Here is a 124,693-nt window from a genome sequence, read left to right as displayed (position 1 = left end):
TGGAATCACTGCGAACAGTGGATTCAGCAATCTAAAACTCAACTAATAGACTGTATAAAAGAAGTGGACGCAGCCAACGTACGGACTATTTTTTTTAAGCCTCATGTTTGGCATTTTGGGAGTCGCCATCTTGATTTTTTTTGGAGCCAGAAGTGACCGTGACCATATTCAGACGAGAGGGTGGAGCTGGGGAGGAGTGATGGGTGGATCTGACTGAGAACCAGAGGAAATGATGCATGGCACTGTGGCAGCAACTTGTCAAGCACAAGGTAGCCACGCCCTAAAGCATCCCCTGATTTATCATCAATTTTAAAATAAATGGGGCCATAATTTACTAAATGAACATCATGCTGTATTGAAGAAGACTTGAAACTAGCCCATGAACTCATTATGAAAATATTTACCAAGGTAATTAATCAAGGTAGCGGTAGGGTCATTTTCCCATTAGTCTATATCCACGATGTTCCACTTCCGGGATTGCTCCGTTGCTGCCCAATATTCCGCCGGATGTCACTCTTTTCGGCCGGATGTCTGTTACCTTCCGCTTTCTTTGTGTTGGAATTTTAAACTTGGATTTGTGAGGACTATGGTTAACTGCTCCTCAGATCTCTGCAGGGTAAATCCAGACAGCTAGCTAGACTATCTGTCCAATCTGAGTTTTCTGTTGCACGACCAACACAACCTTTGAATGTACACATGTTCCACCAAAACAAGTTCCTTCCTGAGGCTATTTTGCAGAGGCACCGTGACTACGTCCGGCGCTTTGCACCGCCCAAGACGACTGTGATCGGTGTGAAGAAATGCCAATAAACCAGAGCACGTTTTCTCCCATCCCAGAATAATGTGTGGACTAGCTGTGGAGGAGGGTCTGGCAATGTAAGACTATTTTTCCATAGACTTCTATAGGAACAGATTTTTCTTTTTCGTTTTGGAGCCAGTGAAGTCGCCCCCTGCTGGAAATTAGAAAGGATGCGAGTTTAAGGCACTTCAGCATTGGCTTCACTTTTCAGACCCATGGGTTGACAAGCGAATTCGCTCCGTTTAGCTAAACATATAGGAAAATTTAAATGTATCCGTAGAAAAATTCTGATATTTTAGAGCTCCGTCTATATTTCTCCAATGAGGCTTTCTGGGGAGCTCATGTTTCTTTCTGGGGAGCCATACTCTACATAGCTTTCCTTGTTTCCAACCCTGACCACAGTGGTGGCTGATCAGGAAACTGTCTGATGGGAAGAACTACAAACTCCCTATGGTTTATTATTTCAGTTGGAGAACTTGTTGTTAGCATCTTCTGTCAGTACAGAGACAGGCAAGACTAACATTTGCTATTAAAAGGTTTCTGAGGTTTTCACATTTGTGTTTTAGACTTAAATACACAAATGACTAATGGCTAATTGTGTTAGCGTCTGTTTACATGTAAATTCATCAGGATAGTGTGGAGAGACATTGCTTCTATTTCTTTGGATATGCATGCATAGATCAATAAAAGAGATAAACACATAAAGATAACACAGTTCATGTACACTTTACAGTCGGGTCAACCTTAGATTTTCAGCTGTGGATAGAGAGACACACAGAGAGATTTATTTAGCCTATTTTCCTCTGACGTATGAACATTTGTACTTAGAGTCAATAAAGATCATCTAAATTGAATTGAACTGAGCTGAATCTTATTTTTAGAGTCTGTGCGCTGAATCTGGAGAAAAAAGAAAATACAGTAAAGCCAAAGGTTGAGAGAGGGAAAAACAGAAAAAGAAAGAGTTTGAAGAGGAGGATCGAGAAAAAGAAAAGGAGGAGAAAGGAAAGTGAGCATTGAAACAGGCTGAGAGAGAAATAATACGTGTGAATTAGAGGGGGGGAGAGAGACTGTAGGAGATAAGAGAGGGAGAGAGAGAGAGAGAGAGAGAGAGAGAGAGAGAGAGAGAGAGAGAGAGAGAGAGCTCGCGCAGCAGCCGCCCCGGTAGTTTTGGCTCTGGAGACGCGCAGGACGCAGCGAACTATCCCGGCTCCTATCGATGGTTCACCGCAGTCCGGAGGAGGGACAAACCTTCCACCGCTGCCCGGAAATTAGCACCCAGGATCCGCACACACTCTGACAGCAGTAAGCCTCTCCTGCGCTTCAACAACTTTCACATTAAAACAAAAGACAAAAAAACATCCCGGGGAAACTCCAGGAGAACCAAGCGGAGCGTCCCCGCGTCTCTACCCACCCACCGACGCCTCTGTTCGGCCACGGAGAAAACGCCGGACCGCAGATCTGACTTGGACTTAACCGGACCTATTTATTTATTGTGATGACACTTTTACTCACTGCCTGGTTTACATACTAAACTAATCCAAACTCTGCGCGCTTGGTTTTATTGCTTTTATTTGGTGCGGTTATTTTGCGCTTGGCGTGCGTAAAATCCGCGCAAAAACAACCATCCGAGACCGAGACAGCGGACCAGAGCAGGGCTGAAGCGGAGGGTCAACCAGGCTAAAGTCAGTTCACAGTCAGTGTTTTATAGGCTTTAGAGTTTTTACGTATTTTATGTCTCAGAAATGGCGTTCAGACACGTTTCTTATTTGCAAAAATAAACCTTAAACACCTAAACAATAGAAGAAAAATACTTTAGGATGTAAAATGGAAGTAAATAGACTAATGTTATAAAATGATGAGATGAGAAGGTTACAAGATTAGAGGCTGAAAAGGAACAAGATGATACTTGTTCTGAGATTTCTGTGTTTGTGACTCTCATGCCTTACATCTTTTAAAATGTACCCCATTTGTACAGCTTTTAGAGATATAATATAGATGTATTTATTCATTGTGGAGAGACTTTATGTTCAACTTTGTTTCCAGAGTAAAATCTGTATTTTTGAAACCCTGCAGGCTGAAACAGAGAGGCGTAACAGACTAAACAAACTGACCAGGATCACCTGAAACATACTACTTCTAATTCTCTTATTTCTAATCATCACACATGTAAATTAGGATTTTAAAGTAGGAAATCGGAGTCTCATTATATCATTATAAGCTCAGTTTTAAGCCTAAAATATGAAGTCAAGGTGATTGAGGAGAGGAACTATGTGGAACCAGACTCAGCTAAATGCTGTAAATGTAAATTAATTAAAGATAAAGACAAAAATTGTAATTAGGATTAAAAAAAAGTATCACTTCACATAAGAATTTAAACACCGGATGTGCTTCATTTGAGGCTTTAATGGAGATTTAATTTGCTCCTCGCAACACATAATTTCAATGCAATTAACAGTTTGGCATATTGTAAGTTTGTATCATTTACATCTATTTACAATTTTTATGGTCCACCAAATAAACTAAAATTGAAAATTTGAAGTAGAAACATGATCAGACTCAGGATAATGAGGATGTAAGGTGCAGGATGAGGTTAACTTTCTGGTCTCGTGTGTTCAATTTAACACAAACTACAAAAAGGCTGAAGTGCTGCCTTTTTCTGCATTAACACCTCAAATGTAAACCCAGAGTAAAGACCTGTAAATCAGGTGGAGATCAGGTGCAGCCTGGCCCAGCTAAACACTGGGGAAAATGAGAGTTCAATGTGAATGATGAGGCTGAATTCTAAGTTTCACACCTTTACAGTACATTTTGTGCCGCACACGTTGATGTATGCTCATGTTTTGAATCCTAAATCTCAGTTAAATGGCTGAAAAGTGATTTTAATGTGGAAACACAGTACTTAATGGGACATGATTAAGTGTGTTTGTCTCTTATATGTGATAAATCTCTCACATGTAAATCTTAAGTAGTAAAGCGTGTCCTACATGTGTCTTGGCATCCAGATTGTAATTTTTCTGCATCCCACGTGTGTTTGTATAGTGAACTTGACACAGTCGTGTGTCTTGTGTTTGGGTTTAACCTCGCTGCATGTCTACATCCTGCCCGGACCTCTTGAATGATGCTGATGAATGACGCCTCCTTCTCTCTGATCTCTCCCCTCAGCAGCCGGCGGGCAGCCATGCTGAAGCCGGGCGACGCAAGCGGCTCGGCCTTCTTGAAGGTGGACCCGTCCTACCTGCAGCACTGGCAGCAGCTCTTCCCCCAGTCGCAGCTGAAGGCTCCCCTGGCCCCACCGCCGCCTCTGCCTGACCGCCTCTCCATCCCCATGGACAGCCTGCGCCCATCCCGCCTGCACAGCCACCTCCTGGCCTCCACACACTGCACCTCCTCATCTTCATCTACATCCTCCTCCGCTTCTTCTTCTTCCGCAGCAGCAGCAGCAGCAGCAGCAGCTCTAACCCCATCATCCTCCATTTCCATCTCCACCTCGGCAGGAATCTCCCAGCTGCCCGTCCCACAGCAGATCGCACTCTTTGGGCAGGCGTTGGCCCCGGTGTGTGCCGGGCCAGGAGGACCAGGGGGAGGAGCAGGAGATCTGATGGTGGTCGTGCCCCCGGAGAACCAGCATGGTCACAACCCAGCAGCGGGGCTTCTGCATCAGGCCAAAGAGCAGAGCTGTGGGGAGGTCGGCGTGGTGTCATCCAGCGTGAAGAGCAGCGGAGGAGGAGGAGAGGAGGGCGGCAAAGGATCGGCCAGGTTCAAGTTGACGTCGGAGGAGCTGGACTACTACCTGTACGGACAGCAGAGGATGGAGATCATCCCACTGAGCAACCACACGGGAGAGGTCAACAACCGTACGTACACACACACACACACACACACACACACACACACACACACACACACACACACACACACTCTCTCTCTCTCTCGCACACCTCAGGCCGGTCACTGTCACTGGAGTTTATTTGAGTTGTGTTGACTCTATAATATTCCTAAAGAGTCTTTGATTGTGTCTCTGGTGCTCAGAGCTGACTTTGGACCTCACAATGTTTAATCTGCTAAATTTCCTCTGATATATAATATATAAGATATGATATTTCCACACATTGAAATTGTCAGTGGTCAGCTGTGAGTTGTCACCCTGTGGTCTTTTAATTTTATTTACGTGTGCAAAAATGATATGAACGTATTCTGAAGTTTAGGAATATATTTCTACAATATTCCAATAATAGTAATTAGTAGTAATCTAGTGTTGTTGTGGTGTCAAGTGTTTTTCTGATAGTCAGTAGAAAGTTTAGAGGAACTTAATCATTGTTGCTGCATATATCTCCATAACATTTCTGCAAGACTAATGTGCGTGCAATAATAATAATTAGTTTGTATGCTTAATTGCACTGTAATTAATCTCTTGTAGTGTTAAAAAAATATTTTGTAAATATCATAAGGAAATTCTGACTTCTTTCTATACTATTTTAGTCTAATATTCAAACAGGGATGTGGTGTTATTGGCTAAGCAGCTGTTAATTCAAGCCTACTTTATATATTTTTACATTCCCTTGAGTCACTGCAATCCAAAATATTTTTGTTTGTTTTTCATTAAGCATTAACGGTGCTTTGTATAATATTTCTATTTAATTAAAGCCTCACAGAATTAGGCCTTAATTGCAGCTAAACATTCACTGAAAATGAGCAATGTAACAGTCAGAAATACATGAATTATAATTTAAGTAGATTGTTCCCACTTAAAATCTAATTTTCAGGATTTTTCCAACAGTTTAAAATATTTTTTTTTAAAAATACTTTGAAATTCAAATTATTATATAGGAGATGTATTTCGTCATTAAAATGTAGTTTTATGTATGCGGTTGTGAGATGTTACAGTTGGTCTGACAACTGCAGTGTTGGACAGTAGGAGCTGCGGTGGGGGGGGGGTGGAAGGGTCAGAGGTCAAAGGTCGGGGTTCAAACACTCAGACAGCAGCAGTAGGCCTGCCGCTCAGAGTTAATATTAACCAGACTCCATTCCGATTTTATGGAAATAAGCATCGGGGTTTACACCTGTCTGCCCTCACACGCTCATTTTGCTTTTCTTTTAGGCCTGTGTGCGCGCTAATGATTAATCTCACTTAAACTCTGATCAAAGCGATCGATCCATTGCATATTAGTTTTATTTCAGGGGCAGTTTAAAAAAAAATCAAACGGCTCCTGAGAAGCGTTTGAACAGACTTTTCTTTTTTCATCTTTTAAAACCTACTAAATTATTATTCGGACTATTTTTTAATCCTGATATTTGCAGTTTTTAACTCCGCAATCAACGAATAAAAACACGTTTTTATTCCGCGAGAATTAATCATTACTTCGATATCTGCTGTGAGTCCGTGTGTGTGTGTGTGTGTGTGTGTGTGTGTGTGTGTGTGTGTGTGTGTGTGTGTGTCTTTTACGCATGACGGCCCTCTGTCAATATCTCTCCACACATAGAGTAGGCCACACACACACACACGCACACACACACACACACGCACACGCGCACACCGCTGTCTTGTTAAAAATCTGTGGCACAGAGGTGCGTTTCATCCAAAAGTCAGCGTGTACATAAATACACATAAAAACGAAGTCTCCACACACTCCGAGTAGCAGCTCAGCGGCCCGTTTGTTTTATTATCGCCACACCAAACACTCAAACACTCCCCCCGGTCTGAGCTGAAGTCACAGTCCGCCGCACCGCTTCCCGCTGCGCACGTGGAGATCAAAGTGAGATCTCGTGTCTGTTAGTTTGGACATAAATTGGAAATTTGGCGTTTTAGCAGGTTTTATTTTTTATTTTTCTGTGCTCGATTTCATTTCATGTATTATTCCTAACACATCACTTACAAATAATATAGGCTATTTCTTTCCCAATATTCGGTTCCTATCAATAGGCTATAATAGGCCTATGCCTTTTTTTTTTTTCTTTTTTAAAGAAGATCAACATAAACTTCCTGTAATAGCCTATTGATGATTATTACTAATTAGGTGTGAGTGGCTCATCTCATGGGCTCTAATGTTTTTTTTTTTTAATTCCCGTTTTAACATAATCTAGCCTAATAGATTGTTATAAATCCGTAAGATTTCTTTACGTATTTAGCATATTCACTGATTATTTATTTTCTACCATAATCACGATTTCTTTTAATATTCTTATAATAGGCTATGTCTGAACTTGAGGAAATATTAGGCTAATACGTTTTTAGTTCAGTGTGTCTGCTGTGCCTGACATATTGTAAAACGTTATGATATTCATTGTAATATCTTTAGAATATATTTCTAAAGATATTATTTTATACATCAGGTTTATTTAATCTAGTGCGACAAGAACAGGCCAATCGTATCTTTATAATATTTGTGTTTTTGTCATGCTTTTATCCTGCTACAGCTTAAAATACTCCTTTCATAATGCCATAATGTCAGGTCGTAGGTTCACGCTGTGACGTCTGTATCGTAACTTTAGAGTTTATTAAGTGACTGTCACAGTTTTTGGTTTCAGGCGTTGTGTGTGTGTGTGTGTGTGTGTGTGTGTGTGTGTGTGTGTGTGTGTGTGTGTGTGTGTGTGTGTGTGTGTGTGTGTGTCTGTCTATGAGCGCTCCTCGCTGTATATTCCGCGGTGATAAAACGGACCATCAGCAGTAATCTGCGTCGATACGCGCCGGCAGGGCCGATGAGGGATGGAGGGACAAGCAGGAATTAATTGCCGTATATAGTTTTGTGTTTGGAGAGAGAGAGAGAGAGAGAGAGAGAGAGAGAGAGACAGAGACAGGGAGGAGGGGGATCGATCCACCGGCCACCGGCCGCTATTTATCATCCCAACACGGCCATATTGAGGTCTCTGGGGTGTGTGTGTGTGTGTGTGTGTGTGTGTGTGTGTGTGTGTGTGTGTGTGTGTGTGTGCGCGCGCGCGTGCGTGCGTGCGTGCGTGTGTGTGTGTGGGGTAGATAAAGCAGTCACACACACACACACACCTGACCTCGATTATTAATTACACCAATAATGATAGAAACAATAATAAGAAGAACAAATGGTCAAAGAGTCATATGTGTGTCGTCAGACTTTTTTTGTGATCATTTTTTTTGTTATCATAATCTTTGCATTCATTATAAATTATTATTCTGCTTCCTGTAATATTCTTCTATTTCTTTCCTCTTTTATTTAAAACAACATGCTGACTGTTCAAATATGTTAAATCAAATATGCTGCTAACACGTAGCCTACAGTATTTCTAGTAAATTCTTTGCTCTTGTTATGATGGAGAAAATCTGGGCAGATTAATGACTTTAGGAGCAATTTACATTCTTCAATTTACACACGTTACATATGATCCACATACATTTTAGACTACTGTATGTGACAACAAAAAAAGATAGATTTAAATAAAAGTGATTTATTGTCTGCAGAAGCACATGTGTGATTTTGGAATTGACTTGGCTTATTTTAGGGTTGAGAAGGTTTAAGAACAACAACTTGGACCATATAATTAAACAGTTTAAGGAATAAATCAAATGTAAAATGTTGTGACTTTTCTTTTTGACAGTAAAGGGGCTGTCACTCTCTCAGTGACTTAAAGTTCCACTTCCGTAACGTTTTAATTTAAAAAAGAATGATAGAACTCCACATATACTGTCTTTTAGTCTCTAATATGGGTCAAACTTCAAAAACACTGGATCCTACATTTCCCATAATGCCACCTTTTCATTAGGGCCCTCTCTCTGTGGGGAATGTCCATCTCTTTCACACACCACACCTCCAGTTTGTAACACAGGCTTTCTTTTAGAAAGTTGTAGTCTCCAACACCAAGCTGAGATAACCCTGATGACATCACTATGACATCATCGGGGTTCATTTCTTTTTCAGACTTGACAAAACTTCTCTAGAGACACAGAAGCACCGTTACAGACTGAGTAGTACAGATGGATCCTTAAATGGTCAGTTATCCCATATTTACATAGTTTTTTTGTTTTTTTAACCCAAACATGATTACCTTCACAATAACCAATGAGAGAGAGAGAGAGAGAGAGAGAGAGAGAGAGAGAGAGAGAGAGAGAGAGAGCTTATAAGAGTTTGTTTGATGAACCAGACCATAAAAGAGCCATAAAACCAAAACTAGGAGCTAAAACCAGGCTCAGACTCTCTGTAGAGGTTTGTTCCGTGAGGGTCTACGGAGTAGAAGTGAAGCCTCGCTGTGTGGTCCGTCTTCATCTTGACTCACAGCTGTGTTGGAAACAAACGCAGCTATTAGCATCAATAGTCTCTAGGAAGTGTGATGTTTTGTTGAGGATGAGTCCAGGAGTTTTTTTTTTTTTTTTAAGTTTAACCTTTTTGTTGCTTGTGATGTGACTCTATTTTACCCTTACAATTAATCGCTCTTGATTAGAGTCAGATTAATGCAAATTTAGGAAAATGTAGGTTACTTATATGTTAATGAGGCATTTAAATACCTGCACTTTTAAAATAGATGTGTTTTAACTGGATAAAAATGTTTGAAATCAAGATTTAAAAAAAGATACATTTACAAAGAAATTGTCGTTTTGGGGAAACAAAATAATAAGAAGTGCCCGCAGATGGTGTCAGTGGAAACGGGGTCCGGCGCTCAGAGATCAGAGGCAGAGCGGAGCTGTCTAAACACTGGCGATGGATGTAACGGAATACTGACTTTGAATGATGGGCAGCGAGGAGAGAACGCCATAACAAGTTCACAGCCAGTTCATCAGTCTGAGAGAGAGGAAGAGGAGGAAGAGAAGAAAGGTTTACTGGAGAGAAGACAACACATTTACAGCTTTAACTTTGACTGTATGAGTAGTGTTTGTGTTTAGTCTTAGCAGTTTACCATTATATGAATGACATTACATGTTAAATTCATGTGTTTTTAAGATATTTCACATCACATGAAACCTGTCAGATTTTGCAGGGCCAGCCCTAGACTTTTAAAGGTCCTGTGACATGCTGCTTTTTGGATGCTTTTATATAGGCCTTAGTGGTCCCCTAATACTGTATCTGAAGTCTCTTTTATATAGGCCTTAGTGATCCCCTAATACTGTATCTGAAGTCTCTTTTATATATGCCTTAGTGGTCCCCTTATACTGTATCTGAAGTCTCTTTTATATAGACCTTAGTGGTCTCCTAATACTGTATCTGAAGTCTCTTATATAGGCCTTAGTGGTCCCCTAATACTGTATCTGAAGTCTCTTTTATATAGACCTTAGTGGTCCCCTAATACTGTATCTGAAGTCTCTTTTATATAGACCTTAGTGGTCCCCTAATACTGTATCTGAAGTCTCTTTTATATAGACCTTAGTGGTCCCCTAATACTGTATCTGAAGTCTCTTTTATATATGCCTTAGTGGTCCCCTAATACTGTATCTGAAGTCTCTTTCCCGAAATTCAGCCTTGGTGCAGAATTACAGCCACTAGAGCCAGTCCCACAATGAGCTTTCCTTAGGATGTGCCATTTCTGTGTCTGTAGCTTTAAATGCTATTGAGGAGGAGAGAGGGGGGGCAAGGTGGAGGGTGGGGGTGTGGCCTTGACCAACTGCCATGATTCGCTCGTTTGAAAGCCATGATGTCTCTCTTTCATGGGTGGGCCAAATTCTCTGGGCGGGCAAAGCAGAGAAAGGGGAGGTAACCTTTCCCCTTATGACATCATAAGGGGCAGATTCCAGATCGGCCCATCTGAGCTTTCATTTTCTCAAAGGCAGAGCAGGATACCCAGGGCTCGGTTTACACCTATCACCATTTCTAGCCACTGGGGGGACCATAGGCAGGCTGGGGGAACGCATATTAATGTTAAAAAACCTCATAAAGTGAAATGTTCATGCCATGATACCTTTAAAGACCCCCTCGTTATAATATACAATTGCCAAAGAAAAGGGCAACATTTCTAATAACAGGTGAAACACGAACATTTTAAAAGCAACCAAAACAGTAAATCAGCAGTTAGTCTAGAGCATTAGTGTGGGAAACTACAGGCAAGTACTTTAGTTTTCTTTAATTAACATACATGTATCAACATGTATGTTAATTTTTACTTGTTTTTACTTGTCTCTTAAATTCAGTGTGTTTCAGAGTTAGGGTTAGGATTAGGATTAGGGTTAGTTTCAATTTTTTTTAACAAATAGTCTAAAATTGGCGAAAATATGGTTTAAATCAGAAACTGTTTGATCAAACAAAATTACTTTGCACTGAACTCACCTGCAGTACGTCTGTGTGTGTATTTGTGTCAGTTTGTAGTAGCAGCTGCAGTACTTAGTGTATCAGAGCTCCAGTGTTGTTCTGCTAAAGAAAATACACAAATCAAAGCTCGCAGAGCTCAGAGTGAAACTCAGCAGCAGATCAGCGGCTCGGCTCGTCTGGTGACTTTTCATGTCATCAACAGTTTGAGTCTGAGTCTCCTCTTCATCATCTCCTCTGTCGTCTTCTCTTCATCATCTCCTCTGTCGTCTATCTGCACTGTGAACTTTCTAATGAAGCTGTGAAAATAAGTGTGCTTCGCTGTGGATGGACGATCACCTCTCTCATGTTCATGCATTAAGTATAAGTACAACATTGGAGTCAGGATGGGGTTAGCCTAGCTTAGCATGAAGACTGAAAGCAGACGCAAACAGTTAGCCTGGCTCTCTCCAAAGTCGAAAAATACCAGCACCTCTAAAGTTCACTGATTAACACGTTATGCATCACTTGTTTCATCTGAACAACTACAGAAATGCAAAAAAAAAAAGTTTTTTGAAGTCTCCCTATAAAGGGTAAACTCTTCATTTAAAGGTCCCATGGCATGACAAATTCACTTTATGAGTTTTTTTTAACATTAATATGAGTTCCACTAGCTTGCCTATGGTCCCCCAGTGGCTAGAAATGGCGATAGGTGTAAACCGAGCCCTGGGTATCCTGCTCCACCTTTGAGAAAATGAAAGCTCAGATGGGCCGATCTGGAATCTTCCCTTTACGTCGTCATAAGGGGAAAGGTTACCTCCCCTTTTTCTGCTTTGCCCGCCGCCCACAGCTGCCCAGAGAATTTGGCCCGCCCATGAGTAAATAGAGTTACAACCGTGGCCGCAAGCTGGTCTAGGCCACACCCCCACCCTCCGCCTTGCCCCCCCTCTCTCCTCCTCAATAGCATTTAAAGTTACAGACACAGAAATGGCACATCCTAAGGAAAGCTCTTAGCCCCCTTGTGGGACTGGCTCTAGTGGCTGTAAATCTGCACCAAGGCTGAATTTCGGAAAAGAGGGGACCACTAAGGCCTATATAAAAGAGACTTCAGATACAGTATTAGGGGACCACTAAGGTCTATATAAAAGAGACTTCAGATACAGTATTAGGAGACCACTAAGGCCTATATAAAAGAGACTTCAGATACAGTATTAGGGGACCACTAAGGCCTATATAAAAGAGACTTCAGATACAGTATTAGGGGACCACTAAGGTCTATATAAAAGAGACTTCAGATACAGTATTAGTGGACCACTAAGGCCTATATAAAAAGAGACGTCAGATACAGTATTAGGGGACCACTAAGGCCTATATAAAAGAGACTTCAGATACAGTATTAGGGGACCACTAAGGTCTATATAAAAGAGACTTCAGATACAGTATTAGGAGACCACTAAGGCCTATATAAAAGAGACTTCAGATATAGTATTAGGAGACCATTAAGGCCTATATAAAAGAGACTTCAGATACAGTATTAGGGGACCACTAAGGTCTATATAAAAGAGACTTCAGATACAGTATTAGGGGGACCACTAAGGCCTATATAAAAGAGACTTCAGATACAGTATTAGGGGGACCACTAAGGTCTATATAAAAGAGACTTCAGATACAGTATTAGGGGACCACTGAGGCCTATATAAAAGAGACTTCAGAAACAGTATTAGGGGACCACTAAGGCCTATATAAAAAGAGACTTCAGATGCAGTATTAGGGGGACCACTAAGGCCTATATAAAAGAGACTTCAGATACAGTATTAGGGGGACCACTAAGGTCTATATAAAAGAGACTTCAGATACAGTATTAGGGGACCACTGAGACCTATATAAAAGAGACTTCAGATACAGTATTAGGGGACCACTAAGGCCTATATAAAGAGACTTCAGATACAGTATTAGGGGACCACTAAGGTCTATATAAAAGAGACTTCAGATACAGTATTAGGGGACCACTAAGGTCTATATAAAAGAGACTTCAGATACAGTATTAGGGGACCACTAAGGCCTATATGAAAGCATCCAAAAAGCAGCATGTCATAGGACCTTTAATATATTTAATACTATGTTGGGGTTTCCACCTTTAGTGCTTTTAGTTTCAGTCAAGCCAAGCTTATTTTTTGGGCATTTTGGCCTGCAATTGATAGGCCAGTTGTAGACAGTAAGGGGGAAGACATGCAGCAAAGGACCGCAGGTTGGAATTGAACCCTGGGCTGCTGCGTTAAGGACTGAACCTTGGTAAATGGGGCACACGCTCTACCAGGTGAGCTACCAGGGCACCGTGGACTTTCTTTCAACATCTAGACAAATGAACACAGTTGTCAGCTACACAGGGTGACATACAGTATCCCATTAAACACAGTGTTCCCATTGGTGAAGACTACTTGAACTGGTTTGATAGGTTTCCAGATAAAGTGGAGGATCGAGGAGAATTCAGCCTGTAACATTTTTCCCATTTACTCGACCGTGAACCTGTGTCTCATTCTGTGGTTTATAAACGACCGTAATATGGTTTAATTTACTTCTATCAATCATGGTGTAAAAGTAGTTGTCAGCCTCTCAAACTGCGGATATTTAATTTTGGGAAAAACTGAAAAAAAGCAACATTAACATCCTGTTCCTCTCAGCCCGCTCTGCTCTGTGTGGCTCTGTGGGAGTTTTGTGTCCAGATAATAATCTCTCATTATGTTGCTACAGTCAATTAACATCCATTACTGTCAGACTGCATCTCTGAGTAAATGTTGACACTCGCTAATTCCCAGCAATGCTCTCACCACATTTAACCTGGAAAAACACTGCAGAGAGCAGAGAGCAGTTTTTAGGAGTTTTTCCCTTTTTTTTTAGGAGAGTTCAAACAGCACAATCCTTTTTCTCCCTCTTCCCTTTTTCTTCCCTTTCAGTTTTTCACTTTGTGAGATGGTTATTTTATACGACCAAAGGACAAACTAGTCTTTAAAAAATTAAAATACATAACAATGCTGTACACGGACAACAAAATCAACTACTGTCAGAAACAACCATTATAGCAAAATAAAAAAATACAATGATTTCTTCTCAAAACATTATTAGTTATGTTATTAATGTCATCTGAAGAAAGTAAAAACAGATTATTGTCATTTAAAAAAAAATTACAGTTAATTTGCGTATTGTGCAAAATGAAAATATATACTTCTGGGCGCCCAGATAACTCAGTTGGTAGAGCGGGCGCCCATATATAGAGGTTTAGTCCTTGACGCAGCCAGCCCGGGTTCACCTCCGACCTACAGCCCTTTGCTGCATGTCATTCCTCCTCTCTCTCCCCTTTCATGTCTTCTGCTGCCCTATATGAATAAAGGCCTAAAATGCCCCCAAAAAATAATATATATATATATATATGTATATATATATATATATATATATATATATATATATATATATGTACATATATATATATATATTATATACACTTCTACAACTATACAAATTGCAGCTTTTATCCAAAGTACAATCCATATTAAAATGATTTACTTACTTACTTATTTACCAGCTTTTGATACTGGTATCATTCAGTATATAATAATGTCAGGTACACATTATGTGTGTTATATTTTGACAGTATGGTGAAACCAACCACAGTCACTTTGACCCCAAAATAAAATAACTGAAATAAACCCACAGTCATTCAAACGTCAACACTATTCATTTTATTGGTCTTTCAATAGATAAAAGTAGATAGATATGACCCCCTGTCAAAACAAGGGTTGAATAAATGTAATTCAAATTTAGATTTTTTTAATTTTTCCTTATGATATGAACGTCATTAGTAACAAACTGACTTGACAAATTAAAATGATAGAATAAAGCATCTGTGCGATAGGACAAAAAGTTCACCTCTGAGCGTCTGCGAGTACCAAAAAATTAACAAAAACAAATCACAATATTCACAGAAATCACACTCACTGTTAAAAGTATTCAAATTATAGACTGGATTCAGGGCCTAAACACAGCATTTAGATTAAAGAAATGTAAATGTAATGTATATATGGTTTAATCAAGTGTATGTTGTTTGTCTGCTGTCTGCTGGTAATACTCAGTAGAATCTCCTCTTGTGTCCCCAGGTTGTGACATGTGTGCAGATAACAGGAACGGCGAGTGTCCGATGCACGGCCCTCTTCACTCTCTGCGTCGACTCGTCGGCACCAGCAGCACGGCGGCTCCTGTCACCCTGCCGGACGTCCCTGATTGGCTCAGAGATCTGCCCAGAGAGGTGAGACTTCCTGTCTGTCTGTCTGTCTGTCTGTCTCTCTGTCTGTCTGTTTTGTGTTATACAATGTTTTAAAATAGAATGGAAATATTCAAGTAAAGTATGTAAGTGCCTCAACTTTGTACTTACAGTAAGTACATTACTTGAGTAAATGTACTTGGTTCCAATCCACCACTGACTTTTGCCCCAGCTGTCCTGTGGGAGTCGTCTCTGATCCTGAACAGCTGCCCAATGCATAGAAATAAATTGTATTAATAGAAATATCTGCTCTGAGCAGAGTTGTTTTATTGACTTATCTGTGTGTGTGTGTGTGTGTGTGTGTGTGTGTGTGTGTGTGTGTGTGTGTGTGTGTGTGTGTGTGTGTGTGTGTGTGTGTTGTGTGTGTAGGTGTGTCTGTGCACCAGTACTGTTCCTGGTCTGGGTTACGGGATCTGTGCGTCTCAGAGGATCCCTCAGGGAACCTGGATCGGCCCGTTTCAGGGAGTCCCTATGCTGCTGGACAAACTGCATTCTGGAGCGGTCAGAAACAGCAGACACCTTTGGGAGGTAAGAAAGGCTGTGAGGGAAAGGGTGTGGACTTATGGGTACTGTAGTGGACATGTTGTTCGCTCACGTCCAAACTGTCTCACAGTATTGTTCAAGATTACGATGAGTGGGAAGTGAACTGTCCAGTGTTAATGCCTTCATGCACAGGAGGCGAATCCCTGTGAGGAGGATAACAGGTGGTGGAGAATGAAGCGTGTTTGTGTGACGAAAAAAAAAAAAAGTGTACAAAATCACACTTTTCATACTTCCTATTGATGGGCGAAAATGAACAAACAACTCTTTTTGAACGACTCTTTGTCTGGTATGTACAGAGTCAGCCTGTCAAACCGTTCAAACGTACCAGTGCTCATGAATCCCCGACAGACGGCAGCATGGAAGGTTAATGGTGCATTTATAAGCTCCTTGGATGGTCATCCCTCTGACTATTGTGTGTTCATGAGCTTTAGGCCTCAGTTATTACGTAATGCAAACTCAGGTTGACTGGTAAGAGACTGGTAAGAGAAGTTTTGTGGGGGTGGACAATAACAAAAAGTATTAAAACTCCAAAGGTTCAATACATTTTCATGTATCAACTCAAAGGAACCAGTTCTGTGAAAAGAGTTAGTCCGCCTATCAATAATTTTAACATGACAAAACTATATTTCTCTTTTTAAAGATGCATTTGGACAACATGTACGTGACTGAAATGTGTTGAGTATCACTTGACCAAGAGTGGAGATAGACATTCTTATTGTTATTGAGACCTTTAAACCTGACTTGACCATTTAGTGGCACATCACTGCAGGTCTTCGAAGGTATTCAAAATTCTTACATTGTATTTACAAGTATTAAATATTGTCTCTGCAGGCAGATTGTTGTGTAGATGGCTGCAGGGCGTCAGAAAGACGTTCTACACCTCTAAACTGAAAGTGGGATTGTTGTGATAGTGGATTGTTGCTGCAGGAGGCAGTTCAATGATTCAATCCTTTTTTTTTGTGGAGTTTCACTCAAACATCGTCCCCCCTGTCAGCTACAGCAGTAGGAAGATCATCAGTGGAGTGAAGATTTTAGCAAGAACCTAAAATGAATTAATCATTTTAAAATTGGTAAACCTTGCATGCGTTTCATGCCAGATCACATTAATTCCATTGCTTTTATCATTAGAAATGATTGTTACAGCTAGAAAATACTCAAAAAGATGTATCGTCCCTGCTGGTTTACCTTTATACTCTTGAAGCCGGTATAAAATTGTTAAAAAGTCTTACATTTTACTCAGTGATCTTGTGTGCATATAGTGTGTGTGTGTGTGTGTGTGTGTGTGTTTGTGTGTGTGTGTGTGTGTGTGTGTGTGTGTGTGTGCGTGCGCGTGCGTGCGTGCGTGAGTGCGTGCATGCGTGTGCTTGTGGTCAGCGTCATGTCACCTCTCAGTCCATTGATCAGAGCAGATTGTATTTACATACAGTGGCAGGAGAAAGTCAATGTGGCAGTTATAAACAGCTGCATTAGCATTAGAGAGAGAGGGGGGAGAGAAAGAGAGAGGGAGTGAAGGATGCTGGGAGACAGAGAGATAGATGAGTCCCTTGCGGCCGAGCTGGTAAAGGTCAGTCAGACGTCGGTTGATCGGACATCAGTCTCTCTGCTGTTAACCGCAGCAGCACATCAGGAGGGGTGGGGGTGGGGTGGGTTGGGGGGGGGGGGGATTGGGAGCGTCCTACAATGGGTCAGAGGTCAGGGGGGTGTGGGCAGGCAAAGATATCATAGGCCAGGTCCAGCAGGAGCAAGGAGCTCGTCACGTCAGGATTTGTGCTTCAAACAGAGAAAGAGTTGAGTTCAATGACAACAGGATTTTACACTTCTTAATTATTTGATCTGACGCAGACTCAGTACAGAGACTTCTACAGTCAGTATGCAGCTGTTAGAGTGTCTTTACTGACAGTAACTGATACTGACAGATGATGTTAAAAGTGATCCTCCACTCAAACACTTTTTCAACTTTTGAGAGTGACACCTTTTTTTCATTTTCGTGAAATGACGTGACTTTATAATCTAAAATAACGTGGGATGCACAGTATGTATTGGGCCAATACATTATTGTCCGATAATGGGAAATTTATATTATTATGTACGGTCTATGGTATTATTCCAATAATGAAATTATAGCCAATAAATAGAGCTGATAATAAAGCTTTTGTTTTGTATTTATTATTTCATCTGTTGACATGTCTGATTTGACAGATTTTGTCAAAGCAATTTGAAATTCTTGCTAAATGCTCTATAAAAGCCAACGTATGTTTGTGTGATGTACTTTACTAGAAGAAAGAAATTAACATTTGAAGAGTGGAAACGAGTGAATTTATTTAGGTCAGCGCTATGGAATAATTAATCATTCTTCTTTGCTCACTACATCTTAGCCTTTCTTACCCTCAGGTGTGCATAAACTACAGGTTATGAACTTCTTTTTAAAATACAAAAATGTGAAATGATGGGTTATTTTATTGGTACCTGCCATGAGAAGCAGGTAATTATTATTATTATTGATATCGGCTAAAAATAATCCATATCATGCATCTCTAAAAATTAAATCTTTATTTTTATAAAGTTATGACTTTGTTTTCACAATATTTTACTTTTCACCCAACATGTTTTCTTGAAATCTCTGTTTTCGGGTGGAGAATCATCAGTAATTATGTGTTAGATTTATAGTGTGAATATCCAACCATTGGCATTCTGTGCATTAGCCAGACTATTTATTTCTTGACTAAAATATAATATAATTGTGTTTTTTTTTTCTTTTTTTTTGTTTCACCTATTTTGACTTGCTGCTTGAGTGATGAAGTTACTTTTCTGTCCTTCAATAATTAAAAAAAAATTCATTTTCAGAAATGTCATGTTCCTATACGATTACGGTAATCAAACCTTCATTCAGGTCAGGAAAAATGACTATTTATTGTTGTAAACAGAGATTTTCCATCCTCAGGGTATGTGATATACAATACAATATATATACAGGTACAGAGTGAAAAAATACATCTCATAAGACTGAAAACACTACTGGATAAACGTGTGGAGGTTTAAAATACCAATTATTCCTGGATAGGCAGTAAAAACCAGAGTAAAGAGGAGAAAGAAGGTAAAGTGAATTGGCCACATTAAGGTTTTCTATAGTTCAGTGTTTAAACATCTTTGTCCAGTTGTTGTACTTGGACCCAGCAGAGTGGAGCTGGGTCGTTGAAGCCGTTGAAGCCCTCGGCCCCGGAGAAATGCTGATCCAATAACCCGGCTCTAACCATCGGCAGATTATCGGCTGCCGGGCTTAAACCGGTCATTAGGCCTATTGATGAAGAAGCTTTACACACAGATCCCATTAAAACTCACTGGTTGTTAAACTCGCTTATTGACGCTCCCCAAAACAGGAAGAGATATTTGTCCTATAGCCAATCAGAGAGCTTGTGTCATGTTGTCTATGGTGTCTGGGAAGGGCCAGTTTTAATTAAGACACTTGCCGTTACGTCTGGGTGGAACAGAGGAGGATTTTCTGGTGCTGCAGTATATTAAGGCCCAACACAATGATCTCCTGCGAGACCGAGCTCAGCGTTTGAGTTTACGGAGGAATAATTCTTTAACACTCTGACCTGGAGCTTAATCATTCACTGTTTCTGTACTCGTGACAAAGAGATGTTGACATATTATTTTAATATCTCTATAATATGTTTTGTGATTTAACCCCATACATGAGGTCTGATGTAGGACAGTGGAGAAAGCATCCTTTAAAGCACATTTTCAATAGACTGCTTTATAGATAAAGTTTAGTTTAGTGCTAAATCAATTAGATGATTAATCAGTTAATCAATTGGCAGGAAATTAATGGACAGAAATTTCTTATTCTTTTTCTGGTTCCAGTTTCTCTAAAGTGGAGATTTTTATGCTTTTCTCTGATTTATATCATTGTAAACTAAATATATTTGTATTTTGGACACAACCAGACGTCTGGGCTGTCCGGCTGTTTTTCACTGTTTTCTGCCATTTAATACACTAAAACATTTACTTTACTTAAACATATTATTGATAATGGAAATATTTGCTAGTTGCAACCTGCATAGTTATTTTTGTTGTTTACTCTCCTGTATTAAATGTTTTACTTTATAATCATAACTTTTTTGATATTAATGAACGTCCGTTACATTCAAGCCATTGCCAAATGAGTTGCTTCAAAGCTAATTAAGACTATCAGCTCCACTCAGAAGATCCGTTCAGAAGATTGTGTCGTCCGGAAACTGGAGTGAAGATTATTACCTTTTCTGAAGAGTCCATCATGTTTTTTTAATCCTCCGTTTCCTCCTTGGATACTAGCTTACTGTGCGATCACGGAAAATTTGCATCATGTGGACGCGCCAGCAGTTTTGTTGTCATTACTTAATATTCCTCATGGGGGAGACAGAAACTACGCACTAGCTTTAAGTATAATAAGAATTTGCAGTCAAACATTACAAAAAGAGAAGCAATGATGGAAAGAGGTTATTTACATTAGGTTTATTCACTTCAACTTATATAAAAGCAGGGGCAACCTCTAGCTCACCCAGTAGAGTGTGCGCCACATGTAGGCTAAGTCCTTGGCAGTGTCCCAGGTTCGAATCCGACCCACAGCCCTTTGCTCCGTATCGTCCCCTTTCCTGTCTTCAAGCTATCCTATCAATTAAAGTCCATAAAAGCCCAAACAAATCATCTAAAAAATAAAACAGAAACACTTATATAAAAGTAGTAAAAACCCACAATTAAAAATACTTCTGGTCCTAAATTAAATTTTTTTGAATGTGCAATTAAATGAACTCAACTATCAAAAAGAAAGTATAGAACGTGTTTGTGCTTTCAGATCAGTTAAAGAAGGAAACAGGGGGAGTAAAGGAAAGCATCAAAGGCAAAAAATAAGAGAAAGAAAAACTGGAAAGACAGAAGGACAAAAGACGTAAACAATGCAAGAAAGAATGGGAAGAAAAAAGGAAGGAAGAAAAGTAGAAGGTATCTTATCCTCCTAGTGATGGTTTACGATCTTTTTAAATTTTCAATGTGAAATCTGAATCTGCCAAGTAACCAATCAATCTCATTTAAAGTACCAGAAACTTGTTTGACTTGGAAAAGTTTGATTCCAAAGTCTGAATTAGTCTGACTTACCACCCACATTTTTAGTAACTCAAATAGATCTTGTTTTGGTGTACAGAAAAATGCACAGTGCACAACTCTTCTAGTCTGGCTATCACCAGACCAAGCTCAATCTTTTAAGATTGAACATTAGTCTGGGGAGTCTGCTCTGTATTTTCTACTGCACAAGATGCGTGATCAACGGGCATACTTCAAATGACTCTGTATGCAATGGGATAGTCCTTCAACCAATCAGACCAACAATACGGGTGACGTAGAAGCGACATTGGCTGCTTGATCGCTTCTCTATCGTCATTGTGTTAAACCTGCCAATAGCGCGCCAGATGGATAAGCCAGTTTGTGATTGGTTCCCGCAAATTTGTAACGGAAGCAGGATAGATAAATGTACAAGTTTCCTGCCTGAGCTGCAGGGCGAAATCAAATCGCCGGCAGATTGGGCTGGGTTTACCCAGTCTACAGCTCTTCTCCACTATACCTGCTTTATTTAGAATGGCCGTGCATGGTAGTGAAGAAGATTTAGTCATTTAGTTTTGAAAGAAAAATGGTGTGGTCGAGATGGACGCAGCTGTATGTTGTGAGTGGCCAGCAGGATGTCAAACAGTCAAATTGGTAATCTAGTCCAATAATGATCTTATCTTGTGTTGAATACGAAAACTGAATTTTCATAGCAACCTGTAACTCTAGCCATGAGATAAATAAAGTAAGATATATAATATTTCCCTCTAACACGTGTTGTTTGGATATGAAGCTAAAGGAGACTTTTAGCGTCAATAACAATGCCAAAGGCACCTGACCAAGCGTCTGTATTTTATGTGATTGGAGTGAGAATGTGTTGGAAAGAAAGTCTCCTAAAGTGGAAATGCTGCCCTCCAGTTAAGTACCAGAACCTGAGAATTGTTGTTGTTGAGTCACATTACAGGGAATATTTCCATTTGTGTCTGACCGTACTTGCTGAGGGAAAGGAAGGCAGTTTCCCGAGTATTCGAACTGGTGACCTCCCGGTCCGAAACCTTGAGGCAGTTCTGATTGAAAAGAATGTGCAGTACAAACAGGAGAAACATCCTGAAGTCACAGCTCTGACCTCGTCCTCTGAGGGTATTTTTTTTTTACGGGAGTTTTCTTTTGGACAGATATGAGACGGGACGAGCTGTCAGCGCAGAGTCAGTGAAAACAGACCCAAACATCAGAAAGAAAGGAAAACTTCAGCTGCACAGTTTGAGGCTAAATATTTTGTTAGTGTGATGGGACTCCTGAGGATTCAGAAAATTCCCAAATCCCTGTTGGTATCTTGGCTTTTTACATCTTAAAATATATTTTCTTTGTCTGTTTCTTGTAAGTGAATCACTGTTGTCCGTCTTAACTCGGCTGTCGGTCGGTCCGTTTGTGTTTGTCTGTCTGTCCATCATCTTATTCCTGCTGTATTCCCTGCAGAATTCCCATTGCCTTTGTGTTTTCAGTGGTTTGTGGTCACAGCGTCCAGTAAAAACTCTGTAATGTTTTTCGACTGATGTCATTATTTAATGTTTGTGTAACTGTCTGTATTCTGGGTTTTATTAAAGGGCCACTGACATCATCAGTTTGATTATCAATAGTTTTTATGTAGAATTATATGATTTGGTTGCCTGTTGCTTTGATTGCAGTGAGGCGTTTGAGTTTTTATCGATGGAATTTTGGAATAAAAGCAGGGACGACCGCACTGATATACTGCAGCAGTTTAGTTTTAAGTTCTAGCTTTTTATCACTGTATCATGAGCTCATGGCTCATAATACAGTGATAAAAAGCTTTTAATGTGAAGATATTCAAGAAAAAAGTCCTGTCACTTCTACGATGTAGTGATGAAAGTGATTGCAACAAAATGTTTTCTGTCACAAAGTTGCAGATTATAGGGATGTCATTGAGTCCAAACAGTTATAGGTTCAAAGATTATTTGAGATATAAACTGACAACGCATATTACATGACCCTTCACATACACTGGGCATATGCGTGCCGGTTTAAACAGGAAACAGATTCTCTGATGTTATTCTGCGGTTGAAAATCATGGCTGTATAAGTTGAAAGGCAAAAACAAAAGCAAAAAGTAAGATCAGGGATTTAGATCGACGACTAGGTGGAACTGTTACTGAATGCAAGCCTACCTAACCGGTAAGACCGGCGTCTCGTTTGGAATACAATCTCTTATTTTGCGAAAATAGTTCACCGAAACGTGTTTTTGAAAACATTTTAAGCGAGAAATAGGCCATGCAGTTGCTGACGGTCAGTTTAAAAGATTTTCAGCTTTTGAGAGGCGACGAGCCGAGCCGGCCGCTCCTCATTTGCATAAAGTTGGCTGGATTCAACTTTATGCAAATGAGGAAGGAGCAGGTTACTTGACGCCCCGCTTCTCCAAAGTCCCCGCGACGCTACCAGAATGCATTGCACGGCTGCTCCCATAGAAATTAATGGGAAGCGTGGAAATGACACTGACAATGGACACGTACAATTAGGGTTATGGGTTAACCATTCTAAACCATGTTATCTGACTATGTGCATCTGTTTAGTCCAATCAAAACACACAGATCAGAACTATAGTTGGACCAGAACTGGAACCAAGGTGAACCAGAGACCCTGTTCTGGGGTTTAAATAAAAAAACTCTTTCTGGCTCCCAGGAGATCATGTAACTTGAAGTTCGGACTTCGGCCACCATAAACCACCACTCACCGATGCCGCTGTTTGGTTAAACCCACTCGGTGAGTCAGGTTAACTCAGTTCATTTCTCCACTCTGTGTGATATTACCCTGTAGGCATGGTAACCACGGGAGGTTCAAGAACAAAGACTGGGGATTTCCCTCAGGGCCTTCATGTTGGAATAACAGAGTGTATTTGTGTATAAGTGTGTAGTCTCTTCATAAGTCAGTGTGTTTTCACACAGTGTTAGAGCCGCTGGTTGTTTCCTCTCCTGTGTCGCTGTCTGTTGAGGCTTCATACGTTGCGATGAGCTGCAGTATGAACCGTTAACGTTCTCTTCATGTCTGAGCTTTGAAACCTTCTCTGTAGAGCTGCAAAGATTAATCCATTAGTTGTTAAATATTAAAGTAATCGCCAACTATTTAAATAATCGATTATTCGGTTCAGGGTCATTTTTTATGAAAAAGAAGTACAACTTCTCTAATTCCAGCTTCTTAAATGTGAACATTTCTTCTCTCCTCTGTGACAGTAAGCTCAGTCCTGTAGGTGTTGGTACCTCAGTCCTGTAGGAGTTGATACCTCAGTCCTGTAGGTGTTGATACCTCAGTCCTGTAGGAGTTGGTACCTCAGTCCTGTAGGAGTTGGTACCTCAGTCCTGTAGGAGTTGGTACCTCAGTCCTGTAGGAGTTGGTACCTCAGTCTGGGTGCTCGACGCTCTGCTGCCTCTCCTCGCTGTGTGAGAAAGCAGCAGCTTCAGACTGTTGACTCTGAGGTGAATCAGGGTTGGTTATCTAAATATTATCCATTTCTCTGAACGATTATTACCCTCTGATTTATGAGTCGGCTCTCTGCTCGCTGAAAACACAGTTTCACATGGTGACGAGGTTCTCTCTGGATGTGTGGAGGTCCAGACTGTTGCTCTTGGGCACGACGGCGGCGGTGATGGCAGCAGGTTTATGAGGCTTACTGCTGAAAATGACAGGCTGTGATTAAGAAAAATGAAAGATTTGGTGGACTAAATACCACTGAATGAGGAGCAGTCAGTCTTTATTTTGGTTTTATTTAACCTTCATTTCACCTTGCAAGTCGGCTATGAACACATGTGGTTAGCGAAGATTTAACATCAGATGGATGTGGAGAGAGGGCTTTCTCTCTGTTAGGACACTGAGGGGGAGACAAAAGAGGAGAAACAATAAAGATTTTGAAGTTAAAAGGGAAAAAAAAGGCGCTAAAGCTTGACATTTGGATTGAACTTAAAGCAGGCCAGGAGGATTTGAAGAGATTTTAAACACATATGTTCCCCCTGATGATTCTGAGCGGTTTAAAGGATAAGGCTGGTGCTATTCTATGTTTTTTGTTATCATCAGTAAATCCCATAAAAAGACCAAAACCAACAACATGTTAGTCAGTCTCTCAATACCTTCTGACTTCCTGTCTGTAGCTCTCAGCTCCGAGCCCATTGGTTCCTATGAAGACCTAAAAAGGATACAATATTACTATATGTCTTGTGCAACCAGCAGCTCTATAGTTCGCTCTGTCCGTCGGTCCACAAGGAAATTCCCCACGCTTTGGCGGCCACAGTATTTGCCCCCAGGAGGCTGAAATTTGGCCGGAAGGTCAAGTGTGTGTGTGTGTGTGTGTGTGTGTGTGTGTGTGTGTGTGTGTGTGTGTGTGTGTGTGTGTGTGTGTGTGTGTGCGCGTATGTGTGTTCTTCTTTAACTATATTCGTGGGGTCCAAAAAACGGGAATGCATTGTACTTGTGGGGTCCGGACAGCTTTGTGGGGCCAAAATGCTGGACCCCACAACTTTAAAGGGCTGTTTGAGGGTTAAAACTTGGTTGTAGGATTAGGGTTATAATAGTTATGGTTAGGGTTAGGGTAAGGGTTAAGGTTAGGCATTTAGTTGTGATGGTTAAGGTTAGTGTAAGGGGCTAGGGAATGCATTATGTCAATGACTGGTCCCCACAAAGATAGTGAAACGCTCTATGTGTGCGTGTGTGTGTGTGTGTGTGTGTGTGTGTGTGTGTGTGTGTGTGTGTGTGTGTGAATGCCTGCGCGTACATGGTCTCAACCATTGCACATTTGCACTTGTTTAATGGTGTTCCCTTTAAAGTATTATATATAACTAATATTATTTTTTATAAAAAAAAATTTTTATTAAAAAATAATACAGTTTTTCTGACAGATGTTTCTGCATTTTAGGTAATTATTCCGTGATTTTAGGGGTTTTAGTTACATTGGCGCTGTTATTTTACTGGTCAACAATTTCCTAATAATTTCCCACTAGAGACAAAGGTGTTTTAGTTGGAGTTTAGTTGATTATATTGAGTTTATATTTAGATTCTTTATAATATGATCCCCCCAAAATGTAAAACTTTTTTTCTTACACTTTCTCAAAAAACATCATTATAATTGGATAGATCAGTTACTGCCGACAATACTATTTATACATATATGTGCACCCAATACAATAGGCCCCCCAAATATTATAAAAATGTCAGTTTATGCAGAACTATCTTACCTATTGTTCTTCACCTTAGGATTGCCCAGCCCCTCCCTTCAGAAAAGACCTAATGAGGCAAACCTGCATCCACTCTCCCTGATTACGCTGGTAAGCAACTGAGCTACCCTCCTATGAACCCATACAACCTGCCGAACAGACCTATGTCAAATAATAAAGTAACAAATACACTAAAACAATAACCTACAACATTAGCGATATTAAGAATTAAGCAGACACAAAACTGTCTTAATTTTGGGAACAGGGCCTAGTGAAAAGGAAGAAAATGTAGCCTTTTCACAGTCAGCTTTTGAGAGGCGACGAGCCGAGCCGGCCACTCCTCATTTGCATAAAATTGGCTGGATTCAACTTTATGCAAATGAGGAGCGGGCAACGACTTAACACCTCACTTAGCCTTAGCTAACATGGCTGTGAGCCTGGCCAGCCAGTCGTGTATTCCAGAAACAAAAATAAAGTTTTATGACGTGGTGTATGATGTAACGTTAACGTTAATGTGTGATCATGTTATACTAATAAGTTAACATGGCAAAAATAAGAATTGTTTGCTTAGTTGACCCTAAATTTCTGTTATGGATTAATCAGACTCGCTGGCCAGGCTAAACAATAGCCATTTAAGCTTAGGCTAGTGAGCGTGTTTTTTATTGCGCTCGCGAGATATGACATCATTCTGACGCCATAAAAGTGCTGTTTACAAAGAACTTTTACAGGTCTCAGATGATTAGCATTCAGCCTGAAATAACCCACCTTTGTTGCAGAGTCAGTTATATCAGAGTTAAAGTCCTTTTTTTATGTGGCTGGGTTGGCTCAGTGGGTAGAGCAGGCGCACATATACTTGGAGGTTTATGCCTCGACGCAGAGGTCCAGGGTTCAAATTAGACTTGTGACGATTTCCTGCATGTCTTCCCCCTTTCTCACCTAGCTGTCCTATCAAATAAAGGTAGTTAAGCCCAAAACATTATCTTTAAAAAAATAAAGTCCTTTTTTATGAAGTGCTCACACTAATTTGTCCATCACCTGCGGGAGGAGGACGAGACACGCTAAGATTAGGAAAAGGAGGAAGATAGAAAGTGGAGGGAGTGAAGCGGAGACATGGTGAGATAAGGAGGAGGAGGCCGATGAAGAGAGCAGATTACAGAATTAGTGGAGTTTCATTGATTAGCTGTAGAACAGAAGCGTACGAGCATTGATCGGCTCTCAGGAACAGTTTTACAAGATTTGGACTGGAAAAGCAGAAGAAGTAGACAATCGTGTGTTGTGTAGAGAAAGAGAAGAAGAACCTTTTCTGATGCTGTCTGCAGATACTGATTGGATACTGAAACAGCTGATTGGTCAGGTTGAGGAACAACGACACACCATCCTATATCTCTACTCACTTAGCCTACCTATTTCTCACTTTTATTTGTCAAAGCTGATACTGTTGGATGGTAAAACACTTGAAGTGCTGCATTCATGTGCTGGTGTGAAGCTCCGACATTTGACAATTGAGAGTTGATTGCTTAACAGAGACCTTTTTTTATTGCAAAAACATCCTAAATATGCATTAACCTTTTTAAAGCATCCATGTTTGCTTATTATTAGTTCTAGGAATTTTATATATATACGTATATATATTTTCATATATATATATTATATTCATATATTCGTTTATTGACATATATAGCACATTTTAGACACAAGGGCAATTCAAAGTGCTTTTTATGCAATGAGACATTTCATTTACGGGATCGTTCCGGAGACGCCAGAGGATCCGCCAGATGTTCCTCATTTTCGGCCAGATGTCCCTTAGCTTCCGCTTTCTTTGTGTTGGCATTCTAAACTCCGGTCGAATCACGAAACATCTCCGAGCTACAACCAAGGGGGTAAGCTTCGCTTCAGAGCTCGAACCTCCTATGGCGCCATTTTGATGCTACCAAACGATCACCTTCCGTTAGCATTCCATTGACTCTAATTCATTTTGACGTCACCTTGACAGCGAATAACTTTACATCTGAAGCTCCATTGTTTATTTCTAAAGAAACACGACAATGTATAAAAGGCTCCATTACCTTGTATCTCACGTTATGGCTCCGTAGCAGACGTTTTTGTAAAAATAGGCTAACGATTGTGTCATAACCACGCGACTTACTGTCGCATAGTAGAGGAATTACCGTACAGTACAGGAGAAGCTCGCAGGCAGTTTCGACTTACATTAGCTGTTTAAGTTTAATTACTTAATGTTAACTTAACAGTTTATATACTGTCTATGGCTAGAACCGACAATCAAATTACATTTTTTTTTTATTAAAATTGTCATCACAATTAACAATTAAAATTGTAATCACACTCGACAGCCAGTTTAATTCCAGAGTTCGCCTCCCTACGTACACACGTTCCACCAAAACAAGTTCCTTCCCGAGGCTTTTTTGCAGAGGCACTGTGGCTCCGTCCGGCTCAGCGCCGCCCAAGACGATTGTGATTGGTTTAAAGAAATGCCAATAAACCAGAACACGTTTTTCTCCCACCCCGGAATGCTGTGTGGACTAGTCAGACCCTCCTTCGCAGCGCTGTGGAGGAAGGTCTGGCAACGGGAGACTATATAAAACATAACAGAAAATAAGACAATTTATAAAAGAAAGAATAAATTAAGCAAAATACAGCAGATTTAAAGGATTTAAGAAGCGCAGAAGTATAACATTGTAACATCTTTGAATGACCTCGGAAAAGGCAGTGGCAAACAGAAAAGTTGACTCTCAATCCTCAAACCTCATAGATCAGATATAGACACTATTTTAAGATAATTTTGGAAAATGTTGCCCTGGGTTTTCATCCAGGAGAGGTCAGTGAAACCCTTAGTTTGGTGTTAAATTCCTCATTAGGAAAACTGCTCACATTTAAATTGACTCTGACTCAGACTGGCTAATCTAGACATCTAAATCCTCAGTTTATCTGCTCTAAAATGCCACAACTGCAGCTGCTGTAGCACTGCGACATGTACTTTGTATCAGTAGTGTGTGTGAGAAGCAACAAATTGTCAGCCAAAACAACTACGTCCTATTAGAGAACATCGTACATAAATCACTTGGGTTAAAAGATGGATATAGATGTGGGTTTAAGAACAATCAGAGATTGGAACTAACACTCCATAATGTGTAAAGTGAATATTTTGTACAATTTGCATCTCAGCCCACTCCCATATTTTATTTCTAGGAAGGTTGCCTTTAACAGGGTGCGCTTGCATTTGTTCCTGTCTTACAGTTGGGTTATTTTATAATATTTAGTTTTTTGGAACAATACGTAAAGTTTCTCAGAGGAGAATCCTCAAAACACACCAAGAAGTTTTGCTTGAAATGCTCTTTGAAGCAGTCGCTGTGGGACGCTCCTGCACTTCTAGCATCTTAGAACCAGCTAATCATGCACAGAGATGACCTCACAAAATAAATTCCACTTCTTGGGGAAACGTTGTTTTGTCAAGAAAAACAAATCTTGAATCTTGACCTGAATATGACCAGAAAAGCATTTTGTGTGTGTGTGTGTGTGTGTGTGTGTGTGTGTGTGTGTGTGTGTGTGTGTGTGTGTGTGTGTGTCTGTATGCATTTTCAGACAGGAATGTAGTTCAGTTATCAGTTAAAAACACTTAACTGCAGCTCTGAAGCAACACTGGCATGTAAATGGCTGCTTTACCATCAGAGGATGATGTGTGTGTGTCAAAAAGTCACTAATGCAGCAGTGAGTTATCATGTCTGAAGGTGTTACGACACTTTCTCTCTCATCACACTTACACACACACACACACACACACGGTATCTCTGTGGCGTCTGCTCGGTCCAGACAAGGAGAGAAGACTTTACTCTCTGTAATAAGGTCAGAAGGTTAAAACTCTGTATTTCAGACACACTTTCTGTATCTTACACACACACACACACACACACACACACGCACACACACACACACACACACACACACACACACACAGCTGTTGGTTGAGGTTTTGCAGATCGCTCCCCAACAGCTGTCACTCTATATGTGTGTTCAGCGTAAAAATGCAAAACTACCAAATATTCTCATTTCAGAGCTCTAAATTTGATGTTATCCTTGTGAAATGAGAGAGACACTCTGAAGTGTAGGACTAAAGTATTTTTTTGTTGTATTCAGTACCAATACAACGAGATTAAAAAACACTAAATACTAAAAAATGTCCTGCATTTAAAATCCTGCTTAAATACAAGTACTATCAGTACTAAAAATGTACTTGCAGTAAATGGCTACTCGTTCTGCAAAAAACAGATTCAATTTGTATTAGATTAATAGTACTGAAGCATCGATGTTAGAGCAGAATGTTGTAGTTGCTTGAGGTGGAGCTAGTTTTAAAGTTCCCTAGTTTAGTCCAGTGGTTCCCAACCTAGGGGTCGGCCCAGTCAAAGGGTCACCAGATAAATCTGAGGGGTCGTGAGATGATTACAGTAATAGGAGAGAAGAAGAAGAATAGTCATTCTGGCAAATCTGTTATTATAATGAAACCATGAGAAGTTGACAGAAGAAATGTCTGTTTGGTGAAAATACTAACAACTCATAGACATCTGAAGCATTGCAAAGATCCCCAAGTAGACACACCTTTTTTCTGCAGGGACACAAACTCAAAAGGTTATGAACATTGGCAATCTTTACCTTGTTGTGTTGTGTAAGCTTTTTTGTCTAAAGTCTTAATCTGAAATATAACTAGAAAATGCATTTTCTGCAGAAATTGCGTGGGAATGCTGAATAGCTGAATTGCTAAAGCTAAACTGGTTGAATAGCTTAAATCAGTAAGAAGAAGTTGAAATAGTGAGAATAATTGAAAAAGTATGAATGGTTTCAATTAACATAAATTTCATTAAAAAGTTGAATAACACCACTAATATATAAAATAATTTATTTTCTAACTGAAATTATGATTAAGTCTGGAAGAGTTACAAATGCTATGAGAAACAGAGATGAAAATGCGGAAATATGAAATAAATTGTTTGAAAAATCTCAAATGGATTGCACTGCACTGCTGAAAAACTTGGATGTTGAAATGTAAAATTGTCAGTTGGAAGATGAACGGCATTACCTTATTAAGCTAAGAGCTGAAATACATTTCTAGAAAAGCTGGAAGCTAAACTAATACTGTCAAAAGTGGAAGTTCAAATAAATTGACTTTGTATTATTATCAGACATATCCATAGCATAGAACAAAAAAGCATGACCCATAAGAGCTGAGAGGTGAATATATTGCCTGAAAAGAAGTAAGATATATACATGGATGAAATCACAAATGACACGGGAGAGAGAGAGAGAGAGAGAGAGAGAGAGAGAGAGAGAGAGAGAGAGAGAGAGAGAGGGACGAACGGACGGACAGAAACAAACGGAGACAGAAACAAATGGAGACAAATAGACTGACAGACCCAGAGAGAAACAAACAGACAGACAGAGACAGAGACAGGCAGAGAGAAACAGAGAGAAACGAACAGACAGACAAAGACAGGCAGACAGAGACAGAGAGAAACAAACAGACAGAGACAGAGACAGACAGACAGAGACAGAGAGAAACGAACAGACAGACAGAGACAGAGACAGACAGACAGAGACAAAGAGAAACGAACAGAGAGACAGAGACAGACAGACAGAGACAGAGAGAAACGAACAAACAGAGAGACAGAGACAGACAGAGACAGAGAGAAACAAACAGACAGACAGCGAGAGAGACAGAGACAGACAGACAGAGACAGAGACAGACAGAGAGACAGACAGACAGAGACAGAGAGAAACAAACAGAGACAGAGACAGAGAGAGACAGAGAGAAACAAACAGACAGACAGAGACAGGCAGACAGAGACGGAGAGAAACAAACAGACAGACAGAGAATATAGATAGATAGATAGATAGATAGATAGATAGATAGATAGATAGATAGATAGATAGATAGAGACAATACAACTGTCTGTGAAAGTGTTGTCATGGTAACGTATGACCAGTGAAAACACCCTTTGAAGTCTGTGATGAGATCAGGTTAACGACCGTGTCACCTGCTGAAACTGTCAGCTGTGCCACACTGGAGCTATTCAAAGACACAGAGTAAGCTCTCAAATAAAGGCTCAGACTGCTAAAACGATAAGGGGTATCAGTCAAATGATGTAATCGTGACTACCACAACGCCTTTGTGAACGCATCAATATAAAATTTATGTGGATAAACTTAAAAATGTGGCCATATCAGCAATTTAAAAAAGTGGTTCGCTATGAGTTTCGCTGGGAAATGTGGAGGATGTTTAACATGGCAGCGAATGGAGGAAGATTTGGAACTGTTGTCATTTGGAAGCTCATCGAGCCAAATATATAACTCAAATCGCATAAATGAGCACATTGGCTGAAACTAGACAAAAATACCTACGTTTTGATGTATAAATTGTGTATGACAAGTAAAAATTGTGGGTGTGAGAGCAATTCATAAAGAAGGGACAAAGATATTTTTTTAAGGCTCCACACTCTACTTGATGACATCACTCACTCTGGCAGACGCCATACACACTCTGTTTAATCGATAAAAATTCCTGAAATGATCACTAAACTTAAACAGCTTTATCAGAACAAACTGTAAAATATATCAAACTGAAAATATATAGTCTAATACCTGAAGCTTTTGTAAACATTTTAAAGTTTGTTTGGTGTCTGTAGGTGAAAGTACAAAGGAGCTGAATCTTTTGGGAACGGAAGAAGATTTTAAGGATTTTAAGCATGCTCTCATTGGCTTCAATGTTAAAAAAAAGTGTTAAAAAGCTTAATATTTTAAAAAAGTATAAATAGTAGAAAAAAAGTTGAAAAACGTACGGAATAATAATTAGTTTATAAAGAACCGAATAATAATAGTGGGAATGCTGCTGAATCAGCATTCCCACTAACTAAAGCCACAATCAAACAAATGCAGTGGAGTAAAAAAGTCCAATATTTAGCGCTGAGATTGCTTCCCAGGGAAAACTAAAGCCTTTCACCCATGTGTGTTCCTTGTTTTAATCCAAACCACAATCTTTTTCCTAATCTAATCGTTTTGGTGCCTAATCTTAACTTTCGTCGCGACAAAACGCTTATGTTTTGTGGACTAAATTTAACCGTAATGTCCGTCGAAACGACCGGCAGCTCGCAGTGCTTTGTACCCGGCCCAAAGTTTCGGGTAACTGAACCACCAACTACCGCTGATACAACGGAGGTCTGTAGCCAGCGTCTTGTAGCTCTGTAGCAGCTTAAACAACTAGCAACTGCCGCTCACCGTCATGGAGCTCGTAGCCAGCCGGCATCACATGACCAGCCGGTGGTTTCCTAATTTCATAGGATATCATACGCTTTGGTGTGCATACATTTTCGTACAATATCATACGGACCGGTTCATGAGAATGCATTGGCCTATGTGACTATATATAGACTATATATATCTTGGGTGCGACCAGTAGGGATGCACCAAATCCAGAATTCGGCTTCGGATTCGGCAGAATATTGGGCTTTTTGACGGGGTTCGGTTTCTGCCAAACCTTCGAATTTTTTTCCACCAAACCGAACCCTACTCTTGCACTCTACGCTGGTCGACGTAATGACGCCGCCATTGATTACAGGAAGGTGTTTACGTAGGTGGATCGTTCAATGCAGTAGGCTGTGAGAAAGTGAAAATGGAACTCGTGAGCAGAAAAAGTGTTGTTTGGCAGTACTTTCAGTCAAAAGAAGGACATTCAAGTTTAAGCTACATGTTCAATTTGCAATGCCGATTTGTCTCGTGGTGGCAAGGACCCTAAACAATACACAACATCACCGCTGTTAATGCATTTGCGTTTGAAACATCCGAAAGAATACGAGTTGTGCATGAAGGAATCTACAGACAGCAGCCAAAATGCAGCAACTTCAGGTACGGCAAAGGAAGGAAAGTCAAAGCTAAAAACTGGGAGTAGGGTTCGGTATTCAGTTTCGGATTTGGCAGAAACTTAACCTGTGGATTCGGTGTTTGGCCAAACCCCAAAAATCTGGATTCGGTGCATCCCTAGCAACCAGTAACTTTCTGGAGTTTGCGCATGTAAATTAATGATCTTTACAGGTGCTTTGCAGGGCCAGGTTAGTTGATCCCCCCTGTTTCCAGAGTCTTTATGCCAAGCTGAGCTAACCAGCTAATGGCTGTAGCTTCATATTAACCACACAAACATAAGAGCTATAAGTCTTTTCATCTCTCTCCCTCTTCACCAGAAAGGAATAAGCGTCAACTATTCCTTTAAATATCAAACACAACGCTCTGTAGCCTTGCTAAATGGCTCTGTTTGTTGCTCATGGCCAACATAAGCACACATAGTTGTGTACGACAAAGATAAACAGCGAGATTTAAAATTGAACCAGTGTTTACTCATATTTTGGTTTGAACAGTATTTGAAAATGAACAGAGGAGAGGTGGATTATTCTGCAAGAGTGGTTTAAAAAAGTTTTTTTTTTCTGTCTTGTCAGTGTATCAAGCAATGAATCCTCTGTTCCTCTTTAAAAAACATATTTGCTTATATAATTGCTGTTTGTCAAATGTTAGATGCTAATGTAACGGCCCTGTTTTATTTTTTTATGTGTCCACATTTTTCCTTACATACATATGAGCACAGACTGATTAGTTAGTTAACATTTAGCTGCATCTTTAATGTTTCATAATGCAGAAGAGTAACAAATACAAACGTCTTGGCTGGCATAAAGTAAGATCTTTTTTTTTTTTTTAGATTTCTTTCAGGTTTCACTGAAGTGTAAATGTGGGCATGCGTGTGGACAGTGACAGAGCAGTAAGTGAAGCACTGACAGCAGAGATCGATGACTGAGAGAGCGAGCTGTAATCCACCCTCTTTAATACGTGTGTGTGTGTGTGTGTGTGTGTGTGTGTGTGTGTGTGTGTGTGTGTGTGTGTGTGTGTGTGTGTGTGTGTGTGTGTGTTTTAATCATTCCCTCTTACCTTCAGTCTTCTGGTTCTTGTAAATGTAAAGAGGCAGAGACAGACAGATTAGACATCCCCCACTTCAGTTTCACTGAAAAGCTTAAAGTAAACTATCAGTTTCATTCTACTTCCTGTCACTCAGTGACTTCTTTGTCAGACCTGAAGTTAACTAAAATAATTTCGATTTTCAGACTATCTTACTATATTTAAATTATAGCAAGTTCCCTTGTTGCGTGTGACACCCCCTCTCTCTCACCTTGTTTCCTGTCTGCCTATTCACCGTCAACTGTCCAATAGGGGAAAGGGAAAATGCCCCAAAAAATAACCTTAAAAAGAAAAAAAATCTGTAAGTGATATGTTAATTACATTAAAGGGTAACTACCGTTTTTTCAACCTGGACCCTATTTTACTATGTTTTGTGTCTAAGCGACTGATGAGAACAATAATCTTTGACATTATTAAGCGAAATCGCCGCAGTCTGCAAAACTAGAGTTGTGATGGTTGGAAAAATGGAAAGACGACCCAAAGCGGCTTTTCGTAGTTTTATTTAGTTTCTGTCGACTTTGAATGAAGTGTATTTTCCGATGCTAAAATGTTTATTCACATGGAGTCTGGTGGATTCAGGGAACGCAATTTCATGGATGTTTTTATGTTTAAAAAAAGGATCTTGGGGCGGCCTATAGCTCACCCAGTAAGAGCATGTACCCCATGTAGGCTGAGTCTTTTGCTGCGTGTCATCCCCTCTCTTTCTCTCCCACCTTCCCTGTCTATCAACTGTCACTATCAAATAAAGGGAAAAGTCTTTAACTTTAACCCTTGTGTTGCCTTCCCGTCGACCATGCAACTTTTTGTTTTTCTGGGTAAGAATTTGAAATAAACTTTTTTTTCCCCAATGTTTTGATCGTCTTTTTTGACACTTTTGTTGCTTTTCCCAATGCTTTTGTCACTTTCTTTTCTTTTCCCAATGTTTTGGAAGCTTTCCAGGTGTTTTTATCACTTTTTTTTTTAATATTTGTATTAATTTTTTTCCTGCGCTTTTTTTGTTTTCTCCCCACATTTTTAAAGCTTTTTCCAATATTTTGGTCACTTTTTTCAATGTTCTTCACTGTAAGAAATTTCATGGTAGTTTAACTTGGAAATGCAAGTTCACCTGCTGCCTTGAAAATCGAAGTTCACTCAACTTGAAGAAATTAAAGTTAATGAGGTTGATGTAACTACAGTGTTCTAGTTTTGTTAAAGTTGTTCTTTTAGTTGATTTAACTTTTTATTACTTGGTTTAACTTCATACTTTAAGTTAAAACAAATAACTTATTTTATTTAATAATGCAAGAAACCTTCCTTGCCTAGTATAGCAGACAAACCTTTCTGCTTTATTACAACTCACAGTTTCAAGTTAAAACAACATTACCACATTTATAGCGGAGATTGCATGGGTGCGGCCGCCCCAGGGCCCCATGCAAAACAGGGGCCCCTCTAAAGCCGCTGATCTTGCTTCGCTTGACATAAAAGGGATGCTACTGAAGTGACACACAGCAGATTAATGGCTGAAGGAAGCCTATTATTGCTCTAAGTCTATTACTGCAATACTCCAGCTCTTCTTATCAAACGTAACAGTCACTTAACTCATGATTACAAATGTAAACCAGGACAACAATGACAATTACCAGGCAACAAAACACTACATTTTTACAAATGTACAACACTAAGCAGACATGTTTAATAAACGGAATACATAAAGTTACATTTGTATTTCGAACAAACTGCAAACTTTTCAGCAAATTTTAACACAACTCTATTTACCGCCTTGCATCATGGGAATTGACCAGCCAATGACCCAATTGCACCTGACTGCAGTACGCAGATCGGGGTTGGGCTAAATGTGGGCGGAGCTAAACGTTTGACTTTTGAAAAGTACTTTCCATTTCAATTTGAGAAGAGTGAAATACCAAATTCACAATTCACAAGCTCCCTCCGCCAGGGGCACTAGTGCTTTCTTGTTTGCCACAACACGTGTTATATTTTAGTTGAAATTTGAATAGGCTACATCACTTATCTGCGGTGTATAATTCATTTATTGTGTCCATGCTTTAACGATGCCGTGAAAGAACTGACAACTGATAACTTAACTTACATACCCAAGGTCAATCAACACATACATATCTGACAAAAAATTTAAATAGTCGACCCAATGAATAAATGCAAGTTTAACTTTCAAAAACTCATAAAGTTGAGTTCAAAATCCACAACTTGTATAAGCTCGTTCAGTTAAAAATAAGAAATAAGTGGACATAACTAAATGGGTCTGTAATGTTTTACAGTGTTGTATATTTTCTTTCTTAGATGCTATATAATTAAATAAAACACCCAACTTCAATGACAGTAGTGAACTGATCATTTATTTTACCTGTGAGGAGCGTTGTATGGAATCCACTTTTTTTTTTTGTTGACAATTTGGTTGAAAGAAAACCCAAATTTCTGATATAGAAATTTTTTGAAAATGGGTCAAATTTGACCCGAGGACAACACAAAGGTTTAACAGAAAGGTCGACCTCCTTAGAAATCCTTTCCATAATGTTGTCAGACACTTAGAATGTTAATCTGAGCCTGTCAGCGGCAAAACGAGCACTTTTGTGAAGGTAAATACAAGCAATTCTGCAGAGTTCAGAAGAGAGGAAAAGTATTGTTATTGACAAAGAAGCCTCTTAACACTCTGCAAATATTTTACACTTTTAAAAGACACTAGAAAATGCAGTTTGTGACCAGAAAGACAGGTTGAAAATGAAATGAGGTTTGGTGGAGATTAGAGCTGAAACAAGAGAAAATGTATCAGCAACTATTTTGAGAATTGATTAATCGTCATTTTTCAAGCCCAAATGGCAAACTGGTTTCACTGGTTCCAGCTTCTCCAATGTTGTGACAATTTGCAGCCTTCCTAAACTGAATATCTTTGCGTTTTGGACTATTGCTCGAACAAAACAAGACAACGAATTTGACTTTAAGAAATTGTGATTTTTACTCTATATTTTCCCAAACATTTTACAGAAAATTCACCTGAGAAAATAACTGGAAGATTAATTAATAAATGCAAATAATCATCAGTTGCAGCCCTATAGGGAAGATTTAAACATGTAAAAACACATTGCTGAAGTTCTTTTGAACACTGAAGCCTCAGCTGCTCCTCCAGGAGCTGCAGCTCGTATGATGTGTGGTCTCAGTGTGTGAATATAAAGCAGCGCGGTGATGAAAAGGGTCATCTGTCCCGCACAAACTGAGGATATTTTGGACAACGATAAGTTATTGAGCTTTAAGAAACCAAAGCTGTAACAAAAAAATATTTTGTCAGGATTGTTGTGCTCAGATGGAAAAATGACAGCCGGAGCTGTGAAGTGAAGCCGTAAGCCTGGCAGTGTTTGCAACATTTTCTAGCTGTGGAACTAAACAACATGTTATATTTGGCCGTTTGTCTTGCAGATGGAATTTTACAGTGATGGATTCGATAAACACTCGCGGTCAAAATGTCTTTGACAGAACAGCATCAAGCTAGGAACCAGCTGCTGGTCCCAGAGGCGCAAGTTGAGTGCAGCTTCACTGTGCAGTCAAGCAGAGGGGCACAGAGGTGGTTCTGTTAATGAAGACATGATGGAACAAATGATCAGCGTTACATTCAAAATATTACAGCAGGTTATAAAAACACAGTTTGAAACTGACCGCGAAACAAATCATCAAAAACAAAACATATCGGGACAAATTTCAAACCACAGGCATCATGACAACATTCAAATTCACAATACTTAGGCGTATTCAATAGTTATATAGCTATGTTTAATATTTAATACATTTATGCATTATGTTTGAAATTATTATAACCCTTATTCATTTTTTATTTTTTAAAGCACTGCAAGGGTCGTCCAAATGCTTTACATAAAGCAAAGAGATGTATTACAATATCTAAAACCTCTTACCTTGCACGTCAGCGGGATTCTCGCGATATCACAAGATCACGCTAGAATCGCAGGCTCACATATCACACAAAAAGTCCATCTTGTCAGGTTTCAAGTAATGCGTTTGTTACATTACATTACATTCCACGTCATTTAGCTGACTTACAATTGCTATATATGTCAGAGGTCACACGCCTCTGGAGCAGCTATGGGTTAAGTGTCTTGCTCAGGGACACATTGGTTGATGTATCGCAGTGGGAATTAAACCCAGGTCTGCCACACCAAAGGCATGTGTCATATCCACTGCGCCATCACCACCCCTGTGTCTGAATCTTACCAAACAATCAACGTCCTGTGAGGAGCTTCTGGCAGCTACAGGCGTAATTTAGGCGCGTGTGACTGCCGTGACTGATAATTGAAAACATCAATGGCGGACATGATAGATGACCTGCCAGGCATTTTTTGAAAGTGCCTGCCCTTTTCTAAACAGTTGCCACTGACGGCTTCTCAGATGTTTCTGTGTAACAAACCATCTGGCTCGTCAGGTTACCAGATCTGCTCCCATACGCGGACTTTGTCGCTCTTCATCTTTCTAGGTTTAAGCAACAAAACTACTTGGTTAAGTTTAGGAAAAGATAGTGGACCCTCCTCCACAGCGCTGCGGAGGAAGGTCTGGCTAGTTCACACAGCATTCCGGGAATGGGAGAAAAACGTGATGGGAGAAAAATTTGCTCTGGTTTATTGGCATGTCTTTAAACCAATCACAATCGTCTTGGGGGGTGCTCGGGAAGGAACATGTTTTATTGGAACTTGGAAGTTGTTTTAGTCATGCAACAGAAAACTCAGATTGGACAGATAGTCTAGCTAGCTGTCTGGATTTACCCTGCAGAGATCTGAGGAGCAGTTAACCATAGTCCTCAGAAATCCACCGGAGTTTAGAATGCCAACACAAAGAAAGCGTAAGGAAACGGACATCCGGCCTAAAAGAGTGACATCCAGCGGAATCAGCAATGGAGCAATCCCGGAAGTGGAACATCGTGGATATAGACTAGGTTAAAATAAACCCTTTCTGGCAGAAAGCCCTGAAGGCTAACTTTTCCTGTGTGCAATCCAGGTGCGTTTCATACAGACGCTAAAGGGACACTGTTGGCTACTGACCAAGCTGCCGTATTTGACGAGTTGGGAGTGAGAACGGGTTCATATACATTAACACTAGAAAGTCATGAAAAGTATGTGTGCATAAAGTGTACACAGATGTTAGACAAAGATTCAGATAAAGGCAGGGAAATCTGCAGACAGACAGACAGACAGACAGAGACATACATTATAGTGCTTACATGCAGAGAATGATAAATGAGGCTGTTTCCTTTGATTCTCACAGTCATTTACAGCATTGATTGTTTGTTGGCTGTATGGACAGCAGAGAGGCCGGCTATTGGCTCAGGTCATCACCTTATAAACGGACTGAACGCCTCCTCAATACAGTCACACGGCATCACCACGGATGGATGGAGGGATGGATTAATAATGAACACACACAGAGGCCGAGGGGACATCGACTCCTTTTAACTGCCTATTGTGTAGCTGTGAATCCACGTTTTTAATTGTTTTATTTTATGGTAAATTCCAGATGTAAAAGTCTGATTTCTTTTCATTTTTATATTACAATGTACTCAAGTACTGTACAGTACAATTTTGACTCGTACTTTACTTGAGTATTTCCATCTTCTTTTTCCAAATGGAGACTTGTTTGGTTTATGTTTCATGTTCATGTATCTTGTCCTTTTAGAACTTGTTTTTATGGCTAAGGCGTTGGCAGGCGGAGCAGTGAGGCTTTTAAGCAGGTGTAAATCAGGTTTGTTTAACGTTTAACACCCAGCAGACCTGTAATAATCACAGCTTTAGCATGACTACAGATAAGAGCCTAATGATTTGTTGCCGGGGCTTGTTTTAAACATTTCAAATTAACTGGAGTTATTTCTTTTTGTTTGAGCTGCGAGTGCAGGACTTGTAATCATTTTCAGTTGCAAAGGTTTGTTCTTAAGAAAACCCGAAAACATGATCACACAATTATGTGATGAATCTCTAAAAGATATACAGATACTTGGCATAACCATACATATTCCTATACCACCTACAGTTTTACAGTTAGACACTTTAACTATTCTGTGGGTATAAATTCTTATTTAACTGGAAGTTGTATATTTTCAGCTCCTTGACATAAACTGCTTTGTAAATCTTCTCTTTCCTCAACATTTCTTGAAGTGAGACTTTCCATTCACACTTAAAAGTGTAACTGCTGCTGTCATGAAATATGTTCTAAACATGGACATAAATTTTGTAGGAGTGAAATCTCAAAGGATTTCAGGTGTGAAATGTCTGCAGGGTCTTCATCCCAGACTGCACATCCTGACCGGTTATCTCGTCCTATAATTTAAACACCTGACTGTCTGTTCTTTTAGATTTGCATCCTAATGCTTTAATATTCTGTCTGTTTTCATATTGAAGTCACACACATAATTATGAAAGAGAAAACATACTTATATGAAAACTTCCTGCCCAAAAATCTAATTAATCTGAATTCTTTTTCAGGAAGACCATAAATGAACCCCTCTTCTTTTCCTCTTTTTCATCCATGTAGTTTCCCTTTATCACAAATGTTACTTTTCCCACTGAAAGGGAGCTTAACAGTACTTTTTCAATTCTAAAATTGACATGAAGATGACAGAAATATAGCCTACCATCTTGTTTTTTAAGTTACAAACTGTTTTCAAACTACATAGGTAAACTCTCCGTTTTATATTATTTTTAAAAATATTTGATTCCAGTACCAAAAGCCACTTTTTTTGCACCAGTGTTGTATGCCCAGGCCCCTTAGTTGGGTGGAATTGAAAAACAATATGTTACCAGTGTGAATTATCTTAATGTTATTACTTTATTTGACATGGAAAATAATCATTGATTAGCAGAAAAAAAGAAAAGTTGTCCTCGATAGTAATAATACTGTCTATCTACTTAGCATAACATTTGATTTTTGTAAATTGAGATTTTTAAAAAATATATTAATCAAATTACATTTATTTATTTACTGATAATGGACATCAATTAAACACAATCATTCTATATATTACGTTTACAATTTCCTTATTTTAATGTTTTAATGGGAGGAACTACTTAGCTCTACATCGCCTGTTTCTGTAATGTAGCGTGGCGGAGTGATACACGAGTGAAGTGTAGTTTGGCCGCGGATTTCTTGTTTTAGTTTAAGGCGGACTGTTATGTTAAGTTGGACTTTTTGCTTTATCTCAAGCCTGACATTTGTTGTAATACTCAAACTAGTTAACGCTATATGTTCAATAATACTTGTTGACATGTTAATACTGCTCCAGTTTCGAAAATTACTGGTTAAAGGTGAGCTTAAATGTTCACCGCAAGATGGCAGTGCTTTCCTGGTAATGGCGCAAGTTGACAGAAGATTAGCTAGCTAGCTAGCTAGCTAGGTTAGTTAACAGCTTGTTGCTCGTCTAACGTTAATTTGTCGGTGTTTTCCTCAGGTTTGTAACCTTGAAAAGAGCCCATATGTGATTAAAATAATTACAGCTTATTGTACAGGGAGGTACTGTCCTGTTCGCTTGTCACATATAGATGTTTAATGTTTATCACAGTGCTATAAAGTACTGGGAAACTCCACCTACTCAAATGTTAGCTAACGTAAAGTAACGTTAATGTTAGCCCGACATTAGTTTCATTAAATTAATGTGTGTTCCAGTTTTCTTAATGTAACTTAGCTAGTGGTTTCGGCACACTGCTCATAATATGTCAATATTAACTCATAATATGTTAATATGAACTACAACGCTCAAAAGCCTTATTCTAACTAACATTACCACAGCATTTTTGTGACAGGCTGTTAGCATGCAGGCTAAGTGCTGATTTGCATCCATTCCAAGCAGGCTAATGTTACCTGGTAACAAAAGTATTTGTTTTTTACTACGTGTTCATCTGTAGACTAGTACAAGTCAACTGAAGTAATACTGTTCGTATTTGGATAAACAATTAACTTTAACTTTTTGATGTAAAAAAAAAAAAATCTATTTACTGACCTTTTATTTATAAACCTTTTATTTAATTGTACTGTTTATTGTTATGCACCAGAACCATAAGGCAAATTCTTAGTAACGTTATGTGAAAACCTTGCCATTAATTTCTAGTTCCAGCTTCTCAAATGTGAAGATTTGCTGGTAAAGGAAATATCTATAGACATCACCTTGGGGCACTGGGAAATCTTGATGAGCATTTTCTTTACCATAGTTTGTCAGTTTATCATAACAAGCACAATGAATTTTAATCAAATGCAATAAGTGACAGATTAATTGATAATGAAAATGATTGTGATGATACTTTTAGCTCTTATCACAAGATATAATTGCATCTAATGTTACTGCTCTTTATAGATTAGAAAGTGTACAGAAATACAGCTACGCAGGGCTTTGAGGTAATTACAGTACTTTATTATTTAACTAATGGGCAGAGTACGTCTTTTTGTATATATAGGCCTATTTCTTTCAGTTCTGACTCTGTATATATGTGTGTTCCAGATCTACGATGCAGAGGGGACGTTACAGCACTTTATTGATGGTAATGATCCCAGTAAATCCAGTTGGATGAGGTATATCCGCTGTGCCAGACACTGTGGGGAGCAGAACATGATGGTTGTACAGTACAGGTAAGAACATGTCTAATTCTATAAATGACATTTGGTGGGGTTTTGTCATCCAGTAGTCAACAGGAATGTGTAAGAATACAGGTAATGTATACCAATACCATGTAATACCATGAAAATGCACATATTCCAGCATACTAGGCTCCAGTGGGAACATGTGTTCACAGTCCCAGGATGGACACCCAATACAAAACTATTTCAGAGCACATAAAGCAGTTATCAAAAGTTTCTATCTTCTCTTTATGAATTTATAAGTATGTCAGGTATCTAAAATTTAGTTATTTTATAGTTATCAACTCCTTTCCACCAAATATGGTAGGCTATTCGTAAACTGTTCAATTGCTTATAATAACATACTGTACAATTACATGTCAGACTCTGGTGACTCTGGCAAATGTTGCATCGATATGTTTCTTGTTCTTGCATTAGATCCTTAGTTTTTTTCAGGACATTTTCCCCACATTTTTCCTGTTGTGTGTTCTCTGTTGTTGGCTTTGGAGAAAATTAATTTCAATGGTGATATGTGGTTGAAGGCTCAGAAAAGCTTGCAAGTGGACCTTGAGCTTAGAATATTTATTTTACACATCTTTAATATGTTTTTGTGAGAGCATTTAGAGATAATGAGAAGCACTTGCAGTGTATCTTGTTATATGGGGACAGTTAAGTAATAAAAGTTATAAAAGCAGTAAATTAATAAAACACAACACAAACACTGTACGAGAGAAAGGTGTAGTGGAACTAGTGTAATGAAGTGATTGTCCACAGGCTAGAGTTCCACCTTTTTCTTTATTTAGTCAACATAATGTTATTAAAGCTTTAGTGCGTAATTTTTATACAACATACAAAAATTGCCTTTTGAATTCTGTGAAACAACTCATAATTGTTGAAGATAATAATTGCAATTCTTATATTTTTGTACCACCTCCTATTGGATCATAATCATAGACATGGCAGATGAGAGAAGACTCTCTGCCCTGGCGGTTCCATGTTTTCCTATGGGGAGAGCAATTGGTGTGGTGCACCCTTGGAATTGCTGCAGAGTGCTGCGCTCAAAGTTAAAATTATTTAAACTTTGACCTCGTTGCGCAACTAATTCCAGAACGTATACCTGCGCTGCGCTTTGCCTCTCTGTTGCGCGCCCTACCTCACGGTTTTACCATGCTGAATGCTCTATTATCATAACCAGATGGTTTGTTACACAGAACCATCTGAGAACCCGTCATTAGAAACTGTTTGGATAAGGGTAGGCACTTTCAAAAAAGTACATGGCAGGTGATTGGATGAACCATCTGTCAATCACGACCGGCATTGTTGTTTTGAACCACAGTCACAGCTGTCATACACACCTAAACCACGGGGTAGCTCATTGGATGCTGATTGGTTTAGTTCGCTGCTGTTCGGTCACAAACACTTTACTTGAATCCTGACAAGATGGATTTTTTTGTGATATGTGATCCTGCGATTCTCGCATGGTCTTGTGATATTGTGAGAATCCAGTTGCTGTGCAAGGTAACTATTATATTACTATGATGCATAGTATCTCATTTTATCTACTATCTTACAGACAGCAAATATAGTTAAAACTGTGGGATCAACTGTGGTGAGTTTGAGCTTAAATATGATTGGAAACAATGAGTGTGGTACGTGCACTATAGTATCCTCCAGTTATAAGGTTTTTGGAGTATGTTGGTCATGTGTTTGCATGGTTTCAGAAATCTGAATTAGTTAGTTGTCCTTGTTTTAAGAAACCAGTAAAGGTGGACTACTCAGAAATCAGCAGATTGTGGCATGTGAAAACCTTATCAAGGTCTCTGATCACTACTGTCTGCTGTCTGCACAGGTGTGTCCTCAACTTTAGCACAGTTGGTATGTAAAACAAAAGATATGACGATAAATCATGTAGTGATTGACACAGAAAATATAGTGTTTTTGTGGTTTGGTACTAGTTAAAGATGAGTTACTTGCATCATACCTTCTTTTTACATTCACCTTTTCCCTTCTCTTTATCTTAACTTGTTCTCTCCCTCCCTCTCTGTCTGTCTCATTACTGAACAAACTGCATTTTGTCAGTAGAGATGGAATGCTATCACATTACTCGAAAAATGTGTTTCATCTTTGTGAGTCGAGACGGACCAACTGCCACTCACACATTCTGCACACATTTCTTAATAGACATGCACACAACCAATTAGAGATGCACCGATTACAACTTTCTAGGCCGATTCCGATTTTCATTGAGTTAGGCCAGCCGATACCGATTTTAGTCGATTCCGATTTCATTTTTTCTAACCACTTTACAGCGCACACAAATATTTATTTTCTATCTTTTCTTTAATAGAACATTTTGCACAGAACATAGAACATTTTTGAACAGATAATGGATCACTATAAAATAGAACTATATAAATTACTCCTGGTGTGGGACATTCACATACATCTAAAGTGCAATGTTAGAACCATTTCCTTCTTTTCATATCCAATATCCAACTAAAAAAATGTGATTTTGGTTTTTGGTGTCGTCCCTCCACGCTCTACTTTTTCCTTGCAGGTGTTGCATATTGCAAACTTGTTATCTTCTGCACACACGCTGAAGAATTTCCAAACAGCTGACATGTTGCAGGTTAATTTACGAGGTTCCCTACATGTGCAAGAATAGCGCGAACACGCGCTTCACACCGCGAGCGGGTACGCGCGACACACGGCGGAAAAGTTGAGAGAAAGGAAAAAGAGACTGTGCTGTCGCGTCCGTGTGTGCGTGCGTCCTTGAGGACTGTAACTCGTATAACTTATGTTGTCAGTTAATTGTAGCATTGACCGGCATGAAATCGGCATATATCAGACTGACCTGCCGGTCGCCGGTCATAGCCGAGCACGTGAAAACCGGCCAATTCCGGTCACCGGCCGGTCTATCGGTGCATCTCTACAAACAAGTACACATTCCTCAGACTATATATAACGATATATGCACACACTCACATGCACATAAAAATACATACACAGTAAGGACTGTCTTGGCACAGGTAGCACTGGCAAAAGGATTTGTTGTTGGAATTTTATTACCGCCTATGGCTTCACCAGCCGATGTCTGTACTATTTACGCCGGCCAAAGATAAGTATGTAGCTAACTTCACTTCATTAAGATGTTTGAAAACTGTATATTTACAGTATGATGTTAAAAGAAATACAGAGTGATGGGTCTTTCTCTACATAAACAATTTAGCATCAACATAAACTTTTAAGCATCTCAAAGTTGGATTGGAAAGGTCCTCCTGTTAGTATGTTAAACTTACACAAGTGGCTAAAGTGCATAACTGTCAGCAGTAGCATTAGGTGTCATCATTTAGATGCCAAAACACTGTCAGATGTTGTATACCAGCAGTTTGTCATTATAACCTTAAGTTGAAATATCAGTACTGCTATTGTAATATCTTACTTAATGCTATATATATATTTTATTTTTTATTTTTTTTTATAGAAAAGCAGCTGACTTTCAACCAACTGGCTGGTTAAAAAAGAAAAAAAAGGAAGTTGTCTTTTTTATTCAGATTTCTATCATGTAGAATTATGTTTGTTGTTATGCTTGGTATAACATATCTTGTTTGATACATGGATATTTGTCGACCACTAGTACTGGCACATCATTCAATGTATGTATTATTTCATGACATAGGGACACATTGCATTGTCATATGTAGTTTGACATTTATAGTAGATCTCTAGGAACAGTCACTAAGTCCACACCGCTTCTAATTCTTATTTATTTAAATAATATTGAAATTCTTATTAATGGTGTATAGTTTATTTTTATCACCAGAAAACAAGAATACAGTTTCAGATATGCAAATGAGAACAATTCTAAATGGCTAATACAAGCATACCACCTTACTGTCAAAATATGTTACAAAATCTTAAACATAACAAATATAGTATTAACCTTCTGTAATTATTAGCACAACTGAACAAAAAAACACATTTACCTTTGGATACTAGATGTACAATTGAATTGTATTACTGCACTTTATTAATGTAAATGAGGAAAATATACATTACATGTTAAAATAAAATGAATGTGATTAATACTTGCCTCCTATATAGGCAGATAGTTGTCAGTTTGAAGGTTAAAAAACTTTTTTTCAAATGACAGAACAGACTTTGCAGCTAAGGAAACCTTCCTAAGATGAAGAAACTTTATTATTATTTTATTATTCATCACATACAATTATACAGTACGATGTAGTGAAATTCCATTCCATCTCGCATTTAACCCATCCTAAGCATTAGAAGCAGTGGACAGCAACATACAGCTTCCAAAAAGCAACCGGCTGTACTGAACTTTATAGCTAAAGTATAGACACAGTTACAGTTTCATCAGTTATGATGTTCAGTGATTTATGGTATACAATGTAAACAGCTCAGACAGTTGATCCTTGTAAACATTTGTCTAAAAGCCTGGAACAGTAAACTGACATAATAACACACGTTTCATCTGATGCACATCCAACTACAGTCACTAGAGTTCCCTCATGAATCTGAGGGAAAGATTTACAAAGGCTTGCGTCACAGTTTGTGTCATTTTAGTGTTTGCAAAGTACAACTCTCCCCTTACCGCTATTCATTTCTCCTTACTGTGTAATGAATCAATAGGATTTCACAAATATAGGTGGAGACACAGCAGGGACTAATGATGCATGCCATTCAATTTCAATGTAAAAACAGTGATGTATGTATGTTAAAGGAAAAACAAACAAAATGAAATCCTAATATCTTATTTTTTTGTGCTGTTGTAATTGTGCTGCTGTTGTAAACTCAGTAAACCCTATAAAGCCCAAATTATTTCCTAATCCTATTTACAGATTCCAGTAAATTCACACAATGCTGCCGGGCTAGCCTGTTATACTCCTACTACCCCTTGTATGCTTTTAGGCTATAAGTGATGATGTCATTTTGCAACTGAGGGCCTTACAGGCAACACAACAGCTCATAAAATGGAACAGGTCTTTTCTCTGGCTTTCTTTACATGTTCTTGTATCCAGTTATTTCTTTCGTCCTCATGTTTTGTCTTTAGTTCATTGATTTTTTTGTTCAGATTTTCATTGTTTGGCGATTTAAGTGTCCTTGTCAGGTCATTCATTTCTTGTTCTTGTTTTTTCATCAATCTATCAAAGTCTTTCTGATATGCTTTGTGTTTGGTCAGTTGGCGTACGATCAAGTCATTGTGTATTTGTTGCTTCTCCTTCAGATTCTCCATTTCCTTGTCATGTTTTTCCGCCACAGCTGCAAAGTCCTCGGTGTATCTCTGTCTGAAATCATTGAATTCTTCAGCTTGCTTTCTGGCCTCTTGATCATGTTTGTTCTTGATTACAGCCAGATTTTTCAAAAGAGTTTCTTGTAGTTTCATTAATTCTTTCTCCTCTTGTTGTTTTCTGATTTCATCTTGTTTTCTTTGGTTTTCATATTCTTTTTTTTCTTGTTCATATTCTTCTCTGAGTTTTTCAAGTCGTTTTTGCTCCTCCTCTCGTCTCTGTTGATCTTCTCGATATTGGTTCTCCCACTTTTCCCTTCGATCCTTATTCCAAGTCTCTTGTACTCTTCTCAACGTCTCTTTGTTTTCCATCCATGTTTTGTCAGCAGTTTCCTTTTTTTCAGTTTCATGATTTATTTTGTCCCCCATAGCTTCAAGACTTTGTTCCCACTGCATTTGTTCAATTTCATCCTGCATTTTTGTCTTCCTTTCCTCTGCTTCTCTCTTGTCTTCTTCTCTCTTCATCTTTTCCTGTTCCTTATTGATTTCCTCCTCTTTCTTAATTAGTTTGGCTTTCAGTTCTTTTTCACGTTCAGTTTTGGTTATTTGTTCTGCCAATTCTTTTTTCTTTGCCTGGATTTCTTTTTTATGTTTATTTTCAACGTCCATCATCTCTCTCTGTATGTCTTCTTCCTTTTCCTTCAGGATTCTCTTCACTTCCTTTTGTATGGCTGCCTCAGCTTCTTGAAACATCTCGGAGGTGTAGCAGCCCCCACCATTTCTGTTCACCATTGATTCAACGTTGCGCAGTAGCTCTCTGGCTTGAGCACGTTTCTGATCTTCTGAACTTCTGTTATTGAAGACCTGGTATCTTCCTCCACAGTCCTCTATCAGTTTTTCAACAAAGCCATCCTGTATGTAATTCTCAAATGTTTGATTTCTCAGATCATCTCCTCTTGTGAATATGAGAATGATGTAGTCTCCTGAATTCTTGCCAAAGAACTCCTTGATCAGTTCCACAGTATCTTTCTCCTCTTGTGTAAAGCGCCCGATCTTTAGCACTAATAAGAACACATGAGGTCCTGGAGACAACAAGCTGACACATTTCACAAGCTCCCGTTTAACTTCTTCATTGGTCAGAGTCGTGTCAAACAAGCCAGGGGTGTCGACTATGATGGCAGTCCGGCCATCAATCTCTCCTGTTTCTTTACGGCAAAACTCAGTCACTGACTTTGGGCAGGCTTTAGATTTGAAGCATTGTTTGCCCAAAATAGTGTTCGCTGTTGCACTCTTTCCACAACCAGTCTTCCCAATCAGCACCATCCTGAGACACTCTCTACTCTGTTGATGTTTAGCCATTTCGAGTACAGCTTTTTGTTTTGCAATGTTTTTCACCCGTGGATTGACCAGCATTTTCTTTGTGAAACCTCTGGATTCACCCACTCTCATCTTTTCCACAGCGTGCAACACATTAAAGACCTGCTGCTTGTCTCTAAGGTCAAAGACAATATATCGTTCTCCACAGCTCTGAAGGAGCTCCTGTATGTGCATATTCTCCTTAAGAAATCTTACAACAGCTGGAGAATTACGATCTGACTCCACAGGGACCAGAATCATGGTGAAGTCATTGACTCGAGAGCTCAATGTGTCCTGGATGGTCTCCAACTCTTTCTTGTCTTCATCAGTGAGGGGACCCACAGGTAAGACTAGGATAAAAGCATGGATGCCCTCAGGATCAAAGAGGGTGATACACCTGGATAATTCCTCCATTACTGCCTTCTGAGGTTTTCCATACAAGGCAGGCAGCTCCACCAGGGAAACCCAACGTCCACACACCTCTCCCTGCTTTTTAACACACTCTGATGACTTTGCAAATGGACCACACTTTCTATCTCCCAGAATGGCATTGGCTGCTGACATCTTCCAGGTTTCCAATCTCCCACACAACACTAAGTTCAGAGGAGGTTTGGAAGTCATTGGATCAGTCTCTTCAGTACAGTTTAGATGTTCTCCTTTGTTGTCAGTCACTATGTTGTCCATCTGATCAATCAATTCTTTATAATCATGTTCGGAAAGATCTTTCTTATCAAAGTTAATGCTGTGCTGCCTTTGTCTGCAGTCTCTGGTGACTTGGTTCACTGAAGCATTCTGGACCTCCCCATTTTGTGTTTTGATGACCATTGAGTATTTAAAAGCATTTTGACCAAAGAAACCCAGGATGAACTTGAATTTCTGTCTGTCCTCTTCATTGAAATCAGTAGGCTTCACTAACAGCAGGATAACATTTGGTCCAGGGGGGCAAAGAGCCACGCACTTTTTCATCTCGTGTCTCACTTTGTCCTCAGGCAGGCTGAAGACATCTGAGGTTTTTACTACTGTTAATTTTTTCCCCCTCCATTCTTTATATATGACTGTAGGCCTACATTGCTTTGATATTTTTATATCAGAAAAATATTGTTCCCTTGTGATGAAGTTACTTAGTATTGTCTTTTCGTTTTGTTGCTTTCCAAACACCAGAATTCTGAGTTCAGATGCTGTAAAAAAACAAAAGCCAAAGCATTACAATTATTGTCCCTTTTCCATTTTTTCAGTGGTTAATACATTAATATATAAAAGGTATTTGGAGACTTTAATGGGTTAAATAATACATATTGAAAAATAAATATTTTTTCAATCAAATTTTAAATTATCTTTCCACTAAGTTGGCTACTTCTGGATAATAAGAATATGTTCATTTATTGACAAAAAAAAAGCATGGATTTTATAAAAAATTACCGTCTCCATCAATGTTTGCGCTTGGTATTGAGTCATTTGCAGAAGCTATAAAAAGTATAATGATATGATAATATTTAGGGTCTATAAAATTCAGTTATATGCAAATGTTACTGTTTTAAATTTGGACATCTTAATACCTCCTATTCTTGAGGTTATACAAGGAGTCAAATCTAGTTTTAAGATTGTTTTATTTGGGTTCACAGGGGAGGGATGTTTGTCTTTGGTCCTCAGTTAAAAAAAAAGAATCAATCAAAATTTGAACATAAAGCTACATTAATCAATTTTTTGCTTTAAGAGGGGCAGAACATCGTCAACACCAAAACAACATGACAGATATACAGCCACTTACCACTGGCTACAATGTTATCAGTACTGTTTTAATTAACTGCTTGTTACATCTCTATCAGACGCCAGGCCACTTTGGCACTTGTTTGAAGTTTCTGGCCACCTGGCAGATGTGATCCGACGTTTGGCTCTTTGACTTTAGTTCTGGTTTGGATTGGGCTCCACCAACCCCTTAGAAAAATGTCTGGGTCTTTCTATACTTTGCTCAGCATATGCCCCCCATTTTCATGTTCTTACTCCATTAAAGGTGTGTTATCAGTGGTTATCAGCCTCAGGCTGTTATGGGGGGGGGGGGAAGCCAACTTGGAGGTAGAGGATGACCGCCTCATATCTATGGTAGCAATAACTAATAATGCCCATTCAATCAGCTGAAAACATTCAAAGCAGATGCATACAGTATATATGGACAACACCTCGCAAACTTTTGCGTGTTCAGTGCCAACATTTTAATGTGTATCAGCCAACTGAAACTAAACAGGTTAGCTATCAAGTCTGTGTCAAGAACACGCCCCATTCTGTTGGCCCTTGGCCATCTTATACACTTCCTCTTAGTGTGGTTGACCTAATTTATGTTGTCATGATGGGTTTCAGTGAACACATTCCTTCCGCTAACAGACCGTACTTACCGAATGCTGATCCTGCCATTTTGTGCACTTTGCCGCAAACTTGTGGGAGAGAAATTCACATGGGGAAGCTTTATGGTGTCTGTTGGGTTTTAGGACACAAAACAAAATTACAATAATGAGATACAGTGATAAAGTAAAGAAACACAATAATTCTACTTTCCAGAAAGTATGTCAGAATGTTGTAAGTGTAGTCTGTGTAAATGTATAAAAAGTAGACTTCATCTTCATCTAATTTGAGTCATAGTTTAGTGAAAGTGTTAATGCGTTTAATGTTTTAAAGTCTAACTCAAGTGAAACTGATCTGAACAAATGTTTGTTTAATTTGACAGCATCTTGCTGGCTGTTAGGTGTCATTTATTTTCTCTATTTCCTCTTCACATACTAAACATTCTGCACTTACCTTAGGTTTTTTTCTGTTGCTTTTTTTTATTGTAGTTTATCTCTTGTTGTAGTTTTTGCTAATCTCTCAAACTTTAGTTCTGGGCTATGTCTTAACAGAATAGTCGACACCTGAGAATTATGAATAAACTGCTTTAATTAGTCTATTGAAAGATTAAGTATTTTCTGCAATACATGTATACATCCTGTACAAAAATGTTGCATCTTAATTTTTGTTGCATTTATTTTTGGATTGTCTACTTACCAGTCAAATTTCTGTTGTGTAAATTTTCATCAAAGCTCATCGAAGTAGCCGCTCCATAATGAGATTAAATCACCCAGCACAACCTTTTTGTTACCAGAGTTGCCAGGACAGGGCCCCACCTACAACAATGAAGCAACCCAGTAAAACCAGAACTGTTACTGAATTCTTTTTTACAGACGTGATGAGTGATTTATGGCCACAAGGGCAGTGTTTTCCCTGGGTTTTTAGAGTGCTTAGGAAATCAACCCGCGTCCGGCCTCTGGGTCGTGAAGGCGAGTCCGGTTAACCCTAACCCTTTCAAACCACGCTTTCAGGTAGAAAAATGGCAGTTGATTTAAATTGCAAAAATATGTGGAATTGGTGTTTATTTCTGTTATCATTTTTTAGCTGTAACTGTAACATTTAAAGATATATACGGTACTTAAACACATGGTCCAACCTGTCTGATGTTTCTGCTGTGCTTATTTTCTGTACTATGTTGCTTCGCTAGCGTCTTTGAAAAACCAAATCTAGTTGTTCCTCGTCCCCGTTTGCTTAGCTTCGTTAACTTGTATGTACTGGATGCAGGGGTTTTCTACCTGGAAATTATTGTAAACAAACATTGTGATTGGGTATATTGTCTGCCGATTGGAATTTCCCACAAGACTGAAATAGGTGTGGGCTTTCCCATAAAGGGAACTCAAAAGTGAAACTTGTCCACAGCAGGATGGAACCAAAAATGAATATGTTATTAGTGCAATATGACGAAACTGTTATTTACATGTTACGATAAATAAATCATCCAAGCACATCATCAGAGCCTCTTCATATATTTTTTTACTGTAAGTACATGTACAAAATAGTGATATTGTGACTATCTAACCAACCTAGCCTAATCTACCTCACATTAGTTTGTTCAATTAATTCATTCCTTCACACGCTGCTACCTACACCGTGGAAGTACAGCAAGAAATCTAACTCTATAGGTTTAAGTACACTGCCAGAGTTTGCTGTGTGGGTTCATTTTATAAGTTGAGTCAACATTATCCACGCGGTTAATAGAAGAGACAAAACCTCTCAGATGGTGGAGAAATGTAGCTGGGGGCGGTTGCAGATGAGAAGTAGCTGGTACACAAAAAAGATGCCATATCGGTCATGTGGGCCCACTTTGGCTTCAATCAACATAATACGGATTAAAAAAACCTAGGGGGCAGGTGTGCTAGCTGTTGGAGCAGAATCACATTAGTTGTAAACCATGAATGTACAGTATGAAAAGAAATGCTACACCTTCTCAAAAGCAGAGTGCATAGTTTTGTTTACCAGCAGCAAAGTTTAATGATGGGTGTTAACCTACTTTGCCCTGGAGCAAAGTTATGCTCATACAACATATTTACACTACTGATCAAATGTTTTAGAAAACCTAATTTTTCCAGTTTTTATTGAAATTTAAGCAGGTCAGGGAATAACCTTAAATTGTACAAAGATACGTGGTAATCTGCCCAAGATAAAAAGAAAAGTTTAGGTCACCAAAAACTGAAAAATTAAACAACTGAAAAAAATGGAAGTGTTCTAAAGTACAGTTCTAGAGTATTGTTGGAGAGAGCCTGAGAACAAATAATTAAGTTGCCAATGACTTAAATTATTACATATTTTATTATGTACATGTAAATATAAGAGAGTTTCCTTGTAAAACAAAAACAGATACATTATTATCTTTTATGCATTATGTGTATCAGGTTTCACTAGTTTACTTAACATTCGCTGTCTCTCATTTTCTTGACTTGCAAAAAGACAGTCATTAAATGACAATACAGGCTGCAGCTTTTAAGACATGTTTACTAACATGCAGTCTGTTACACAGCTACACTGAACTTTACAGCTATTGAACATGCATACATTGTAATTGTAATTTCCCCACTGGGGATCAATAAAAAGTATAAAATAAATGTAAAATTAAAATGTAATCAGCTCTTAAAGTTAACAAATGATGTGCTACAGTGCACTGGCCACTAATATTATTATCTGTTCACAAACATTTGCACTTACAACTATAGAACATAATGTATTATATTGTAAAATATTTTGTCAGACGTAGGTTAAATAAAGGTATAGTAGCTGAACAACCTGACATAGGCCAGCGTTATAGGCTACACCAGTTCAACATGAAAAAAAAAATCCCTTTATAGTTTTAAGTTTTCAAACAAAAGCTCACAGTTTTTCAGCTGAAACTGTGTGGGTGTTGAAAAAACAAAACATCTCATAAAATGTGACAAGCCTTGTTTTCGCTGGCTTTCTTCACATGTTCCTGTATCCAGCTATGTATTTCCTCCTCATGTTTTTTCTCCAGCTCATTGATTTCTTGGTTCAGATATTCTTTTTTGATGTCAAGTGTCAATTTCAGCTCATTCATTTCTTGTTCTTGTTTTTTCTTCAATTTTTTGAAGTCTTTCTGGTATACTTTGTGTCTGCACAACTGTTTTATCACTGAGGCATTTTGGTTTTGTTCTGTCTGCTTAGGATCCTCCATTTCCATTTCATTCTTTTCCATCTCAGCTGAAAGAACCTCGGTATATGTGTTGCTCAATTCATTGAATTCATCAGCTTGCGTTTTGGCCTCTTCATTTTTCTTCATTTCCTCTAATTTCTTCTTAGATAGATAGAGTTCTTGTAGTTCTTTACATTCTCTTTCTTCATATTCTCTTCTGATTGCATCATCTTCTATTCTTTTGTTTTGAAATCTTTTAAATTCTTGCTCTTGCCTGAGCTTTTCAAGTCGTTTTTGCTCCTCTCGTCTCTGTTGATCTTCTTGGTATTGTTTGTCCCACCATTCCTTTCTTTCCTTCTCCCAAGCCTCTCGTTCTTTTCTCATGTCTTCTCTAGCCTGTATTAATAACACCCAGACAACACTTTGTGCGGATACATATTTTAGTTTTTCCTCCAGAGTTTTAAGTTTCTGTTTCCACTTGTGTCGTTGGAATTCCTCTAGCTTCTTGATGTTTTCCTCCTTTTCTTTGACTCTCTCTTCTCTTTCTTGATCAAGTTTAGATGTTAGCGCTGCCAATTTTCTTTCTATCTTTTGCATATCTTCTTGATGTTTTCTTTCAAGGTCCCTCTGTTTGCTCTGTATCTCTTGTTCCTTCACCATCATGAACTCTTTTTCTTTTTGTATGGCTGCTTCAGTTTCTTGGAACCAATCTGAGGTGTAGTAGCCACCTCCATTTTCCTTCACCATTGCCTCAACCTTGATCAGCAGCTGGCTAACTTGAGAACGATTCTCCTGATCATTGTTATTGAAGACATGGTATCTTCCTCCACATTCAGTTATCAGTTTTTTTAAGGATCCCTCAGTGTCTTCTTCTATGTAACTCTCAATCGTTTGGTCTTCAAGATCATCTCCTCTGGTGAATACGACAATGATGAAGTCTTCTGACTTCTTGCCAAAAAAGTCCCTGATCAGTTCCACAGTTTGTTCTTCCTCTCGTGTAAAGCGACCGATCGACAGCACCAGTAAGAACACATGAGGTCCTGGAGCCAAAAAGCTGACGCAGTTCACAAGCTCCTGTTTAACTTCTTCGTTAGTCAGAGTTGTGTCGTACAAGCCAGGGGTGTCTACTATGACGACAGGCCGCCCATCAATCTCTCCTGTTGCTTTCTGGCAAAGCTTGGTCACTGATCTTTGACAAATTTTAGAATTAAAGCATTCTTTGCCCATAATGGTGTTTCCAGTGGCACTCTTTCCACTACCAGTCTTTCCAATCAGCACCATCCTGAGACACTCTCTACTCTGCACCAAACTGGCAGACTTTTTTCTCGGCACTATCCTCGGAGGCTCTATACTCTTATATTCATAAGCTTCTGATCCACGTCTTGTAAAAGATGGATTTGCACATTCAGGTTCAACCATGGTCTCAGTCTCTTCAGTGAAGGTTACATATTGTCCCCTGTTTTCACCCACTATGTTCTCCATTTTCTCACCATTGAACATCACTGTCAGGAAAATCTTGTTTATCAAAGTTCATTCTATGCTGCCTTTGTCTGCAGTCTGGATGAACCCTATCATTTTGTGTTATGATGACCATTGAGGATTTAAAAGCATCTTGTCCAAAGAATTTACTTATTGACTTAATTTGTTGTTTGTCCTTCACAAGGATTCACTAACAGCAGCAGAACATTTGGTCCAGGAGGATGTTTGTTTAGTGTCGTCTTTTCATTCTTGCTTTTTCCAAAGATTACAATCCTGAGTTTGGATGCTAAAAAACAATGAGAACAAAATCATTACACATTCCCATAATTTCATGAAGAACTATCCTCTTTTAATTTAATGTCATTAAATGTCAGACAATGATTCTTTTCAAAGACAGTTAGAGACCTTGAGATTGTACCACATTTTAGTCTCTTTTCAGTTTATAAGATCAAACTGGCTACATCAGAACTCTCGTCTCTTGACTATTAGCTGTCTTCATCAACTTGTCACTGACTTTGCTGTTTGATGCTGGGCAGGTAGTGTAAGAAAGTAAATAAAATGTATTTCTGAGGCGCTTTTCATAGACATCAGGCACAAAGTGCTTTACAGGGCATAAAACAAAATACAAGACATAAAATAATAGAAGATAAAATAACCTTGTAAATACATGTTTAAGAAGTTAAATACAAAGCTTTGAACATAATACATAATGAGAATACAATACACAAATTCAATTACACAGTAATACAGTGTACGGTTTATCAAAGCTTGTTTGCTAGAAACAACTGCCTGCTGCTGCTGGTCACAGAGTTTGGTCTATAGAGCTGCAGAACTGATGGTAATTATTTAATTAAAACACAAAAAGTCACTCCTTTCAAATTACAAAGATCAATTTAAGTCTGTGTCAATATTAAAAATATGAATGCATGGTTTAGTATGGTGAAATCATGTTACAGCTATCTGTCTGGATAAAAATCATGTTCTGGTAAGAGAGTTACATGCACCAGTAGATGTACACAGAAAAAAAGTATTTTGAGCCCTGGCAGCACATAGACTGCACCAGTTTAGACTGGAATCGTTTAAATTTGCTACACGCAAAATGTTATGCCATCAGAATAATTTGATAGATGATTTTATCACTATAAAATGATATACAACTTAAGGTTGTCAACCTTTCATTCTCCCTGCAACTGTCTTATAATAGCTGTGGCCCACTGCCGTCATTCTTCTTTGTCATGTGATTTCTGATCTTGTCTTGCACTTCCTTAAAGTCTTTCCCATCAATGACAGAAATTATTCATGATATGAAGTCTTAATAGACTTACCGAACGCCATTTTCTGTTAGGGAAACTGGTTCCTGTTGGGTTTTAAGAAACAAGGCAAAATTCCAAAAGGTAAATAAAACCCCATAAGTCAAGCACTGTACTTTCAAGAAACAATGTTCAGGTTACTCTGCATAATTTCACAATCAGTCCAACGTGTTGCTGACATAGTTTTGCAATTATTGCTACACTTGCAGATATCAATATAATATGAGCGGTTGTTAAGTGACTTGGCAAGTATTTACTAGAAAATGTAAAAGATTAAAATGAATGGCAATCATATAAAGTGCATTCAAAATATATATAATATATATTTTAGTATGAGATAATATAAAAATACTATTTTAGTAGCCAAAAGTAACAATAATAATGCATGAAGAGAACATTGTAGTTATAGCCTTCAATACACAGATATATAAAAGTGCCTTAAATTAACTAAATATGTTATATTGTTAAAAAACTGTATCAAATGTAAAATGTACTTAATTTGGTTTTTAACTTAGTTTACATGCATAAATAACTTTGTTTCAATGAACATAATTAAAATAATTTGAACTGAATTTTAAACGGCAAAAATATATTTGTTTTCGTTTTCATAGCTATCTTTGCTAAAATAAAATGGCTGCTACATTACTATTATTTTCAAAACTACTGCACTTACCTGAAGTTGCATCTTGTATTGCAGTTGAATCATGATTTTTGGTCCTTCAATTCAGTCCAGACCATTCTGAACAGTTAATACCTGAGAATTATCAATAGACTTCTTTGATGAATAAAATTAAGGTTTGAGGCTATGTAAACACATTATATTCTCTATCTTTATAGTTATTATTTGCATTTATTATCTGTTGGATCTACTTACTAGATACAGTTCTTGCTGCGCCAATCAAAGTGTGTATTAAATTAAGTACCAGCTCTAAAATAAAGTGAACTCAAGCCAGGTATGACAACAATGAAGGGCAGGGCCCACACACCGACGAAGAACTCATTGGTTGAAAACACGATGTTGTCATTGCACAAGTATGACAAAAATGAAACAGCCTTTAGTGTTTGGCTGACAAATTAAATGCTCATGAATTGAACATTTTAGTCTTTGTTAAAGCTAGTTATAAATAGATCATTAGATCTAGTGTCAACTGTGGTGGGGTTTGGCTTAAATGTGGCTAAAAAATAATCCTGCCTAAAACCTTTGAACATCTAATGTTTTTAGCAGGATCAGGTTTTTGATGCTAAAATGTCAAGTGACATGGAGAGCAGTTGTGCTACTAAGTGCATGACCAGAACAAGCACACTTCCAAAAACAAAGGGGTATGTCCGTGTATTATAATAATTTTCCTTCAGAGAAATGGGACTTCCTTCCAGTAGAGACAGCTTAAACTGCATTTGGAATTTGAAACTCCCCTAAAGACTGAAAGAGGTGTGTGAGTTCCGATCAAGGCTAAGAAAAACTGGTGAAACTTGTCCATACCAGGATGTAGCCACAAACAAAGTTTTCCAGACCGTATTATTATTTCCTGCATGGAAAATTTGTAGGGTACACGTAAATGTAAATGTAAATTCTGATTTATTCCAGCAAAGTCATGAAATATATTAATTTTGTGTTGATGAATATAAATGTTCAGCCTCTTCCTTAGACAGTCATGTTGTTCAGTGTCCTTGTCCTCTTCAGTTGAACTGCAACTGATTAGTCTTTAATCTTCAGACTTAAAAAAAAACACAGGACTTCTAGACTTCAGCTTCCTTTATCAGTACAGATCATTTTCTTGTTAAAACAGTGACAGTTATTCAAACTCCAGCATGTCGTGTAGCTGCATTGTATTGCATTCTGGTTTATTTCTTTCTCCTTTTGGGCTAGAAATCGGTATTTGGGCCTCTTCTCCAATGTTTTTAAATATGCCAAAAATGGACTGTAGGAGATGCCTTCCTTCTTCTGCAAATCCCAATATATGATACCACCAAACTGAAAGTTACATATAGCCACTTTAATATCAAAGTACAATGCCGTGTAGATAACACAACCACAAGACAAAAGTCATTTTCGTCATTATAAATCATTACCCTCTGTATATACTGTATAATTTAAAAAAAATGTTAAATAAGGTTGAAAATATCAATTAAATCTGATAATTATTTTACATGTTTTGTCTAGAACAGAACAAGACATTAGAGACCATTGTTTAGTAGATTGTAGGCTCCCAACATTGTCACAGTACAACATGCTTATCAATTTTCATAAGTCAGCTCTATGAGGAAAAATAGTGTAACCAATCAAACATTTTAGTCATCTATATACAATTTCTTAAATAGTGAAGTGTGTTTGAAAAGTGTTTACAAGAAACAAGAGAACATTGCAGATTGTGCAGAAGAGAAAAACTCTAAGTGACTAATTAAGGCATCTTTTCAAAAATGTGATGATACAGTATTAACCTTCTGTAATTATAACACAACTGAACAGAAGAATAACAAATACAATTTACAATATGTCAATGTGAATGTTTAGTTAGATTTTATGACTGCAATTATTATATAAATAAAAGACATTCCTTGTAAAACAAAAACTTGCGTAATTATTTTTTACGCATTCATTTATTTGTGTCAGTTTTTACTAGTTTACTCAACATTCACTGTAATATCTCTTACAGCTTGATGATCTTTACAACTGACGAACATGTACGTAAAGTACAAGTAGCTAGTAGATTTGCTTCATTCACTAGCCAAAAAACGAAGAAAAGACAGTGGTAAATAGGGATGTACAGATTTATCGGCAGAACATTGGTATCGGCCGATATTCTCGTTGTTGACTGCCTACTGTGGGCAAATAAGAGGGAACTGGCTGATGTTTATATGTGGGTTTTTTTTGCAGTTGGACAGCATATGCTGTCACTACAGCTCTGTCTCATCTTAAGACCTTAAAGATGAAAAGTTATTTAAAGCATGAGTTTTCATTTAACAGCGTGGCGTGGTGGCCATTTTGTGCATTTCGCTCGAGTGTACGTTGTCCAATCTGCCCAAAGTTTCTCATAATTGACAGGGGTCTAGGCCTGAGGACATCTACATGCCAATATTGACTCATAGTCATACCGCCCCCTGCTGGCAACAGGAAATCATGTGTGGTCTACACTTGATATTGAGCAACCAACTATACTTAAGCCACGCCTTTTCATAACTCATTAACCATTTGACGTAGACTCCTGTGTAGGGCTGAACGATTAATTGCATTTGCAATAATATCGCCTTTGCGATTAGGAAATCGCGATATTATTGCAAATGCACAAATATTTGGTCACGTGATTCTCGAGAGCAAATCAGTCTGCACTCCGCAGAGAAAGCATCAACTTGGCACGCTAACACTACGCCGTACCTTGAGCAGATTTCTGTCATTCAAACAACTCCGAGTTGTAGTTTAAAACTTTTACAGCCATTTTAATAAAAATTAAGGGTTTTATTTAGGCTTGAGTTGATGGATACAGGCACTCAGAACTGAAGGCTCGGTTAGCTCTGATTAGCGGTTAGCTCCAGTTAGCTAGCTCCGTTATAAATATATGGAGTGGAGGAGACTGCCGCGGAGAGGGGTAATAACCAGACTGATAAATTATGTTCGGGGAGCTTTCACAGCAGCTGGCCGCGGTGTTTCAACGGTTTTATTAGTACAGTTAATCCCACGGCAAGAACACCAGCAACTAGCTAACGTAACGATAGCCTCTCTGAGCAAGTGCAACGTTGACACACGCAACTTCATGAGGGGAGGGAGGGGCTGGAGGCAGCTCCTCTGTGTGCGCTGTAAAAAATACACCGTTGTGTATATATATTTTTTACTTATTTAACTGTCTAGTAAAGTTCAAAGACAGTGTTTAAAATGTGCAATCAATTAAATAATCTAAATACTACTAAGTGTGCTAAAGCCACATATTTGTTTTTATATTTCTGCAATCTGCACTTTAGTTTGTGTGATTTGTTTCTGACTTTCATATGAATGTTTACACTAGGCTTGGTCAGTGCTCAATATACTACTGTGACTGAAGTACTTCAACAAAAGATGTCATTCATATAAATTCATGCATCACCTAATTTCATCATCACATACAGGCCTGGCCTCCAGGAAAGAACAGTTTGTTTAATCTATGTTGTGTTGTTCATACTATACAATGATTTATTGCTTGTCTTTGTTGAATAATACAGAAGACAAAGAGCTTAAAAAATAATCGCATATCAAATCGCAATATTTTTGAAAAAAATCGCAATTAGATTATTTTCAGCCCTACTCCTGTGTAAGGTATCCTTGAACTCAGCAGATACCCTTTTTCATTGGTGACTGGTTGCCCTGCCCCGTATGCTTTAGCCACGCCCACTTTCATAACTTTTGAACTGTTTGACATGGACTCCTGTGTGATGGCAGAGAGTTCCTTTTTTATTGTTGATGGTTTAAACACCCCCTATTCTTGGTACAACATTTACAATACATAATTTCCAACGTCGCACACTCCACGCAGGAAATAGGGTCTAACTTGTGCGCGGGTTGTCCGACGGACGAATGCATGGCCGGGTAGACCCCGACGTGCGCAGAGGTGCGAGTGCTCGTCCAACGCTTCTTGTAGCTTTAATTTTTCATATTGTCATTTTTATGTCAGACATTGGTTAAATAAAGTAATGGTATCTGAACAACCAGATACGGCCAACTATACATATCAGTTCAACATGAAACAATTTCACTTAATATTTTAAGTCTGTAAACAAAAGCTCACAGTATTGCTACTGAAACTGTGCTGCTTGTAAAAAAACAAAAAAATCTCATAAAATAGGCAAGCCCTGTGTTTGCTGGCTTTCTTCACATGTTCCTGTATCCAGCTACGTATTCCTCAATTCATCAAAGTCTTTCTGGTATACTTTGTGTCAACGCATTTTCTTTCCAGACTTTTTCATCTCAGCTGAAACATCCATGGTATCGTATAACTCTCTGAATTCATTGCATTCCTTAGCTTGCTTTTTGGCCTCCTTTTCATTTTTCTTCATTTCCTCTAATTTCTTCTTAGATAGAGTTGTTGTAGTTCTTAACATTCTCTTTCTTCATATTCTCTTCTGATTGCATCATCTTCTTCTCTTTTGTTTTCGTATCTTTCAAATTCTTGCTCATGTCTGAGATTTTCAAGTTTTTGTTGCTCCTCTCGTCTCTGTTGATCTTCTTGGTATTGTTTGTCCCACCATTCCTTTCTTTCCTTCTCCCAAGCCTCTCGTTCTTTTCTCATGTCTTCTCTAGCCCGTAATAATGACTAGTCAGCATTTCTTACTGATACAAGTTTTTCCTCCAGAGTTTTAATTTTTTGTTTCCACTTGTGTTGTTGCAATTGCTTCTGCCTTTTTTTGGTTCTTTCCTTTTCTCTCTTTTTTCTTCTTCTCTTTCTCTCCTCTAGCTTCTTGATGTTTTCCTCCTTTTCTTTGGCTCTCTCTTCTCTTTCTTGATCAAGATTAGATGTTAGCTCTGCCAATTTTCTTTCTATCTTTTGCATATCTTCTTGATGTTTTCTTTCAAGGTCCTTCTGTTTGCTCTGTATCTCTTGTTCCTTCACCATCATGAACTCTTTCTTTTTGTATGGCTGCTTCAGTTTCTTGGAACCAATCTGAGGTGTAGTAGCCACTGCCATTTTCCTTCACCATTGCCTCAACCTTGATCAGCAGCTGGCTAACTTGAGAACGATTCTCCTGATCATTGTTATTGAAGACATGGTATCTTCCTCCACATTCAGTTATCAGTTTTTTTAAGGATCCCTCAGTGTCTTCTTCTATGTAACTCTCAATCGTTTGGTCTTCAAGATCATCTCCTCTGGTGAATACGACAATGATGAAGTCTTCTGACTTCTTGCCAAAAAAGTCCCTGATCAGTTCCACAGCCCATCAATCTCTCCTGCTGCTTTCTTGCAAAGCTTGGTCACTGACATTTGACTTCAGAATGAAAGATTTCTGTGCCCAAAATGGTGTTTCCAGTGGCACTCTTTCCACTACCAGTCTTTCCAATCAGCACCATCCTGAGACACTCTCTACTCTGCACCAAACTGGCAGACTCTCTTCTCATCACCATCCTGGGAGGCTCTCTTCTCGGACCCCTGAGAGATGCTCTACCTGGCTCCATCCTGTGAAACTCTTTACTCTGATATTTAAAATCTACCCCCCACGTTGAGGGTCCACGTCTTGTAAGAGTGGGTTTTGTACATTAAGGTTTCCCCATGGTCTCAGTCTCTTCAGTGAAGGTCAAATATTGTCCCTTATTTTCATCCACTATGTTTTCCATTTCCTCCATCAATTCTTGATAATCATTGTCAGGAAAATCTTGTTCATCAAAGTTCATTCTATGCTGCCTTTGTCTGCAGTCTTGGATGAGTTGATAAACTGAGGAATTCCCAACCCTATCATTTTGTGTTATGATGACCATTGAGGATTTAAAAGCATCTTGTCCAAAGAAGTTTATGATTGTCTTAATGTTTTGTCTGTCTTCTTCATTGAAATCACAAGGATTCACTAACAGCAGCAGAACATTTGGTCCAGGAGGATGTTAGTTAGTGTCGTCTTTTCATTCTTGCTTTTTCCAAAGATTGCAATCCTGAGTTTGGACCAGGAGGACATTGAGCCACACACCTCTTCTTCTCGTGTCTCACTCTTTGCACAGGCAGACTGAAGACGTCTGGTGTTTTCACTATTGTAAAGGGTTTTATGTGTAAATGTACATATTTGCTCAGGTATTCTTGGATGAGAACAATCTTGTTTTCCAGTGAGTAAGTTAGTTAGTGTCGTCTTTTCATTCTGGCTTTTTCCAAACATCACAACCCTGAGTTCAGATGCTGTAAAACAATGAGAACAAAAGCATTATAAATTTCCACAATTCCATCAGGGAATCGTCAGTTTTCTTCAGTGGCTTCAAGGACACTTTGACATGGCCAGGGATCGAATCACCGACCGTCCGACTAGTATGACTGCTTTAACACGTGAGCCACAGCCACCCCCCATTATATTAATTAAAAAATGTTTGTCTGTCAGATCAGGCAAGACCAGTCTGAACAGTCGATTCCTGAGTATTTTTTAGGTCAACTTTCCATAATAAGTTTGGCCCATTGCCTTAATTCTTTTGTATCATGTGACTTAATTGCAGATCGTGTCTTACATTTTATTAAAGTATTTTTCCTCACTAACAGAAAATATTTATGATATAAAGTCTTACTAGACTTACCGGATTCCATTTCGTTTTAGGGCAATTCCACTTTAGTAGTGAAACTTGTTCTTGTGCATTCAAAATATATTTTATAGTATAGTAATATACACATTGTGTACTATTTTAGTATCTAAAAGTAACCATAAAATACATAAAAAGAATATTGGACTTACAGGTTTTAAAACACTGAGTTGATTTTAAGTGGCTTCAGTTTAACACCTGAATACATAACCTATATATAGTTCCTTAAATATATAAAAAAATGCTATATTATTAAATATAACTTAACAAAATATAGCCTACTTAATTATGTTTCTTTCTCTTAGGATACAGACATGAATAACTTTGTTTCAGTGAACATAATTAATGAAAATTTGAACGGACTTTGTTATAGTTTCTTAGCTAACTTTGCAAAAATAAAATGCTTTCTACATTTCTATTATTTTCAGAAGTTTTTCCCCTTACCTGAAATCGTATCTTTTATTGCAGTTGAATCATTTTTTGGTCCCTCAAATCAGGCCAGACCATTCTGAACAGTCAACACCTGATAATTATTAATAGACTCCTTTGATTAATTAAAATAAGGTTTGAGGCTACATTCTATATACTCAATAGATGCAATTCTTGCTGTGCCACTCTTTCTTAAAAGCGTGTATATATATATATATATATATATATATATATATTAAGTACTAGCTCTAAAATAAAGTGAACTCATCCAAGATTTTTCTGCCAGCAGAGTAAGATGTAACAACAATGAAGGGCAGGGCCCACACACCAAGAACTCATTGGCTGAAAACACGATGTTGTCATTGCACAAGGATGACAAAATTAAACTGCCTACCAGAGTTTGGCAGACAAATTAAGTGCTCATGACTTTAGTTAGTTAGGCTAGTTCTAAATAAATCATTAGATCCAGTGTCAACTGTGGTCGGTTTTGGCTTAAATGTGGAAACAAAACAATCTTGACTATAACTTCACTCTGCAAGATTTAAACATCTAGTGCTTTTACTAGGATCAGGTTTTTGATGCTATAAGATCAAGTGACAGAGAGCAGTTGTGCTTCAAAGTGCATGACCAGAGAAAAAAAACCCAACCTGCAAAATTCTGAATTCCCCTGAAGACGGTAACAGGTGTCTGATAACAAGTGATTTCCGATCAAGGCTTAGAAAAACTGGCAAAACTTGTTACATTACATTTTCTTTAGCTAACGCTTAATCCAAGGAAGAACAATGTGTACATTTTAAAGTTAAATGCATCAATCTGGTGCACTTTGAGAGCGAAATTAAAAGGCAAATATATCTATGAACAATCTGTGTTCTTTTGAACAATGCTGTGTTCTTATAAGCAATTTAATCATTAACACATGTTAAGAAATGAATGGTGATGACATTGCAAAAAAGTCACACCCACAAAGAATGGTAAATGAGACAGGTTTTAATTTACAAATGGTCAAAACACAAAATCCACTAGAGCATACATTTGAGTCATCAAATTAATTTAAGCAAAAGTGGTTACCTGTGTCGAACTGCTTTATTTTCTATTTATTACAGGTTTGGACAGGTTATTGATCAACTCAATAATTATATATTCTACTGTAACTCTTCCTACATCCCTATTGACAAACTGTGCACCCTGAATTTGGACATTTATTGTTCATGGGCTTTGAGAAGAACAGTTCTAATGCCCTCTTGTAGTTAAATTCCTCTGGGCTCGACCCTATCATGGAGACCGTCAGGCAGGCAGCAAGATGCTCTCCTTGGGAGCCTGTTAGGAAGGTCTGATTTGGGCGCCTGGTAGGGCGTGCGCCACATGTACAGAGGCTTAGTCCTTGGTGCAGCTGCTGCAGGTTCAACTCCGACCTGCGGCCCTTTGCTGCATGTCATTCCCCCTCTCTCTCCCCTTTCATGTCTAAACTGTCCTATCATATAAAGGCCTAAAATGCCAAAAAATCAATAAAAAAGGTCTGGTTTGACCTAAAAAGTAAGGTAAATACAGTGAGGTAAATGAATGTAAATAAAAGGAGCACACTGTAAGTACTCTTATTTTCGTTAAGGTTATGTAGTTTTACCATGTAAGTTAACCTTAAGTGCAATGGAGACACCGTTCATCTATTAAACCACACTGCAATGACACAAACACCTATAAATAATGTGGTCTGTATTAGACAGGTGTACCCTAATTATACACCATTTAGGCCTATCTAAATTATGCTGTAACGAGAAACTGCATATAATGCTATATTAGACCCAAATAAGTTTTTACCCCCTCCGTTGTTACGGACGGATCTTTAATCTTTAATATGAAAGTACAATAGTGTAGAAACTACAATCGCAAGACAAAAGGTTGCAACTAAGCAAAGTCTGCTGTGCTGTACAGTGTTAACTGTAAATAAGGAAACGGGTTAAACTTATCCACAGCAGGATGTTCAGATGTCCAGCCCGATCACACAAAGATGAAATCTGACACTTTATAGTAAAGTCTACAGTGACAGCAAAGATTATGTTGTTGTTAAATAATGCACAAGTAGATATTCATTACCCTCTGTATATATAATTAGAAATAAATGTTAAATATGGTTTAAAACATCAATCATTGAATCTGAAAAATATTTTCACGTTGCAGACTATTGTTTCAGTGGATCGAAGGCTCCCAACATTGCCACAGTAGAACATGCGTATCAATTTAAACATATAGCTCTACGAGGAAAACAAAGTGCAACCATTTAAACATTTTATTCATCTCTTATATACACTTTGTGAAATAGACATTCCTTGTAAAACAAAAACAGATATGTAATTATCTTTTCCACATTCATTTATTTGTGAGGTTTCACTAGTTTAGTCTTAACATTTGCTGTAATATCTTTTACCTGTCTTAAAGTAAAATAGTTTGTTAGTTGTTAACTTGTGCAAAAAGACAAAGTCATATTAAATGACAATACAGGCAGCAGCTGATAATACATGTTTACTAACATGCAGTCTGTTACACAGATACACTTAACTTTACAGCTATTGAACATGCATACATTTAAACTTAATCAGCTCTTTAAGTTAACTTAAGTTAAACAAATGATGTGCTGCAGTGCACTGGCTACTACAATTGTTATCTGTTCACAGACATTTGCACTTAAACAACTATACAACATAATTTATCATATTGTTATTTTAATGTCAGACATTGGTTGAATATACTAATGGTACCTGAACAACTGTATACGCTAACTATATACACCAGTCAACATGAGAAAAATCTCACAAAATATTTAAAGTCTCCAATCGAAAGCTCACAATTTTGTAGGTGAAACTGTGCCGCTGTGAGAAAAAAACAAAACATCTCATAAAATGCGACAAGCATTGCTTTTGCTGGCTTTCTTCACATGTTCCTCTATCCACTTATGTATTTCCTCCTCATGCATTTTCTCTAGCTCATGGATTTCATTGCTCTGATTTTGTTTCTCAAGGGTTAAAAGTGTCAATTTCAGCTCATTCATTTCTTGTTCTTGGTTTTTCTTCAATTTATTGAAGTCTTTCTGGTATACTTTGTGTCTGCACAACTGTTTTATCACTGAGGCATTTTGGTTTTGTTGCATCTGCTTCAGATCCTCCATCTCCTTTCCATACTTTTCCATCTCAGCTAAAACTTCCTTTGTATACATGTGTCTGAATTCATGGCATTGTTCAGCTTGCTTTCTGATCTCCTCTTCATGTTTCCTCCTTATTTCAGCAATGTTCTGATAGAGATCTTCTTCCTCATATTCTCTTTTGATCCTCTCTTCTTTTTCTTTTCTTTTGTTTTCGTATCTTTCAAATTCCTGCTCTTTTCTGAGCTTTTCAAGTCGTTTTTGCTGCTCCTCTCGTTCCTGTTGATGTTCTTGATATCGTATGTTCCACCATTCCTTTCTTTCCTGCTCCCAAGCCTCTCGTTCTTTTCTTATGTCTTCTCTAGCCTTCAATATTAACACCCAGTCAGTGACCTCGCTTCTTTCTGATACATATTTGAGATTTTCCTCCAAAACTTCTAGTTTTTGTTCCCACTTGTGTCGTTGGAATTCATCCTGCCTTTTCTTGTTTCTTTCCTCCTCTTGTCTCTTTTCTCTTCTTCTCTTCCTCTCCTCTTGCTGCGTCTTGGTGTATTCCTCCTTTCTGTTGGCTCTCTCCTCTCTGCCTTGATCAAGTTTAGATGTTAGCTCTGCCATTTCTCTTTCCTTTGCTCGCATTTCTTCTTGATGTTTTCTTTCAAGATCCCTCTGGTTCCTCTGTAGCTCTTGTTCCTTCACCATCATGAACTCTTTTTCTTTTTGTATGGCTGCCTCAGCTGCTTGAAACCAATCTGAGGTGTAGTAGCCACCGCCATTTTCCTTCACCATTGCCTCAACCTTGGTCAACAGCTGGCTAACTTGAGAACGATTCTCCTGATCATTGTTATTGAAGACATGGTATCTTCCTCCACATTCAGTCATCAGATTTTTTAAGGAGTCATCAGTGTCCTCTTCTATGTAACTCTCAATCGTTTGGTTTTTAAGATCATCTCCTCTGGTGAATACGACAATGATGAAGTCTTCTGACTTCTTGCCAAAAAAGTCCCTGATCAGTTCCACAGTTTGTTCTTCCTCTCGTGTAAAGCGACCGATCGGCAGGACCAGTAAGAACACATGAGGTCCTGGAGCCAACAAGCTGACACATTTCACAAGCTCCTGTTGAACTTTATCATTGGTCAGAGTCGTGTCGAACAAGCCAGGGGTGTCTACTATGACGATAGGCTGCCCATCAATCTCTCCTGTTTCTGTCCTGCAAAACTCGGTCACTGACTTTGGGCTGGATTTAGATTTGAAGCATTCTTTGCCCAAAATGGTGTTTCCAGTGGCACTCTTTCCACAACCAGTCTTTCCAATCAGCACCATCCTGAGACACTCTCTGCTCTGCACCATCATTGGAGACTCTCTAATCTGCGCCATCCTTGGAGACTCTCTACTCATCACTGTACCGGGAAACTCTCTTTCCGGCACTATCCTGGGAGACTTTCTTCTCGGCACTATCTTGGGAGGCTCTTTATTCACCCTGAGAGATGCTGTACCCGGCACCATCCTGTGAAATCCTTGATATTGATAAGCTTCTGATCCACATCTTTTAAGAGTGGGTTTTGCATATTCAGGTCCACCGTTGCAATCAGTCTCTTCAGTGAAGGTCAAATATTGTCCCCTGTTTTCACCCACTATGTTCTCCATTTTCTCAGTCAACTCTTGAAAATCATTGTCAGGAAAATCTTGTTCATCAAAGTTCATTTTATGCTGCCTTTGTCTGCAGTCTTGAATTAGTTGATAAACTGAGGAATTCCCAACCCTATCATTTCGTGTTATGATGACCATTGAGGATTTAAAAGCAGCTTGTCCAAAGAAGTTTATGATTGTCTTAATGTTTTGTCTGTCTTTTTCATTGAAATCACAAGGATTCACTAACAGCAGCAGAACATTTGGTCCAGGAGGACATTGAGCCACACACATCTTCATCTCGTGTTTCACTCTTTGCACAGGCAGACTGAAGACGTCTGGTGTTTTAACTATTGTGAAGGGTTTTCTTTGCAAATGTGCAAATTGTGCAAGCATTCTTGGATGAGAACAATCTTGTTTTCCAGTGAGTAAGTTAGTTAGTGTCGTCTTTTCATTCTGGCTTTTTCCAAACATCACAACCCTGAGTTCAGATGCTGTAAAACAATGAGAACAAAAGCATTACGTGTTATTAATCGGAGAGAGGAACCCACCAAGGTTGCTCCCTTTGTTCTATCCCCTGAGCTACTTACATAAGTTATATTAAGTCATGATGAAGTTAAGCGTATGAATTTTAGAACTAATTTTAATTAATATAGTATAAGCGGATGAAGATGGATGGATGGATATTTAATTAAATGTCCTTATCAGATAATGTTGTGCCATTTGTCCAAAATTCAGAAATCTCTACCTGCTGCCCTTGAGATTGTATGACATTTTAGTCTATTTTATGTTAATAAGATCAACCTGGCTACATCAGAACTCTTGACTATTAGCTTACTTTATTAACTTGTCACTGACTTTGACTGCTGTTTGATGCTGAGCAGGTAGTGTACAGTGAGTGTTTGCTGAAAACAGCTGCCTGCTGCTTCTGGAAACAGAGTTTGTTCTGTAAAGTCGCAATACTCATTATAATACTTTAATTGCAACACTCACAATTGCAACATTCACCCCTTTTAAATTACAAAGATCCATTTGAGTCGGTGTCAATATTGAAACTATTGATTAATTCTTAAGTGCAGGTTTTAGTACATATTCATAGTACAATATGTTACAGCCATAGAAATAAAATGGATACAAAGGATATACCCGTTCAAATCAGCGTAGTAGAATGGTCGGGGTGGCAGCCATTTTTATTTGTGACGATGCCATGCAACGGACTAACTTCCATTTAAACTGACAAATGTAAGTCGCGAAGGTGAGATTTTCCAGCAACGGCTGAAAATGCAGTGGAGTAGTAACGTTACGAGGCATACAGAACCAAGCGCTTGATTAGTCAAATTTAACAAGTTAATGCTTCATCCACACACTCTTTTCACTGCTATCGCCAGATGAGTGACATTACAATTAATACTACTTGTTACTACACTGACCATTTTCTTCACTTGACTTTTCTCCATGTTTGTTGTCGCGGGAAACATGAATACTAAGGCCACTTTGGCTTGAGTACAAGGAGGTCCTATTTAAGGTGACCTCCTTAGCCAATCTGTGGGTAAACAAAAGGCCCTAATTGTCAGTTGGGTAAATCTCAAATTTTCGGGGCGGCCTCTAGCTCACCCAGTAAGAGCGTTTGCAGCGGTGCAGAGTTCAAATCCGACCTGCTGCCCTTTGCTGTGTGTCATCCCCCATCTCTCTCCCCCTTTCTGGTCTATCCACTGTCAATAAAGGGAAAAGCCCCAAAAAAAAAATCTCAAACACTGTTTGACGTCAAAAAAAAAAGTATATATGAAAAAATGAATTGTGTAGGATTTCAACAGTCCTTATTTTGCAGCCATTTGGTGGCAGTATTAAGAATTGCATTGTGGTAGTATCAAGAATGACATTGACACCCACACATTCGACGCAAGGACACTGAGATGAACAATGCAGCACATAGACTGCACCAGTTTAGACTAGGACAGTTTACATTTTCTACAAGCAAAGTTTTACGCCTTCAGAATAATTTGAAAGATGATATTATCACATTAAAATGTTATACATAGTAACTTTAAGGTTTTCAACTTTCTCTCATCCCGCAACTGTCTTATAATAAATTTGGCCCACTACCTTCATTCTTTTGTGTCATGTGACTTTATTTCTGATCTTGTCTTGCATTTCATTTAAGTTTTTCTCCGAACTGACTGCAAATATTATGATATGAAGCCTTGCTTGACTTACCGGATGCCATTTTGTGTTAGGTAAATTCCACCTCAGTAGTTAAACTTGGTACCTGTTGGTTTGATAAAACGATAAAGTAAATAAACCCCATAAGTCTGTACTTTCCAAAAACAATGGTTTGGATACTCTGGATAATTCACAATCAGTCAACCATGTTGCTAGCGTTGTTTTACAATTATATCCACACGCAAATAATGGGGTTGTTGTTAGGTGACTTGGCAAGTATTTCATAGAAAATATAAAAAAATTTGATTTTGAATTTTGACAAGTATATAAAGTGCATTTAAAATATAGTGTATACTATGAGATATTTATATATAATACTGTACTATTTAAGTAGCCAAAAGTAACCATAAAAATACATAAAAAGAATATTAGACTAAGTCTAATAAGTAAGTCACTTACAGCCTTTAACACAGTGAGTTGATTTTAGGTGGCTTAAGTTTAACACATCTGAATACATGAAAGTGCCTTAAATATACTAAATATGCTGTAGACATACAGATATAAATACCTTTGTGCCATAATACATAATTACATAATACATAATTAAAATAATTAAATAATATCAAATTTAAATCATTTGAGCTGAATTCTGAAACAGAAAAAATAATTTGTTTTAGTTTTCATAGCTAAGGCCAACTTTACAATAATAAAATCTTTCAGTCAAAACTACTGCACTTACCTGAAGTTGTATCTTGTATTGCAGTTGAATCATATTTTTGGTCCAACAGATCAGGCCAGACCATTCTGAACAGTCAACACCTGATAATTATCAATAAACTTTTTGTTGATTAATGAATCTATGAATCTATTACATTTATTATCTGTTTAATCCACTAACTAGTTACAATTCTTGCTGTGCCACTCTATACTCAAATCTTTTTTTGCGAGCAGATTTAGGTGTGACAACTATAAATGGGCAGGGCCCACAAACCCAAGAACCAATGGAGGCTGAAAACATGATGTTGTCAATGACAAGTATGAAAAAAATGAAACCGCCCTAGTGTTTGGCAGGCACAGCTTATTCTAGATAGAACATTAGATGTAGTGTCAACTGTGGTGGGGTTTGGCTTAAATTTACAACAAAACAATGACTAAAAGCTTTTAGTGTTTTAACCAGGATCAGGTTTTTGATGCTAAAATGTCAAGTTACTTGGAGAGTAGTTGTGCTACAAAGTTGTACCTGCAAAGTGTGGAATTTGGAATTTCCCTGAAGACAGTAACAGGTGTATGACTGTACGTGATTTCCGATCAAGGCTTAGAAAAACTGGTAAAACTTGTTCATACAAGGATGTAGCCCCAGGAAAGTGTTGATGAACATAAATGTCCTGCCCCTTTCAAAGAGGGTCAGGTTGTTACCTCTTCAGTTGAAGTGCAACTGATTAGTCTTTAGACTTAAGAAAAACAAAGAAATTCTGAACTTCTACTTCCTTTATCAGTACAGATAATGAACATCAAGTTTCCCGTTCACAGAAGTGACAGGTACCCTTTTAAACTCCAACCTTTTCTGTAGCTTTATTGTATTATGGTTTATTTTCCTTCTCCTTTGGGCTAGAAATGTTTTTAAATTGACCCTTCGCTAAGCCACGCCCGAAAATCGCCACAGGCCAGTCGTGGCTTAGCAACCGTAACTAGGCGTGAGAGGTCTGTCAAGCTTTCGAGTGAGGGAAACACCGTACGCCGAAGCGTTGTGCAAATCCGATACCCGGTATCCTAAAAGTTTGGACGGGGTGGTGGAATTTTTCCCTTCCCGAAACCTAAAACCCAAGGGGAGAAAGGCTGGGCGTGGATCAAGCAGCGTGGGAGGCCCCATTCACAACTAGGTAAATGTCGACAGTAATAACAAAAACACATACGTTTGCTCCAAGGCAAGAACACGCTAATGTTAGCTCAGCACAGCATTGCTTGGAAATAATGACGGTTCTTTGTTCATAATGCATATATTTGAACGTAAAATAAAGACAATTCCGGCGCAAAACGATCCTAGGGGTTAAATAACAGATGTGTACCCACTCTGTCACTCTCTGGGACATGTTTTCAAGCTAGCGCGGACCGCTGATTAGCTTACAACGCTAGTATTCAGGGCACAGGGAAAGTAAAAACAAATCGCTATTTATACCACTAAAAAGGCTCAAAATATCACCACACTTCAACGGTAGCATAATGTGAGTCCCTAAATGTTAACCGAAGCATTGAGAACTTTGTAAGTGTACAGACAGTTTATTAAAAAGATTATAAAGACAGTCGCGTTCTCGTTTACAGGTGGCCGCCATCTTGGGAGTTACTGTCTTTCTTCCCCGAATACTAGCTAGCGTTGTAAGCTAATCAGCGGTCCACGCTAGCTTGTTTCAAGCTCCAAACACATTTGATTAGCATGAAAACATGTCCCAGAGAGCGAGCGAGTGGGTACACATCTGTTATTAACCCGTCCTTAAGATGATTAAAGGCAAGACGGAGGCTCACTGATATACTTTAAAATATATTTCAGCATTTGTTAATCGCTAAAAATATAAGCAGGAGAATGTTATCATTGCAAAGTGTTCAAGCTAATGTCTAAGAATCTGTTTGATTTATAAGTATTATAATTATTAGATTATTTTCAAATGTCACTTACCCTGCTGTGCATGAACATAGCTGTTCCTCAATTTGTGTGTTTCCCATTTGAATGGTTAGCGTATGAGGCGGCTCACATTATTGCATTGACCTATAGGTTTTAGCTTCATTTTGATGAAATTATTCTCTCATCGGTCGTGGATATATCCCTCAAATGCATACTGCAGTCCTTTTTGTCTTGCTCTCTCAGATATTTCACCTGTTCACCAAAAATTACTAATTATCTCCTTGGGAATGTCTGACACTGGTGCATACATACTGTAATGGACGTGCCAGACACGAAAGCTTGACAGGCGTAGCAACAGTAACTAAGGAGGGCGTGGCTTAGCGAAGGGTCAATTTGTCCAAAAAGCAACGTTGGTGAAAAACTTCAAAGATCAGTTTGAAACTGAAGAATGGACTGAAGGAGATGTGTTTCTTCTATTAAATGTTGGTAGTGGTTTATATTGCTTGTAACGTCATTTTGGTCGTAGACATTCCAAAACCCAGAAAATGGCCGCTGAGTTGGGCCAGACCACACTGAAATTGTGGACTGGCTTTGTGACACTTTGTCAGCATGAATGTTTTAGATAAACATGTTTGGACGCATGTAGACACATTATTACACCTTGAGTTATTACCTCACACCGTTGGTATGTATGTTATTATTTAAAAGCTGATCATAAAGCTTTTTTTTGCTTTGTATGAAAACAGAGAACCGAAGAAAGATCAGAGAGCTGACGATACTGCGTCCCACTGATCTGCCAGACGAACAATTTTAAACTCAACCATGCTGCTGTAACGCAGCAGGGGTCTTTATTTTTCATACCTGAGAGCCTGTTGGATGTGTTTGATTTATAACACATCCCCGCCTGAATGTAGCAGCGTGTGTGTATTAAACACATACATTTGTTTTAAATGCATACAAGCCGCCGCATGTTTGTGGACTCATATTTTCTCTTTTTATCCTGGGAGGTCATTGGGGTATGTTTGATTTATAGCCTGGTCCCTCCTGGCTGTGTTTTCACATGGATCCAGCCCCACCCCACCGCTCCCCTGGTGTGGAAAGAATTAATAAAACACACACACACACACACACACACACACACACACACACACACACACACTCTCTCTCTCTCTTAAACACAGATCTTCAGCAGGCTCAGTTCGACTTGTCTGGCTGTACTAACTGCTCTCCTCAAATATTTCTGATCTTTATCAGTACTTTCACTCACTCTTATTACCAGGAAAAATGCATGATTCCACAATTGTAAGTTAGTGCCGGTATTCAATTTTCACACTACAATTATTGTGGCCAAAACTAATACTGTATACTATAAACGGTATTGTCGCGGTTTTCATTAAACGTAGCTGAAATACTATTAAATTACTTCACAACATGTTTTTGCTTTGGATTTATACACTGTTACCTTGTTGGACTTTGCAAAAACATTCATGTATAATGCAACTAAAAAAACGTGTGTCTGTAAAAAAAAGTGTAGTGTCTGTCAGCATCCGTTCATGTTTTAATCAATGCTCGGATTTGTTGTCCTTGTTAACGGTCAAAGTATTTTTTTTTGTTTTTAAATTTGCAGAGAGCATAATACTTAAGGACTTTGGAACAAAGAATCTAAACTGCTGCTCTGCACTACGATGCATTACTACCATGCAACAAATGTAGTGTTGGTCTAGTTGTCCTCTTCTTGTTGGGTGATGATAGGGCTGTGCAATTAATCAAATTTTTAATCGTGATTATGATTCCGGCTCTTAGTGATCACAAAAACCGAGTAATCGAGAAAAATGATTATTTTACACGTTACGTTTTGCAAGTTAACTCTTATTTTGTCTTGTGTTCTTAATGGAAAAGTTCAAACAGGAAATTTCACAGTTCTTGGTGTTTTCACTGTCAATTTTTTTAAACAGTTTTACTGTTTTTTTTAAATTCCACAGGTCAATAAGTAATTGTGTTAAATAATCATGATTTCAATATTGACCAAAATCATTTTAATTATGATTTATTTTCCATAATCGAGTAGCCCTAGGTGATACAAGTTCTGTAAGTCTGACTGCATGTTGCTGTTGCTGGTACTGTCACCACCAGTATGATTCCCCTCCGTACACAGTAGAACTGGTATACCTGCACACCTGTGATCCCCACTTTCCGTACATCAAGACGAGTGAACATCCTCAGCAAAAACTAAACCTTATGTGACTAGGCAAACCGTAAAGGCTGATATATATATATATATATATATATATATATATATATATATATATCCAATCTTAAATAATTTGATTTAGAAAATGATCAGCAGTAATGTCAGTATGATTTTTAAGTAATGGGCTTAATGTTAAAAAAAAAAATAATCTCCAGTGTGGTTGTTTATATTTGTGCATTTCTTGACTGAGCTGCTTTTGGACAAATTTTAACAGTCCGATGGTTAAATGGGGTTTTGACTGCATCAAGAGGCGTTTTAGTGACGTCAAGTCAAACTTCATTAGTTGAACGTTTCTCACATTAGGGAAACTCAATGTGCTTTGAATTAACTGGATATTAAAAAACAGTTATGGTTTTGGATTGAATATAATTTATTTTCACTTTAAGTGGTTGTCTCAAGCTGTTTGCAAAAAGTAATTAGTCTTCTGGATTGAAGGCACTTTGGCAGGAAAACATGGGAGTCGTTTGGGAGTTGAACCAGTGACCTCTCAGTTGCACTCTGGTCTGTCTGACACCCTACCACCTTGGTGGGAGAAAAAAAACATGGGAAATAGTTTTAAAATAGTCTGGGCTGGATATGAAATTGTGGTTTTGAACGCGGAGTTTGTTCATGTTGTTGGAATGATGTTTTTGGGTGGAACCCTAACCAGCCAGCTCACTGACTGTGTGTTTGAACAACATCACTGCCATTAGTTGGTCCGAACAGAGTGAGAGACACCAGGTATTACCCATAAATCATTTGGGTTTGGTCAGCTATGAAATCTAGCTGTTATCAGATGGGAAACATTTCCAAAATCAGACCTGGACAGAGTCACTGACCAGTAACACTATCCCGTCTGCAGGTCCGTTTAACTTTTTTTCTGACAAAATCTAGGTTTTTACTAGGGTTGCACGATATTGAAAATATGTGATATTGCGATATTGATAATGAAAAGAAAAGTTCAGAAAAGAGTCAAAGAAAATAATTCAAGATGGCGGAAAACGCTTCAGGACATCGTATTTATGTATATATCTGATATGTTTGGCATTTAATCTCATATATTGTGTTACTTTTATCGAGAAATAAATACTTTTAAATCCAAAAACATCGTTCTTGTGACTTAACAATACCTCTGAAGTAACTTTTAATACGTGACTTAAGGTAGCACCGGAGAATTTCTGTTTACTGTTGCCAAGCAACCAGGTGTAGGCTTGGCACGCCCAGGAGCGCCCACAAGCGAGTGCATGTCTCTCTCTTTTGTAGCTAATGTGACTGTAGGTTACTTTTTGCCTCTAAAGTTTCCTTTCAATCTCTGTTATTTCGTCGTCTCCCAGAGCAACACTCATTTTCTTACTTTTGTGTTCTTTTTGCTCCACTCTTCGTTCTCTCTTTAGGTCCTTTCTTTTCTTTCGCTTTGTTTTATGGTTCTGCGGAGGCTCCACGCAACTGATGTTTATACGTGCTCTGGTGTGTGCGTCGAGCCCATGGTCGAGCCGGCATGTGTGTGTGTGGTAGAGCGAGGAAGAAGTGAGAGAGTGACGGCAATTTTCTTCGGAGTGAGTAGCGACTCTAGAGTCGTAGTGAGAGAAGCAAAGTGTCTCCCCTGTTCTTTCTGACCACGGTGGGAAATCTGGAGCAGGAAAAGTTAACCCTCTCCTTGATTTCATGTTGTTTATGGAGAAGGAGAACCAGGAAATGAGTCGGGGGCCTCTTGTTGCTTCTATACTCTTTGGGTACATGTCGGGCGGGATGCAACGCAAACAAAATATCGTGTAATTATCGCAAGACTTTCGGTATAATATCACACAACTTGATATTGCGATAACGATATTGAGTCGATATATCGTGCACCCTTAGTTTTTACCTACTATCTCTTTTGATAATCTGGAATTCAAAGAACTGTAGTGACATACTCATGCTCTTTGAATGTAAAGTGAAAGTGAAGGGAGCATCTTATTTTCTGGATTCCTGAAGAGTTAAGCAACACATACTGGGCCCTATTTTAACGATGTACGCACACGGCGTGAAGCACATGGCGCAGGTGCGTTTAAGGTGTGCCCAAATCCACTTTTGCTAGTTTGACGGCGAAAAAAGGGTCCGTGCGCCGGGCGCATGTTTCAAAAGAGTTATACTTAGTGTCTTAAATAATTCATAGGTGTGTTTTGGGCCTAACATGCAATAAACCAATCAGAGTGTCATCTCCCATTCCCTTTAAAAGCCAGGTGTGTTTGTACCTTGGTGCATTGCTATTATGATGGCAGATTTGCACCGTAATATTTTTATTTGTAATCTTTTGCATGTTTGTGTGCTGCTGTGTTTCCCTGTGTGTGTGTAACAAGCATAGTGCACGCTGTGCATAAGCCTAGGCACATTTTACTAATTTGCTGTCAAAATAACAATTAAATGCTGCGCTATTGACTTTAGACCATTTTTTTGTTGGTCACTGGCGCGATCACTTCCCGCTGCTTAAAGATAGCAATACACCCAGAATGCACCTGAACACACCTCCCTGTAAAACCAGCACGCCCATGGGCGCAAAGATAGGTGCAGGTGCATTTGCTATTTAAACGACGTGGGCACTGGACAGGAAACTGACAACTGCATCGGTCTTAAACTAGCAAAGACACTGGCGTCGGGCTTTGTGCTGCGCCGGGTGCAAGAGAGGGCCCTTAGACTCTAAACTGGACCCCCATCACTCCTGTTCTACATCTTCACACTGAAATGACTTGATATTTGGTTTTCTTTTCAGATTATTTTCAGGATGCTGCACTTTGATGATATCCAGAAGATTTTAACAAGATTAAAACCCTATTTGTGTGCCACTTTTTCAATTAAATTGTGTCTGTGTTTTATTGCAGGTCCTGTATCTTCTACAGAGCGTGTATGGATATCCCCAGAGGAACAGAGCTGCTGGTTTGGTACAATGACTCCTACACTTCCTTCTTCGGCATCCCGCTGCAGTGCATCGCTCAGGACGAAAACTGTGAGAGAACACTACTTGCCTTTCTTTCTTTCTTTCTTTCTTTCTTTCTTTCTTTCTTTTTACTGTTCTTTTATCTTTGTCTCTCAGCCTCCTCTATGTTGGATTCTTGCTGTATGTTTTATGAACTTCAGTTTTAAAATTACATCTCTAGAAATAATCCTGGATTTTAAGACAAAAAAAGACATTTACTGTTGTAACAATACATTGTCTCTTCAAAACGCTTCAGGTCACAAGTTTGATTCCCAGAACAGATTACTGCTGTCCTTGTCCAAGGAAGTGTCCTTAAAGCAAGAAAGTAAAATATTCACACTAGCTGAATATCCTCTAACTAGAAGGAGACAGGTTTAGGTTCCCTCAGCTGCCTCGCTATAATGATGATACAATCATCAGCTAAATGTTTCATATGAAATGTGACTGTAAATCTAAATGCTCCAAACTTAAGCCAAACCCCTTGGCTCTGCGACGGCTCTGTCTGCAGGAAATAAAACAGCAGTTTTCTTTGGATGTCACTCTAATTTTAGTACCGACAGTATTTCAACTTTTAGACTGGAAGAAAGCTCTTGGCCTGCCACTAAAACAATGTAGTGAAAACAGGTTTTTTTATTTTTTTATTTTTTTTACAAACTTGCTACTTTCTGATTTATTTGTCTGACAAACTGAGCCAGTCAAAACAAGACTGGAAGAAGTCTTTTATTTGCTAAAATGTAGGCACTCTGTGGCCTTGTGTCGACCTGCCTCTCTCTCTCTCCCTGGTAACTCTTCTTTAAGCCACACTAGTTTTTAACACTTTTTTTAAAGAAAAGACACATTTTCCATCAAAATGTTTTATCTTCTTTCTCTGCAAACACAAATATACACATTTCTGAATCTTTTATCCAGGATTCTTCAACCAGAAGTCTACGTTGACTTATTTACACTTACGTTACGTACATAACCGACAGAAGTTATGTAACAAACCCAACCATACCCTGCATATTGAAAAATGACACCAAAGGGGTACCCAGAGCCTTAAAAACGCCAAAAAGGGTCATGACCAAGCTGCCGTATGTGATGAACTGGGAGTGAAAATGTGTTGCTCTTTGACAAAACAGACGCCATGAATGAATGCATAAAGTTTCCTGTAACATCTGTTGGGGAAAACATTTTATATAAATCACTGTTCTCACTAATCAGACTTAATTTCCTTTTCTTTGTTTGTAAAACAAACTTAAAATGTTTTATGGTAAGCGTTGTGGTTAAAAAGCTAAACAGATGAGCATGACGCACGAAGTAAGGTTGTTTGGTGAAAGTCGCAACAAAGTTGACATTTTCGTGATTTCAGCTGGTTGAAATGTTTTTGACAAACTAGGATGTGACGTCCATGCCCTCCACACACCATTCTCATTAAAAAAGCATAACTATTGTGTGTTTACATATTAGAATGCTGGCTGTTTTCTTTTTCTCTACTTTCTTTCTGTCTCTCCTGGCTTTTGTCTCTTTCTTCCTTCCTCCACCTTCAGTCTCAGTGTCCACCTCTTTCCCTTCTCCCTCTGTCTCTCTCCCATCTATCCTCTCTTTTTCTCTGTCATCAATTTATTTTAGTTTACATCCCCTCCAGTTTTCTGCTCAGTCAGCATGTTTATATATTTTCCTTTTTTTTTTTTCTTTTTTTTTTTTTCCTGTGGATTCGACAGAGTAACTTTACCCTGCAGGGGGAAAACAAACTTTGACATTTCTTTTTTTCATTTTCTTTTACACAATTATAGGCAAAAAAACAAAACATGAATAAGGAGTTTTAATCTGTGGAATCCAAATTGAAATGAATTAAATTAGGAGCTCATCTTTCACATAGTCGCAGTTAAATGAGATCGCGCTGATTGCAAATTACAGACGTTTGGCCACAAACTGGTTTGTTTTACAGATGGAACGACTCTTTTACATGCCATCGTTCATCATGACAGGACTGTGGCAGCTTCTACACAGTCACATATACACATTTGTATTACTGTGTTTATGAGGACCTGTTTTGCGTGTATATTCCTTCCTTTTTTATTGATTTTAACAAAAATAATATATCATTTTTTAAAACCGTATTAGCTGTTTGTATGAAATGATCGTCATGTCTGTTCAATGGTGCAACATGTTAGCCCAAAAGCAAAATATCTTCTAATAACTAATAATCTAATAATGACAGTTCATGGTCAACGACTTTGGTGATCCTCTGACTTTTCATCTAGTGACACAAACAGGGCAAAATCTCCACTTCTTCAGCACTTAAGTTTATAACAGGATTCCCTGTGTAAAAGTAATGGCATTAGCAGTCAAAGTTAGACAAATAGGTGTTTTCCAAAGTGAAGTGAGAGTGAGTGTTTTAATACAGTTCCTTGCAGTGTTGCATTGTCTCTTTGGGTGAGTAGTGGAACTTTGAGACAATAGTCAAGTTTTCTTTGACTTTAATGTGCCGAGATCTAAAATCATGAAGGCAAGACACTCCCGGTGAATAGGGTAAACATTTTCACTCAAAGATATCACCAAGAAACCCAGTTGATTACTAACATTAAGACACTGCATTTGTTTGTATTATAAGTTTTCTGAAATTGTATGTTTAAATAAGTAGGCAAATGAGGCATTTGTACACATTTTCAGAACAGAAATCTGAACTAAAAATAAAATAAAATATAAAGTCCTGTGCTTTTGAGCAAAAACTCAAGATTTCAGATTAATTAAATTGTCTCTATCCATGTGAACACATTTGGTCCTCAGATGTACATAACACATAGCTACATTGTGTACCAACATACACACTGGCAGAGGGCAAACAAAGACAGCAGGATTTGCTTTTGTTCCACCCTGCAGTGAAAAAAGTTTGTTCACATCCAAATGACGTGAAATTAGATTACGCTTCTTTTGTACAAACTGAAAGACAGCAACTCTGCTCTGAATTAAAGACAGTTTGCTACTAACTGCATTGGGCTTTCCATGGCATCGTTATCTGCTGCCCACAAAGGATGAATGTGACGTCAAAACTCTGCACTGGAGACAGCAGGACTGTGACTTTGTGTCCTCAGTGGAACAGACATTTAAAGTTTGGACCTTTATTATTGCAGAGAGCGCCGGCGGAGCACATTTAGACTGGGAACTCGCCAGTACAGCCACAGTTCCCTGTAGCTCTGTATCTAACTTCTGTAATTAGTTACTGCAATGTGCAATCTTTCAGTTAAGGATATGTAAGCTGTCAGAATCCACAAATTAGTGTATCAATGAAAACCGTTTTGTGACAATGTAAGCCAAGATAAAGAAATAATAGTTGTACAAAAATTGAGCACACACACACACACTCAAGAAACATGATCACTCACACACAAATACACAGCAATACACAACAAAGAAAACACACACCCTCCGAACACACACTCGTCACACTATACAAGCACACACACACACCCTGTGGTTGTTTACTCATGCACGTTCCATCCAATCACAGCCTGTCGGCTTGACGCTCCACAGCCCGGCCGCCGCCTAACAACAACAACATGTGCCTCGACGGAGAAGGAAAAATCACTTCACAGGGACTTGTCATTGTCTTTTTCTTCCTCTGCTTCTCTTACGTCTTCTCCTCTTCTTTTATCTGCTCCTTCTCTGTAACACACATTTTTTAGGCAAGGGTAGGAGAAAAGAGGAACAGTAGAAGTAGAGGAGAGGATGGTAGAGGAGAAAGGGAGGGGGGGTGGGAGGGGGGAGAGGATGATAGAAAAAGAGAATCAACAATATGTGTGAAGAGAAGATAGAGGTGAGAAGAAGAGTATGGTTCAAGGTAATAGAAAGAGAGGGATGAAGAGCTCAGTAGAGAATTGAGAGAGATACAGTCAAAAGATTTGCAAAGGTAAGACAGAAGAAATGAAGAAAGTGAAGGTTTTCTATTCCCTCCACCTCTGCAGTAAACTCCTTTGTACTTTATATTCACATCTCTTCTTTATATGACATATTATTATTACCACAATGATAATTGCCTCTATTGATGTTATAAGACTTTATTATCTCTGTTAACTTATCATTATTGATTGCTAACAAAGCTTTGGCAACACAATCTGAACTGTACTTCATACCAGTAAAGAGAGGATGACAGATAGACACTTAGATGAAGCAAAGATACCAACAGGGGAGTCTCTGGAGTCAAAATCAAACTTCCTCCCATTTAGTTAGTTACATTTTATCAACGTCAATATGACAAAACATATATAATTTAAAAGTCCCATGTGCAGAGTGAAACCAACAGTTAGTGTATCTACTGACAAGTATTGCATTGAAAAGTCACAGCCATCACACACACCTACCGTAAGCCACGGCCGTACCTAACAGTAGCTCCTTACCGGATGCTTATTGGTTCGGTAATTTAGTAGTTCAGACACAAACGCAATACTTGAAGCCTGACAAGTTGGACTTTTGTGTGATATGTGATTTCACCAGAATCCAGCACTCTTACAGGGTAAACATACACCCCCTTGCTGCCCCAAATACTAACAAAGCAGCAAATGGGGATTATTCCCCAGCGGAAAATAGTCCCCAACAAGTGCACTATTTCCTCCTGTATGTGTAATGTTTGCTAAAATCTACAGTGTCCAGCTATCTTAGGAAATTACTGAGCCTTTTTAAAAATGAAACTATTTATTTGTGGGGTGTTTTTGAAAATATACTGTATGTCCAATGGGAACCAATGAGCTTTGAGCTGAAAAGTAGAAAGAAGTTCATGGGGTATATTAACAATAATAGAAATATTAAATAAATTCTGCCTTCGGTAAAACAATATTCAGTATGCAATATAATTTTGTCAGCACAAAAATACTATTATATCTATATATAATAGATTACTAAACAAAGTGATTGTGGTCATTTTCTTTATGTAACATACCTAAGTCATTGTCGTCGTAATTAATTAAGATCATTTAAGTTAAGCTCAGAATTTGCATTCTAGCTTGTTGTTCATATTCTCCAGTCTGGATGCACAGATGTTTTTGGGGGTCTGTGGTTTCATCCCACATTCCTAAAAATTTTTGTGGATTCATTTTTTGTTTTCTGTGGAGCTGTTCGACTTTTTTCTGCATGCTGTTGAATGTAATGTACATACTGTCAAACTGAAAGACAAAGAGTACGAGATATGAACAGAAAATTAAAAAAGAGGATGACTGGGAGGGCTTGTCATATGGTTCTCATAATGAAGAAGAGAAAGAGAAGGAAGAGGCTAGAACCGATAGATCGAACAGGAAGACTGATACAGAGACAGAAGGTGATACTTATCCTGTATTCTTCCCTCCTTTTGCTTTTAAGTTGCTTTTAAAACTTTGCACTCTGCTCCGTCATTGAGATCTGTAATCAGTTTGTACTCACGTCTCGCCCCTCTGGAAGAGAACACACCCCTTTATAAAGAAAGAAAAGACAGACTCTGCAGTGTTGCAAACTGCATCTGCATAATTCTCCCATTTTGATGATGCATTTCATGCGCAGCCCAAACTGTATTGACTTGCATTTTCTGTATATGCGATGTTTGTAGCAAAATGAATTAAGCGGCACGTAACGCAGGCGTCAATAGTGCCGTCGGGCAACTTACAAATGGTGTAATTATCTCCTCATAAGGTTATTAGAGGATCAATGGAGCCTGGTGGCCTGATGACAGAGGTGAGCTGATGAAGGATGGAAAATGGTTATGATGACCTGACTGCAGAGGGGCAGCACAGCAATGTTACAGAGAGGAGGAAAAAAGACACATGATCCTCTTGGATTAGTGATATGTTCAGAAACTGTACAGTTCTTTTCATTTTAAAACCAGTGTATTGTACACATTTTTTACAACATTTTTTTTATATTTTATGTTTCTTGTAGGGCTCTACCAAATGCCTTTTTTTTACATTCGAAAGCTTCAATTAAGGGTTTAGAATAAAGCTTAAAATGTCTGTCATCATATTTTATGACATTAACATCATACGAACGTCACAAAAAATATATCCTCAAACAAAATCCTAATTTGGTTATATAAATGTAATTATGGTTTTGTTAGATTGCTGCTAGACTACTCGGTTAATACAGGTCTGTGCCTCCCTGTGTTGTTTTGTTTTTGAAAGGCTAAACGCCAACAAATATGGATTGAAGCTGAATATTTTGTCATTGGAAATGTTTGGATCTCATGAGTCTGAAACAATCCTACTGGAATGTAATTCTACAAATAGTAATACTAATTAGGGTAGCCTAATCTTTATCTGCAACTGTGCTGAAATAAGGGCTTTAAACAAAAGAAAAAGACGATGCTGATTTAGAATTTGAATGTAGAATGTTATCTTTATTTTCTCGTAATATGTTTATTGTTATGCACCAAAATGCCAAGGCAAATTCCTTGTATGTGAAAACCTACTTGGCAATTTACCTGACTCTGATTCAGATGTACTGTGGATGCTTGAGAAGGAAAATGATCCCAAAGAGATGGTGGACTGGTATAACATGGCTAAAGTGGAAGGGCACTCGGAGAGCGCAGACCTCCGCCAAGGCGTGCCCTATTTCACAATGTTAATGCAGTGTGAATTTTACCAATTTGGAACTTATTTTCAAAATAATCCTTGCATCCGTCCCGTGATTTTGATCTGGTCCAAAATGTGATGAGTTCATCCTTGGCCCATGCTACACCCTTCCATCAAGTTTCATAAAAATCGGGCCAGTAGTTTTTCCCGTAATCATGCTGACCGAGAAAAAAAACAACAAACAGACAAACTAAACCGAAAACATAACCTCCTTGGCAGAGGTAAAAAGAAAAGAAGAAATACAATAACTCTTTAATGCTACCCCCTCACAATTAACTCCCACATGTCTTCCTACCTAAACAACAAAATAAGTACTGGTAATTTGCATCGGCCACCATCTTTAATATCTTGTTAAATTTAGGGAAATAAAATGACTTAGTTAGTGTTCGGGAAAAATCATTGTCATGGTTCAAGACACATACACTGTTGGCACAAATGACTCTCTGGTGTCAGAGAGAGGAAGTCAGTTGATTGGATTTTCTGCCAGTTGATCATGCCAAGTTTTTCCAAACAAACTGGTTTTACAGAATGAAAAGAAAACCATCCACAGTGAGTTAAAGTAAGACAAGCCCTTTTAATGTCATTTCAATGTGACACATAATGAAGGGTTATGGAGTCCAGGTCTGTCAGTTGGTCAGACCACAGAAAAGGAACATTGCTGAATTCTTGGTCAAGTGAGGACAGCTGGCACCAGCTGGTTCACCCGAAATCTAATTTACACACTTTTACGTAATGTGTTTTTTCCTGTTAATGCCATTGTACTTGACCAGCAACACTTATATATGTATCCTACTGTAAAGCTGTCCAATTTATCTGCCTCATTCATCTATCTTGCCAGCTTCTAAGTTCAGATTTTTTTATACAAAGCTCTTATCAAAACAGACACAAAGTGCCTAATATAAAACATAAAACACATACAAATCTTTAATAATACATTACACAAAGGATGAATGCACTATAATTTATAATAATAATTAAAACTATTTGAAATAAAATACAGATGAAGTTTAATGTAAAGAAATACTGTAATTTAATGTTCTTATAGAATCAGTAGAAGTAGCATTTGCCATACTAGTTGTGGGAGTATTTGTAAAAATGCCCGTTGTAGTATAGTGGTAGCTCTACCTCCTGAGCCTCAGTTGTAGTGGGATTATCCAAGTAAATGAAAACTCACCAGGACTGCCATCATGTGGTAACCCACCAGAAACAGGCTGGATGCCCTGTTTGGGCCCTCAGATATAGTTTGAGAAACATTTCTGCGGTCAGAGGAAGGAACATCATGTCACTGTAACTGTACTAACGAACAGACTCCAACCAGCCTAACTAGACCCATAATTCCATTCACTGGAACCAGGAGCTGCATGTTTGCCCTGGGCTAGCCAGGCGGATCTGGCCTCAGTTAGGACAATGTGGCTGGCTTTCTGTTTCCGTCACAACAGCAAAAATCTGAATTGATTTTATTCATCAACACGGCACACATGAGAATTTGTCCGGATGATAGATAAAACTCAAGTTATAAGTATATTTATAGCATTTAGTGTGCTGTCGCTCTAAAGATTTCAGAAGGCCAAGTTAGCCTAGCTGGCCTTGTCCCCAGCCATGTCCTCCAGTTCCTCCTTGGGATCCTGGACTCTCCAAAGCCATGTCAGATATGTAATCCCTCCAGTATGTTGTGGGACTGCCTCAATGGACTTCCCCCCAGTTGGATGTGTCCAGAATACGTCCACAGGCATTTAGTGATAAATAAAGAGCTTCGCCTTCAGCCTCAGACTGGTGGAGTCCAGGACAGATGTAAGGGTTCAGTGTGCTTCACCTGGGGCGGCAGGTAAAGGACTGATGACCCATAATATTGTGTCCTGTTTTTGTTCTTAACCTTTCCTTTACCTCAAAGGAAAACATTATGAGTTCAAATAAAGGTGTAAAGGTGAATTCACAAGTAATTAGAAATGCGCTAATAAGAGGATCTGATCTTGCACACAGGTGATGTAAACTGTTTTGAGTTCCTGGTTGAAAGTGAACTAGTCTGCCTTAGTTACTAGTGGCTAGTAATTATAGTAGTTTGGCATAACCCACAGATCAGTTGTAAGCAGTGTAAGAAAGCACTGTGATTTTGTTTTCCTTAACTTTAAGGGACTTTTATTGTGAAAGTCTCAAAACTCATTCTCTTGAAACCACCAAATACCTGCATAACTAAATCATTTCTGTCTTCTTTTTTTTTGTCTGCAGTAAACGTCCCAACCACGGTGATGGAAGCAATGACTAGGCAGGAATCACTCCAATCCTTCAGCAAAAACGGAAAACCCTCGTCTTCTTCCTCTTCCACTCCCTCCACCACCCTCATGCGCTCCATGGTCTTCCCCCATTCTCCCTGCCCTAGGAATTTCTCCCTGTTGGACAAGGTTGGGGTTGGGATTCAGTCAGACTCCAGTTTCAGCCAGTTGGGTTCAAAGAACCAGCGAGTCCTGGCGAGCCCGACCTCCACCAGCCAGCTAAGCAGTGACTTCAGCGACTGGCACCTGTGGAAGTGTGGCCAGTGCTTCAAAACCTTCACCCAGAGGATCCTGCTGCAGATGCACGTCTGTCCACAGAATCCAGACAGGTAAGCAGGCATCTATAAAGATGTTTGGTCCTGAGTCCAAATGTCTTTATTAATTTAAAAGTTTGAGATAATGTTATCTCTGTATGAATGTTAATGCTGGATAAACCCACTACATGGAATGTCACAAACTATTACTATTACATAGTTTACTAATTCCTCATTCCCTGATACTCAAATACTACCAGAAAGTTTCTTAGAAGATTGTTGTCCTGATGTTTTTCATCCATCTCTTCCCACCACAAGCAATTCAATATAAAACAGAATTTGTAAGTGTAAGAACAGTAAACTGTATTGATTACATGAATTGTTGTGTACCAAGATGCTGAAGTGCCCTCTCCAGTGTGAGTGTGAGAATGACCTCTCCAACTTTGATAGCCGCTGTTACAGTCCTGAGATTTCCAAATACGTTATTTCAAATCAAGACTGGCTCGTTTCAAGATTGTTTCCTGTAACTTCTGATGGCTTAAAAAAGAATACATTTTGAATTTTCCATTCATTTCCTTTTTGGGAGGGGAATAGAATGACACTGATACAACATCAGTGTTTGTATGTCTTTTGTAATATAGCCAGAAACACTTGTTTTTGCATTAACTTGATGAACGCAACACAGCATTCAAGTTAAAACCTGTTGTTGCAGTTTTTAAGAGGAAGTCGGCAAACCAGAAATTTAGTTTAGTAATTTATTACTTTGGTTGTCTCATCATCACACCGTTTGTGTGTGACAGAAAGTGGGAGTTTGTGGATAGGAGTGAAGAGAGTGTCAAAGTGTCTGAGTGTGTATAACATCTGCCAACCTAATTATATACAGTGTGGAGGGAGGAAGAGGAGATGTGTGTGTTTGTATTTGTGTATGTGTGTCGGGGGGACGGAGGATGTATTGGAAATTTTTTGCTTAGCTTTATTTTTTGCAGGGAGAGTCAGAGCAGCATATAAATCAACGCTGTGCGTCAGTGAGAAATACCTCGCCTTACGGTGACGGGGCCAGGAAAACAGATGCCACTTATTCAATAAACTAATACTCATAGGGAAGAAAAATGTGGGCTGGATATGGAGGGGGGGAGGGAGTGTCGATGTGGAGCTGCCTGTCAATAGGAAGGTTTTATGGGACAGAGGAGCAGATAAAATTCAGCTGAACAAGCCAAACAGGCCTGAGTCCTAGAGCTCCAAGGCCTCACTGTGCCTCACACTCATGTGGACTGGGATTAGACCAGCATGCCCATCACAGCATCACTCTGCCCAAAGTCCTGCCCCCTTATTCAAGCTCACCTCCTGTAGCTTCAGACAGCCTATTTTCTAGACCTTCCATCTGAATATTGGTGATTTAAATTCACAGTTGAAGCTCATCTGACTCAAACCTCATGTTGTCAGTCAGAGCATCAGACATACATCAGGATTTTATGTTGATAAGGCGGCTTACACTTAACGGCACATATTATGACTACTAGTATGATGTGTCGTACAACGGGCAGTGTGCAATTTTGTTGGCTAGTGGCAGTCTCTGCATGCAACATGAGCATGTCCATGTAGAGTGATGCAGCAGTCTGTGTACTTTATGTATGTATGCACTATGTTGTGTTGAATTCTTTAAACAGCAGTTTTTGTCTTTTTGTCCAAGACAAATTTCCTTCGGGATAATGCAATCTTATCTTGTCTCATCTTACATCCTATAGGTGGTTATAGTGGTCATTGAGGACGTTTTCTACAACCTATAGGTGGTTACAGTGGTAATTAAGGAGGTTCTTGGTCCTGTAGGTGGTTCCGCTGGCCCCTAAAGAGGTCCTATAGGCCAGTGTGTGGGAGTCCTGTAGGTGGTTCTAGTGGTGGTTAAAAGGTTATTGTGGTCACTGAGGAGGGACTTATATATAGTCACATTAGTCACATTGTCACGCGTCAGGGGTCTGCGGCGATATCAGTAACCCACCCGACCTGCCTTGAAACACTGAAACTTCGTATGCCATGCTTTGCTGGTGTTACTTTTTTTTGCTGTCATCACCGTTTAGATAAGATACGAACTTTATTGATCCCACACCGGGGAAATTCACTTGTTACAGCAGCTCAAGAGTAAAAAAGGCAAAGTTAAAAGGGTAACACTTTACTTGAAGGTATCTACATAAGAGTGACATAACGCTGTCATGAACATGTGACACTGTCATGACACAGTCATGAACATGTGACACTGTCATGACACAGTCATGACACATAAACCCTAACCCTAACTTTAACCCTAACCATAACCATAACTTGTCATGACAAAAACCGAATGACACTTAGTAAAAGAAGCGTTATGTCATAAATGTTTATGACTTGTTTATGTTTATGACACGTTCATGATGGTGTCATGTCACTCTTATGTAGATACCTTCAAGTAAAGTGTAACCCTTTATTTAAAGGGGTGCGCATAAGCATGACATGACACGACCATTATAATTGTGGCATGAATATTTTCCTTGACCTCATGTAAAGTGAAACAACTTGGACTTGACATCTTTATGACTTGGTCTTAAAGATGTCATAAAGTTTGATTACACTGTCAAATGCTTTTTTAACGGTGTCTTGAATAATTCCCTTGACCTCAAGTAAAGTAAAACCAACTGGCCTCTCTGTCCATCTCGGACAGTCCCTGTCAGGCTATTATTTAATATCGCAAAATATATTGCAGGAAAGAAAGTATTGTAATGTCATTTGTTTTCACTATTGTGCTGCCCTAGTTCTAACATGAATTGAGGACACTCTTAGGGTCCTTCTGTGTTTTTGTGGCCACTGTGTTGTTTCTAGATTTCCTTTAGGTGGTTCTGGACCTTAAGGAAGTTTAAGGGGTCTTTTAGATGGTTGAACATTAAAGCTGTAACCATACTAACACTATGTAGGTTTGTAATTTATTAGTCACATATCTGTATTATCTTTGAAGAGACAGGTTTCAGTCTTTAGACATTAAACCAGTATGGCTGCTCTGTGAATAAAGGAGCCTGTATTTTTCTTTCCCTACTTGATTTCTTAACGCTTCTCTCCCCCTCTCATCCCCCCCCCCCCTCTACCTTCATACATATTTATTGATGTTTACTTGATGGGAACATTTGGAGCTGAAGACTGATGGCTCTTTATATCAGCTTTTTAAAAAAAACACACCACACACCACCTCCCAGCTCCATCTCTTTCAGTTTTTTTTCCTTTCTGCTGACTGTTTCTTTTCTGAACTTTTTCGTCTCCTGTGTCATTCTCCCCCCCACCCCCGTGTGTCATTTCAACAAAATCCATCATCAGAGGTGCAGTTTGTTTATGTCAATGAGGCCTTGGAAGTGCTTTCGAATCAGTTTTAAACTGTTGTTGGGATGTAGGATACTGTTAAAGTTTTGTGATGACGATGAGTGATGAATTAGAAAAACAAATAAGAACATAAATGGACGGCGTTTCCACTTACAGATTTGACATATTACCAAAGCAATGCAGTATAAACCAATGCAATGAATGAAATTAATAACCACGGCTTTTATGATTGATGTGTTTACTGCACTGGTGTTTAAAAGAGCCATTAGTACTTTACTAAAAATGGGCTATTGTTGCTAAGCACTTTGATCTCCAGTGTTCACAATTCAGATTTAATTCTGGTGGTTCACGTTGTTTATGAATAAAGCATTTATTTGTATATGGATATATCCACATACATGATATAAATATATCACGCTTGTATATCAAAGGACAGAAAGTTTACATCGGATTGAAAGTGTGTATTATACAGAGTTTACTTTATGGAGGAATTAAATGTTCATTTTGACATTTGTTTTTACCATCTAGCAATGCCTTGTCAATGACTTGGCCTCAGGTCTGGGTTCTTCAGTTTTTCCAGTGATACAGTTAAACATTCTTTATTACTAAATACTCCAATAATCTCACATAAGTAATGGAGCATGTTTAACTGTATAACTGAAGAAGCCCAAGCTGAGATAACTGACAAGGCAAGACGCTTCCTCAAATATGAACGTGAAAAAGCTTTTGGTTTGGATGTGTCCAGCATTTACACGTCAATGAATTTATGGTGATATTTTCACTTAATGGAGGTTTGAATTGTCTTAACCATTTTTATGTTTGGTGTATCTTATGCTCTTATCCACTGGGACTATAAATATTAAAAGCTGCAAACCATTGAGGCCACGAGGTTTCTCCAGAATACCAGCAGTTTTAGGACATTTAGTGTTGAGGTTGCTATTTTCCACTTAGACCTTTGGGACTCCAGACTGGCATCTGACCTGCTAATTAACACTCACAGTACAACTCTACAATTACTATTAAACTCTAATTAGCCACTTAACTTTAAATGATCACTAATTATCTATTTGTTGTTACATTTTGTTTGTTGAAGGAGATAAAAGCAGTAACGTCTAAATTTGACCTTCATCATTGTGTCTCTACAGACATTACCTGTCAATGAGCTGGTGCCGAAGGCCGTCTGTTGAGTCCAGTTAACCTTCAGTGATCAACTCTAATGATCTACTTTCATGTATGATATTTTAAGCTTGATTTACACACATACATTTGCCGTTACAAAAGTGATGGCTGTCACATAAATTAAAACTTGTTGGCTAAAATATTAAACATGTTAACTGACTGGATTAACTCTAGATTTTAGAAAATAGGAGAGTTGGAATCTAAATATATGTAGTTAAGACATCTCTGCTCGGCTATCTGCTCAGCTCACTGGTAGCTTTGAGGTGAGGAAGCATTGTGGGTAATCAATAGCATCAATACCTTCTGGCTATGTCCACATTAAGTTAAATGAAATACTAACCTTCTTCAGGACTGCACTGTAACTACACGCTTAAAAATGTGTCGCACACCCCAAAGAAAATGATGGTCTAGTGGTGCTCATAATTGTTTTGTAGTAATCAAAGTGAGGTCTCAAAATATAAATGATTTATTGATGTTAAAATGCAACATTAGTTGAAGGCTGCTGTGTGAGCTTAGAACATTCACAATAACAAAATTGTAATGTTTGCATGTCAGGCTAAAACAAGACTGTTGACATTTAGAAGATGTATTATCACGCAACAGTGAGGACATATTTGCATTAAACACTAACACAGATGTGTGTTGTCCCTGCTGGACACAGATGTGTTGAAAAATTTCTTTATTCTTTTTTTTTTCAGCGTGTAGCCGCAGTAGTAACTTATAATGATCCATCACTGTGATGGACGGGCTTGTAGAAATTCCTTTAAAGTCTATTTTTATCTGTCATGTTTGCCACTAACATGAAAAACCTACTTTGTGTTGCATCTACATAAAGAGTGGATTTTAAAATGTTAAAGCAAAGGTCTGTGTTCTGGTGGTAAATTTCACATCCTTTCTGTTCTATTTAAAAAAAAATAATGATAAATTGAATCCATTTATTTAGTTTTAACTTTGTTGCACTTACATGTTTAAAGCATGAGAAGCTGCTGGCAGATATAATCTGTATATCCATGTTTGTCTTTCATTTTATTTTCCTAAGTCTGGTAGGATGTATGGAAAGTCACAGCAGCAGTACACAAACGAAACCACACAGAGAAAACAATAATGCAGGGACTCAAATATCAAAAACACAAGTACTAATATAATATGGGTTAAAGTAAAAGTGTGCAGATTTTGCTGTGCATTGGCAAATTTATGTTATTATGTACAAAAGATGTATTGCACTTTGCCAGAGTACGGAGATTGTAATTGTTAGTCCAGAAAGACCTCAGCAGCATCCCAGTCCACTGATGCCCAGACTGCGATGGAGTGGGGACGAGTTAAAATGTTTGGCAGGAATGACCGCCTGAGCCACTCGGTGGAACACCTCTGTGTTATTATAAGTCTTGGGCTGAAGATGCTTGTCTCAACCAGCATGTCGTGGACAGTTGGCTTGTTGAACGCCTCGCGCCCTCACGATCCACCCCCCAGCATATAGCAGCATAGAAGCTGGCCACCACAGACATCTGCAGCATCCTGTCGCATGCGTTGAAGCCTCAGAGTTTCCGCAGGAAGTAGAGCCGGCTTTGGCCCTTCTTGTAGAGGGCCAAACCAGACATGTTAAAATTAAGTAGACAAGTTGGAAACACTGCAGAGGTTGATTACAACTGTTCAGACCATTAAAACAAAGACAAGCAGTGGTAAGATAGTGGAAGATAGAAGAAGTGTCCTGTGTTCTTTTGTCATACGTCAATGGATGAAAAGGTTTACAAGCTCTCTTTAATGACTACTAATTTCCTCCTAAACTACACTACCCATAATCCCCAAAACACCTCAAGGCAATCTCTGTGATGACATGATATTGGCTTTTTTGCTTGGTTTTTGTTCTAGGCTCATTTGATGAGAACTACTGGTTGATGAGAGGGCATTATGTGAGCTTTCTGCTTTAATAGGTTGGTCAATACAGTCAGAGAGAGAGAGGAAGAAAGAAAGAAAGAAACAAAAAGATATTTGGTGGAAAAGACAGAGAGAAAAGTAGATGAAGGAAAGGGAGTTTGGTGTGTTTGTATGGGGGTCTACCAGTGATTTTATTTGTGCTTGGATGTCTTCTGTGTGAGTGTGCGTATTCAGAGAGCCATTGATTGTGTATTGACGAGGCGGGAGCGGTGATTTATAGCTACTGGTCTCGGGGGGGAATAATGTCTTCATACATAGGCGGACAGACGAGTTGTCCTCACAGCGCAGTTATAACTCCATATAGATTAGACTGACTCTATACGTACGGGTTAATCAACACACTTCACTCTGCATCACTGCATGCTGCAATCACACACACACACACACACACACACACACACACACACAGATTCATTGAGTCACAGAGGTCGAATCCAAAAACAACTTTGAAGCTCAAAAACCAAAAAGAATATGTTTTTACCTCCTGAACACATTACTGTACTGTAATGGTTATTGTAGTTATTTTGTGGTCAGTGTTGTTATTTTGTTTTCTGTTTTAGTCAGTTTCTTTTAACCATTTCTACTCCTTTTTTTGGATTGTGTGGCACGTCAGTTCACAAAGGTTTGGAGTCCTAATAGACAATGTTATCTTCATCTAGAAATTATTATGTATCTGTTACCTTAGAAGTTATAATGAGATATTAGATTTTAATGACAGTGTTGTGTTGCACAAAGTCATACATTATGTCAGGCACAAACTATATTTGGTAGCAGGATAAATTACAATTGTGGGTATCTATTTGTGGAATTATTATTGCATTTATTGGTTTGGTTGATTAGAAAAAAATAACATCAGCTTTATCCTTAGCCAGAAATGTGTGTCAGTCAAATCACTTTTATTAAGAAAATGACACTTGATTCTACAAAGTTCATCTAACAAGTTGATTTGTGTTTGAAACATAATTGTCTTTCCACATGTTTTAATAGAATAAGATTTAATCAGATTTCAGACAAAATACGATGTTGAAAGATTATCACAGTGGCTAAGGGGCTAAGACGCATACCTCTCTATTCCCATATTTCCTGTGTTTGGGCTTCATTTATAGAGGCTTTTTATTATGAAGCCTGCCTTCCTGTGTAATGATCTGATTGAGTTGTTGGACACAGTATTCCACTTGTTGGTGTAGTTTTCTGTTTTAAAATGTTGCAGAATATGAAGCGTTGTCCTGCCCCGCTTTCATTGCTCCTGACCACGTCCGTGACCTCTGATCTCTTTGATGAAATAAAAACATGTATGTGTGCCAAGAAACTTTATATCCATGTAGTCTTAATAGTTGACCAGTGAGGAGCTTGTTGGCATGCAGTTTTTGGGTCCCACACACACATTCTGTCTCTGTCATCAGCTCATGTGTTAAAGGTGTAGACACTGTGACACGTTGACACTGACTCTGTTGTTGTTACCATATGTTGTGTTGAAAGGCAACACAAGGTTTATTGTCCTGAACCCTGTTTCACAGACGTGTTGAAAATGAATAGATCTCACACACACACACACACACACACACACACACACACACACACACACACACACACACAGGGAGGCAAGGCTAAGTGGGAACAACATGGCAGCCAGTTCTACTCTCATCGCCCATCCAAACCAAGTATTATTAGTTTGCCTGTGAACCAAATCGAACCGTCTATTTTGTGTTTTTCTTAGCCTGTCGTGGTGTTGACTCTGAACATACTTGGCTGTCTGTGTGCTGTCAACAGACTGTAACAACGTCACACTGAATAACTGTGTGATGCTAACGGCCACCAAGAGATCCTTCTTAGTTAGCTGCAAAATAGAAGTACAACAAGAGAAGTAGGGGTGCACGATTCAGAAAATGTCACGATTTGATTTTTAGGGTCACGATTTGATTCAAAATCGATTTTGGATTCAAAAACGATTCTCAGTATGTAAATGTAGTTACTTTTCCCATGTGATTGCAGTAGACATACAATTAAAAAAAATAATAATTTTGATTTTCTTTTGCACACCCCTAAAGAGTTAGCAACACAATAATAAACAGTTGCTGGATCTCCTGAAATATCAGTAAAAGAAACGCGGGTAAGTTGATAATAAGTGATAATATTTTGATAATTGATTAATCTTTCTTTCAAGGATTAATGCCAAACATTAGCTGTTGCAGCTTCTACAGTGTGATAATGTGCTTCTTTTCTCTGTTTTATATGATTGTAAATTTGGATTTTGGGCTGTTGGTTGGCCAACAAAAGACAATTGTAGACATCGCCTTGTGCTCAGGGAAACTATAATGGGCATTTTCCTCTATTTTCAGACATTTTATTATCAATAGAAATAATGCAAATATTAGTCTTGTGTTTAACTTGTAGCTCCTCTTTTTGCTGTATTTTGGGTGATTTGGGTATTTTCGGCTGATGATTGTATGAGGTTCATGCTCAGCTACAACATGGTATAAATACCCAAACTATGTGTGTGGTAATTCATGCATATGTGTGATTGTGTGCAAAAGTGTATTCATTTGTGCACAAGAACATATTTGCATGTGCTTGTGTGTGCAAATATTTTAGTTGCATATGCACATACCTGTAAGTGTGTGTGTGTGTGTGTGTGTGTGTGTGTGTGTGTGTGTGTGTGTGAGATGGGGGTGTTTGTGCTTCACCTCCTCCTCCTACTCTCTCCGCTGTAATAAACAATAACCGGGCATTAATCTCCCGGCCTGCTGCCTTAATAAATAATATCCACACATTCATCAACTTAAACTATTCACAATCAATGCAGCTCTTCATAGAAAACCCACCTAATAAATAGTGGTGCGGCCCACTGAGGCGTGAACTTATAGACCAGCCGGCTGATAAATGAACCGACCCCCACGGCGAGACGCCTTTTATGTGGAAAACTGCAAGTGAGAATTTTTCGATTTTATATTACACTATTTTACTCTTATTACTTTCCTGTCTGTGTGTGTGTGCGTGTGTGCGTGTGTGTGTGTGCGTTCGTGCGTGCATGTGTGTGTTCTACATCCTCTCAGGGTACTGTAGGTGTTTTTGATTTATTGGAGAGGTGAAGATGTTGGTCTATTTGTTTTATTCTAGTTCTGGGGTGTTTACCTATTTGTAAGGTACTGATGTCAGAGTTTTGTCTTGTTGGTTTCAGAATAGGAATTGCTTCAATTTGCAACTACAGGCAGCACACAGGAATTTGTCCCGAATTCACCGCTGCAGAGACATTTTAACAACTAACACAGTGATAATAAACAAGGTACAGTGAAAGGCATGTATATGTGTGTATATATGTCTCAAAGTGATATATAAGCACAGTACATAGTATACATTCCTACCTACACCATGTGGAATATGGAGATTAGAACATAGGGATGTACAAATTATTTAACATCCTAAACGTAATGTTTTGTTACCTTCATCCATCCAGGACTTTGTTAAAACTGAATTAAAGTTTGTGGCCGGGTTGGTTCAGTGGGTAGAGCAGGCGCACATATACTTAGAGGTTTATGCCTCGACGCAGAGGTCCAGGGTTCCAATCTGACCTGTGACGATTTCCTGCATGTCTTCCTCCTCTCTCTCCCCTTTCTCACGCAGCTGTCCTGTCAAATAAAGGTGGAAAAGCCCAAAAAATAATCAAAAAATTGAATAAAATGTTGTGGAATTTGAGGGATAAAGATTAAAGCTCATGTAAGCCCTCATTATACAGAGCGCATTTAAGCATCCTGGGGCAGCTTTTTGTTATTGTTTTTTTTATGAAAGTAAAGCATTTTGCTCGCTGTTTTGCATTGCTGAGCACCTCAAGTTTTTTGCTGGAGCGCCTTGAACGCCTCGAGTTGATTGGAAAAAACTCCAGACATCATTTCAACTCAACAGCAAAACAACGGTTGTGTCATGTTTTTAATTATATAAAATTAAGATAAGGGCAAGTGTAGTGATGGTGATGATGATGGTAGTCCACAAAAATGTAATATAAGAAGTACTGAAATTAGATTTAATGCATTACTTTTCCAGTTTATCTAATAGGTTGTTGGTAACTTTTTACTGCATTTTGTATTTCGCTCCATAATTGTTGTCAAATCTACCTAGTTAGGGAAAAGTGTGACAGTAATTTAACAAGTTTAGTTTTTTTTTTTAATTTTGCAACACTGCAGCTGCTGCTGATTGATGGGTGGTTACTGCTTACAGTAATATAGAAAATTGCTTTGATGATGGTGATGTTTCAAAAAAATGAAATGAATGACATTCTGTAAACGGGAATGAAACTGGAAGAATGATAATGGAAAACAGTGAGGGGGATGCAGAGATATGAGCAGAGAGGCTGTGATTATACTTGAAGTGTCCTGTAAGTTAAAACCAAATAAGTAATGTTAGCAGCAGACGGTGTGTGTGTTCAGCTCAATAAATAGAAACAGTGTAAGATTAGATCTGCTGCCGTATGAAAGCTGGACACTCTATTAGCAGATACACAGCTATTGTTTGGTCGTTTATTTCAGTCTGATTCACTCCCACTGGGAGCTCCCTATGGGCCCAACACACACACACACACACACACACACACACACACACACACACACACACACACACACACAAAATCTCTTTATATCTATCTCTATCTTCTTTTCTTGTTCTGTTACTGTCTCTAACTACACACACACACACACACACAGTGATAAATGGTTCAGTCGTGATCTCAGCCTGCATTGTTGATGAGGGTCATGCTGCCATGGTTACCGGAGCAGTGTCCGACTCCCCCTGCCGTGTGTGTGTGTGTGTGTGTGTGGGGGGGGGGTATCTGTAGGCTATCTGTGTTTACAGACCTTACATTGTGGTTACTTGCCTCATTTCTCTCTATTTGTTTCTGTGTCTTAATGTGTGTTTGTGTGCCCTTATGTGTGTTTTTGTGTTTTCTTTAGTAGTAATTGTAATGTTTGTCTTTCTGTGTTTGCTTGTGTGTCTCTTTGTTTGCATTCTTAATATGTATTTGTCTGCATTGCATGTTATGAGCCTATGTGTGTCTGTATGTGTTCATCAGTGGTGGAATTTACTCAAGTGCTATACTTAAGTACAATGTTGAGATAATTGTATTTTAGTTAGTACTTTTACTTGTAACAGAGTATTTTTACACTAGTATTGCTTCTGCCACCACTGGTGTCATTCATTCATTTCGTTTTTTATCTGTAAAATCAACTTTTAAAGCAGAAAATCACAAGTTTGTCTCTGGAACTTTAAACATCTATACAACATAAGAGACTTGCTATCCTGTCACCCGCGATTTGGAAAGTGAAAAACTCAAAGAGAATCTACTAACTAACTAACTATCTAACTACTGACAAAAATTGGAGAAATAGAACCACAGCAGTCATAATAATAAATATTCTACCAAGATCTACCAAGTACCATCGCTACGAAGTACTAGGAATGAATGAGTGATTTCCGTGTCATACCATTGAAACGACCCAACTTCACAACATAATACCACATATAGATTAAGACTTTCAGTAGTTCTCAGTCATGTTCCAAAGAAAAATTGTTATTTGTTGCATACCTCATATTGTGCATAATCCTGAACAACAGAAAAGAGATTTTACACACACACACACACACACACACACACACACACTCTTATCTTCTCCCCCGTCTCTCTTTTCTTTCTCTCAGACCATACCAGTGTGGCCACTGCTCCCAGTCCTTCTCCCAGCCATCAGATTTGAGGAACCACGTGGTGACGCACTCGAGCGACCGACCTTTCAAATGTGGATACTGTGGCCGTGCATTCGCTGGTGCCACAACGCTCAACAACCACATCCGCACGCACACCGGGGAGAAGCCGTTCAAGTAAGTAACAGTGAGTACCCCCCACCCATCCAACCCACCCGACCCTCTGCTCCCTCCCGCCTGCTGCAGGCTCCAGCTGGGCTAACCAGTTTCACTTAGATATGACACCCAGCTAACACCTACTGACATCCTCCTAACCGCCTATTGACACCCTCATTACTGCTTCCTGACACCCTAGTGGTCACATGCTGGCATCCTAGCTACTAGGGATGTCACTAAAAAAAAACTAAAACATGTTTTAATTGAACAAACACGTAATTTGTTTTGATTGATTTGAATACAACCAACGCAACCTCACCTTAAACTATGTTGTAGAACTGACTCATTTAGGTAAGGGTTAACACCTCAAGTCTATTTCAAGGTACAAATTTGTGTCAATTTAGATAATTGTCAGTCCGACAATTATCTAAATTGACACAGTAAAGTAAAGTTTTTTTGAGTGTATGTAGTCAGAGTTGTCCTTAATTGAAATGTATCAGTCATTGTCTGGATTTTCCCCCCAGCAACCTAAAATCAATGAAGAAATTAATTTCCCTCATACTTTAGTAGGATCTCTTAATATATAAGGGACACAGGTAACGTTTTATACTTCCTGTGATTATAATCTAATTAATCTTATTTCCATATACAGTGGGGAGAACAAGTATTTGATACACTGCAGATTTTACAGGTTTTCCCACTTACAAAGCATGTAGAAGTCTGTAATTTTTATCATAGGTACACTTCAACTGTGAGTGACGGAATCTAAAACAAAAATCCAGAAAATCACATTGTATGATTTTTAAGTAATTAATTTGCATTTTATTGCATGACATAAGAATTTGATACATCAGAAAAGCAGAACTTAATATTTGGTACAGAAACCTTTGTTTGCAATTACAGAGATCATATGTTTCCTGTAGTTCTTGACCAGGTTTGCACACACTGCAGCAGGGATTTTGGCCCACTCCTCCATACAGACCTTCTCCAGATCCTTCAGGTTTCGGGGCTGTCACTGGGCAATACGGACTTTCAGCTCCCTCCAAAGATTTTCTATTGGGTTCAGGTCTGGAGACTGGCTAGGCCACTCAGGACCTTGAGATGCTTCTTACGGAGCCACTCCTTAGTTGCCCTGGCTGTGTGTTTCGGGTCGTTGTCATGCTGGAAGACCCAGCCACGACCCATCTTCAATGTTCTTACTGAGGGAAGGAGGTTGTTGGCCAAGATCTCGCGATACATGGCCCCATCCATCCTCCCCTCAATACGGTGCATTCGTCCTGTCCCCTTTGCAGAAAAGCATCCCCAAAGAATGATGTTTCCACCTCCATGCTTCACGGTTGGGATGGTGTTCTTGGGGTTGTACTCATCCTTCTTCTTTCTCCAAACACGGCGAGTGGAGTTTAGACCAAAAAGCTCTATTTTTGTCTCATCAGACCACATGACCTTCTCCCATTCCTCCTCTGGATCATCCAGATGGTCATTGGCAATCTTCAGACGGGCCTGGACATGTGCTGGCTTGAGCAGGGGGACCTTGCGTGCGCTGCAGGATTTTAATCCATGACGGCGTAGTGTGTTACTAATGGTTTTCTTTGAGACTGTGGTCCCAGCTCTCCTCAGGTCATTGGCCAGGTCCTGCGGTGTAGTTCTGGGCTGATCCCTCACCTTCCTCATGATCATTGATGCCCCACGAGGTGAGATCTTGCATGGAGCCCCAGACCGAGGGAGCTTGACCGTCATCTTGAACTTCTTCCATTTTCTAATAATTGCGCCAAGAGTTGTTGCCTTCTCACCAAGCTGCTTGCCTATTGTCCTGTAGCCCATCCCAGCCTTGTGCAGGTCTACAATTTTATCCCTGATGTCCTTACACAGCTCTCTGGTCTTGGCCATTGTGGAGAGGTTGGAGTCTGTTTGATTGTGTGTGTGGACAGGTGTTTTTTATACAGGTAACAAGTTCAAACAGGTGCAGTTAATATAGGTAATGAGTGGAGAACAGGAGGGCTTCTTAAAGAAAAACTAACAGGTCTGTGAGAGCCGGAATTCTTACTGGTTGGTAGTTGATCAAATACTTATGTCATGCAATAAAATGCAAAGTAATTATTTAAAATTCATACAATGTAATTTTATGGATTTTTATTTTAGATTCCGTCTCTCACAGTTGAAGAGTACCTATGATAAAAATTACAGACCTCTACATGCTTTGTAAGTAGGAAAACCTGCAAAATCGGTAGTGTATCAAATACTTGTTCTCCCCACTGTATGTATTGTGTATATACTCTTGTGTTAACATCTTATTTTCAAAAGCAGACATAGTCATATCCTGGGCCGTTTCAATGCATTTACCATAAAGGTCAGAATACGGGTGCACTCCAACTCTAGCAGGAGCGGGTTTGACAGAGACGCAAGGCTTTAACATAGAAATGCGAGAGACGATTAGCTTGACCGCAGTTGTTTACTCGGTCAGTCCCTGTGCTTGTCAGGCAGGGTCTGATGTTTCTGCATCGCCTCGGCCACCAGATTGATAGTGTTCATCTCTTTCAAAAAAAATTTTTTTTTCTCAGACAGTGTTCAGGTCTTGGAATTGTACCTTGCCGCAACTTTGCATGCTACAACTGAACAAATAATGTACCGTCTTTTAACCAAACTACTTTATTTTTCTAGACATTTTGGTTCCGCAATGCAAACGAGTTGAGGGTAGGGGCCATACTTCTGTCTGCTTAGGGCCCCTATAAAGTCTAAACCTTGTTTCGTCTTATAGCTCTTTTCCATGATTGATGATCCCTCAGTGGACATGTGAATATTTTGTTACATCTGCTGTCATGGCTGCTGTGACCTCTGACCTTTGCTCTCCTTATTCATTGACTTCCTATGATGTTGGCCATCGAGGAAAATCTCCCCTTGTTCTTGTGTTTTGCTCATTGTAAATCACTGTGAGTCAGAACATCAGTGAAATGCACTCAACTTTCAGTGTAAATACAAAAGCAGCTCGATCACAGCAGTTGGCCGCCTGGTAATGAATCTCTGCACACTGAGACTGCTCATTTCCATTTTCTTTTACTCAGTGAAGACTAATATAATTAGAGGGCAGGCCACACTGCAATTAGGGGTTTCTGAAAGCTGCTGTTGTCACGCTGTCATCTTGTCAGGGGGTGGTGGACAATAAAGATTCCCCCTGTGGACCCAGAGGTCAGCATTCAGGGAGAGGGCAGGAGGGCGATAGAGGGGAAAGAGTAAGAGGTATTAATAAAAGTGAAGAAAGCTAAATAAGGGGTTTGAGTTGTGGGAAATCTAAAGGATAGGTATCAGGGGAAAGAGGGGGGAAACAAATGAATGTCCTTAATAAGCAATCCGAGAAATCCAAACTTGTCATTGATGTGGAGAGCGAAAGGGCGAAAAGAATGAGTGAGAAAACGAGAGGGAGAAAGAGATCACTGTGTAAAAAGTGAAACGACAAGCAGCGGTGAGAAATCCAGTTAAAGCAAATCAGCGTTCTTAATAAGCAATCGGAGGAAACCCCTGAACCTTTTCATCAGCACTTCAGAGTCTCGGTGGAGGCAGAGCGGGACAAAGACAATCATGGACGGGCGTCAGAAATCTTTAGCAGATCGATGGCCTCTGGGACTTATCTCCTTTCGGACGGTGCTGCAAATAGATTAAAGCTGCCACTGTCACTTTGTCAGGAGGAAAATGCTCAACTTTATTTTCCCCGCTGAGGAGACGGAGGCAGGGATTCTGTGTGGTCGGCAGCTTTTCAGGACTGATACTCACTGGACTGTGGAGCCTGTCAAACGGCTGCTGTTCTATTGTTCTACTGTATTCTATTCAGTCTCAACTTTAAGTATCCTCCTGGGGACTGAAGGAAGCAAAAGTAAGACATGTAATGAGATGTTCCTGTTTAGTTTTTTTTCTTCGCTTTTCTTTTGCTTAGGTCAGGGTCCTGTTGTGACCTTTTATGCTCTGTCCAGTTATATTTTAAGTCTGTAAGTCAGTGAGAGATCTCATTTTGTTCAAAACATAATTTAACATTATTTTAGATCAAAGTTTATCAGTATCTTGCAACAGCACCTCCAAATCCCAAATGTTCCCCTGATGTCACTATTGTTTTGAGACTTAACACAGTTCACAGTTGGGTTTCTAAACATCAACCCGGAGCTGCGACAAAAACCGGGAGATGAAGACACATTTTCTAACTTCTTGGCAAGCTGCCGTATGTTTTATTACTGTGTTCTCATAAAGCTTCGTTAACAAGTTTTTGGCAGTGTACTACAAATCAAACACGGCTCCGATATTTATCATTATTTTATGACGTTTTAAGGCTAGTATGTCCGCAAACATCCAGCAGTGACAGTACAGCTAGTTGTAGATGTGTCTGCTGCTTGGTGCTGTGGAGGCAGTGTACAGTGGGCTTATAAGAGGGTTTGTATTTGAACATTTGGTGAGACTCCAGAGAACCAAAACTATGAGCTCAAAGAGGCTAAAAGCTGTATATCGCTACAGAGTTGGGTGTTGCGTCTCAAAAGATTCAATACTATGAGCGGCACTTTCACATTAAAGTCAAAAATATTCACCCAGTTGACCTTCAAACAAGTCTAATGTCAGGTTGATCACAAAAACTCTTGGGTAGAAGTTTGTGTGTTTTTTCATGATTGAGTTTTGTGTAAACTGCTGACTGGATGCTCCAACAGTAAATTCAAGCAATGCTGTTAATGGAGACTTCTTGTACTTGTCTCTTTGCCTCTTTCTGGTCCCATCCGTCCTATCAATCTGTAACTTAACACAATCTGTACTTGTTTACTTCCCATTCTGTCCCATTTTATAGAAGAGATTAAGATAAGAGGTGAGCTGAAGCTTCACTGATCCTTGAGGGGAAAGTGATTAAAGCTGCCTCTGTCATTTTGTCAGGACAAAACCGCTCAACGTTATTTTTCCCTGCTGAGAAAAGAAGAAGGAGGCAACGGTAACAGGCGGCTGGTCGATAGCCAGCGGACTGCAGCCGCCTTGTTTTCAGCTCCGCTCTTTGTTCTGCAGAAGAACTGTCTTAGTGTCTGTCCTGGTGGATAAGTCGCTATGACAGAGGAGCTTCAGAGGAGCTTTGATGTCAGTAGCTGTTGTGGTTTTGTAAATTTACAGACGAATTAGAGCAGGAACGTCCACCCTGAGGGCAGAGCAGTTCAGTTCAGTCAGGGGTCTGCTTTGTTTTTCCTGCACTGTAAGAAAATTTAGAAAATGAGAAATGGAAGATCCATCTGCTAAAAGTCTTCTTCATAAATACTGCTGTTTACAAGTCTGTAGGATGCCTCACGCACAGGTTCAAATACACTGACTAAAAAACTGCAATACTTTTCTGTCATGTAAAAATACTCATCTTTTTGATCAGATGCATTCATGCAAGGTTGTAACATTCACTAAAATCTGTTGTATAAGGGCAAGATCTTGTAGTTTATCTCATCCTGATTTTGGTGAAGCAAAACCAAAATTGTGTGTACAAAATGTATTCAAAATACTTGTATTGGAAATTTGTTATTTGAAAGAGATATAGTTAGACATCTAGTTTGTATACTGAATATGTTTTGGTTCATTAGAAGGGCTTTAAAGGCCCTGGACACCCACACAGGTGTTCCGCGCAATCACAGGAGGCTTGTGTCATGTGGATGCAACAACAGTGTAGTTGTCTTTACTTAGAATTCCTCATGGGGGAGAAAGAAACTACGCACTTTAGCTTTAATAAAGTCTATGGTTTGGACAAACTTAAATTCCTAAAAAAAAAAAAAAAAACTTAACTAACGTTCTTTACACATCTGTTTTCTACAGAAAGTTGACATTAACCAAATTATAAACACTGACTGTTGATTAATAATGTGTTTATGAGGTTTAATGAGCAAAACTCCAAGTAAAAGTGAAAGAGCTTCTATTGTTCAGTCTACACTAGACTGCAATACAAAACATGTGTCTCTGCTACCTTATCTAACGAACACCGTCCTCCCTCCCTCCCCCTCCTCCTATCTGTCTAACAGCATGTTAGTCTTGTTTCAGGGCTGCTAAGTCCAATACCTCAACACAGCTTTCTCTTTGAAGGCACCACCCCCCCCACCACACACACACACACACACACACATTTATATACATTTAACTGCCCCATAACCTCCCTCCAGGTCCGACTAAAAGCTCCCTCTCTTCTTTCTTTCTATTGAAAGTGACAGGCTTTATCAGGCCTGGATATGTCTGTTCTTCTGTCTGTTCTTCTGTGTGTGTGTGTGTGTGTGTGTGTGTGTGTGTGTGTGTGTGTGTGTGTGTGTGTGTGTGTGTGTGTGTGTGTGTGTGCGTGCGTGCGTGTGTGATGGGAATACCCTCCCCAGCCCACTAGATAGATTATCGACAGGTGGACCGTGTGTGTGTGTGTAATTTGTCAGTCAGGTTGTGAAGATCAGGCAACAATTAAAGCGTGCTGCTCTGCTGGGCCTCACACACACACACTTTATACTGTCACTGGATATTAGAGTTAACAGGGAGGTCTGTGTGTGTGTGTGTGTGTGTGTGTGTGTGTGTGTGTGTGTGTGTGTGTGTGTGTGTGTGTGTGCGCGTACATGTGTGTTGACAGATCTGAAGCTTGTGGAGGTGTGTGTTTGGAGGTGTGTGTGTGTGTGTGTGTGTGTGCGTGTGTACATGTGTGTTGACAGATCTGAAGCTTGTGTGTGCGTGCATGCGTGCGTGCGTACATGTGTGTTGACAGATCTGAAGCTTGTGTCTGTGTGTGTTTGTGCTGTTTAAGGTCTCTGTCTTCAACAGACCTTCAGACCTTTTCTACATGCTTAAACTAATCTATCCATCTTTTTTGTGTGTTTCTCTTTCTGTATGTGTTTTGTGTGTGTGTATGTGTGTGTGTGTTTCTGTGTCAGGTGTGAGCGTTGTGACCGCAGCTTCACACAAGCCACTCAGCTCAGCCGCCACCAGCGACTTCCCAACGAGTGTAAACCCCTGAATGAGAGCAGCGAGTCCATTGAGGTGGATTAACCCCCCCTCCCGACTGTGTCCTGACTGAGACCACTTCCACATTAAGTCAGCTAAATATGGAAACGCTTCGTTTTCTTTTCGTTTTGGCTCTCCGTCCACACAAAGCCAGGGCTTTTCTCACCCGAAAATGACAACTCAGACTTCCATTTGGCCGTCACTGTCCCAGGAAGAGGTCAACAGGAAGACAGTGTCTTCACCAGGCTGACTTTAAACAGAAATTAAACCAACATAAATAGTTTTACAGTAGGCTCCAAGGCGAGTATACAGGAATAAAAACTGCATCGTTTTAACATTTTAGCATTGATTAATTGATTTTATTCCAATATAACATGCCTATAGTGAAACCAGAAAGCTCACAGTACAACTGGAGGCCTTGATCAATACCTATAGTTAATGAGTTCACAACATTTGTGGCGCTTTTCCATTACATGGTACCTGCTCGACTCGCCTCGACTCTACTCGCCTTTTTTGGTTTTCCATTACGAAAAAAGTACCTGGTACCTGCTAACAGGAATTTTTTTAATACCACCTCAGTTGAGGTTCCAAGCGAGCTGAGGCGAGCCGAAAAGGTGACGTGAAAGCGACAGACGGGGGTGTCCTGAACAAACCCACTATTTTTAAATAGTTTAGCCAGCTGTGTTTTTTTTTGCTGCCTCCAGCTTCATTTGAAACTAAATGTGTCTTCTGGCTGTGGCAACAACAACACACCTTCCACGTTCTGTGTGTCGCGTTAGGTCACGGCAGTTTCCTGCGGCACCGCTTGTTTTACAGTTCTGCGGAGGCTCCAGGCAGAGCTTTCGCCATAGCCTACGTACACACACACATGGCCGGCTCAACGCACGCACCAGCGCACAAGTATAAACATCAGGCCACTTACATAGTATACGGCGAAAGCTCTGCGTGGAGCCTCCACAGAACTGTAAAACAAGCTCAAGTGGCCTGATGTTTATACTTGTGCGCTGGTGTTTGCGTCGAGCCAGCATATAACGACAAGCCACGCTGAGGCGGTACTAAAATCTGCAATGGAAAACGGACGCACAGTGTGTCGAGTCGAGGCGAGTCGAGCAGGTACCATGTAATGGAAAAACGCCATTAGACAGTGGGTGGTTTCTGTGATTTAAACAGCTGTATGTGGAGATTAACTTCACTGAGCAGTAACCAGTGGTGGAATGTACCTAGGTATTTTTTCTCAAGTACTGTACTTAAGAACAAATTCAAGGTACTTGTACTTTACTTGAGTATTTCCATTCCCTGCTACTTCATTCTTATACTCCCCTACATCTCAGAGGTAAATATTGTACTTGTACTCCACTACATTTGTCTGACAGCTTTAGATTCTTTTCAGATGACAGTTTTTCCTCCCCTTCCTGTCCAGTGAAAACCACATATCTCCAGATGTGTTGATGTTGAATGTTTGTGATAAAATGTTTTGTTCATAAAGGATGAAGTGTTCCTTTATGTGTTGAGAAAATGATCTTACTTCTTAAGCTAAACAAAGTCTTTAAAAGCCTCATGGATCAGCTAGACAATGCATCGTCACAAAGCTGAAAACAGGGCTTTTTTCTGACACTATGAAAAGTTTTAAAACTTTTTAGAGATACGTGGTTCTCACAGGACAGCGATGCTACAAACATATGATGATCTTATGAAATATGATGCATTGCTGTAGAGTAAACTACCCAACAGTATCGACCCTTTGCAAACATGTGACTTCGACCACGTGACGACGCCATGACGGACGGCGGAAGCACAGGCTAAACAGTAGTAGACGAGCGGAAAGTTTCATAGTTTCAATCACTTTGAAATACATAACACTAAATAAACTGTATTTATGGCTTTATGGCTTCTTCTATTGAACAACAAGTTGTTGTGCCGTTATCGGTCGAGGTAGGGCATCTGGTAGGTGCTCACAAAGAGCAGTATTTGGAGAAATTGGAGATAGCAGGATTGGATACTGACCGTTAATTCTTCCTCCCTCCGTTTTCACGGACCTCATTAAATCACCGAGTCTGCCCGACTTCAGTCCACACGATCTGTACCATGTGGTAAACGGGGTATCCCCATATACTGGTTCTGATCTCAAAGCTTTTACCAGTTCTTTGTAGCTGGTTGGGTTACAGGTACGCGATGCTACGCTAACGGCGGGGGGAGGTACCTCATAATGGCAAAGATAAGACATCAATCTAGCGTTTATTTTGTTAACATCTATTCTTTACTTAAGTAAAGATTTATATAACATATATAAATAATATATATAATGTTTTTAGAGGACATAGTCGGTCGTGGCTACACACATACCGTTGTTCACTGGGTGTGCCAATGCAACTATCTAATGGATGCCTGAACGCATCCCAACTCTGGGAAGTGCAGTCATTAATTATCTATCACACGTTAATCCATGCAGTAAATCACGGAGTGTCTATGATCAGTAGTAACCACACATAATTGTAACATCTAGCCATCTTCTTATCTGTGATTATATTCGCTGTGTAGCCTATGTTAAGATTTGACCGGTGGTTATTACGACGCGATAGCTTCAGCTAGCTCGTCAGCTAGCTGAGGTAGGATCTCCGCAGACCTGCATTTAACTAGTTTTTTTGGCCTTTTTGAAGCTATTTTCCGTGCCATGTCATCTTTAATTTAACCAATATTTTTTAAGTGTGTTAAGTTAAATGATCAAGGGAACGGCTTTCTTTTTTGGATATGTAGCTAGGTCAGTGAATAAGCAATGTTAGCTAGTTATGTGGGTCATCATCGGGTTGGACCTATTAGCAGGAACAGCTGGTTAGCACGGCAGCTAGCTAGCTGGTTGAGGATCATTTTATTTATTACTCATTTAAAACAGAAACGCAATACATACACATGCTTGTGTTGGTGAGGATTACTCTGCAGATTGTGTTGGTGAGGATTACTCTGCAGATTGTGAATGTGAGAACACAAACACGAACGAAAACGTACGCGTTTGGCTTGAAGTCCATCCACAGCATAGCTCTTCCGCCGTCCGTCATGGCGTTCATAATTCGCGTGAGTGGAGCGTGACGTTACGTGCAAAGGGTCTATATGAAGGGGTTAAAATGAGCACAACCTTAAACATCTACAGCAGTAAAATGCAGGGAACATTTTATTGCACAATACATACTTTAACTTTAAGTACTTTAACTACGTTTTGCTGATACTTTACTTAAGTAAGGGTTAATGCAAGACTTTCACTTGTAGAGTATTTTCATTGTGGTATTCTCTATTATATACTTGTTTGGTTGTATGACAGTACAAACAAAAAATGTGTTAATGAGAGCGACAAAACTATAAAATGGTCTGTATTGAAACATTATTGAAATTGTCCTGGCGTTTCAGTGTGGACGGAGATCTTTAGGGAAACAACCTGAAAATGGACGTTTTTCATTAAGAGCATTTTCAGATTTAGCCGTCTTGGTATGAACACATCCTGTTGGAGAGAATCCTGATTCAACCAAACCAAAGATCCTTTTTTTCTTCCAGCAGAGAAGAAGAACTTTTAGACGAAGCGGTCGGACTAACGAACTTTTACGTTTTTTGGACGAGGATATTTATTGGAGACTTTTTGGGAATCCTGTCAGGTTTCCCTCCAAAGAAAACTCTTTCTTGAAACCGGGACAAAAACAAGAAATACCAAAAAATGCAGACTGATTGTCTGTAGCTTTACTTCTCGGTTTTTTTCTTTTCTTTTTTGCAACAGCGATGCCAAAGGAGGCCGTGACCAAAGCAAACAGACTGAGAATGCACAACGAGCAACAACACGGACGTTCGAGGACGTTCTACATCACAAAATGAATAAAATAAAATGACATGGAGTATGTATTGTAAGAACAAAAGAAAAGAAAAACAAAGGACAAAACAAACATAAATTATATTTATCTTCTTGCTCATATCATGCTTCAGGCACTTTTGTTTGAAAATGTTGATAATTTAACTTTTGATTTTGGCAATGTAAAGATAGCGGAGAAAGGAGGGAAATACTGAAGAGGTAATGGACGTAATTTCTTATAGAAATAATCCCACAGTTTATAAGGAAATGTGTTAAATATGATGTTGACACAGCATGTGTTTTAAAATGTATTTGGGCTAATGTTTTTTCTCATCTTGGCATTCAAAACATTATCAGGGTCAACATTTCTTCTTTTTTTAATTTCTGATGAGTATAAAGATGACATCTGATCATCTGAGGTATAAAATCAAAAAAGGGAAAATGTTTCTGGTCTGAAAAATACTCTCATCTCTCCTAATATTGGTTTGTCTCATAGAGTATATTTGCTACACAATGCAAGTATAAATCCATTCACAAGCAATCTCAGATGTGTAAATAGTCCTTGTGTCATTACGATACACTTTGTATGAAAAAGAGTGAGGGTAAAAGCACAGTTATTACATGAACACCAAATAGTTGTTTTGTGCCTGATAGTTAAAAAGCTTTAATAATGATAATAATCTGTAACCTCTCTTCCCAAAGACCAACAAAGTGTTGAACCAGGTGGATGTAAATCTACAGTCCAAACCAAAAACTCAAAGAGATGTTTCACTGCAGGTGAAACACCTTTTACTTCAATCACAGAAACGTCTGTAAGAGTTCATGAGCAGCTTTAAAGTTGCTCTAAGCGATGTCACACGTTTTTTAGGCCACAACATTTTTTGTCACATACAGCAAACATCTCCTCACTCCTTTTGTTTGAATATACTTTGAACGTCAACAAGAAGTGCTGTCACCCAACATCGCTTAGAGCACCTTTAATCATTGACAGGATCAAAAGATTGATCCTGACTATTTTTTCATTTATTTATTTACTGTGACTACAAACTGCAAACATTGGAAATCTCTAAAGACTTTATAGAGCCATGCTGAACAGAAGCATCACAATTCAGGCCGATTGTAGCTAAATGACGGCAAACCAGTTGCAAATGTGAGCTAAGTCAAACAAGTACTAAATCTGACTAATATATGGCTGCTAGATTTGTACTAGTGGTGCTGAGATTTAGCTGCAGTTTTCCGCTTTTAGCCCATATTTGGAGGGTAGTCTTTGGTCTTTAGAGTGAGCCCAGTCAGTACCAGGGTTTCTACTGTATGGTACGGCTCTGCTCGACTCAACTCGTCTTACTTTTTTGGTACCAATACCCTTGTTGTTTCCACTGCATATAGTACCCCCTCAGTGTAGACGGGATTGTCAGCTGATTGAGCTGCATAAAACTGCCATGGGATTATCTTCAATGTGCCACTCACTGAATCCTTTCATCGGAAACCATATGGCGTTGTGCACAGCCTAGTGTACAGCGTAGTTTTGTGGGCTGCCATTTTTCAAAATCTGGGTCAAATGAATGAAACAATTGCGGTACTGTGGCTATTTAAAAATAGCAGTGTTTGTGCAGGAGGTACCCTGTTGCACTAGTGACAATTCTTTCAACAGACCAATCAGTGGTCTGCAGTGTTTAAACTCCACCTTATAGTATCGGCTCAGCTCGCTTGGAACCTCAACTAAGGTGGAACCAAAAAAAATTGCCAGGTAATATTCAAAACTTTTGCTGATGGAATACCAAAAAAAGAGTGATTCGAGTCAAACTGTACCATGCAGTGGAAAAGCAGCTTTCGTCTGCTCTTGCTGTAGTGTTGCTCTACTTTTATGATTGGCTGTTTGCAAAGCCTTCAGCCTTTTGAGTGGTTGCTTAGACACTGATGCTCCAATCAGCATCAGCATCTTGCATGTTCAGGAGCTGCTTGTCCTACAGAACATCTGCATTATCAATTTCCTCATTTTCTTCTATTTTTTCTAGACTATTCGACTAGTTTTCATACATTCTGTCTAATTTTATAAAGTTATATTATGTGAATACACTTGTAGCTGTGGCAATACTTTTTCACAGTTGGAACTATCTGCCAACCTTTAAAGTTTTGCAGATGAAGCTTTCATATGTAAAAAAATATTTGGCGAACATCACCTTACTGCCAACAATGATACCAAATCTCCCCAAATCAGCAGTTCAAAGCAACAAAATGAAAACTTCACATTATTATTATTATTGCTATTGTTATGAAGAGAGAGAAATATCTGATGACACAGGTTAAGGTTTTAAGTTAAAAGAAAAATTATATAAATTAATACACATGAAAATGACCTACTTGTAACTTATGTTTCCATGTTTTCCATTGAGCTATGAACACAATGGGCCCTATTTTAACGATCTGAAACGCAAGTATCAAACGCCAAACGCAAGTAGCTTTGTGGTCAGATCTCAGGCGCTGTTGCTATTATACCGGCGGTATAAATGACTCTTGCGCCCAACGCAAATCTAAAATGGGTTGGTCTGAAGTAGCTACATTACTCATAGGTGTGGTTTGGGCGTAACGTGCAATAAACCAATCAGAGCGTTATCTCACATTCCCTTTAAAAGCAGGCGCTTGTTCCATTATGGATTTGCTAGGCGCACGCTCTTAATACATCCAGGGGCGCACGCCAGGAGCGGTTCCCAGCCGAGGAAACCGACGTTTGCTTTTGATTTTTCTTTTTGTCAAAATGTAAATAAAGACATGTCACAAAAACATACTTTCCGATGTTTTGGGCTCACTCTCACTGAATCACGAGGTTATGAATGCATGGTGATATTTTTGCAATGTAGTCTAACATTTGACCGAGATTACCTCAGACGATGCGGCTCTTCTGTCTCTCCTCTCCCGTGCTGCTGCTGGGGCATTTGGGTTAAGTGGCATCGGCACATGCAGGTCAACATCACATCCTTAAGTCCTCTAATATTTCCTCATTTATGTCATCAACACATCCATGATTCATGGAAATGTTGTGTAAAACAAGGTCATATTTTTCCTTGTGTTTATGTATGGTTTGCAAAAATGAGAACTGCTGGGTCCGTGAGATGAGAGAAGCAAGGTGTATGCGCGGTGTGCACACTCTACATTACGGCTAAGCATGTGCCTCTAAAATAGCATCTGAATAACGCGCCACTGACGTTAGACTAGGTTTTTCCTGGTCTGTGGCGGAACTGTTTTCTGAAACTGCAAAATAGCACTAGGGAACGTTTGCACCGGAACACACCACCTCTTTTTGCTGAACCGACCCCGGGAGTGCAAGTTCATTCCCTAATTTACCGACGTGAGTCTGTGGAGGGAAAAGTCCGCTGTGCGTCGAGTGGAAAATAGGAATGATACATGCGTTGGTGTACAAAGTCAATTGCGCTGGGTGCAAGATAGGGCCCAATAACCTGATATAGATTAGCCTCAGATCATCACGTGTTGCATAAAAAAACAAGAATAAAAGTATTCCTTTATTTCAGATGGTTTATCTAAGTAAACCTCTTATCAACTCTGTGATGTGATAACAAATCCTGATGGTCTGACATGTTGATGCTGAACCAACTGCTCTTCAAACTCCTACAGACGTGTTTGTGTTACCAAAAGTAAAAACTGTTTTGCACCCGAGTGATACATCTCTTTATTCATAATGCAGATTGATCCAATGCTGTATATATAGAAAAATGTAAACTATAGGATTTTTATATGATGGATCAATGGGGCTGAGGTGAAATAAATTTGACTAAAACACAAATGTGAATATGAACCAGAGCTCTGAGCAAATCCACTTGCTGTTCACATCTGTCCTGATCCAGAGGATCGACTTCAAGAACAACTGAAGAGACACAAAAAGTCCTTCAGCTGCCATTTATTTAAAATAAGAACACACCCTACTATTACTGGCCCACATGACACATGACATGTTTGGATATTTCTACAAGCTACAGTGGAGTTTGTTAAAAGAAAATGTTTAAGAATTAAATATTTAGCTTTAGTTTTCTCTGTCTGAAGTAGTTTCTCTAAGTGAAGAAAGTAGATTGAGGGAACTTGGGTTTAAAAAATATCATTTTTAACTCCAATCCTCCATCAAGGACCACATTGAAAATAAGTCATTTGTGTTAACTTAACTGTAGTCTATTCTTTAAAAGTGACAAATTAAATCCCAAACCCAAATTCAATGTCACATATTAATTGGAAATAGTGAAATTACATTAATTGATGAAATCAACCTCTCGGATCAGCTGAACGCAAACTGAATCTTGCTCTGACCTTCTGATGATGATAATCATTTCTTCTGTAATATGACTATCAGAATCTGATGGAAAAGAAAAACAGTCATGCCAAACAGAAAGACTCTTATGAATCCATTTTGACACGATCTTGTTTGCATGATTTCTCTGACTCCCTCCCTCTTTTTTAAATGAATGACAAAATGAGATCAAAAACCAAAATGACGTTGTTCCGTAGGAAATAAAGCTGAAATCCAGTTTCGATGGTTATCAGTAATTCTCTCTGTGATTTATTGTTCTACAATGTTTATCCACGACACACAACCACTGATCATTTTATGTTTGCAAAGAAAAACAACAACCTTTAATAAGAATTTTTTTGATGAGAAAAAAAACAGAAATAGGAAGTGAAACGTGCTTTAACTTTTCAAATGATTTTCACCAGTTAAATCGAAAACTACGACAAAAAAGTCCTAACGTTTCAAGAGAAAAACAGCTGGTTATTGACTCATACTGTACATTATGTAACATTTCATCTGATGATCGGATAAAGTGCTTAGTGAAACGTGACTTCAGGTCAACAACATTTCACACATAAGACGTGAAGGCAGGCATTATTCTGTTCTAATCCTAATTAAATAAAAAATGACTTACTTTCATTAAAGTGTCAGTCGTTGCTCTTGCTCAACTGTGATTGAAGCATTGAGAAAAGGGGTGTGGCTTCAAATCACCTGAGATTATCGCTTAAATGTCTTTTGAGCTCAACCAGTACTTTAGCTTTTTATAAACTGCCACACTGGACGTTTAGTGGCTGATCAACAGCTGCCTCTACTTACTGCTAATAATCTGTAACACACACACACACACACACACACACACAGCCCCGCCTTGACCTCAACTCCGTCAGTCTGCAAACACAAACTGGACTTTCCACTTTGCAGTTGATTTCAGAGATTATTCCTGCGAGGATTCAACAAATTCACCAAAACAAACACAGTCAGAGCTTTCAAACATCAATCACATATCTTTTTTTTACCGTGGGAACCGGATCCAAACCCTGAGGCCAAACAAATGATCACACAACCAAAAGTTTCATGTCTTTTTCTTTTCTTTTTTTTTTTTTTTTTGTCTGACAAACGTGAATGAATCCAGATTAGATTACATGTAATGAGATTATGGAAGTCGTCATTTTAATTAGAAGCAGTTGGTGTGAAGGAGAAGAAAAACAAACTCCTGACTGAGAAACAAGACTCAAGAGAAAAGAAATGTTTTTAACTGTTATGAGAAAAGACAACAGTGCAAGAAGAGGGAAATCCCCACGATTGGCTGACTCATAACCACCTAAATAATGTAAAACATATTCACAATGTGAAAGATTATGTGACAAAGAAAACACTTGGAAACCAGGTTGAAGCAGTGAAACAAAATAAATTGTTGATAATCGTAGAAAACAAGGACTGACATCTGACAGCAGGGATGTTGAATGTAATCAGATTTTAAATAATGGAACTACAGAAGGTTTCTGCAAACCAACACTAACAAACTTAATAAATGACATTTTAGGAAAAACTTGCGTTCCCTTTTGGAGTGTTTAGAATGATGAAAGTCTACCAAATAAAACTGCAATCATTTATTTTTTCGAGCCACTTGTAGGCAGCAGAAACTAGCTGTGGCTGGTGATATATCTTCACCTTTTAAGTTGATACGTTGAACTTGTCAGCCAACAGTTGCTTATTTCCACATCCAGCAGTTACAGAGTAACATGATGATTCATTAGGAGTTCTCTTTTGGATCTGTTTTTGGTCTCCGCCAACTCCTGAGGGAAATATCTCTCTTTAGCTGCTAAGTGCTCCACTATGTTCACCAGCTAGTCTCTATCTGAGTCTGTTTTTAAAGTGGATAAGAGTGAACCAAAAACAGTAAAAAGTTGCAGGCCAGGAAACCAAAACAAAGCTACAAGAGGCCAAAAGTAGCTTCGTAGAGCTGAGGGGAACTGTAGTCGGGTGATTAACAGAGACTATTCATTATAGGAGAAGCTTTAAATGTTGAAATAATGAACTTTTTTTACAATTTGCAGAATTGTATGCTTTCAGTTATCAGCTTTAAATGAAAGGATTACCTTCTTCCCTGCACTCTATTCTGTAAAAACAAGCAAAATTCATTGAAGTTGACTTTATTTAGATAAAAGATTTTTAGTCAGCAACAATCATAAGTTTCTCATTTTGAACATAAGATCAGATTAGATAACATAAACGTTTACTGACACCAGCGGTGGAATTTGGTTGTTGCAGCAACACATGGACAGAAATAATACAGATAAATAGAAAGTATAATAAATAAATAATAAGAGGTATATAAAACTAAAATAAGAATAGAATAAAAATACAAACCATACAACAACATTGGTAGATTTGAAGTAAAAGATAAAGTGACAGTGGTGGGAGTCTATGTTGAATCTAAGAAGTAACTTGTAACTTCAGCTGTTGGTTAAAAGTAAAAAAAAAAAAAAATTAAGTATTTTCCAAAATAGAAATACTAAAGACTGAAAAAAACGTCTTACTCTCTGACTGCTGGGAGGTCTGAGTGTTTGTATCAACTGTGACAGCTAAAAGAGACGAAGAAAAACAGAAAATACGACAGCAATAAGAGCGTTAGTCAGGTATCAGGGAAGTTCATTGGCTTTACCACTTTGTTTGTTTGTTTGTGTGTGTGTGTGTGTGTGTGTGTGTGTGTGTGTGTGTGTGTGTGTGTGTGTGTGTGTGTGTGTGTGTGTGTGTGTGTGTGTTTAATGGTTGTAATGGTTTGCTTTTGGGTGGAATTTCCTGTCAGGAGGGAAAATATTAAGCAGACGAGAGGTCACACTTTCAAAACCAATTAGACATGAAGCTGTGGAGGTTTTTTTCTTTAAATTGGAAACATGTTGGAAAGTTTCACTGTGAGAAAATCTGTCTGCTGTTAATTTGACTACGGGTAAAAATGTTCTTGTGTGTGTGTGTGTGTGTGTGTGTGTGTGTGTGTGTGTGTGTGACGTCCTGTTTCTAAGTATGTCCCCATGTTGATAGGCCTGATTATTAATGAGATGTGTTTGTTGATATATAGCTTAATAGGTTTGTTTTTGTATGATCTTCTGTTTTTTCGTTGTCGTTTTCCAGGTGAAGACGTCTGTTTAAATATCAGTGTGAACGCTGAAGACTTACCATATGTCATTTTCTGTCGCTGGGACACTCTCAATCAAAACAATGACAAAAGATGGGAGTTTGATGACGTTGTGAAGTAGTGTGGGATCATGGGAGTTGTTGTCTTCACCACAATTGGCGTCATTGCAGAGTCAGATTCTCCCCTTTAGGATTCCTTCAGTGTTTATTGTTCAGGAGGTTTTAACCAGGAGCAGAATTATCCGCAGAGGTCTCCCTCTCTCCTCTACAATCGGCACGGCTAACTAAAACCGGTGAAAAACGGTTAAAAATAATTTTTTCTCCAACGCTGTTTTTCAGCTTGTTTCTCTGATAACTTAAGATCTAGATGGCCGATGACTAAAATCCTTCATCCGGTTAAAATATAGAGTTAAAAACCCACCAATTAAATTAAAAGTACAGATGTACCTGCCACACACACACACACACACTCATAAAAACAAATAAACACTGAATCTGGCTCTGTGTGTGTGTGTGTGTGTGTGTGTGTGTGTGTGTGTGTGTGTGTGTGTGTGTGTGTGTGTGTGTGTGTGTGTGTGTATTTGTCAATTAAACAAGCTGTAGCTCACAGCCTAAAGTGTGTGTATCGTAATGTCTGCAGTTCATCAACAACTGAGTAAGAAGATCAAGTAATGCGATCAAAAGCTCCAGAACGGCTGCTTATTGGACGGTGAGATTCAGGTGAGGTGCCAGTTCACTTTGGTCTGATTTAAACCTTTTTCTTCTTCTTTTTTTAAAATCACGACTTGATGGATCCTTCCTGAGTATAACCGTGTGTGTGTGTGTGTGTGTGTGTGTGTGTGTGTGTGTGTGTGTGTGTGTGTGTGTGTGTGTGTGTGTGTGTGTGTGTGTGTTTGTCAGGTATCAGTCAAAACAAGTTTCACACGATAAGATATTAGAGAAGGATTTCACTTTAAACAACACTGTTTCTTTATTTTGGTCTTTCCATCTCTTGTTATCTTCCTCTTCAGTCTCCTCCTCCTTCCAGTAGATGGATGACTTGGGAACATCTGCTCACCATCAGCAATGAGGGCCCACATGTCAACACACACACATGCATACGTGTATGTGTGTGTGTCTTACCATGTTTTACATATGATAACACGTGTCGTCTGTCAACCTCCAGCTGGTTCTGTTTTCACTTTACATTTACAACTTCTTTATTTTATGTTGTATTTATTTTTAATTATTTTAAATTATGTTGCATTTACTACATACATTTAGCTATTTGAGTGTGGAAATGTGCAGTTTTGGAATATATAACTAGGTAACAATCAATTAAAAAACAACAAACCGTTTTTAAAATGATCAGTGTTCTGACATATAACACATTGAAGAATTGACTTAACCCTTTTATCTCCAGTGATCACAGTGAAAAAGGATTGTGTGAATCCTAAGATGCCGGACAGACAGCTAAAAAAATGAAGGTTCATTCACTCAACTGTACTTAGGTAAGTCGCACTTTAAACTATTTGTACTTTACCTGAGTATTTCCATTTTATGCTACTTATACTTTATCGTTCTACTAGTTACTGGTTACACATTTTACACACCAAATACAATAATACAATAAACAATAAAAATGCATAGTATAATATGTGATAGAAATGTCATAAAAAGAGTAAAGTATGTCATAAAAAAAGTCATAGTATAGTATGTCATGACTTTTTATGACATTTTTACAACATACTATACTATGACTTTTTAGACATACTATGACTTTTTTATGACATGCAACTTTTTATGGTATTTTTATATAGTATGACATTTGCAACTTTTTATGGTATTTTTCTATAGTATGACATTTGTTATGACTTTTTACGACATACTATACTACGACTTTTTGACATTCTTTGACATACTATAACTTTTTATGACATGCGACTTCTATGGCATTTTTTCAACATACTATACTATGACTTTTTATGACTTAATGGCATACTGTACGATTACTTTGATATACTATGAAATCTTTATGACAAAAATAATAAAAAGTGATCGTATAGTATGTCATAAAAAATCATCAAGATTTTCATTACTCTTTAAAATTCATCTGTCTTTTAAAAGTGAACTGAAAGTACTTAAATAAATTATTAAACACTCCATTTCGGAGCTGTTAAATCAATGTTTTAATTCTATATTTAATCACTTCATATTTGTACATCTACTCGGAACAAATATGGTAAATCAAAATGCATCAGTATTTACAAAAAAATAAATGACAACAAAGGATTAGAAAATAATTCTTAATGATCTTTATTTGTTTAACAGTGTAAACATCGCTCCAGTGGCTCGCTGCTCTTTAATAAAACAGAATTATATTAAAAATCTTTATTAGAAAATAACAAAAAAAAACACATTTACACAGCAGACTTTATCCCAAAATAATTTATTGCAGACAAACACAAAAGTCACAGTCATTTCTGTTGTGATGATAAAAAATAAATTAATGTTTCACAGCGTCTGCAGGTCAGAAGAGTGTTAGTTTCTGAGGCTGCAGCGCCACCTGCTGTCGCATAAAAACCTCATCAGAACAAACATCGATACTGAACACAAACTCATCATTCTCTAATAACTTAACACATATTTCAGGTTCAATAATGCTTCAGATTTGAACCCTCTGATGCTCAAACTCATATTTAAAAGGAACAGACCGCTGGTTTTTCATGTTTTAGTCCACTAACTACTTATCATGTAAATATTTAGCTAATTCAGAAATCAGTATTTAGCTTTTCATTTCCTTCAGTTCATTTCTGTGTAAATTATCTTAAGAGATAATTCAGCACAGTCAATGTTCAGATTTGTTTGAGAAATGTGGATTAATTTATTTTCTGATTGATCAATCATTAAGTTTCTAAAGTGTCCATCACAAATTTGTCCGAGCACAAGATGTCAAAATTGTTAATTAATAAATAATTGACAATTAACAAAAAAATGGACTAATCCTTTCAAGCTCCAGTGAACATTGTGAAAAGGTTCATGCAGGTTCTAAGACGTCTGAACGTCCTTGAATGCATCAGCAGCTCACAAGAAACTGAAACTGTTTTCTGCATGAAGAAAGCAGAATATCTAAAAGGCTAGATATAATATGGTTGGAAAAAATTCTAGTCTTAAAGGTTTAGACATGCAAAACTAGTGGAATGATCCTTTAAAGGACAGGTTCAAATTTTTTTCAAGTCCATCTTAATACAATACTCACATACTCATAATTACACCGGTTTAGTTTTTGCTGTAATCATTCCTAAGATCCTAAGATGGACTGTAAGGAATGATTACAAACACTCATTTACACTCAGGCACATTTACACTCGTACATGAATGTGTGAAGTTATTTAAGTATTGTACTTCTGATTTAAGGCAACGTTTACATTGTCTGGTTAAAGTAACACGTTAACACACAGTAAGAGTGGATGGTTGACCTGCAGTCTCAGATGCGACCCTGTCCCTTGATTGGACGTCAGAGATTTCCTCTGTCCCTCATGGCGTCCTGTATCTGTCTGTTGAGCTCGGCGATGATTCTGTCTTCGTGCGTGTAGACGCCAGTCCTCAGCAGAGTGTCTCTCTCCTCCAACAGGCGGCTCAGATGTTCGTCAGCGCTCTCATTAACACTCTGAGTGGGGGCGGGGCCAGATGGGGACGAAGCGGGGCCCAACCTGTCCTCCTGCTGCTTTAATCTGGCCAAGAAAATATCAAAAACGTCTCTTAATTAGATATAAATTAGATAATGACCACAGAGTGCAGTATGTAGTGCACATAGATACATTTACATACAATATAAACTAGTTAAAAACTTTTATGACAAAGAACTTGAAACCTGAATGATTTGTCTCCACATGAAAATGCATTTATAAAAACGTGATGATCTGACCTGTTGAGTTCGTTCCTGATGTCGTCCAGCTCCTTTCTGTCCTGGTGGACCGCCTCCTTTTGCTCCGTTGCTAGGTAACGCAGCCTCATGGCCTCGAGCTCTGCCTGCTGCTTCTTCAGACGCGTCATGGCGTTTTCCTGCTCCCGCTGCAAACAAACAAAAAC

At 38.8% G+C, this 124,693-nt stretch overlaps 5 protein-coding genes and 1 pseudogene across 8 annotated transcripts in view; 1 reads left to right on the top strand and 5 right to left on the bottom strand.

Annotated features, from left to right (window-relative positions):
• The first annotated feature begins 3,967 nt into the window (after window positions 1-3,967).
• prdm6 (PR domain containing 6) lies at window positions 3,968-113,259 on the top strand. The gene is made up of 8 exons (XM_078251516.1): window positions 3,968-4,653; window positions 15,129-15,277; window positions 15,662-15,820; window positions 43,621-43,748; window positions 80,914-81,038; window positions 89,810-90,182; window positions 102,246-102,422; window positions 109,295-113,259. The coding sequence occupies exons 1-8, from the start codon at window positions 3,978-3,980 to the stop codon at window positions 109,407-109,409; spliced, it is 1,902 nt and encodes a 633-aa protein (XP_078107642.1). The 5' UTR covers window positions 3,968-3,977; the 3' UTR covers window positions 109,410-113,259.
• On the bottom strand, window positions 47,523-53,888 carry LOC144518677 (GTPase IMAP family member 8-like). Of its 2 annotated transcripts, XM_078251512.1 has the most exons (5): window positions 53,816-53,888; window positions 53,377-53,495; window positions 53,134-53,243; window positions 52,734-52,812; window positions 47,523-51,521 (listed from the first exon to the last, which is right to left on the bottom strand). In XM_078251512.1, exons 4-5 carry the CDS (start codon window positions 52,750-52,752, stop codon window positions 48,724-48,726), a joined length of 2,817 nt encoding a protein of 938 aa, XP_078107638.1. In that variant the 5' UTR covers window positions 52,753-52,812; window positions 53,134-53,243; window positions 53,377-53,495; window positions 53,816-53,888; the 3' UTR covers window positions 47,523-48,723. The 2 variants fall into 2 exon arrangements, with proteins under 2 accessions (XP_078107638.1, XP_078107639.1); XM_078251513.1 differs by lacking the exon at window positions 53,134-53,243.
• On the bottom strand, window positions 54,990-59,609 carry LOC144518680 (uncharacterized). The gene is made up of 4 exons (XM_078251518.1): window positions 59,504-59,609; window positions 59,303-59,383; window positions 58,645-58,676; window positions 54,990-57,605 (listed from the first exon to the last, which is right to left on the bottom strand). The coding sequence occupies exon 4, from the start codon at window positions 57,338-57,340 to the stop codon at window positions 55,613-55,615; it is 1,728 nt and encodes a 575-aa protein (XP_078107644.1). The 5' UTR covers window positions 57,341-57,605; window positions 58,645-58,676; window positions 59,303-59,383; window positions 59,504-59,609; the 3' UTR covers window positions 54,990-55,612.
• LOC144518681 (GTPase IMAP family member 7-like) lies at window positions 60,609-66,432 on the bottom strand (annotated as a pseudogene). Its single transcript, XR_013502023.1, has 2 exons — window positions 66,305-66,432; window positions 60,609-65,471 (listed from the first exon to the last, which is right to left on the bottom strand). The product of XR_013502023.1 is annotated as a GTPase IMAP family member 7-like (transcript).
• Window positions 68,559-74,179, bottom strand: LOC144518678 (uncharacterized). Of its 2 annotated transcripts, XM_078251515.1 has the most exons (3): window positions 73,948-74,178; window positions 73,263-73,314; window positions 68,559-71,542 (listed from the first exon to the last, which is right to left on the bottom strand). In XM_078251515.1, the coding sequence occupies exons 2-3, from the start codon at window positions 73,270-73,272 to the stop codon at window positions 69,177-69,179; spliced, it is 2,376 nt and encodes a 791-aa protein (XP_078107641.1). In that variant the 5' UTR covers window positions 73,273-73,314; window positions 73,948-74,178; the 3' UTR covers window positions 68,559-69,176. The 2 variants fall into 2 exon arrangements, with proteins under 2 accessions (XP_078107641.1, XP_078107640.1); XM_078251514.1 differs by lacking the exon at window positions 73,263-73,314 and having other exon boundaries at window positions 73,948-74,179.
• Window positions 113,260-123,031: 9,772 nt separating the features above from the next.
• Window positions 123,032-124,693, bottom strand: part of cep120 (centrosomal protein 120) — a 26,544-nt gene continuing 24,882 nt past the window's right edge. Inside the window, exons 20-21 of the mRNA XM_078251511.1 lie at window positions 124,530-124,675; window positions 123,032-124,335 (exon numbers count right to left, since the gene is read on the bottom strand). Of these exons, the coding sequence (XP_078107637.1) occupies window positions 124,119-124,335; window positions 124,530-124,675 (363 nt within the window). The 3' untranslated portion in view covers window positions 123,032-124,118. The remainder of the gene's footprint in view (window positions 124,336-124,529; window positions 124,676-124,693) is intronic.

This window comes from Sander vitreus, chromosome 5 (genome assembly GCF_031162955.1).
Source record: "Sander vitreus isolate 19-12246 chromosome 5, sanVit1, whole genome shotgun sequence".
Lineage (NCBI taxonomy): Eukaryota > Metazoa > Chordata > Actinopteri > Perciformes > Percidae > Sander > Sander vitreus.
The sequence above is the reverse complement of the archived record's forward strand: the minus strand, read 5'-3'. Positions and strand labels throughout refer to the sequence as shown.

Coding starts and splice junctions, on each gene's coding strand:
- prdm6 (XM_078251516.1), top strand. CDS start 3,978: ATGCTGAAGCCGGGCGACGCAAGCGGCTCGGCCTTCTTGAAGGTGGAC. Junction 43,749..80,913: donor ATGATGGTTGTACAGTACAG/GTAAGAACATGT, acceptor GTTTTATTGCAG/GTCCTGTATCTTCTACAGAG. Junction 90,183..102,245: donor TGTCCACAGAATCCAGACAG/GTAAGCAGGCAT, acceptor TCTTTCTCTCAG/ACCATACCAGTGTGGCCACT.
- LOC144518678 (XM_078251514.1), bottom strand. CDS start 74,011: ATGGTCTGGCCTGATCTGTTGGACCAAAAATATGATTCAACTGCAATA. Junction 71,543..73,947: donor AATACAAGATACAACTTCAG/GTAAGTGCAGTA, acceptor ATTGTTTTACAG/CATCTGAACTCAGGGTTGTG.
- LOC144518680 (XM_078251518.1), bottom strand. CDS start 57,340: ATGTTCAATGGTGAGAAAATGGAGAACATAGTGGGTGAAAACAGGGGA.